Here is a 144,179-nt window from a genome sequence, read left to right on the forward strand (position 1 = left end):
GGGTTGGAAGGATCCAGAACATACAAAAGGTAAACCAGAAAACAATATAAACACAGTTTTTAGACTAAGTGATACTATTATGTTGCAAATATAAACAGAAAGACATTGTATGTTTTTTATTATTCTCCCACGATGAAGATCAATATAAGTTATTAATGTTTCTTCTGGCAGAACTTTTATATATATATATATATATATATATATATATATATATATATATATATATACCAGTTTCTCCCATTACCTCGTCAGAGTTCCTAGACCATAAACTATTCCTGCGAATCGATTCCACACTCCCTCAAATATGACTTTTCATAAGCCAAGTCCTTTAAAAATACAACATTTCATATATTGCTCAGACTACATGTCAAATCAGTATCATGCAAACCTAATACTTTTACTACTTTCTTGGAGCATGGTGTTGAGAGGAAAAAATTTAATATATCTGTGCTACATCTGCATTAATGCAACGGTGCAATATTGAAACTGCTTTTATCTGCCACATTTTTCAAATGAAAGCGGCAGCTTAATTTTATGGTAGTTACACTGTGAACCTTGCACACAATCTTGCTATTGGATGTGGCCCTTTGGTATTATTAAGGCAGTGGTCTTTATTCTGTATCTTAGACTTTAAAAGTTGCTATGGATATAAGAAGCCTATCATGTTGTCATGTCTACACCGTAAAATCTTTCCAAAGTGCGCAGCAAATACCTGATAGAATTCATAGGTCTTTCATGAAATTAGAGTGCAATTTCCCTTGGCATTTCCGAAGCAGGCTGTAGAGGGGACTGTGGTGTCCCTAGGCTCACAAAGATACTGGACATGAATTTGTCAGTGGTTCCCAAGTGGCTTTGGAACGATCTCCCAATTATTTGCCTCTCCTGCAGTCTACCTTAGAATAACCCTGTACTTCATGTCCAAGGAAATGTAAATTCCACCATTTGAACAAACAATGGGTACAATTAGGTATTTTGAGGCAAATATGGCCTCTATTAGTTAGAGTTCAGTTAAATCTTTCAGAGAGGTTTACCATTAAGCAGAAAAATGGGCTTCAGATAAACAACTTCCCATGTGAACGTGTTTAAAAGGCTTAGAAAGGAATCATGTTTTAAATCTCCTTATATTTTTATGTACATTGCGTATGCTAGAATCCTGACTGTGATGCTGATAACCTCCTTGTATCACCCAGTCAACAATATCTTTTCTGTAGCTGTTCTGATTACAGCAGTGACATTCACTGTTGGCAAATCCCCCATGGAGTAACCTGAGCTCCCATGCACCTTGTCCCAATGCCAGTAATGACAGAATTCTGAGGGGATTGGAAACTCTACCTCAACAAATTTATTTCTGTTTTTCAACATATATTCAAAGCAATCCTTTGGCATTGTAATGTGATTCTTGACAGGGCTAAGGTAAATTCATCATGCTAAACTGAAATGTTTCTGGCATATGTCTACTCTGTAACAATCAAATTGTGTGTACTGTAATAGATGACAACCACAGTGCTACCTCTAGTTGTAAAACTTGTAAGTATAATACTTTATTAATGCAAACTCGAAATGTAATTATGCAATGTATTATCCATGCTGTATTTTTTTCATTTAGAAAAACTTTCTGAAGACAATCTCTAAATTCCACATAATGACAATTTTTTAGTGAATGTAGAAAGAATATAACTTTTTCATCACAAGATATGCAGGCATTTTGATACTTTTCAAAATCATGTTTGTTGAAATTTAAGAAAGCATAAAAGTAAAATGTTTTCTCTTAGTAAATATTAACTCTACTCCCCAGGGAAACAGTCATTTGTGCTAGGCAGACGCTTTTTTTTTTTTTTAATTGAGGTATAATTGACAATACACTATTACATAGGTTTCAGGTGTACAACATAGTAATTCGACATTTATATACCATATGAAATGATCACCATGATAAGTCCACTTACCATCTGTCCCCATACAAAGTTAATACAGTACTATTGTTCATACTCTCTGTGCTGTACGTTACATCTCCATGACTTGTTTATCTTAGAGCTGGAAGTTTGTACCTCTTGATACCGTTTTCTGTTTTGCCCACCTCCAACCTTCTTCTCCCCTGGCAACCATCAGTTTATTCTGTGTGTCTATGAGCCTGGTTTTGTTTTGTTTCATTTGTTTGCGGTGTTTGTTTGTTTGGATTCCACATATAAGTGAAATCATATGGTACTTGTCATGGATGCTCTTCTTTAAAGAAGAAATGATTAAAATGCCAACTTTGAATATTTTTTTTAAATAGGGTGGTTTGGGGGTAACTTCTGCCTAATTATCTGTACCACTTATATACTTCAGTGCAATTTATCATATTTTAGGTCAAAGAGCCTTAAAACGTGTTTTGTTAAAAAGAAAATGTGATCCAGATGAATGGCAACCTTTTGACTTCATAATATATGAAAATCCTCAGCATGTGACTTCTTTATTCTTGGCATGGTCGCTGAAAACAAAAGCACTCAAGAAATCAGAATATACAACATTTAAAACATTCGGTTTAAGTTTTCATATTATGGTTTGAATTCCCATTGCCTTGTCCTCCATACTTTCAACAATTAATAGTTTCATGAACAGATAAAAAGCCCTCAGCTCATATTTTATGATTCAGTTGCCAGGTGCAGACTGGACCTCTGGCCAGCAGCTGCACTGTAATCCCTTCAAGTACCAGCCTGTACCACTAGGGTTAAACAAAGCCAGGTGGCTTCCTGTTGCCCTGGCGGCTCCCCTTGTCCCTTATTATTCTTAGTACACACTTTGATTTTCAAGAACTCCTTGAAATTCTATTAGTACTTGCAATGTGAATTTAAATATTTACATTTTAATGTAATTTTTTTTTAAGAAAACAGAATTTAATTCCATGATCTTTTTGCCATTTTTTTTTTTGGTGAAGAATAAAATAGTTAAAGCAGGATTGGGTCATTGTATTAGAACTAAGGAAACACAATGTGTGATGCACAGAACTTAAGACAAATTAGGCAACCTCTCGGGGCCAGTAAACCCCATCCCAGACTAACACAAAACTGGGAACATGCCCAATTGAATATTTGAATCAGGTTGAGCAAAATGTCAAAGACTGGCAAGAATAGAACTTTGGAAGATTTACTCACTAATTTTAGAGCTGCTGGAGGCCAACCTAAGACTTACGATTGGATTGGACTTGCTCATTAAGCCGATTAGATGATAATAATTCATTTAACCAATCAGTTAGTAGTCAGGAACCAGTTAGTGATTTGTCGATTTTCTTGAAAATGATCAAACCATTGTGTTTATAGTCCAGTGGAAATTTCTCCTCTTTTTCAGTTATTATTATTATTATTATTATTATTATTATTATTCAGTGTGTTGTAATAATACAACCTGATTTTACACATTAAGTTATTCATGTTACATATATGCATATATATTCATTGATTTGTTCATTCGTGTGTTAATTCAACAAACACATAAATGAACACTTCTTATCTGCCAGGCACTCTGGAGATCCTTTGCTCTTGTCCTGCTCTCACTCCTTCCCCCCACACCCTGGCTCCCAGACATTAGCGTACGTCCCTAACATACTAGAGAACTGGAAGAATTTACTCTGCATTTGTCTAACTAGTTCACCCACTGGATCATCATGCATACTACCATCCCCACAATGTAAACCCTACAGTGGATTCTGATGACGTTTCCAATATTGGTGAAACTATTTACAAGAACTTCAGATCCATCATCTCACTTAATGAAGACATGACATTTGTGGCCTGAAACATGGACTTTTTAAATTTTCTATGAACTTGACTTTTACTTAACATCCATACGGTTGGTTTTGTATTTAAACACTGGGCACATTCAGCATGTTCATTCTGCAGGGATTGTCTTTCAACTCTCTTCCAGAAATGTGTTGAAGTCACTTCCCCCTCTTCTATCTGTCCCTATAGTTAATGCCTTAGGTCAGGCCCTCCATCCTTGGCGTAAATGAATGCACAATCTTTTAATTGCTTACCCAAGTTCTTTCTTAATCCCCTCTAGTCCGTCATTCATATTGCTGCCCTTATCAAATTATATCAAAATATAAACTTGATCTCACCATTTCCTTAATTAAAATCCTCAGAAGGCTTCACATACCCTACAGATCAGAGTTCAGAGCTGTCAGCAAGGCACCTGTGGACTCAGTTCTGCTTCTTCCCATTGCTCTCTACTCTCTATCCTTTCCAACATCACTGCAACTTTAGAATGTAGAAATAAATATTCACTCCTCCTCCAAATCCCAGTTTGAACGTTTCCTTCTTCTGGGAAACATTCCTCACTCTCCTAGGGACCATTAGTCACTCTCACCTCTATCCTCATAACAATTACAGCTGTCTCTATTATAACTCTAATTCTATCAAATCAATATACATTCTCTCTCTCTCTCTCTCTCTCTCTCTCTCTCTCTCTCTCTCTCTCCTGAGAATTTGTTCATGAACACCTTGCTATCACTGGTGCCAGCACAGGGTCTGGCACAGATAGGTGGCCAGGAAATGCTCCTTACTAATTAAATATGTTATCAGTTTGCTAATTTAGGCTTGAACTGGATGTCTAAGGTTAACACTGGACCTACTTTAGCCTAGAACTATTTAACTCTGACATATAGATGTCATAATAAATTGTTTTATTACTGTTGGTTACAGTCATATAGGGTCCCCAAATAGGACATTTCTGGAGGGATTAATTTCTAGGCAAAAATTTCTGTTGTGGGTCTGTTTATGTTGATAATGATGGTTGAATCATTTCAGGTTATAGGGAACAAAGAAAAACCTCATTGTCTCTAGGGATCCTAAAGCTTTGTAAGCTCAGTGATAAACTTTGGATACCCTCTTTCCTTCCCTCTCCCACCCCCAACTTGTTATAGTGTCAAATCTTAGTATGGAAATGTGTGAGCATCGAACCTGAAATTGCTAAGTAAATTTCTGGAGCGTCTACTGTAGTTCTTGTGATATTATATTTGACTAACTGTCCGTGTTAAAGAGACAGACATCTAAGAGACCACCAGGTTTCCATTAATTTGATAATTTTCAGAAACACATGATAACAAGATTGGGTTCAGACACGTGCATTTGCATACACACAAACTCGCTCTTCCTCATTAGAGCACTGGCAGGAAACAGATGGCTCACTCAGAGGGCTTAATTGAAGAGCATTTAATAAAAGGGCCTGTTTACAGAGGAACAATCAGTTGGAAGGTCACCAAAAAGGGAATTTGAAGTGCCAGGAGCTAGCAGCAGTGGGGAACACTTCTTCTCCATGCCCGAAGGGGCCCGAGCAGGGAGCTGTGACTGTGGGAGGGGGGCTGCAGCACAGGACCCCTTTATATAGAGGAATGGAACTGTGAAAAACTGCAGCCTGGCAGGAAGGGGGCCAGGGAGTGCTGGGACTATTACCCTGAACTCTTTCTATCCTCCTACCTGCTGATTTCTCGTCAGCGATTGCCATCAGCCAAAGCCAACTAGAAACCAGAACACCAGGGAACCTGCCACAAGGCAGGCAGAGACAGTGAACAGGTCTGGAGGGACAAGTGCAGAATGACTAGCAAACAGTCTTGGTGAAGAATTCTAACTTTTGTCTCCTTATCCATCTAGAAAAAATACAAAAAAGACAAATCATGGATAAGTAGGCACAGACCCGTGAGATATTGTAGGCTAATTGACTTTTGGGTCAATGTAGTAAGAGAGAAGCAGCACAATGGCTACGATTTCCAGTCTACCTTAGAGCCCATGTCAGGGGACCCACTCAAGGTAGGAAAGATGGGAGACAAGAGATAAAACAGAGACTTCAGATCCTGATATGCCCACCCCAGCTTCAAGCAGAGCAGTTGTGATTAAATCTACTTATTATATTAAGTTATATGTAAGATTACTTAACAAATATACCCTTCTACTGAAAAGATCCAGGAGTAGAAATCAGGTTTCTTAGGTCTATCAGGAACTGTTACATTAGGAAATGAACGTAAGCAATCAGTTTCTTTCATCTGTAAAATGGAAGTAAAAATGTATATCCTAGATGAATCATAGGGTTGTGAATATCAAATGAGAAAAGGGATATACTTTCCTTTTGAAAAGCTAAACAAGTTGTACAAACGTCAAGCCCTGTCCCTTTTGGATACTATCTTACAAAGCTGGTCCCTAAGTGTGTGTTTGCCAATCATCACATCCTCTCTTTTTGGCTATCTTTCCTCTCCACATGAAGCACTTCACTCAACTCCCAACTTAAACATCACATACAAAGAAAAGATAAGCAGTAAGAAAATCCCAACGCGTCGGCAATACCACTGCATGTTAAAAAGAAAGAAGTAGGTTCCATGAACTCTGCTTTCCTGGTGCCTGACTCCCTTTTCAGAGGTCCTATTAACTTCAAAGGGAGTTTCGTGCATGTAAATGATTCTATTTATTGGATGCGCCAACTCCTTCATATCCTCTGGGCACAATTAGAAATATCATAGAAAAATGAATGTCAGAGACTTGGATCCATATTTGGTATTCTATGGGAAATTTCCCGTAGTTACAGATGTTAAAAATCCTGCCCAATGGTCCAGTTATGAATTTGTAGTATTTCTTCTTCTATCATCCTTGGAATTATTTTCTCTCTGCTTTTAGAATATTCCTTTTACATTAAATGAAAAATATTACCTTTAGGTCCAGAAAAGCTAGTGATAAAATCTTGGCTTGTCGTACAACTTGGTATAATTATAAAAATTTAGGCTGTATGGCCTCTCTCTTTCAAGGAATCGTTAGCCCTTCCCTGCGATTATATCATTAATACTTAGAGCAATCTTGTTCCTACTTCAAGTTCACTCTGGGAACTACTGGTAGAGTCCGTTTCTAGGGACTAAATTCCTGGTTGCCCAGTTTAATATCATATACACTAAAGCACACGGTAATTGCAGTGTCCATTGTAAATTCAGGCCATTATCAACACCCTTGTTAGTGTAGCTATAAATTCAGATTTTCGCCAGTTGAAATCCCCACAATGAAAACAGATGGTAGGTGTATGGACAGCTGTATACTGATTTGTTGTTTGTTCTCTTTATTTTTTTAAATTTATTTTTCAGTTACAGTTGACACACAATATTATATTAGTTTCAGGTGTACAACATAGTGATTAGATATTTATGTACCTTATGAAGTGATGCCCCGATAAGTCTAGCTGTTTGTTCTCTTTAAATTCAGTCGTCTCATGGTTCATGGTAGAAGTGTCTCTCTAACTAATTCTGACAAACAGCTGAATGTTCTCATCCCATCGTATCAGTGAATATAAGGACCTTGCAAGTGTTATAGACATGGATCCTGAGCAATATTATATATATTACACATCCAAGAGGGCAACTTAACTCTTTAACTGTACAGTTTTTTAAAGGGACAAAAAAGAGAAAAATGGGAGAAGCCTCTCAAATTAAATATTTAGAACTTATGAAAATATTTAGAAATTATGAAAGAGAAAATGTATACTATTAAACAATGGAAAACATTACTGGAAATGTGCCCACGTGTGATAGGTGGTGTGAAAGATACAAAGATTTTTTAAATAATATTTTGATAAGCAATACAACTTAATAAAAGATTCATTCCAACTAGCGGTATAGACAAACAAAACCCTATCAAATTAATTTGGATCCACTGACTTATTCGTAAGAAGCAAAGACAGTCTAATTTTAGTAAATATTTAGAGCAAAACAATCCGAAGTATATATAACAATCAAATTTCTAGTGAAAATGTGTGTAAGTAGGTTTATTTTGAAAGGAAAAGTCCTACTCTCAGTGTCATAACCGATTAAATTCTCCAGGTAATGACCCCATTTGCATAGTGAGCAAAACCCACAAGTGGGAATTTTAATGGGCACACCACCTGAGTACAGTAATTGAGAGTGACACAACTTGAACTAGTTTTGTGCTTACCCCACTGAAAATTCTACTCATATTATTTTTAATGTCAAGCTACAAGTCAAATTTCAAGTTGATGGATTTGTTCTTTTTTAAGCACTGAGTTTGAATAAAAGAAATGCTTTAATTCTGTTATGCATGGCATATCTTTGCTTTAACTAATCTGTAGTTCTGATTCTCACCATTACTTCATTTTCTTTAGTGATTGGAATTTAATTTTATTCATTAATTTGTGAATAATTAGGTAAGAAAATAATGTCCTCAGCAGCCAAATTGCTTTTGGATTTCAATTTAATGTATTTTTATCAGAATATGTATTATAGTTAGGCTGGCATAATAGTTTACTAAAGTGTAATTGTGTAAATATGCCCAATTATTCATCCTGATGATCTAACAAAATCTAATATAATATGTATTTATGGGTATTTCCCTCCACCTTCACCTCAACACCAATAAAACACAGTTCCTGCAGAGCTGATCACAGATGCCTTGTCATCTGAAGGTGTTCCTTTTGAAAGATACTCTCCTTATCTCTCGGGCACTCTTCATGTCCTTGAAAGAATTGTGCATTCTGATGGAGGGATTGTAGGATGTCCACATTAAATTATATAATAAAAGCGATCTCAAGACTCTCAGCGCCATTACAAACAGGTTGAACTGTGCTTTTTCGGTTTTGAGGTGACATTTTAAAACTTCTTTTGTTTCACTCTAAGATTGCTTGAGGTCCTAACAGTGTGTAGGTGTTTGACACCACTCCACCACATCTGTAATTGGCATAGCATCCAGCAGACCGGCTCTGTACATCTTTACACTGCAACCTACCAAGTTAAGAAATGTATTGGTTCAATATAAAACAGCAGGCTGTTTTTAGACATAGTTACTAGTGCACAAGCTTTAATATGGCTTTGCTTCATCGTATAATGAGATCTTTTGGTTCCCTGCTCAACAGGCTTTTATTCCTTTGCAAAAGGCTATGAACTATGTCAAGCGAATCAGCGGCTTTTGTACACCCTCTTTCTTGGCTTTGGAATGCAATTCCTTTGCTTCTGTCCCTTGATGCATCAGACAGAACTTAAGAACCTTTTCAATTTTTCAGGCTAAACCTAGAATTTGTTTGAATTTGCTTTTTACAATTTTCCTAATAATTACATTCTCAACAGAACCTTGCACAAAGACCTGCCTGGAAGTGAACACCTAATTGCTGAGCTACACTTTGTCTTTAACACATATATCTATACGCCACATTGGTAATGTGTCAAAGGATAGTTATCTAAAATGTGTTCTTCACGGTCACCTCACAACCAAATTCAGGATTCTTTCTCAGCGAGCATTGAGGGCACATACAATGGCCAAACGATGGAAGTAGAACTAGTCGTCATGGTTCGGCTGGAAGGCAGGGGACGCCTCAGGTTACATGTAGCAGCATAGGAGCTATAGCTGTAACCCCAGTGGAAAATGTCACACTATCATCCCAGGTTGCTGAAGAATGAGGTGGTAAAGATTTCTGCTTGCCTGTACAGCCTACTTTTTCGGTGGGACTTGTCTGTGGCTATGCTTATAATCCTTTTCACCTGCTTTGTTCAATTTTAACTTGTTGGAGTCTTTCTAACTTCTTGACTTAAATACCGTAAGTTTCTTATTTATTATGGATTGATTTTTAAGTTAATATAAACTAATTGGACATAGCATGAACACTGATTAAGAGTAGCTTACAGAATATATTCTGTACCCCATAAATCTGAGTATCTTATTTACTTCAACTCAGCTTTACCTTGCTGAACAATTCCCAACATCGTGGCACAACGCCAATGGAGAGAGATTTCATCACATTCAAGCAGAAGGGTATCAGTTTCCTATGGAAGTTTCATAGAAAAGTTGCATCCTAAGGGAGTCATTTTGGAAACACTCTAAAGGTGATATAATTTACAATCATGAATTGAGGGTCCTTTTGGCACAAGAGATAGGTTACAAAGTGAGACTAAACAGTGTAATACACATATACAAAGTTTCTTCATTGAAGTAAGAATGGACCACAATGAGTCTAAAGCAAATTACTTATGTAGACATACATTAAGCAATCTAATGCCCACTTTACTGAGTTCCATACCACTGTTTCTGCCCTTGTGTTTGTGATGGTGTTTCTTTAAGTTATATGTGCTAATTGCTTCCTTGCTACTCCTTAGAAAATAATTGCTTAATATTAAGTTTAGCCACCCTTGGCTAGGATGAGACACAATGGAGTGAAACAGTTCATAATTCTTTTACTCAGGCATTTAATTTAATTAACAATGATGACTTTTGTTTCTAAAATAGCATTTTTTCCATTAAAATAACAGCACAAAAGGACTTATAGACATATGCTTTCTAAATAACCCTGACGTATTTCTCACTGAATATTTTTGAAGATTTTCTTTAGATTTTTATGCCAAATATCACCAGATCCTATTGTATTTTTGTACCCCACAAGCCTATACAACCACATTTCAGTCTTCTAGATGAAATTAATGTGGTTTTAGAGCAGTATTTGCTAGATTACAGTCAGGAAATAAGCCACTTGGGGCACAGCTGGTATTGCCTGTGAGTAAATGAGGAAGACCTACGACGAAAAACCTTTCACTTCCCAACGCACAACCAAGGTTAATTTATGAAACAGCATGATATTGACCCTGATGATGCTTCAACACATTAATCTCGTGTCTAAGTGGCAGCCTGTGGAAGGCCTCACCTCTTCCACCTCGTGAAACACTACATAAGACAAACACGTGTGAAATTTATAAATTATATTCAAATACACCTTCCTGTGCAGTGTAGTGGTTACAAACACAGCTGGTAGAGCCAGATTTCCTAAGTTCAATATTGTTTCTGCCTTAAGTGGCTCTGTGACCTTGAGTGATTGCTACATCTCTCTATGCCTCAGTTTCCATATTTGTAAAATCAGAGTAATAATAGAACCTACTTCATAAGCTTATTAAGAAGAGTGGATGAGTTAATATATCTAAAGTCCTCGTACCAGTGCTACTGTTTTGCATTGCCTTTATGGTGAGGCCGCCCCCACACTTCCTCTACCTTGTTCTAATGTCTGGGCTCCTTTGCAGTTTTGTGTACTTAAAGCAATGAAGCTGTGAACTTAAAAGGACATTCACATGCTGAATCACAAAAAGCAAATGGATTTTAGGGTTTCTGTGACTCAGCCGCTCCTGTCTGTGGAGGAAGGTGGCGAGATGAGAGCATTTGGGAGTTGGTGCCTGACCCTCCAGGGGTTCAGATCTTCTCAGTCATCTCCAGCTGGAGAAGGTAACCCCCAGAACAGGCAGAAGCAAGAAGCATACAATCACTGCTGAGGGACTGGACAGGCAGAGCTGGTGAATACTACTTCCTGCTCCACCTCGAAAAGCTGCACGTGCGCGGTGGGCCTCTCAGTACAAGTACTGGGAAGCGCTGTCCTCTCGTGACTTCTCAGACCCCAGAACCCTGCTGCCTGGACCCTTCAGTGCCAGTCCCTGCTCCCGCTATCTGGCTTCAGGGTGGGGGAACCTATCAGCCTACGCTTGCTGTCTTCTTGCCCATATTGTTGGACAACGCTGAGACTGTGAACCTCTTAAGGCGAGCAGCGCTGTCAGAGACAGGAAATTCTACCCTGAGGGGAGAAAGGCTGCTAGCCCTCCAAAAACACAAAGACAGAGAATGCACCTGCTCTCTCTAGATGTTATTTCCGCCAAAGCATTTGTCTATGAAGAGTCTTTTTAAAGCATAGTTGAGGTTTAGCCCTCAGATTAGAGGGAGGCAGAGCAGAAACCAAAGGGTTGATATTTTAGCACAGTGCAAAACAGATGACAATTCATCAATAAGAGCTACTTATAGTTTTATAAAATTATTATTATTATTCAGTGTGTTGTAATAATACAACCTGATTTTACACATTAAGTTATTCATGTTACATATATGCATATATATTCATTGATTTGTTCATTCGTGTGTTAATTCAACAAACACATAAATGAACACTTCTTATCTGCCAGGCACTCTGGAGATCCTTTGCTCTTGTCCTGCTCTCACTCCTTCCCCCACACCCTGGCTCCCAGACATTAGCGTACGTCCCTAACATACTAGAGAACTGGAAGAATTTACTCTGCATTTGTCTAACTAGTTCACCCACTGGATCATCATGCATACTACCATCCCCACAATGTAAACCCTACAGTGGATTCTGATGACGTTTCCAATATTGGTGAAACTATTTACAAGAACTTCAGATCCATCATCTCACTTAATGAAGACATGACATTTGTGGCCTGAAACATGGACTTTTTAAATTTTCTATGAACTTGACTTTTACTTAACATCCATACGGTTGGTTTTGTATTTAAACACTGGGCACATTCAGCATGTTCATTCTGCAGGTATTGTCTTTCAACTCTCTTCCAGAAATGTGTTGAAGTCACTTCCCCCTCTTCTATCTGTCCCTATAGTTAATGCCTTAGGTCAGGCCCTCCATCCTTGGCGTAAATGAATGCACAATCTTTTAATTGCTTACCCAAGTTCTTTCTTAATCCCCTCTAGTCCGTCATTCATATTGCTGCCCTTATCAAATTATATCAAAATATAAACTTGATCTCACCATTTCCTTAATTAAAATCCTCAGAAGGCTTCACATACCCTACAGATCAGAGTTCAGAGCTGTCAGCAAGGCACCTGTGGACTCAGTTCTGCTTCTTCCCATTGCTCTCTACTCTCTATCCTTTCCAACATCACTGCAACTTTAGAATGTAGAAATAAATATTCACTCCTCCTCCAAATCCCAGTTTGAACGTTTCCTTCTTCTGGGAAACATTCCTCACTCTCCTAGGGACCATTAGTCACTCTCACCTCTATCCTCATAACAATTACAGCTGTCTCTATTATAACTCTAATTCTATCAAATCAATATACACTCTCTCTCTCTCTCTCTCTCTCTCTCGCACTCTCTCTCTCTCTCCTGAGAATTTGTTCATGAACACCTTGCTATCACTGGTGCCAGCACAGGGTCTGGCACAGATAGGTGGCCAGGAAATGCTCCTTACTAATTAAATATGTTATCAGTTTGCTAATTTAGGCTTGAACTGGATGTCTAAGGTTAACACTGGACCTACTTTAGCCTAGAACTATTTAACTCTGACATATAGATGTCATAATAAATTGTTTTATTACTGTTGGTTACAGTCATATAGGGTCCCCAAATAGGACATTTCTGGAGGGATTAATTTCTAGGCAAAAATTTCTGTTGTGGGTCTGTTTATGTTGATAATGATGGTTGAATCATTTCAGGTTATAGGGAACAAAGAAAAACCTCATTGTCTCTAGGGATCCTAAAGCTTTGTAAGCTCAGTGATAAACTTTGGATACCCTCTTTCCTTCCCTCTCCCACCCCCAACTTGTTATAGTGTCAAATCTTAGTATGGAAATGTGTGAGCATCGAACCTGAAATTGCTAAGTAAATTTCTGGAGCGTCTACTGTAGTTCTTGTGATATTATATTTGACTAACTGTCCGTGTTAAAGAGACAGACATCTAAGAGACCACCAGGTTTCCATTAATTTGATAATTTTCAGAAACACATGATAACAAGATTGGGTTCAGACACGTGCATTTGCATACACACAAACTCGCTCTTCCTCATTAGAGCACTGGCAGGAAACAGATGGCTCACTCAGAGGGCTTAATTGAAGAGCATTTAATAAAAGGGCCTGTTTACAGAGGAACAATCAGTTGGAAGGTCACCAAAAAGGGAATTTGAAGTGCCAGGAGCTAGCAGCAGTGGGGAACACTTCTTCTCCATGCCCGAAGGGGCCCGAGCAGGGAGCTGTGACTGTGGGAGGGGGGCTGCAGCACAGGACCCCTTTATATAGAGGAATGGAACTGTGAAAAACTGCAGCCTGGCAGGAAGGGGGCCAGGGAGTGCTGGGACTATTACCCTGAACTCTTTCTATCCTCCTACCTGCTGATTTCTCGTCAGCGATTGCCATCAGCCAAAGCCAACTAGAAACCAGAACACCAGGGAACCTGCCACAAGGCAGGCAGAGACAGTGAACAGGTCTGGAGGGACAAGTGCAGAATGACTAGCAAACAGTCTTGGTGAAGAATTCTAACTTTTGTCTCCTTATCCATCTAGAAAAAATACAAAAAAGACAAATCATGGATAAGTAGGCACAGACCCGTGAGATATTGTAGGCTAATTGACTTTTGGGTCAATGTAGTAAGAGAGAAGCAGCACAATGGCTACGATTTCCAGTCTACCTTAGAGCCCATGTCAGGGGACCCACTCAAGGTAGGAAAGATGGGAGACAAGAGATAAAACAGAGACTTCAGATCCTGATATGCCCACCCCAGCTTCAAGCAGAGCAGTTGTGATTAAATCTACTTATTATATTAAGTTATATGTAAGATTACTTAACAAATATACCCTTCTACTGAAAAGATCCAGGAGTAGAAATCAGGTTTCTTAGGTCTATCAGGAACTGTTACATTAGGAAATGAACGTAAGCAATCAGTTTCTTTCATCTGTAAAATGGAAGTAAAAATGTATATCCTAGATGAATCATAGGGTTGTGAAGATCAAATGAGAAAAGGGATATACTTTCCTTTTGAAAAGCTAAACAAGTTGTACAAACGTCAAGCCCTGTCCCTTTTGGATACTATCTTACAAAGCTGGTCCCTAAGTGTGTGTTTGCCAATCATCACATCCTCTCTTTTTGGCTATCTTTCCTCTCCACATGAAGCACTTCACTCAACTCCCAATTTAAACATCACATACAAAGAAAAGATAAGCAGTAAGAAAATCCCAACGCGTCGGCAATACCACTGCATGTTAAAAAGAAAGAAGTAGGTTCCGCGGAACTCTGCTTTCCTGGTGCCTGACTCCCTTTTCAGAGGTCCTATTAACTTCAAAGGGAGTTTCGTGCATGTAAATGATTCTATTTATTGGATGCGCCAACTCCTTCATATCCTCTGGGCACAATTAGAAATATCATAGAAAAATGAATGTCAGAGACTTGGATCCATATTTGGTATTCTATGGGAAATTTCCCGTAGTTACAGATGTTAAAAATCCTGCCCAATGGTCCAGTTATGAATTTGTAGTATTTCTTCTTCTATCATCCTTGGAATTATTTTCTCTCTGCTTTTAGAATATTCCTTTTTACATTAAATGAAAAATATTACCTTTAGGTCCAGAAAAGCTAGTGATAAAATCTTGGCTTGTCGTACAACTTGGTATAATTATAAAAATTTAGGCTGTATGGCCTCTCTCTTTCAAGGAATCGTTAGCCCTTCCCTGCGATTATATCATTAATACTTAGAGCAATCTTGTTCCTACTTCAAGTTCACTCTGGGAACTACTGGTAGAGTCCGTTTCTAGGGACTAAATTCCTGGTTGCCCAGTTTAATATCATATACACTAAAGCACACGGTAATTGCAGTGTCCATTGTAAATTCAGGCCATTATCAACACCCTTGTTAGTGTAGCTATAAATTCAGATTTTCGCCAGTTGAAATCCCCACAATGAAAACAGATGGTAGGTGTATGGACAGCTGTATACTGATTTGTTGTTTGTTCTCTTTATTTTTTAAATTTATTTTTCAGTTACAGTTGACACACAATATTATATTAGTTTCAGGTGTACAACATAGTGATTAGATATTTATGTACCTTATGAAGTGATGCCCGATAAGTCTAGCTGTTTGTTCTCTTTAAATTCAGTCGTCTCATGGTTCATGGTAGAAGTGTCTCTCTAACTAATTCTGACAAACAGCTGAATGTTCTCATCCCATCGTATCAGTGAATATAAGGACCTTGCAAGTGTTATAGACATGGATCCTGAGCAATATTATATATATTACACATCCAAGAGGGCAACTTAACTCTTTAACTGTACAGTTTTTTAAAGGGACAAAAAAGAGAAAAATGGGAGAAGCCTCTCAAATTAAATATTTAGAACTTATGAAAATATTTAGAAATTATGAAAGAGAAAATGTATACTATTAAACAATGGAAAACATTACTGGAAATGTGCCCACGTGTGATAGGTGGTGTGAAAGATACAAAGATTTTTTAAATAATATTTTGATAAGCAATACAACTTAATAAAAGATTCATTCCAACTAGCGGTATAGACAAACAAAACCCTATCAAATTAATTTGGATCCACTGACTTATTCGTAAGAAGCAAAGACAGTCTAATTTTAGTAAATATTTAGAGCAAAACAATCCGAAGTATATATAACAATCAAATTTCTAGTGAAAATGTGTGTAAGTAGGTTTATTTTGAAAGGAAAAGTCCTACTCTCAGTGTCATAACCGATTAAATTCTCCAGGTAATGACCCCATTTGCATAGTGAGCAAAACCCACAAGTGGGAATTTTAATGGGCACACCACCTGAGTACAGTAATTGAGAGTGACACAACTTGAACTAGTTTTGTGCTTACCCCACTGAAAATTCTACTCATATTATTTTTAATGTCAAGCTACAAGTCAAATTTCAAGTTGATGGATTTGTTCTTTTTTAAGCACTGAGTTTGAATAAAAGAAATGCTTTAATTCTGTTATGCATGGCATATCTTTGCTTTAACTAATCTGTAGTTCTGATTCTCACCATTACTTCATTTTCTTTAGTGATTGGAATTTAATTTTATTCATTAATTTGTGAATAATTAGGTAAGAAAATAATGTCCTCAGCAGCCAAATTGCTTTTGGATTTCAATTTAATGTATTTTTATCAGAATATGTATTATAGTTAGGCTGGCATAATAGTTTACTAAAGTGTAATTGTGTAAATATGCCCAATTATTCATCCTGATGATCTAACAAAATCTAATATAATATGTATTTATGGGTATTTCCCTCCACCTTCACCTCAACACCAATAAAACACAGTTCCTGCAGAGCTGATCACAGATGCCTTGTCATCTGAAGGTGTTCCTTTTGAAAGATACTCTCCTTATCTCTCGGGCACTCTTCATGTCCTTGAAAGAATTGTGCATTCTGATGGAGGGATTGTAGGATGTCCACATTAAATTATATAATAAAAGCGATCTCAAGACTCTCAGCGCCATTACAAACAGGTTGAACTGTGCTTTTTCGGTTTTGAGGTGACATTTTAAAACTTCTTTTGTTTCACTCTAAGATTGCTTGAGGTCCTAACAGTGTGTAGGTGTTTGACACCACTCCACCACATCTGTAATTGGCATAGCATCCAGCAGACCGGCTCTGTACATCTTTACACTGCAACCTACCAAGTTAAGAAATGTATTGGTTCAATATAAAACAGCAGGCTGTTTTTAGACATAGTTACTAGTGCACAAGCTTTAATATGGCTTTGCTTCATCGTATAATGAGATCTTTTGGTTCCCTGCTCAACAGGCTTTTATTCCTTTGCAAAAGGCTATGAACTATGTCAAGCGAATCAGCGGCTTTTGTACACCCTCTTTCTTGGCTTTGGAATGCAATTCCTTTGCTTCTGTCCCTTGATGCATCAGACAGAACTTAAGAACCTTTTCAATTTTTCAGGCTAAACCTAGAATTTGTTTGAATTTGCTTTTTACAATTTTCCTAATAATTACATTCTCAACAGAACCTTGCACAAAGACCTGCCTGGAAGTGAACACCTAATTGCTGAGCTACACTTTGTCTTTAACACATATATCTATACGCCACATTGGTAATGTGTCAAAGGATAGTTATCTAAAATGTGTTCTTCACGGTCACCTCACAACCAAATTCAGGATTCTTTCTCAGCGAGCATTGAGGGCACATACAATGGCCAAACGATGGAAGTAGAACTAGTCGTCATGGTTCGGCTGGAAGGCAGGGGACGCCTCAGGTTACATGTAGCAGCATAGGAGCTATAGCTGTAACCCCAGTGGAAAATGTCACACTATCATCCCAGGTTGCTGAAGAATGAGGTGGTAAAGATTTCTGCTTGCCTGTACAGCCTACTTTTTCGGTGGGACTTGTCTGTGGCTATGCTTATAATCCTTTTCACCTCCAGATTGCCTACTGACTTCATTAAAATTTGATCGTTTATACAATATTTTGATTGACAGTCCTTTAAAGTAGAAAGAGCAGCCATCGTTCATTGGGAATGTTGCAATGTGAAGGAAGATACATGGTGGATTTAGTCATCAGTGATAGTTTTTGCAAAAACCATTCTTCACATTAAGGCTGTATCATAATGTTATCCCCTCTTCACAGCCCCTTGCATTTCAACTAAAATCTTTAAAAGTATGTAACCTTAAATAAGCAAGTAAATATTATTAGCGTCACTATTGGAACTGAGCTTTTACTCATGGGAAGTGCCAAACCTCTTCCCTAGGTTGAAACTTCCTGAGGGTTATATAACTCTCTTGAGATGCCTAGACGACACAGTCACTAAAAATATGCTGGTTATAGGGGGCATGGAAATAAAGGGTTAAGAGGACTCCCTTGATAATATCTGATATGTGATTTAAAAAATATAAATAGTAAGTGTGGAATAAACCCTATCAATATATTAACCACCTTTTCAAACAAACATGATATGCTTTACTACATTAGTGTAAAAGGAAGAGAAAAATGGATATTGTAGTGTTTGATGAAATTTTATCTTGCCTGTCAGATTAGATGTAATAAACCTACAGGCCTACAAATCACAGGTAATTGGAAAGGGCATAAAGGTCTTGAATAATTTGAAAAATAATCTTATTAATAAATAAACTTATTCATTAGCTGGTTGGGTAAACGTAAGCACTTAAACTGGAATTCAAGAAGGCAAGCCAGAGATTCTGGACTTGACTCTTACGAGTATTTATACGAGGCAGTAACTTTGACGTTTATCACATTAGAATCTAGGGCACTGATAGAGTTTGTGTGGATAAAGAATGGAACATTATTACATAAGGTTGCCTTGGTTACTCCTTGAACTGTTCAGAGAAATACTGAATATTTCAGTATTTCAGGTGAGGAAAATGGTATAGCTGATATACTGTAAGAACACAAAAATGAAATTATTATATTTCTAAATAGAAAGTCTTCTAAATAAAGTGATTTTGGAGGAGTTAAATACTAACTGTAAAAAAACTTCCTACTACTTAAAAATTAGGCCCACCAAAACCCTAGATGAAAATACTTCTGATGATTTACATTTGAGTGAAATTCATTAAATCTAATACCAAATTTCATAAATCTTTCATGTTTAATCTAAGCAAAATAAAAAAGTACCTTCATTTTTATAAATTGGGAGATAATTCCAAAGCAAATAAATGAAAACAAGTTACTAAAAAAAGGTATAAACTAGCATTTTGACCTATTATGAATCTTTTAAAGAACACTATGTTTTGAAATCATGTCAATTGTGATTTGCAGTATAAACTGATCTGAATGTTTCATAGTTCATGTTGGGTGTGTCCTGTGATTTACATAAGGAGACTAGGAAGTCTTCAGAAAGGGAAGTAATAAGATAAAGAAAAGCTTCGGGTTTTCAAATTATAGTTGAATTTGTTCAAATATCAGTCAAATAATATATCAATTAGAAAATGTTACAGCACAGTAGAGAAGTCATTTTTTTTTTATTTCAAAATAATGCATTCAGGATAATACAGGTCCAGTTTAAAAATACTTAAGATTCAGTTTCCACATTTAGAAAGAGACCAACTCTATTATCTGTAAACTATAGCACTTAGTCACGATCGCCATATAATTCAACAAAACATTTTACATACAGAAATTCTAAAATATATTGAAACTATTTTCACAATTGCATATACATATTTTTTCTAAACATACACAGTACTTTATGGAATGACTGTGGAGTAGACAATAGAGGAAAAGAACTATGAATATAAATATGAACAAAAAATTCTGCTAATAATGTTCTCTGTTACAGAGAAACATTTCAAAAGTGCTAATGTTTTTATCTCAAATAGTAGCAGAATATATTTAAATATTAGACAAACCACTTAGTTGAAAAATTCTTCAGGATAAAAAATGAAATATTTTAACAATTCCAGGTCATTAGAAGGCTTTATATGTCAATACATTGATGACACTGTTATATCCTAATATATAAGCCTAAGTTAACTCTGGGTATATGTAAATACTCAGATCTGGTTACTATGAAATAGTAGAGAGATGTTCTTATATTTGATGTAACAAATGAAACACGCTCTTTAGACAAGGAAGAGAAAGACAGCTGTTTACCAGAATTCTATTTAAACCAGAAAATTTAAAGGGGCGTGTGTGTGTAAATAGCACTAAATGGGGGATTCAAGAGTTTGTTTTTTTTCTTTTTTAAGCCCTTTAAGTAATGATATAAGTAGAAACTAGGTTTCATCTCAAAGGAAAACCATAGGTGGCATTTCCATGCTTTAGGTTTAAAAGTCTAGGTTGGCTAAAGGATTCCTAAAAATATGCATTTGTTTTTAGTATTAATTTGTTATTTAACCAGGAGAATTAAAAATAACAATCAATCCAATTTAACATAAAATTGTAATACTGAAATTGGTCACATTAGTGGATCGAGACTCCCACTACATTGGAAGGAATGGTCTGCACTGAAGATTAACTGTGTTTATAAAATGTAACATCAGTTAAGAAATAAACCAAAATAAATTAACATACGCCCCACCCCTCTCAAGAAAGACTTACAGCTATCAAATTATTTTAAAAAAGAAGAAAAACAAAGAAATAAGGAAGGAAGGAAGGAAGGAAGGAAGAAAGAAAGAAAGAAAATCTGAATAAATCAAAATCAGAATACTGGGATTTCAATATTAAAAATCTCTTAATTTAAATGCAATTTGTCAAAATTATTCCACATTTGTTATAAAATATAGTTCTTTTAATATGGATTATGTTTTGTTTTGTCAAAAATTTAATCATTACTTTTAAATTGTTTAAGAAAATGCATATTTTTAGTTAAATTTTATTTTTAAAACTATAGTCCTGCAACTAAAGAAAAAACTTACTTAAGGCATTTTTCTTAATTGCTTAAGTGCACACATAGTTCAAGGCTGTTCACCTAAAACTTCGTCCTAAATTTAAACAATTCATTCAAGCAGCAGGTGTATCACTCATCCTAAGGGGCTTCCACAAATACCACATTCTCCTTGAAGACTGCTAAATATTCCAGGAGATATTAGCTGTTCTTTTCTGTGTATCCCCATACCTCTTGAGTGTCTCTCTCTCATAATCCTCACTTCAGTGTACCCTGTGGAATGTTCATTGTTTACAGGTCTCTTTCCTCTGCTAAACTGTCCTCCTCTGGGTGGGAACTGGATGGCATCCATCTCTGCATGCCAGCAGATTCTATACAGGTCACACTCAATATCTGTTAACAAGTGAAAAAAGTGGAGAACAGAGCATGGAAATCAACACCGGGGGCCCAACTATTGTTTGGGTGTGTTTCCCAAAGTTTATTTTAAAATAAAAAATGTTTGTTGTTAACCATTAATAGATACACATCAAAAATAAATTGTTTGCTTTTAACACCCACTGAGAAATAATACATTTGGAGCAAGGAACTCCTGAGAATGATTAAAAAAATAGAAATATGTATAAAAAGGAGGAGACATTTAGTTTTTCTTTTTCTTTTTGTTTTGATTTGGTCAAAATGTCCCTCAGTCATTGTAACCTATTAAGTTTAAAAGTAGTAAAATTTCACATATTAAACCATGGAGATTTGGTTAGAGCAAAAAGGCTTTCAGAGATTACTTAAAATGAGTTAACAGTGCAAATACTGGGTTGCTTCATGAGACTCTTACCATGTGCTTTTCTTCCTCCTTAAAAGAAATATTTTAAAACACTCTCCAGTTTTAACACTAACAAAATATAAATATTTATGAAGGAAAACAAATCCCACAGCATTCCATACAGATTTCCAAACAGTCTGATGATTCACAACAGGCATCCATGATGCCACAATCCATGTCACAAGGGCAGTTACAGTCGTCCCCCATTTCATCTCCACAGCAACAGCAGCAGGCCTCGGAGGCACAGAGGCCACACGATGCTTGTCCCAGGACAATATTGCAGAGGGTCAGGAATTCACAGAACAAGCAGGCCAGGATACAGTGCACACAGCAGTCTTCATTTTCAATCAGGAAGAGACCACAGAGTGAGAAAAAGAAGGAACACAAAATATAGAAATCATCAATAGACTGAACAATGTGTTGATCAAAATAAGTACTCCAGAGCCCAAGGACATACAGTCCTAGAAGGCTTCTGTGGGTTGGAAGCTCAAAAAGAAACTTAAGTTAAAATAGTCAATAGTATCGTGATAGCGTGGTGCGGTGTCAGATGGTTGCTGGATTTATCCTGGTGATCACTTCTGTAGGTATATAAATGTTGAATAACTATGGTGTACACCTGAAACTAATATAATATTGCATGTTAGCTAAATTTTAATAAAAAATCTTAAATGGCACTTGGTTTGTTCTATATCTTGGTTATTGTAAATAATGCTGCAATGAACAGGGGGGTGCACATATCTTTGAGTTAGTGTTTTCATTTCCTTCAGATAAATACCCAGAAGTAGAATTACTAAATCATAAAGTAGTTGTATTTTTAATTTTTCGAGGAACCTCCATACTGTTTCCCATAGTGGCTACATCAATTTACATTCCTGCAAACTGTGCACAAGGGTTCCCTTTCTTCCACGTTGCTGAACACTTGTTATTTCTTGTCTTTTCATAATAGCCATCCTGACAGGTGTGAGGTGATATCTCATTGTGGTTTTGATTTGCATTTCCCTTATGATCAGTGATGTTTAGCATCTTTTCACATACCTGTTGGCCATCTGTATGTTCTCTTTGGGTAAATGTCTATTCAGATCCTCTGCCCATCTTTTAATTGGACTGTTTGTTTTATTTTTGTTTTTGCTATTGAGTTATAAAGTTCTTTATATATTTTGGATATTAACCCTTTATCGGATTATATAACTTACAAATATTTTCTCCCATTCTGTACGTTGCCTTTTCATTGTATTGACAGTTTCCTTTGCTGTGCAGAAGCTTTTTAAATATGATATAGTCCCACTTGTTTATTTTTGCTTTTGTTGCCTTTAATTTTGGTGTCAAATCCAAAAAATCATCACCAATCCTGTGTCAAGGAGCTTACTGTCTATGTTTTCTTCCGGAAGTTTTATGGTTTCAGGTCTTATGTTCAAGTCTTTAATCTATTTTGAGATAATTTTTGTGTATGCAGTAAGACTGGTCCAGTTTCATTCTTTTTCATGTTGCTATCCCATTTTCCCAACGCTGTTTCTTGAAGTGACTATCCTTTCCCCATTGTGTATTCTTGGCTCCGTCTTAAATTAATTGATCATATATGCATGGGTTTATTTGGGTCTCTCTATTCAGTTCCATTGATCTTTGTGTCTGTTTTTATGCCAAGATCATGCTGTTTTGATTACTGTAGCTTCATAACATAGTTTGACACCAGGGAGCGTGATACCTCCAGCTTTGCTATTCTTTCTCAAGATTGCTTTGGCTATTTGGGGCCTATTGTGATTCCATAAAAATTTTAGGATTGTTCACTCTATTTCTGTGAAAAATGCCATTGGAATTTTATAGGGATTGCACTGAACCTGTACATTGCTTTGGGTAGTACGGACATTTTAGCAATATTAATTATTCTTATCCATGAGTATGAAATATCTACCCATTTATTTGTGCCATCTTTAATTTCTTTCATCAATGTCTTACAGTTTTCAGAGTATAGGTCATTCATTCCTTGGTTAAAGTAATTTTTAGGTATTTTATTCTTTTCGATGCAACTGTAAATGGGATTGTTTTCTTAATTTTATTTCTGATATGTCATTATTAGAGTATAGAAATGCAACATATTTTTGTATATTTACTGATTTCGTATCCTGCAACTTTACCAAATTCATTTGTTAGTTTTATTAGTGTGTGTGTGTGTGTGTGTGTGTGTGTGTGTGTGTGTTGTTTTTTTGGTGGAGTCCTTTGGGTTTTTTATACACAATATCATGTCATCGGCAAATAGTGACAGTTTTACATCTTCCTTTTAAATTGGATTTCCTTCTTTTTCTTTTTCTTGAATAATTGCTCTGGTTAGAACTTCCAATATTATATTGAATAAAAGTGGCAAGAGTGGGCATCTTGTCTACTCCCTGGTCTTAGAAGCTTTCAGCTTTTTACCACTGAGTATGATATTAATTGTGGGTTTGTCATAAATGGCCTTTATTATATCGAGATATGTTCCCTCTATACACACTCTGTTTAGAGGGTGTTTTTTTTTGTTTTGTTTTTACATCACAAATGGATGTTGAATTTTGTCAAATGCTTTTTCTGCATCTGTTAAGATGACCATATGATGTTTAGCCTTCATTTTGTTAATGTGGTGTACCACATTGACGGATTAGTGGATGCTGAACCATCCTTGTATCCCTGGAATAAATCCCACTTGATCATGGTGTATGATCCTTTACATGTATTGTTAAATTTGGTTTGATAATATTTTGTTGAAGATTTTTGCATCTATGTTCATCAGGGATATTGGCCTCTAATTTTCTTGTCTTGTGGCATCCTTGTCTAGTTTTGGTATCAGGGTAATGCTGGCCTCGTAAAAAAAAATTTGGAAGTATATCCTCCTCTTCTATATTTTCGCAGAGTTTGAGAAGTATTCCTGTTAATTCTTTAAATGTCTGGTAGAATTCACCAGTGAACGAATCTTGTCCTGACTTTGTTTTTGGGTAGGGTTTTTGATTACTAATTCAATCTCTGTACTAGCAGTTGATCTGTTCAGATTTTCTATTTTTTCATGGTTCAGTCTTGTTTCTAGAAATTTATCAATTTCATTTAGGTTGTCAAATTTGTTGGCATGTAAGTGTTCATAATAATCTCTTATGATCTTTTTTGCATTTCTGTGGTATCAGCTGTAACATCTTGTCTTTCATTTCTAATTTAAAGTAGTCTCTTTTTTTTCTTCATCAGTGTAGTTAAAGGTTCTTTTATTTTGTTTATCATTTCAACAAACCAGCTCTTAGTTTCACTGATCTTTTCTATTGCCATTTAGTCTCTATTTCATTTAGTTTCATTTGCTCTTTTTTTCTTTTCTCCCTTCTACTAACTTTGGGCTTAATTTGTTCTTCTATTTTCAGTTCCTGACGTGTTTGTGCATTTAGGTTTTTTCACTTGAGATTTTTCTTATTTCTTAAGTGGGCATATCACAATGCACTTCCCTTGTAGAACTGCTTTTGCTACAGCCCATAAATTTTGATATATTGTATATCCATTTCATTTGTCTCAAGGTATTTTTTTTATTTCTTCTTTGACCCACTGTTCAGTAGCATGGTTTTAAGTTTCTACATATTTGTGAGTTTTCCAGTTTTGTTTTTGTAATTGATTTCTAGTTTTCATACCACTGTGGTCAGAACAGATGCTTGATATGAATTTCAAGCTTCTTAAATTTATTAAGACTTGTTTTGTGGCCTGACATATGATCTATCCTAAATAAATGTTCCATGTGCACTTGAGAAGAATGTGTGAAAAGATTTATACTTTCATATGTTGTCCTGTTACCAATTAGTGCCGTTTCTTTTCAGCTTAAAGAAATCCCTTTAACATTGCTTTTGGATGGAATGTTCTATATATATCTGGTAAGTCCATCTGTATGTTTAAAGCCAATGTTTCCTAATTTATTTTTTGTCTGGATACTCTATCCATAAATTAAAGTGAGGTATTAAAATCCCCTATTATTATTGGATTGTTGTCTATTTCTCCCTTGAAGGCTGTTAATATTTGCTTTATTTATTTAGGTGTTCCTCTGTTGGATGCATAAATATTTACAAATGTTATATTATTTTATTGGATTGACCCCTTTATGATTATGTAATGACCTTCTCTGTCTCTTATTATAGGTTTTGTTTTAAAGTCTATTTTGTCTGATATAAGTATAGCTATCCCAACTGTTTTTGTTTGTTTGTTTTTTGGTTTCTATTTGCATGAAATATCTTTTTCCTTCCCTTCACATTCAATCTGTGTGTGTCCTTACAACTGAGTGAGTCTATTGTAGGCAGCAGCATATAGATCGGTCTTTTTCCCCCCACTCTATTCAATCACTCTGTTTTTTAATCAGAAGATTTAGTCCATTTACATTTAACATATTTATTGATTGGTATGTACTTATTACCATTTCATTGATTGTTTTCTGGCTGTTTTGTACTTCCTCTGTTTCTTCTTCTCTTGCTCTATTCAGTGTGACTTGATGGTGTCAGTGGTATGTTTAGATTTCTCTCTCTTTATCTCCATGTATCTACTATAGGTTTTTGCTTTGTGGTTACCATAAGACTTACACATAACAACTTGTGTTTCTAGCAGTCTATTTTAAGTTGATAACAACTTAAGTTTTAGTATACTCTAAAACTCTACATTTTAACTCTCCCTGCCTTTTATGTTTTTGATGTCACATTTTACATCTTTTTATCTTGTGTCCCTTACTACTTATTGTAGTTATAGTTATTTTTACTACTTTTGTCTTTTAACCTTCATACTAGCTAAATCTAGTATAATGTTCGTACTAGATTAATCCACCATGTTTACAACATTAGATTATTCTGAATTTTACTATATATTTACTTTACCACTAAGATTTATACTTTCATATGTTATCCTGTTACTAATTAGTGCCCTTTCTTTTTGGCTTAAATAAGTCCCTTTAACATTTCTGGTAAGGCTGGCTTAGTGGTGGTAAACTTCTTTAGCTATTGCTTGTCTGGACAATTATTCCTTTTGCTGTTCTGAATGACCAGTTTTTCCAGATAGAGTATCCTTGGGCGGAAGCTTTTTTTTTTTTTTTTTTTTCCTCAGCACTTTGAATATAGTATCATACCATTCCCTTCTGTTTCTGCTGAAAAAAAAAAAATGTGCTCACAGTCTTATGGGGGTTCTTTAGTATGCAACAAACTGTTTTACTATTGCTATTTTGAAGATTCTCTCCTTGTCTTTAACTTTTGACATTTTAATTATAATGTGTCTTGTGTGGGTCTCTTTGGGTTTATCTTATTTGGAATTCTCTGCTTCCTGAATCTATAATCTGTTTCTTTCCCCAGATTAGGGAAGCTTTTAGCCATTATTTCTTCAGATGAATTTTCTTGCCCTTCTCTCTCTCTCTTCTCTTTCTACAACCCCTATAATCACTGTTGATCCACTTGATGTTTTCCCATAAGTCCCTTAAGCTATCTTCACTTTTTTTCATTCTTTTTTCTTTCAGCTCCTCTGATTGGGTGAGTACCACTGCCCTAGATCTACTAGTTCACTGATCCTTTTTTCTGCTTCATGTGTCTGCTGTTGAATTCCTCCAGTGCATTTTTCAATTCAGTTTTGTATTCTTCAGCTCTGTGACTTCTATTCGATACTCTCTTATATTTCTGTCTCATTATTGAAGTTCTCACTGTGTTCATCCATTCTTTTCCTGAGTTTGATGAACAACTTTATGACCATTATTTTTAACTCTTCATCAGGTAAATCACATATTTTTGTTTAATTAAGGACTTTTTAAAGGTTTCATCTTGTTCTTTCTTTTGGAACATATACTTTATTTTCCGTAACTCTGTTGGCTTCTATGCGTTAGATAAAACAGCCACCTCTCCCAATCTGAAGGGTGTGCCAAGATCTGTCATTGTCCCAAAGGGAAGACTCAGTCAACACCTATATTCAGACTTTTTGGAAGCCAGACCCTCAGTTAACAGCCTTTAAAGTCTGCATAGATAGATAGATAGATAGATAGATAGATAGATAGATAGATAGATAGATAGATAGATTATACATATATATGTGTGTGTGTGTATATATATATATATATATATATATAATATATATATCTATCTATCTCCTGTGGTACAACCACAAGCCTAAGTGCCACTGGCTACCAGGGACAGACAATCTAGAGGTGCCTCTGGTGGCAGTTGCAAAAATCAGAGCACCATGAGTGTACATTTTCCTTTCCAGGAGATACAGGTGACCTGGAGTGAGGCAGAGGGCGAGCTCAAAGATGGCATCCACCTGTCTGTGTTCTCCAGAGTGCATACGAGCAGGTCCCTAAATGTGTGCTAAACCTGACGCCTGCCCAAGCTGAAGGTCAAGCACTTGGGTCTCTTTCACAGAATCACTGCAAGTATGTTTCAGACTGCTATCTGTGCAATGCCAGGTGGGTGATAGGTGTCAAAAACAGTCTCTCTGGTGTTATAGTCCAATAGGACCCAGGAACTCAAGCTGTGCAGCCCACCAGAGCTAGGCGATCAAGTGGTGCCCTGGTAAGCAGCCATGCAACCCAGAGTACCAGACACATATGCAAACTTGTCTCTGGGAGATATTGGCAATCTGGAGGGTGGCGGAAGAAGAGAACAAATTTAGTGCCTGCCCTTTTAGGTCTCCGGAGAAGATTAGACTTGGTGAGCTGGAGAGAGAGAGGGGCAGGGGAGAGCACAGAGATGGTGACTGCCAGCCTCCATTCCCAGAGAGTACCCCAGCAGGCCCTTACATGAGTGTTAAACTAGATGCCTGACCCTCAGGCTGATGAAAATAAGCCTCTTTCATATAAAGTCTCATGCGCCTCTCAGTCGCCACCTCTGTGCTGGGCCCTGGTGGGGTTGGGTGAGTCCTAGCACACGAGCCTTGTACAAGCCATTTCTCAGGTCACCGTTGCCTGTGCATCTCAAGGACCTGAGCCCCGATGGTTTTCAAAGCTAGAGGTTTTGGGGGCTTACCTCTCTGGTACCGGTCTTAAAAGTTGACGTGCCCAATGTGGTTCAAACTCTTCACTCCTCAGGGAGAAGCTACAGGTTTTCAGTTCCCTCTCAATTGTGGGTGGTTGCACCACAGGTGGGGTTTATGGCGAGACTCTGTCTCAGCCTCTCCTACCAGCTTTGATAAGTTCTTTTTTTTTAATTTCATTTGCTTGATGTGTGGGATTCACTGCTGGTTTTTAGGTTTTTTTGTTTGTTTGTTTTGTTTTTCAGAAGAAACTGCTCCATATGTAGCTAGGATTTGGTGTGTTTGTGGGAGAAGGTGAGTTCAGGTTCTTCCTATGCTGATTACTTGAACCGGAACTCCTCGTATGGAATGCTCTGAGTCACTGATGTTCACCGATTACAGAGACCACAGGGTTGCCTGGCCACCTGTGAGACGAGATCCCCATGGCAGCTTGGGTACAAACACACACCCTAAGAGGAAGCTGGTGGCATTCCAGAGCTGGGGGCAGCATGACTCTCCAGGCACTTGAGCATTCCTTAGCAAGAGTCCAGAGAGCTGTGTGGAGCCGTGACTGTCCTGCCATGTCCCCAGGAGCGTCCCCAGCAGGAGGTACAGGCATCCCGCAGAGGAGCATCACTTTGAGAAGGCCCAGCGGGCATCCCAGGCCCTGACCAACGGGCATCAGCCTCACATACACTCCAGGCAACATGAAGGAACAAGCCACATGACACGGTACAGCAATATTCTAAGCAGGCACGAGTGGTAAACTCCGTGACTTATGGAATTAATTTCTGAATCATGGCGTTACTGTTTCCACATCCCTCCCTCTCCACCCATGTTATCTATTAACACCATTTGAGTTTTTAAGGCACCATCACAAGACTCAAATGAATAGCACAGTATGACATCGAAATTATAAGGTATAAATACCTCCACCTTAATTTAGCATACAAACAATTCCAGAGCCAAGGAACTCTACGAATGTGCTCTAAAACTGACAAAAACAGATATACTGGGTTTTCTTGTACAATAAAAATTTTGTGCCTAACTATATTACTTTAAACTGTGGTAAAGAAGATAAAAATAAAAACCCTCCTACTGGCTGTCTCCCAATCCTTGGCACTTCATCAGGGCCACCCCCAACCGAGGTTTTCCTGAGTCACAGCTCATCACCCACTCCGGTATTTCAGGCGGGCAAGTGCAGAATTCCCAAAAGAAACCCTGTACGTGCCTGTGGGGTTTGTTGCTGTTTGTATGTTTGCTTTCAGTAAGGCTTCTAGCAAGAGGGAAATACCATTATTGGGGGCAGATAAACAAAGATGCTTCCATTGATGATCACCCTGCCGTCTTCAGGATCAGCACAGACAGCCAAGGATTAGCCTATTTATTAGGATCCAGAAAATCAAAACCTATTTGCTAGACTTGACTCTGTCATTAATTGGCGAACTAGACTTGAACACATCATGTTGCTCCGTGTCCACATGCATATAAAGAAGGGGGAAACGATCTCCAAGTTCATTTCTAGCACTAAGTCTCTAGGATGATATAATCTACTTTCTATAAGCAATGGATTTTCAAGTCTAGCTCAGGATCTTTCATTGGCCTGGAAGAACAGCATTATTTGGCTTAACCCAACATCCAAAGCACAATGAAAAGTTAACAGTTAATGTTGAATACAAGGTAACTTCAAGTTGGCTAAGCCCAGAAGCATGTGTTAGATAAAGGACCCAGGCAGTGTGGAAGCTATGCAAAGGCAGACGCAAGAATACAATCGTTTTTGAGATAAGAGTAGCTCAACATTTGGAGGTCCGGGAAAAACAGGTAGAAAGCCTGCAAGTTTCCATTTCAGAAATGAGGATGGAGGCCAGCATCAGTGGCAATATGGTGTCAGTGGCTCAGGCAGGATGACTCCGATGAATGTAAGGGAGGTAGCACTCACAGGAGCTGATAAGACACTGGATGAGGCAGTGATGGGGAGTCAAGTGTGACTCCCTGGTTTCTGGAGCCATTTATCAAGGAATAAATATAGTAAGGAAACTAGTTTGGTTTAAAACATTTTGAATGTAAGACATAGTAGGTCTGAGGATACTCAAATGCAGGTTTCCAACATGTGGCTGTGGCTGGAGACTCCGGTCCGGAGCTCAGGAGACACGTTGGGGCGAGGGAGTGAGAGGGAGCCGAAAGTCCTATAGTGAGTGAACTATTATGTTGCCCAGGGAGAATGTACCCAGCGCAAAGACATGAGAATGAAATGGGACAAGAGCATTTGAGGAAAAGACTGAGGAGGAGGGGTAGGAAGAGGAAACTGAGGATTTAACAAGGGAGTAGAAACTCCAGGAGAGGGGGCTGCCATGGAAGCAAGAAAGAAAAGTAGTTCAAGGAGATTGTGCCAAACACCATGCTTAGCCGGAGAAATTTCAGTGATGTGATAGGGATGGAAATAAAAAGAAGAGTGATTGGAAAATGAGGAAGGAAGGTATCCTTTCAAGAAATCTGCGAAATGAAAGAAGAAAAACTACAAATTTGAAGAGCTTTGTTTTAAAGATAGTGGCAAAAAAATGAAATAGCCAATGTGGAAAATAGGAAAGAGCACGTCTGCTTCTCTGCACAGTGCACAGCTGTATCCCAGTACCCCAACGAGTGTCAGCCACACAGCAAACCCAGTAATGATTTGTTGAATGATTTAGGGATGCTGAAGCTTTGATGAGCAAATCTGAGAATCCAGGTGAGACCCGAGACCACACAGGTGAGTGTAGTGACTTTTGTGCACATCAAGAATTCTTCAGCAGTGCTCAGCTCCTCGCTGTAGACAGACAGTGAAAAGACAAACAATCCAGATTTTTGGTTCTGAAAGGCAGGTATGCCATAATGATATGCCACAATGACAGGGTCTCAAGCAACTTACAAGACTCATCAAGAGATCCATATCTGAATAAGGAAGAGGATGTATGGGAGGGCAGATCCATATAAAAAATAGATACTTTTAATGGTCAATTGGGGTCAAAAGCCAGTATGTTCATACTTATTTCTGACTAAGAGTATATTCTTTAAAAAAATAACAGAAAACTTGTCAAAGACACTAGGTTAAAAATAAAATGGGACTGGTCTACAGAATCTAGCACCCAGGTCTGGGCACATGGCAAACCCTCAATAAATACCTGTTGACTTGATGAATTTCATTTGTATGGCCTGAGGCAAAGATTTCTTTTTGTTTTACTTCTCCTGTCACTGCACAGAACACATTTTCTAGGAGATATCTACCATAGATGTTGAAAAGTTCTTTCTAAAATAACTACTCTTCTGTCATTCCAAAATGCAATTTCTGTATCCCTCACTGAGCATAATTATTAGGAAAAAAATAAACTTCAACTTCTAGTGTCAACTTTAAATTATGTTATGTTATAGGGATATTATTCCCCAAGAGGTCCAGTTCCTCCAGTTTGATTTCCCAAGAGAAGTTAGAGCAGAAATTTACGCAAGCTTAATATGTCTTTGGAAACTAATTTATTAATCCATTTTGCTCTTTTCTTTCAATTATGTTCACATTTTCCCCCAAATCCTGGATTTCTCAATCTTCTAGGAGACAACTACTATTTATTTGTATGAATATCTTCCCTTTCAAAATAGGGAATATGATTAATTTCCCTGAGCAAACTGTTTTATAATTATTCAATTTTATTCTTCTAATTGCCTTCTATATCCACTTGAGAGAATGTCTACCACCTTCCATTTTCCCTTCAGTAAAGAGTATAAGAAGTAGGGGAGCCAGTACAAATTACTGGGTCCTGTGCTGAGAAAAGGGCTTGAAACCATCTCATAAAATAACTGCGGAAGATTTGCCTGAGAGCCCTGGAACAAATGTTTCACCAGTCTGTTGACTTTTGATACATTTCTTCTGTTTTCTCCTGTACTTATTTATGGAGAGTTAAATTAAGATAACCCAAATTGTGGCATGTAAAACCATGAAGCTAATTTTCTGCATGCCTCTGTAGCCAGGCCTTGGGAAAAGTATGTCATTAAGACGTAAACATGAGAACAACAGTTAGAAATTTACTATTTACTGTGTTTTTTTTTTTTTTTTTAAGGTGGGCATTTAGATATGTCCTTTATTCTTATTTCAATTTCTTATGAGCAAAAAAAAATAAAGCTATTAAAAAAACAACTGTTCTCTGCATTATGAAAACCACACACAAAAATGAAAGATTATAAAACAAGTATATTACAAAAGATAGTATTTATACTACAAAGGATGCAAAAGGGCTAGAGCAGATATTCCTGTTTGTTTGTTATTTGTGTGTGTACATGCATATAAGATATTTTTAAATGTATAAAATAAAAATAATTTCCAAGGAATCCAATTATGTTGAAATAGCTATCAGAATTTTAAGAGTGGAGGTAGAATAAATATGTGCTTCTTTTTTAAACACATTAATAGTAAGATCTACTGGTGGTCTGATAAAGTAGCAATTAGCATCAACGATATTTCATGATTTCTGCAATAACTGTAATATGATCTGGAAGGATCAGTGACAAAGTCACAGGTACAACTAATACAACTGAAGTATACAGCTTACATTTAAAATTGAGGAAAATGCTAAATTTCATTTAAAACATAGAAGTTAATGAAATTAAGTTGATTTTTTTTTTTTCCTCATCAAAGTCACGGGCTCCTCCCAAAGTTAAGAACCCCTGAGCTGGAGGATCGTAGGTGAATCTTTTAAATAGCTTCCTGGTGCGCTCAAACCTTCTATATAAAGAAATTTTCAAATGTGCACTTGAAACCTATATAATTTTACTAACCGTGGTCACCCTAATAAATTTAATTATAAAAAAGAAAACTTAAAGTCTAAAACTAAAAATAGTGATACCAACAAGTGTGTTAGGCATTTAGGGTTCCTAAATATATCTTTCAAAGATGTACAAAAGCTTTAGAGAGAAAATTATTTAAACATATTAAGTAACATTAAAGAAAACCTATAAAGAAAGAAATGACCATATTCATAAAGAGAAGCTTTGATGTCCCGAGGAAGTCAGTTCTCTCCCAAATCAATGTGTAAGTCCCCATGGGTGTTTTGCAGGACTTAGGAAGAAGATTCTAAAGTTCATATAAAATACTCGTGTTTCAAGAATAGTCAAGACAATTTTAAAGGAAAGGAAGGGAGAGGAAGAGGGGAAATGAATCTTTTTTGAGCACTTAGCATCATGAGCCAGGAGCTATTCAGAGCCCCTTCCATGGATTCTCTCACTTAATCCTTCCCACACCCCTGTGGGGGCAGATATGATTGCCACCATTTCATAGAGGAAGAAACAAAGATTACATAATTTGTGTGAGGTTTAGGGTGACCAACCTTCATGATTCGCCCAGCACTGAGTTTTCTTCGATGTGAGATTCTTAGTACAAGAACTGAGAAAGATCCTTAAATACAGGATGGTCATTCACCTTCCCAAGGTCACACATCAGTAACAAGGTGACAGAGATGATATACAGACCCCACTCGCTGGTCTCAGGGTCTGCCGTCTACACCACTATGCCAACCAAACTAAACACTTAAAACTCTCTATAAAGTGCACAATACTGAAAATAGTGTAATACTGGAAGTAGGATAAATAAATAGTCCAATAGAACAAGGAACCCAGAAGCATATTTGTCTATACTTGGTGTTTATCAGAAAGGGAAAGGATTCAATAAATGTTATTAGGATGACCGAAAAAGAAAAAAACAAAAAGAAATTTTGCGAGAGTTTTTCAGAAATATGGTGATTTTATACCTTGAGCTCCCTTCTACCTTATTTTATTCTATGCTAGTTGAGAGTTATACAAATTAATTATAAAAGGTCCTCAAAGTGTATTAGTTTAACACTATATGTAGAAACTAATATTTGTGGAAACATTTCTAAGAGAAACTAGTACTTCTATGTTACTTTAACTAGTTTTAGGAGTCAGGCAGGGTCATTTGAGAATATAATTTTAAAAAACCAAATAGCGAAGCAACTATGTATTCTGAAAGAAATCAACTCAAATACCATGAGAATCTAATTCAATCTAGAAAAAAAAATATTATTTTTGAAAAAGTCTCAGGTCTTAGACAGCAATTTTTGGAGCTATTTTTTTAAAGCTATGTACCCAGACTCACAAACATACAAGCTAAGAAAAAAACTATTAATATCTGAAAAGAGTATTAAAACATTATTATTGAAATGTCATGAGTCACTGTCATTTAGGTTATTCTAAATTGTAATAAATTGGTCAATGAAATCAGGCAGAATCTCTAACTGAAATGAATCAGGAAGGAGAGGAAGTAAGAAAAGGAGAGCAAGGAGGGAGGGAAAAAAGAGAGATGGGAGAGGGAGGAGACAGACAGATGGACAGACATACAGAAGGTAAACTTTTTGGGGTACCAACTGGGCTGGCAGGCTAGAGCTTCAAAGATGGAAGGTTCTCTGACTAGTGCACAAAACAGACAGATTCCTAGACTTTGGTCCCTGTTCCTTCAGAATCTTCTTTTTTTAAAAGTTCCATGTTCAAATCCCCCTCCCACATTATAATTCACTATTGTTAAACATTTTAGTGACTATTTAGCCATCAAAACAATAGATCTTTTCAGTATATACATAACAGTGGAAGGCACAGAGAGGAAGGGATTGAAATAATGTGGTACTAAAACATCGGGGGAAAAAGTAGGAAATTTATGAAGGCACCAAAACCAAAAAATATAAAATACTGTATTATCAAAACAGTTTTAAAAACAAGGGAACATGAATATAATCCAGTTAGGCTTAAACTTTTGAATTTTCTCTTTCCTCCAGATTGTCCGTGGGCATTGAGACATGGATTAAGGTATAGATTATACAACAGTTTTTTCTACAGTTCATCTGCTGATTTAAATATTTCTATTCTTTTATCCTCAAAAATGGAACCCATTTTTTTTTTTCTAAAGGTAGAACACTTTAGCTAAAGTGGTAACATTTAGGCTAAAGTGAAATACAAAATATAAAGAAAATGATTTATTGTGCTCATTTAAACAGTTTTAGTGTAAGTGGTCACTTCAAATATTTGAAGACAAAAATTATATTTAGTGAACAATACTCTGATACTATTTTCCCTGTGAATACACTTCACATGCGACGAGACGCATGAGTCATCAGCCAGTATTTGTCAGATGACTCAAAACATCCTGCATATTCTGTATCTCTTCCCCAAAACTTCCTCCTTTGAGAATTACTGTATTATGCAGTGTCTAGTGCTATTATTGTAACTATGAAATAATTTTTTAAATCCTTCTAAAATGAATGGAAACTTTTAGCATATTTCACATCATTCCAAATGATAACATATGTTCTTAGAGGGAAGGTTTCCAAAATTGTAAATCTATGATACCAAATCCCCTGGTCATGTGGAAGATCTAGTTAACTCAACAGAAAGTGCCTCATAAGTATGGCACTGTACAAAAGCAGTCATTAGAAAAGATAGTCTCAGAGCATGGCTGCTTTCTACTAAGGATCTAAAACTGAGAGGGATGATGAGACACATAGATATAGTTATCGATCAGTAACGACAACATAGGGTACTTAGTAACAGATCTCCTCTCCTCTGTCTGCTCAAGGATATCCTTCTCCTGCATCACCAACATCTCCCCTCCACGAGCTCATTACCAACAAAACTCAACCAATAAAATCCCATTTCTAACGCATTCCCCTTTAGCTCACAGCCCTTTTACTAGTCTCCTCCAGAAAAACTCCTGGAACAGAGTAGCCTAGACTTGCATACTTTAAATTTTCTCTTTTGATTCTCTCTAGAACCCACTTCAATCAGACTTTTGTCCCCATCACAACACCAATAGTATGAAAGTTACCAATGGTCTTCACAGGACAATGTCAACAGTCACTTCTCATTCATCTTATTGAACTTCTCAGTTGCATTTGATACATGATCATTCCCTCCATCTTGAAATACTTTCTTCACTTGGTTTCTAAGATGTCCCGTTTATTGGTTCCTTCCCCATTATGGGTTATGCATCCTCAGTTTTCTCATGGTTCCTCTTCATTTTCTGACCTCTCCGTATTGGAGTGGTCCAGGGCTCAGTTCGTGGAATACTTAACTTTACCTTCCCAGGCAGTTCTTAGGCCTGCATGCATATAAGAATCACATGGGGAACTTCCAAAGGATGCTGATGCCTTGGCCCCACTCCATTGCATTCTCAAAGTAAAGCCCAGGAGGTTTTACTACAAATACCCAGGGTGCAAGGGTTGAGACCCCAGTACATGGCGATCTCATCCACTGAGCATTCTGTACTCTGATGACTCACAAAATGAGTCACGCTGCACACCTTTCCTCTGAACTCCAGACTCCACTATACAAACACCTATTTCACATCATCACTTGGACAGATAACAGGCATCTCAAATCCAACATGTTCACATCCAAACTCCTGATCTTTGTCCCAGAACCAAAACCTGTTCTTCCCACAGACTTCCAATCTCCATTAATGATAACTCCATACTTTTCAACTGCTCAGACCAAAGAAGCTGGGGTCATACTTATCCCCTATTTTTCTCTCACACTGAGATTTCATCCTTCAGCAAATCTTACTCTGCCTTCAAAGTACATCCATATGCACAACATCTCCCCACTACCACCCTCACCCAAGCCCATCATCTTCCCTCTGACTTGCTGCAGGAGTCGCACAGCAGGCTTCCTTTCTCTGGCCTTTGTGTACTTGTCATCCACTCTTAGCACAAAAGGCAGATGATACTTAAAAGTGGGAAGTCAAATCATGTTAGTTATCTGCTCAAAACCCACCACTGGCTTCCCAGTTCACTCGGATCAAAATCCAAACCCTGGCTTAGTAGGCACCCCATTACCTGCTCTCCCCATTCACTGTTCAGTTCTTACACATTTGATTTTAGGATAAGATGTGTGAATGTATCCAGTGTCCAATTACCTCCAGGAAATGCACAAGATGAGCAGGATTCTGTTCCCATGGTTCTGGAACATTTTTGTCGGATTCTCAAAGAAGCCCATGAACCAAAAATGATCAGAATCACTGTGTAAGAGACTACTACAATTAATCAAAATTCAATTTATTACAGGTTACGTCTCAACCTTTCCAAGTCTTTTAATGTGGCCTTTCACTTCACAAGAAAACATGAATTATTTTAAATACATTTTTGAATTAAGCTACTGTTTTCTATTTGTTTGAATTATGCAATGGTTTCCTTGCTCATCTTTCCTACACTTTTCTTCTAACACTCGCTGCTTGTTTACTTGTTTATGTTTTATTTCCTTTCTAATACTACATTATGTGTTAAAGCTATTATTAAATTCAATCAGGGCCCTTAACAACCTAAAGTAAAAGAAGCTTTCAACTTCCATCAACTTACGGTCCAAAAGAAAAAGGTCAAAGATTTGGAACTCCGGATCCTAAAAGTCTGCCCTGTCAACGCCATACATTCAAATGCAATTACTGCTCTGGAATGAGGTAGGAGCAGGATTTGAGAGAGACTTTCAAATCATTTTAAACGTTACAGTCCCCCATACAAAGTCATTCTGTAGAAATTACTCAAAGGCTTCTGAGATGAGTGAACCACACACCCATGCAGCGTGGAGTCACCTCGGTTATCCATTCAGAAAAGGCCACTGTGCTTGCTCAGTGCTGCTGCTGTGATAACAGCTGTGCAGTCACACAATTCAGTGTATTGAGCTCTAGATCTAAACTCTATAGAAATGCTATGCCGGCTTGTCTAGAAGGTATCATTATAACCTTCTTAAAAGCTTCTAACTTTCCCTCTTGCATCCTTCCCACCCAAATGTGAACATACTCAAACCTTTCCCATATTAAAACACAATAACACAAAACAGCCTCCCTGACCATGGGCTTTGGTCTTTCTGGAGCTATCGTGTTTCCTCACATTGCACAGCCTGTATCAGTCTGGCTTCTCCATGAAAATGGCTCTTAATTAAACCACCAAATGACACCCACATTGTTAAGTCCAACAGAATCATTTCAGGACTCATCCTAAGGAAGGTGTCAGTAGTATCGGGGGCAGCATCTGTTGCAATTCCCCTCCTCTTCTTAAAACACCCCTTTCCTGGCTTCCATAACATCCCCTTTCCCATTTGTTTCTTCTGTGACCTTTCTTATTATTTTTCTCTCAGCCAGATAATCTTCCTCTTCTCTTTGCCCTCTGACCTTTCCCCTAGGTTATCTTGTCAGTGCCAGGGCCTCACTCTGACTTATTCTACCTGACATCACCTCTGGAGAAAAGTCTGAACTTTCCACGCATTATCTCCCAGGCACTGAAGCTGAACCCACCTCCCCATCCCATCAAGCTGGCTGGCCTCCAGTGATCCCTGAGTCACTCTGTTCTCATCCATCTGACCTTTTCTCTTAAATCTCTACTTAGGAAAATTCATGTAGATCCAGGTTCAAATATCCCCTCTAAGAAAACAAAGTAGTACACTTGCTTCTGACTCCTTCTTTCAAGCTCCAGTGTGTATTTCTGAATGCCCCTGGATTGTGTGCCATCATTTGAAACTGAACAGGTCTAAAACTCAACTCATGATCAGACCCAAACTACATTCAGCTGTCCTCATGCTTTCCTCATTTCTACTCATGTCCCCAACTAATGGAACTAGGAAATGAACGGCAGTCCTGCTCAGGATGCACATCTGACTGCTGCTCCACTTCTATGCAGCATTACCCCAGACCAGGACCCCTCACTCAGTCCCAAAAATAGAACCACTGCCTGCCCTTGGCACAGCTCTTGGTGATGACACCACACATCCGTCCTAGAAGGCCTCCCTACTCTACTACCTATTGCTGTTTGGCCTACTAAAAAGAGCACCTAAATGTTTCATCACTGTACAAATTAAAAATTAAGACCTTGCTGTATTAATAGGGTCAGAAGATTTGTTCGATTCTTTCATTTAGTCTATTATTTTGAAGCTGGTTTTCTAAATAGTCTCTTTGCTCTGACACCCCACACCCCAAAGTTTCTTGGCCAGTCTATCTGTATCTCCATTGTTTTATTTCCTCCCCACCCATCTCCTGAGTGAATGCTAAGCTACTTTAAATTCTTAGAGCAGTGGCCTAAAACAGCTTGGCTACAAAACCCAAAACGAGAGGTGGGATCCATACACAGCTGATGGTGTCTACCTCTTCCTTAACATGGCCTGCAAAGCTGTCAGCTATCATACAAGAAGAGATCTCAGATTTGACACATATTGTGAGGTGTTTCTATGTTACAGATATTAAATTATATACATTTCAGGACCTTGTAAAATCTTTCCTTTCCTCCTCATAAAATGGATGGGTATAAAAATAATTTACTATAAGTCATAATTTATATAGTTAACCTATTTTCCTAAGGAAGTATATTTAAATATTTACTTTCAGCCCTAGATTAACACTTTCTACTTATAAATACTTTGAATAGATAATTAATTTTTTTAAAAACAGTTGATTAACTATCTTGAGTAAATAAAAAGCAATGATTTATAATTGCAGAATGATTTATACTTTGGCATATTCAACTTTGATCATGCCTGCTCTACACACACACACACACACACACACACATACACACACACACACCATTTTCTTTGTGTTACTGTTGTTCCATTCAGTTTGTTGGCTGAGCAGTAAAATTTATTAAAATCCTGTTTTACAATGAACTGGCAAATATTACACCAGAAAGCAGGATTCCAAGCCTTTCTCCCCCCCAGTTACTCTGACATGGGATATAGAAGGCACTGTGCCTGAGAAAACAGAACACAACAGAACGAAACATCATCCAAGCAAATTGAGTGTTCTGAGGAATGCAGCACCATATCTTGCCAAAGTCCCAGAAAATTGGTTTCTGGAAGCTCAGATTATAGCATTATGGTCATATCATAGAGCCCTATTTTTATCCTTCCACTAAAATACTAGTACTTCCACAATTACAGGGAAGACCAAGAACTTTTTATGTGGAAAAATATGAATAAAATTTTACAATACTACTAAAATTAAGAATGAACCATTTAAATTTAAATTTCGATTTTCTAATATTTTGCTGGTTTTGGGATTTGGGGATGTGTAGCTGACTGAAAACTACACAGAACAATGAGAACACTGGATGGGGTGGGAGGCAGGGGGCTCGGAGTTCCAATGCTGCCTCAGCTGAGTTTACTTTTGCCTTTCTTTTAGATCAAATATTTGCACTCCCTTTTGTCTCTCCACATTCTCTTCCTTGAGGATTTCAGCCTTTCCTGAGGTTTCCGTCATAATGAGTAGAGCACGTGAAAGAATAAGCATCAATGCCCTCCAGTTTATATTCCTTCCTTGCTTCAGGATTTGCTGAGTGCTCATGATAAGCCAGGCGCCAGGCTGTGCGCTGGGAATTAAGAGAAGAACAGACAGGGTCTTTGCCTTCAATGAGATCATGTTTCAGTGTAGGAAGACAGACAGAACAACAGAGAAACTGCAGTACCATTCTGCATGTGGAGGGTACTGTACTGTGGGGACCCAAAAGAGGGGCAGTTAGCCCCAAATTGGGGCATCAGAATATGATGTCTGAGTTAAATTTTGAAAAGTATGTGCACAGGTCAAGAAGGCAAAGAAAGCTGTGAAAACACTGTAGGCTGACAAGCAAAGACAGTGAGCTGTGTTACTTAACTGTGTGTGCAGGGCCCCCCAGCACCACAGTGAAGGTACAATGTCAAGGGACCAGGTCAGGGTGTGCAGACCAGGAGAGAAGGGGAGGCCATGAGGTCAAAGAAAGATACTTTTACCATTTTACCAGGGATTCCTAAGGAACCATGTGACCACCTAGTGAGCTTTTCAAACTGTCCTGCTCACCTGGGGTACATAACCACCCAGACTGTCACCCAGAGTCATGGCTGTACTTCTACTGAGGGTGATGCCGTGTCTCTACGGTATGCTGAATAAAAATGCTACACTAGGAATACAAGGGGGAAACACACTGAAAAGGGGAGAGGGCGGGGAGGCTAAAAAGGAGAGAAAGGTCACAGAGGTAAGAAGCCAAAAGACTACTTTAAAGGAAAGGAAGGATCGAGAACCCGTAAACTCAGAGGGCTGGGCTGAATTCCCTCCATAGGTCCACAGGCTTCCTGGAGAGCTAATCAGCACCCCAAGGTCCATAAGTCTAACCGGGTTCGTTGGCTTTATCTGTGGTAATAGTTCGTGGCTAAAGCACAGAAAGGTTGTAAAGGTAACCAGCGTGCAGGGGCAGCGCTCTCACAGGTGAGAAGGCGTCCCGGTGTCACATGACTTGGCTGTGGCATTTCTGCATCATGGAGAGAAAAGAAAGAAAATATAACGTTTGAAAGAAATAGACAGTGTAACTGATATAAAACGGTGTCCTTTAGGGAAGCCATATACAACTGGCTCTATCCCTTCAGAATTGCTGCCTGTGGCCTGGTTCCTTCTCACATTTCGAGTATCATTTCTCCTAATGCAGCTTCTGGCTCTTGGAACGAAATGCATTATTTCATGAGGCCCCTTCCGCCTTGACTGCCTCGCTCCACTCCCTAAGCTCACCTGATCCCAGGTGTCCTCGCGACACTGCCTCCTGCAGGAAGCTGGCCTTGCGACCCCTTCTGAGCGCCGCTGATAACGATGCCCAAACAGGAGCTATCGTTTCAGATGCTTCGGCGGGCCAGGCAGTGCTCTCGCTCAGTGAAGGCCGCATCAACTCCACTCGCCTTCAAACAATCCTGTGAGGTCGCTACCACTACTCAGACACTGCGGCGCGGGGAAGTGAGGCCACTCCGCAAGGACACGTTGCCGGCGGCGGAGAGCCAGCTGTGAACCCGCGCAGACCGTTCCAGAGCCTCCGTGGGTCTGGAAACGAGCCCGACTCAGGCAGCGCCGCGTTCACGAAGCCCTGATGCTCGTGTGCATCGTTTGTGTCCAGTGAGCTGCGGGTCAGATGTGCATTTCTCTATACATATTGAATCTACAATGTCAACACGCAGTGTGCATTATCAAATATTCCTGAAAGCATCAAGTCTCTTCTAAAAGTATCTTTGTTGCCACTTCATTTTTACACAAACTCCTATATAGTTGCAACTGGCACACCTAAAATGTCTTAGGATTCACCATTCCTATTCTAAGAAGTGTCTTAAGAGTCTGATGAAAACCCTTGGCAATTTGAATGTTATATGATACTAAATTATACTATAATTATTTCAAAGGTCAAGAATCTTAAACATTTAGTCTCAAAACTCTACACCTGGGTGATGAAATCAGAAAATTAAAGTACGTATGAAAATATTTAATAAAACAAAACAAGTAGAAATCTACTAATTTAAAAACCTTTAAATTAAATGGACACTATTCTCCTAGATGGTATTTTTTCCCTGTATTGTAAAAAAGGAACTTTTTAAAAGAACATTTTTTAAATGAATATGAGACATTTTTTCCAGTGCCAGTTTCAAGGAAGTGTAGGATAAAGTGGTTTGGAATAAAACATTGTATCACTTAATAACTCCTGGGAAACTCTTTGAAGCTAATGCACTGGGCAGTGTAAATTAAAAAAAGGAAAAAAAAGAAAAACTGACTCAGACATAGTCCAGTCTTTCAGTAATTTGGAGTCTGGTGGGGAAGGAAAATGAACCCTGGATACAGGTGTGAGGATTGCTTTTAAAATTTTAGTAGGAAGGGCTTCAAGAAGGCCAGTCTATACTAATTGTAAGATCCCTACCTCACCTGCAGCTGTAACACCAACATTCAATGCAACATTGGAATGGCCAGTAAATCACCTTTTTCTTTTTAATAAGGACTTTAATAAGGCAAAATATCCATGGTTAATAGCATAGACAGTAGAGCGAAAATTATCTGGGTTTAAATCTCAGTTCTATCATGTGTCAACTATCTTTGGTGGATTCCCTTAACCTCTCTGTTCCTCAGTTTCGTTTACAATCAGATAATTACATATAGTTCATAGAATTACAGTGCTGTGGGGAGGGTTACATGAGTTCCTGTGAGCACAGCGGGTAGAACGATACTTAGTAGAACGGATATAGGTAACAGACTACAGGAATCAGCACAGATTAAAAAGAAAGTGGGATGGAGCACATGTGTATCTGCCCTCAGGCCTCAGGTGGGCCACAGGTAAAGACACACGAAAACATGTCACCAACACACTGCCTCAGTTATGTGGCCACGTCTAGCCTTCCTCTGGATGAGCAACGGGCACATATCTCAGCAATCTTTTCCAAACTTTGCAAAGAAGTCCTTACTGCTCTTACTAAAACACTAGGAACTGGTTAAATACTGATTTCCATCATCTGAACCAGAAAAACTCCCCTTTACTTGTTAATATTATTTATGTGCAATACAGAAATCATAACCACAAGCACCACCTACCTAGAAAAAAAAGCACTGGGCATGGTTAGCTGTTTTTGAGGTTTTTAGTGAATAATATTTTACTACTCATTTTGCTGTAAGAAGAACAGGCACAGATGTTGAAGACTTAAGAAAAATGTGAAACAAAAAGAAAAACAGGGATGTGAGAAAATTCTAGCTATTAAATCTCCTTATTGTTATTGCTTTAAAAATAATTTCTATCCATTTTTATTCATGTCACAAATTGAGACTGTTCAAGACTTACCGTTCTGAAATATAGGCCTCTTGAAATACAGATGCTACCTATTCATGAAAACCCTTTCTGCGGTTGCCCTATTCTACTCCGCAGGTATTAGATTTCTCCTCGGCCAAGGATCTCACATGGACCACACAGCAAGAGTCCTTCCTGACAGTGAAGGAGCTTTGCTGGAAAGAGAGCATTGCAGAATCTTGGAACCAAAACTTACTCTGAAGATTTCTAATCCACACCATTTTGTAGAAAAAGCAGCCTCAGAGAAACCCAATTCCCTAGCTAGCTGATGGCAGAGCTAAGAATGTTTTCCTTTTAATTTGTCATCTACAAATTCTATACTTGTTTTTTGTTTGTTGTTTAACTATAGCACATTGCCAGAGAACAAACTTAACTTCAAAACTGAAAATCAGAAGAAACAACAAAACTTTAGGTCACAATCTTGAATAGCAGCAAAAAGCGTGAAGACATCGAACTCTGAGAAAATATGATCTTGGATGATGGAGTTTTCATCTATTCAAACAATCAAAATAAAATAAACCTACAACTGGCTAAGCTCTATAGCCTAATAGCAAAGTTATAGATAGGACATTGCCAATATATTTAGTCATATTCATTTGTGTTTCATGCTCTTCGTGCCCCCCCAATCCCAATCTGGAACAGATTTTATGATAGATCAGGATTACAAGAGACCCCTCTTACCCATCTTTATGGTGGGCCATAAGTGTGAGCGTGCATGTGAAAGGGGAAAATGAAGACAGGAAAAGGGAGAGCAAGAGAAAGAGGGATTGTAGAACTACATTTCATTTACATGCTATTGATTTTCCTCTTCCTTCACATATTGCTTGTGAAGCTGCATTCTTACATCAGAAATAAATTCACACATGATATTAGAAGCAAATAATGAAAAATTTTATAAAAAGTCCATAAGCAATTTCAAGTTGGATTGATATGCAAATGCTTCCATTCTTGATAATAAGTAAATATCAAATGGAAAATAAGAGATGAGGGGCATGATAAGTAAATTCAAATGTATAAAACAAGTGGATTTCAATTGCATTCAGTTATTTCACCCGATCACCTAAGAAGCAAAGACCCTTTAAAGAAAATTGCGTTGCCTCCCACCTCCTTGGAGAGCCCGTTAGTTAACAGCCTCTCTATACTTCAGAGATGACCATGCGGCTAACATGTCAAACTCATTTTAAAGTGTCAATCATGCCCCTTTCAATCTAATTAGTTTGGAAAGTAGTGTCACTGACCTGGAACTATGCAGACCATTTATTATCATATCATTTGATCAGCCTAACACTTGAGTTTGAGACACCTGTAACCAAAATGCAATGTCCTTTCTCCCACTCATTACCGGTAACTCTCAGTACAATTTCCTATTTACAACTCAATTTATCTCTATGCATAAGCATGGCCAATTTCACAGAGGCATCCACAAAAGTTCCCTTATTTAAGAGGTCATGACAATTAAAATAGAGAGGTAAAGGGAATAAGAAAAAGATACATATACACACACATTGCATATACATCGGGCGGAATACCTGAGTGTCCTGAGGCTCAAGAACAGCTGAGGGGGCGAAGGGGGAGCAGAGGAACATGGACATGCTGGGAGAAGGCAGGACCTGAAATCTGGGGGGAGACTGGTCCTTTGTTAATATAATACAGCAAGCCATTTTTATTAAAAAAAGTGTGTAAGTTCTAAACCCATTGTCATCACATGGGTTTGTGTTACAATAAAGGAAAGCTTTCTCAGGTTCGTAGTATTTAACCTGACTTTCACCTGGCCAAGGGTAGGATGAGGCAGAATTGAAGAGGTAATAACGAGTTCCTGAGAGGAGCAGAAGGCAAGACCACAGTGAGCTGGGCATGGGCGGGGTGATGGGGCAGTTGGTGGCAGCACCATGGTGGGGGGAGGCTGGTCAATCAAGCAACAGAGACCCCCAGCCCACTCCCTGGCAAGAACATGGAAATTACCAAAGCTTTTTTTGGTTTAAGATATGCATAGTTAAGAACTGATTTTCAAGACAAAAATACAAGCAGTTAATCTTATCTCAACCACAGAAAAACATATTGAATCAGGAACAGAAAATATCCTCATGTACATTCACCCACCACCACAACGTTGTATTCGTCTTTTTAAATGTGGTATTTTAAAAAGGAAAGCAGTTATAAAACAATGACTATCACTGGAGGAGACCATAACCTAAAAGCAGGATGTCAGCTACCCAACTTCCTTCATAGCCTGTGCTCTCCTTTGGGGGGGGGGGGGGGGGGGAGGATGAAGTTGCATTTTACCAAATTCATGTTTGTCTAACAGATAAGCAAGGTTCTTATTTTGCGCTTGCTTGATCAAATAATTATTAGTGAATACGATTTGACACCTGGTCAAATAAAATATGCATATATTTCAAACTTACCTTCAGGTGAAGAGCCTGGCTTTTGGGAAAAGACAGCATTTACCCTACTCTTCTTATTGATATCGCTGTTCACAGACAAACTAGACTGAATTTTTCTGTGCATTTTTTGAGTAACAGGTGCTGAAAGTCTCCGAGTGTCTGCAGGCGCACGTCTGGCCCCGTGAGGAATCCCGTTGCCATTGCGCAGACTTTGGTGGCACTCCTTCATCTTGCCTGTTTCCTCCTCACTCGGTTCCTGTGCTGAAGTTTGACGCTGAGGCAGGCGCTGAGGTTGAGCTAATTTAAAAACCAGGAAAAGTGAAAACAGAAATTAATATTGGAAAATAACCAAATACATTCCATAACAGACTTTTTGGGATTTTCACCCATGATACTAAAAATGAAGAGGAAAAGGAAGAGGAAAATACGAATAAACATGGACATAATAACAAAAACTATTAAATGTAACCTAAATAATAAACAATAACAAATAAACATAGAGAAAGCATCCTTCCTAAAAGGGAAAATGAGAAAAGGGTCCTCAGAGGCAACTTTACATTTACACATGGGATACAAAAAGACAAAAAGTGTTTTGTTTTTTAAGCAAATTTAAATTAGAAAGCTGAAAAAAATAATCCACCACTCATTCAACAACAAAAGTGGTTTGTTTTTTATGTACTGGGTCCTCTGCGTGCCAGAGACACAGAAGTCTCACTTCACTATCCCTGATAATGGTAAACCACTCAATTATCTTTTGGAATAAAAAAAAGTGAATTCAGGTACCAAAGCTGGACAGAAGTAGAGAAATATAGTTGTTTTTCTTTTTAATTCCATTTTAAACCCTGGAGAAGACCCAATTTCTATCTTTATTCCTTAATTTGATTTTAAAATAAACCACTTATAAGACGTTAGAAATAGAAGAGTACTTTCTTAATCTGATAAAACACATCTACACAGTTAAATGTTAGCAGATGAGAAGTGCCCCCATCTAGGTCAGGACCAGAAAAACAAGGCCCACCTTCACCTCTCTTATGGAACATTACACTAGAGGTCCTGGTGAATGCTATAAGCACAAGAAAGAAATAACAGGTCTGAGTCCTGAAAAAGAAGCAGCAAAATTTTTGATACGTGTATATAATCTAAGAAACTATAAATCTTGAGAAACTAACAATTTAGCAAGATATTTACAGGATCAATCACATTAAATCAATAAAGTTTCTCTATGCCAACAGTAACCAATAACTTTTTACAATAACAAAACAAAAAAAAAGCCAACAACAACCACAAAACAGGAAAGTATGTAGGAATTAATAAGTATGTAGTATTATAAGTATGTAGGAATTAAACTAGAAAAAAATGGGCATAGATGTTACAACAAAAATTATACATTACTGAAGGACATAAACGAAAACCCTAATAAATGGAGAGTATAAATGTATTAATTCTGGTAGTGTATCAATTCTCTCCAATTTATTTATTTAGTGTAATTGCCATAAAAATTCCAACGGACATTTGTATAGAACTTGACAAGCTAATCCAAAAGTTTATAAGGAAGAGTGATCAAGAATCATGAAGGAAATTTTAAGGAAGAAAAAGAGGATTGTAGGAGGTGACTTACTAAATATAAAGCCTTATTTTAAAATGACCATAGCTAAAGCAGTCTGGTGCTGGTCCAAGCATAGACATACAGGTGGACTTCCTCACACATCCGCCTATGTGTATGCGCAATGTAAGTGCATGTATACCCCATGCAAAGAAATTCCAGATATATTAAATGCCTATACATGAAAAGTAAAGTTCTTTAGCTTAAAAGAAAAATATAAGAGGCTATTTTAATAGCTTGACACTAAGGAAGGACAAACTAATTTGACTCTTTGGATAATGAATCATAAACGCAGCAGAATAAAACCAGCCATCATTTGTGACGCCAGCATTTCTGAACACCTAACTGATTCTGGCCAGTTCCTCTATTCCACTCCTAGATTCCTCTGCGGCTAGGAGGCAGATATGTGACCGAAGTCCTACCAAGCAGAAGTATGATTTCCGTGCAGAAATGACCCATGTGCGATGCAGCCACACCAGCGAGCTGGAGTCTCTCGGCACAGACAGTGAAAAAGACCTTGACGGTCCTGGCAGCGGGTATGGTGTCTGATGGCCACTTCCCAGCAGAGCAGACCGTCAACGGCATGAGCCTTGGCTGTGTAACTCTTGGGAGAATCTCTGTGCTGCTAATAAATGTATTATCTCTTTAAGTGAGCCAAAATGAATTCTAGCGTTTGCAGCTGAGAGCCCTGGTCTCTCCCCAAAAGTTATCTATTTATACTGGTTAAATAATGAGATTATTAAAATGAACATATATCTTGAATGGGTAGCTCCTAAGCAAAGCTATCAATCATAGCATTTCAATTAAAAACAACAGAACAACAAAAGCCATTCATTGTCAGAGTTTACTATTTTATAATTTCCTAGGATTTCAAAATCTAAAACTGCTCTTTTAATGAATCCTCTTTTCCATTTATGATTATGAGTAGTTGTGAAATGTAAATTAAATCTGAATATTAGAACTCTTCAACTTAGAAAATGTATTGCCTGCAAAGCCATACAGTTACACACGCAAATGGTGATGTCTAAAAGGCACTGATTATGTGCCACCTGGAGACTAACTGAGGCGGGGTATATATTTCCAACAAAGAAGACAGTTTGCATTTAGCATGGTTTTGGCACACATCGTTTACCTCTGTCTTTGTTCACATATCCTATGTCTCTTGAAGAAAAGTATCTTCACTTATCAAAATATTCTACTCATGAATGCATATATATTTACTTTAAAATGCATATTTTTACTTAAAAAGCATGCTTTCATACCAAGTCTATTAATATTAATACCTGATTTATAAAACTAATATAAGAACTCTTTTAGTTTTTCAGTTTAGTAATAAACAAAGTGTAATTGTCTAAAAATTAAAATCACAAAATAATGGTATAAAATGTATCAAAATATTTTGTTTTTCTCCTAACTTCTGATGAAAAGGAAAAAAAGATGAAAAGATTACTTCTCTGTTAAAAGCTATATACGCCCTTCTCATAACTAAAATCAGCAACAGAGGCATCTGCAAAAGGAGATCTATTTATTACGGGTGAGCAATCATTTGATCTAGAGATTAATTTGCTGCTCCTGTAACTTCTTGTACTAAATAGAATGACATCCTAATGACTGCTACTGAACATAAAGCTAGTTATGCATATTTATTTAAAAGGATGCCAAAAAAGACAGTTAAACCTAATTTGGCGTTCTTTTCAGAGCACTTTTCCAGTAATCTCACCAAATAAATGGAATGTGTTGGGCCACTTTTTCTCTGAAAAGAATAGTTGAAGCAATCTGAGAGCTCCGCTAAGTTGAAATGTCATTGACCAATGCTAGGAGACTTCTTATCAATCAAAAATGTCCGGTCATATTCCATAATACAAGATAAGTTTAAAATTACCATGGAATAGTTAAACATTCTTAACAAAAATAAAGGTGGTAAAAGACAACTATGTCTTGCCACCATATTCTAAACCTGACAGATCTGACCTTTTTCTGCTATCAAAATTGACTATTTGCAAATTACTGGGTATGGCTGGAGTGATATTCAAACATATCCTTAATGATTTATCTACATATCAGTCTTCAAAATGATATCTACTTCTGTTGACAGATAAATGATAGTACATTCATTTTTGTTTCACTGTCACCTAATTATTTTTACTATCGTTTGTATTATGGTCAGCTAAGCAAGTATTACCTCTTCACTCCAGTTTTTTCTTATTCAACATTAAAACTTTCTTAGTTTTTTTTTTTTTATTTTGTCAGATGCATAAATCAAATAAAAACTGAATAAACCTTAGATGTATTTGTATCTCAACAGACGTTATTTTAACTTCATTGAAAATTTTTCATGGGTGTAATTTGAATCTTACAGCAAAATTGTAACTAAACCCAAGTCAGAAACATGATTTTATTCTCAAAGAACAAAACCATCTGATTAAACTATGACTACTGGGCTCTAAACAGATTTTTTGTCCTTATTGTGTAAAAGTTGTGTATGGCTTTAAAAAAAAAAAGCATGCTAATATAGGAACGACACAATGCTTCTTAAAACACAAGTGATGCCTGGGGACCCTCGCTCTCCCTTTAATGACCCACTGCTCTCATTCAGCTGTCTTTCTTTTTTCAAATCTTTACATATGTGACAGCTCTCAAAGTAGACCATAGACCATCTGGCATTTTCAGAGGTGTAACTTGTGCAAATTCAGCTCTATTGGGAGCACGCTGCTCCCTTCGCCTGCGTTATAAAGGGACAATACAATGTAGAACTTATGAGTTGTTTTGAATTATTCATTTTTTTGCCTGTATATTCAAGAAATTTTACAAACTCTGCATTTTGTACTACATAATCACATGTGTTAAAGGTACAAAGAAACTTTTTGACACCTCTTTTCTACAGAAAGCTGGCATTTTGTTTGATATGTGAACATTCATGCATCTGTTATATCATTCTAAACAGGATGGGTGCTTCTACAAAAGACCCCATTTTAAACTCACTCTATATGAGCAAAAAAAAATGTAGTCTTGATATTCAGTAACGAATGCAATACACATCAAAATTTCAAATACCAGTTTTATGAACATTCAACATCTCCAAATCTGGATAGCATTGGTCACCCGCTTACCAAGTGTGTAAAGAATTTAAAAAAAAATCATTGCGCATACAATGCAGCATGGTTGTAATTCTAATATCCATGATGAATAGCTACAAATGTCTTAAGAAATACTGTGCTTTAGGTTCAAATATTTTCAATCAGGAAGGAAACCAATGAATTAGATCTCATGATTTTCAATAAGAATAATAAATATGGGAGTAATGAGTCAATAGTATGAACTTCTTTTGGTAATTTTTTTTTTAAACCTGGGTGACAATGTAGCTTAGTAATAACTACACTTTAACTGTGGCTGCTGGCGCAGCAACAGAAGCAACATTGTGCTATAGCATATAATCGGTGACAATGTGCAAATCATCGGCGTTGCTGGTCTCTTTACATAAATCAAATTTAATAAAATTAAAGAATTCTCATGCCATTTAGTCAGTTCAAATGGATATTGTACACATACAAAAAAAATCAAAATTAAATGCTTAGGATTTAAAATTGTCAGTAACAAAATGATCTAAATAGAACATTGGCGGGGGTGCGGGAGGAGGGAGGGTGGGAAATGACTTGGTACAAACTGAAATTACTGTTCCCAGGGATAGTTAGTTACAAAGATTTTACTGGGTGCCCAGTAACTCTGCTACTCTATCATCTATAAACACAAGCACACACACAGGACAGTGGTAGAAAATATACAATATATATGGTGTTTTATTATATAAATATGTCTAATATGCATGTATGTACAATAACAGCTTTATCTTACTTCAATATTCATTAATATAATAAAATTATATTACTTTATTTATTGTTGTAAATTTAGGCTAAAATAGACTAAAATAAATGTACTAATGGACAACTCTGTTCATCAGCTTGATGCAAACCTTTTGCAGAGGGCAGACCTGGGTGGCCCCTGCATCCTAACACCGTTTGGAAGCTCCTGGCATTTTTTCCCTGTTTTCTTAGTTCTCCTCCAAGAACCTTCTGAATTTTTTTATTTACTTCTTTGAGCTTATTATTTCTTTCATCATATATTGTATTTCCCATCTTCACTGTATTAATTGTATATATTAATATATTGAAACATATTTTGGAATTGTGACATTTTTTTAGAACATTGATCAATTTGAAAAACCCAACCAAATTCTGTGACTACATGACTGGGAACTCACAGGATGGAGTGGATTGTCTTATGATGATATCACACATCTAACAGCATTTCATCAGTAATTCAGTTTTCATTATTGCAAACTAAACACCAGGTGGCAGGGGTTGGAAGTACTTTCTCCCAAAACAAGATGATAAAAGTTTAGAAATTGTTTGGAAAATCAATCATTTTTCTTCATTTGATAAAGAACATTTAGAATGCTTAAACATATTTAAGTAGAGCCTGGAGGCAGAGAGTGCTAGCTTTTCACAATCCATTCTCCCCTTTGTCCTGGGCACTTGGCTAACCCACTTCCCTGCCTTCCTTGCAATTTGGTTCCACTATGTATCCATGTTAGTGTGAAGTATTGAGAGCAGCAATTACTTCGGCCCTCTCTAGGCCTTAGGACATGGGCGTGCCCTCCCTATCCTTTCTCTCTTGTACTTGGCAGCAACCCAGCTCTGACTATAGCAGAGGGAAATATGCTACAGAAACCAAACAGAAGGGATCGGCAGGGCAGCAGGAGGGAGTCTCTCACTGGCATGAAAGGATCACCTCATACTATCACATAAAAAATAAACTTTTATTTAGCCATGGGATAAATGCTGGGATCCATTGTTATAAAACGTTAATAGCTTATACCAAGGCCCACTAACAACTATGTATGGTATATATGCATGTAATATACCTAAACTACCCAGAGCCCAAGTGACCCAAAAGACAACACATTTAACTGGAAAAAAAGAAACGATACATTAGCAGCAGTAGAGAGACCATTGCCAGGTGCACGCCTGAGGTGGACCTCAGAAAGTGGCAGCTCAGCTTTGTGAGGCAGGAGCTCATTGTCACTGAGGGGTGACACTGTGTCATGCAGTCAGGAGGAAAGAAAAAGTACCCAGCCACACCCGCCAGTGGAGGACCACTTTGTAACTGCCTAAATTTCTCTCCTTCCTGGGGCAGCCAGCCACCCTGCTTTGCTCATGACGCAGGGAGGGGCTGGTTTGTGGCACCTCCAGTTTGAAAGCCAGGACAGTCCCAGGCAAACTAGATGGGCTGGTCGCTTTTACATCAGAAGCAATTTGTGCCCAGCTGCTTCCCACACAAGCTGCTGTCAGCAGCAGGTGGTGATGCCTACCAACTCTGAATTCAACCACAGGGTTTGAATTCAGAGGCAGTGTTTCCAGGGTCTCTGATCATGAGAAACTTCCTGCACCTCCCTGGGCATCAGGACCTGCACTGGCAAAAAGAGAGCATGATGGAGCCTCACGGGTCTAAGGCGGTTTAACCTCGTGGTTCCCCACCTGTTCTTCCCTTTCCTCACCCTGCCGGCCCAATTGTCCTCCCATTTCTTTCCGGTTTACTATTTGGCTTGTATTTTCTATTCTGTGTTACCAGGTTTATTTGTTTGTTTCTCTATAAATCAACCTAAAACCTTCTTGTAGATGAAAGTTTACAAATAAATATACAAACATTCATTACCTTTCATTTTTTCAGAAAAATTACAACTTGATGGAAAAATAAAAGTAAAGATTAAGAAAAGTAATCGGCATTTTAAGATTTTCATGTGCTTCTAAAAAGTCCCCAGACAGTAAACCAATAAATAACAAGAATCTTGCTTATATCCCCAAAGGTAGCTTTACTCTAATGCTTGTTTCTATCCTTACATGAATGTCGGCTACTGTACATCATAGTTTCTAGTGAAATCTACCTGGATAATAGGCGCCTACCGCTCACTCATCTGAGATCAGAATATTGCCGGTTTACGGCAGCAGGTTTCATTAAGGACAGCTGTCTGCGAGCTTTACTCATAGAAAGACCACACAGTCCTCGCACCATGAAGATGGGATTCTATTTGCTGTACGAACGCTTTTCCTCCGACTCAACTGACAAAGCTGCCCTCTGCTTAAAATCATTTATAATTGTATGATAAGTATATGTAAATGAATATATATACACCTATATTTTACAGAAGATAAACAGCCTAAACAGTGTTTCTGTATGACAGAAAACATATTAATTCAATAAAAAGAGAACACGAAGGAAGCATCTTCCAAAAACCTATTTACATGCTGAAATTTTTATAATACTTATATGGTAACTTTGCAAGGAACAATGTAATGTCTTCATGTTCTTTTGAAGAATCCTGAGTTTTCTAATAGGTAATAATGGGTATATTCAGGACAAATATGTTTGGTTTTTTTTTAAGATATAAAAGGCATTTCTTTTGTTTTTTAAAGAATCAATTAGTGGGCACCAAAACTTTGAAGACCCCTACTTTTACTGTGCTATGTCTCAACAAACAGAAGCTGTACTCAATTCCCAAAACAATAGCAAAGTAACATCAGGTAGATAACTACTCATACTTCAGTCTTGTATTTATTATTATTTTTTTTTAGTTTCAGGTGTATAAAGCAATATAATAGTTAGACATTTATACCCCTCACAAAGTGATAACCCGCCTCCCCAATCTACTACCCCTCTGACATCGTATATAACTTACAATACTATTGACTATATTCCGTATGCTGTACTCCACATCCTATGGCTATATATACATATATATGTATAATTAAGTATATATATTTAATTATAGTTGACATTCAATAGTATTCAACTTCAGCTTCAGGTGTGCAGCACAGTGGTCAGGCATCTACACAGTCTATGAAGTGATCCTCCTGATAAGTCCAGTGCCCATCTGGCACCTACATAGTCATTACAACATTATGGATTATATCCTCCACACTGTGTTTCACATCCCTCTGACTACTTTGTGACTACCTATCTGTACTTTCTAATCCCTTCACCTTCTCCCCGGTCCCCACTCCTATCTAGCAACTATCAGTTCTTTTTTCCTATATCTCTGAGTCTATTTCTGTTTTGTTTGTTCATTTATTCTGTTCTTTAGATTCCACATATAAGGGAGATCATATGGTATTTGTCTTTTTCCATCTGACTTATTTCATTTAACATAATATTCTCTAGGTCCATCCATGTTGTTGCAAATGGTAAGATTTCTTTTTTTTTTTTAATGGCAGAATAATACTCCATTGTATAAATGCAGCACAGTTTCTTTATCCAATCCTCTATTGATGGGCGTTTCGGTTGTTTCCACATCTTTGCTATAATGAATAGTGCTGCAGTAAACACAGGGGTGCATATATTTTTTCTAATCAGTGTTTTGAATTTCTCTGGATAAATACCCAGGAGTGGAACTGCTGGATCAGACTTCAGTCTTCAGACCACTGGTTAGACATTTCTTAGAACTTGCTAGTGTTTCACCATAAGGTTGATAGGAAAAGGTGAAAAATAATTATTAGTCTTAAAAAACATCCCATTGTCTATCAAGATGGGATAAGGCATATTCAAGAATTATCTTTTTAAATAACATGTCAGATATACTCCATTTAACCAAGTTCAGCATCTACAAACATTAAGCAATGTATGCTACAGGAAAGATAGGGTAGTTAAGAGCTACGAAAAGCATACACTGAAAACCCGAGACGTGAAACTGCAGAACTCTCCCAGAGAATTTACAGACTGATTACAGCTTTCAACAACCACAAAACATGCACGTAGACTCCGCACTAAGAAGCATGCGGTGCTCTTAGGTTTCGACCTAATACGCATGTTGACACACCTGGACGACGCAGAAAAGCTTTGTGACGTACATCCCAGAATGCAGTCCTGCCTTTGTGTGCTGTTAGCCCCACACCATGTGAGAAGAGCTGTCTGGCAAGACAAAGACACAAGTCAGAAAGCTGGAAACCAAGAACTCAGATCTAGTATGGAAACCTTCATCAGTAGTAGGCTGTTGAAATGCGCTATTAGCTAAGAAAAGGCAAGAATGGGGAAAATGAGATCATCACTCCATCCCAGGCTGGAGAATCAGTGATCAGCATAAAACAGTAGGAAAGTGCTTAGTTAAAATTCTTGAAAGGTACCATTAGTTCCTGGGGCACAGATTGTGTGCATACTAAGGCTGGAATTTTAGGGTAACTGTAGAAAACTACTCACATGTCAGTACATCGGACTTCTTAACGCTTTCAGTAGCTGCTGCAATAACACAATAAACTCCATTCCAGCTGGCCAAGGTAAAAGCCAACTGGAAAAAATAGGCAACTCTATTATGAAAGTTGTTTTTACCTGCAAGCAGCACAGCTCTGGCCAGCAACAATCAAATAAGGTTGCTATTGTGTAACCAAGGAAAGGTATTCCCCTCTGTACTGACAAATTTCAATATGCCTCCTTGCCTGAGTGGGCCTTGGTGAATAGAAAAGCGCTGGATTTCTGCCCCCACCTGCCTCGTACAATCCAGGTTAACAACTGCAAGCAACAGCCCTGGTACCAGTGACGGGGGACCACCAAAATTCAGATGGGTGTGCATGTTAGCTGAGTTTCAGCTGCCAGATCCTCTGTTACAGTCTAAATTCAGTGCACTGATTAGGGAAGTGCTGGAAAATGGAATGGTCTATGAGGTGGGAGCAGGAGCTGGGGAAGCTGAAAGCTCCAGGCTGTCCCGAGTGCCTCCCCAGCGCCCCTCAGTAGTTCAGAGAACTCCTTCACAAGAGAACACAGCCAGGAAAGGGCAGCTGCTGTTAAGCCTCCCCACCCACAGAAGCAGAGTGAGTGAAAGGAAGCCTTGAATGAGACCAAAGGAGACAGAGGAGCCCCGAGCTCAAGAACAAATGTGGCAAGGCAGCGGGCCAGAGTCAAAGGCAGCATTTGACACAACTTTTGGTGGCAGTTACCAGAATGTGACGTCCACCACCACCACCTCCAAAAAAAGGATACTGATGTTAACAAAGATGTTAAAGAAACGATGCTGCCAGAAAACTCCCTAGCCTACCAAATAAAGGGCTGTGACTGTCCCACCCTAAGGCAAGCCCTGAATCTAAGTCAGGGTTATCAACCAGAGAAGAACTAAGGCCGGGCATCAGCATCCTCCCCAAGCCCTTCTCAGAGACGCGCCCATGAAGCACCAACAAGGGAAGGCTGAGCAGATCATCTTGGAGTATGACTTCCACTGGCCACAGAACCCAGGCCAAGCTCAGGGAAAACTCACGAGAGACGTTCAGGACGTCCCTGCCACGTCACCTTCTGTACTGTCCTTAGCCAGCACAATATTCCCTCCACCAGTACTGTAGTTGAGAAGCTACGGCACAGCCGTCCCGTCCTTCCTTCATCATGAGACACTCACCTGGGTTTTAAGCCATACGTTGCAGGATCATGAGAAGGTATATCCAATCTTGATCAAGACCAGAGAAAGAATAAACACGATGCGGAATCTATGGATCAGGGAGCATGTTCACAGTAGCTCTAGACACATCATCTGGATATGCCTGATTTGTGTCACACGAGCAGACACAGAGTACACACACATTTGGTTGGATAACTGGATCTCATTCAATGGGAATATTTTGAAGTTATATATATGGGGACAAAAAGTATCTGTGAGTGTACGCACATAATGTGTGCTGCTCAGCAAAGACCTGGCCCAGAGGAGATACCCACTCTTGGTGCAGCTAGTGTCACCCCACTTGCTCTGGTAGCAGCATAGATAGTAACATGAGCAGGAGCTCAATTCACTGACAACAACCCTTCAGTCACATACATTTTGTGCACAGAGCTTAACAACAATGGGCATTTACTGACTTATTATAGAGCGAGCACCTTCAGGACAAGTGTCTGTTGTCTTCGGTCCCCTCACCTCACCCAGCACATCCCTGTTGACAGGCAGCCTCGTGCAGCACGCAGCACCCAGTGGACACCCAGTGAAAATTAACTGGTGATGATGAATTATATGAGCTTTTAAGCTGTCATTTGATCCCAGTATGTAACAACCTTCTTGAATAAATCAAGCAACAGTTTGGTATTCAATACCATTATAAACTTCATCCTTCACCTTCCTGAGTCTGGGGAATTGCTGTAAAAGCATAATATGAGGATGGTGCAGCTACAGCCAGGATTCAAGACATTCTCTGTTATAACAAGGGAATTAAAGATTCAGTTACAGATATCATAGTATGTGTAGGGAAATGCATCAAAAATACTAGTTAAGTGACCTTTTTGAAAACAGCAGAGAAAAAGTCAGTACCAAATTATATATCTAAAAGTTTTTCCTCCTCCCTATAATGAAAGTAAGTCCAACTTAATGTACAAGTAAAACTGATATCTCCTTGAGGTTAGAGCAGTGGAAATGCAAATGAAATCCCACTTAGAAGATACGGAATTAGGTAGAGGAAACTATGAATTGCTAACTGAACATTTAAAAGTAAATGTATTTCCAGTAGCTTATACACGGTAAATCAGAAGAAAAGAAAATTCTGTCATTATGAATTCCCTAGAGCTTTAGTATAGCTCACAGCCCGCAAAGTTCATTGCTGAGTGTTTGTTATTAGCAGAGTTATTCACTCTTCAATAATTCCTTTAAGATGTGGCCTGAGACAAAGAAACCTTTGTGCTTTAGTCCTAGTAACAATTCTCATTACAGATGCAGCTTTCTCTGGCATACGTAATCTGAAAATTTAGGACTCTAAGCAAAGTTCTAAGAATAGACTCTCAGACCTGGATGGTCTTAATTATCATGTCCAACCCCTGTAGGAGACCCTGGTGCATTTCACCATGAGGACGTAATGAACAAGCTGCTTATCCCACGTAAATAACCATATTCAGAAAAATGGCGCAATAAGTTATCCAAACCTGCAGAGATAGATTCACATATTTGAATTTTAAATTCTTTGTTATATGTGAACATTAGATTATAGCTTAAAGATAATGGAAAGCTTTCAATATGTAAATTAATAAGTAAAAATAACACTGTTTGCTCATTATTCTCATCTTGTCTTTTCCTGAGATGAAATCTCTCCCCTTCCCCTACCTCTCTTACAGGGCTGGTTTAAAATTTAGGGAATGTATAGGTTTTTGTTTTTATCAATATATTAAGACCATTTTAACCTTTGTAGGAATAAAATGCTACCCAAACATAAACACCAGGAAATGGCTAAACACAGAGAAGCAAACACATTAACCATATTTAAATATTAACATGAGTGAGACTAATTACACAAACATTTCTTCCTCTAGTTTTGCATTACAACCCACTAAATCTGCCAAGGTAGCTTTGCCTGCAAACTAAAGTTATTATAACATAGTTGTTGGAGTATGTATACTCCAGTGTCAGCCTCTGTCCTAGGCATAAGGGATGCTACAGTGAATAGTATCTAAAAACACCTTGCCCTCACAGAGCTCACAGATATTTATTATCTTACATAACAAGAAATGGAAAGATAGGGCAGCTCTAGTGTTGTCAATTTTGCAGCTTCTGTATTTTCATTGTCCTTCTCATATATCCACTTTCCCATCTCACTCATAGTTTTAAGACTCTCTGACACAGCTCCAGACATCCCATCCATAGATGACAGCCTTGAAAACAGAGGGTGATCTTTCCAACCATCTCTTTAAGAACATGAAAATCCCTCTCCCAGAAATCCTCCAGGAGATGTCTGATTGGTCAGCACTGGGTCACATGCTGACCCCAAAGCTCCTTCCTCTCTTTCCCCGGAGCAAAATTAGTTTGAAGGTCTGTCCTCTCCACCCTACTGTGTGCTCCTCCTAGGAAGAAACACGTTGTTCTATAAGTGACTCAGTGAGCACTCACTAAGTGCTATAACCATGTGCCCAGAGCTTCTGAATCTCTGCTCCAGCACCTACAACAGTCATCACTTAGAAAAATGAATGAAGGAATGATAGAAGGAAAAGATAATGATCATTCTACAGATCCCAATTGCAGTCATTTAAATAAGTCTTAATAAGTACCTATTGCTTACCTAGAAAAGTAAACAAGGAAAACATAAGCACAACTGGTTTCTCCTGCAGTTGTATGTAGTAATGACTTCTTCTATTTCACCCAGATGGTTTTACAAACCTCTAGCGAGTATGTTCACCTTCCAAACCACCCCCCATAACTATTCCACACATTGTGCAATTTATAAGGCCATTTATTAGTTGCAATTCAACTGATTTGGAAAAATGAGAATGTCAAATTTATTCATCATCGTAGACCTCATATTAATTTCATCAATATTTCGTAGAACATTACTCATTTTTCCAGCAGTAGACAAAAACCTATGAATAATAACTGGAGCTAGTAAAAAAAAAAAACAACAACAACAAAAAACAAAACAAAAACCTGAAACTATAAGAGATCTTTTAGCACTTGAAGATAAAGAGTGGGTAGACGTGCCCATCACATATAAAATGTTTTCTTTATGAGTTATGCATTCTTTTACCAATATTTACTGAACATCGACTATGTATCAGACACAGTGCCTATAGCTAGTTAAATAGAGGTGAACAAAAAGATATTAAACATGTAATTTATCGAGTAAAAAACAGAATATACCATTTGAAATTACGGTAATACTTCCTATCAAGGAAAAGTACTATAATACCATCAGAGAGAATCACAAGGGAAACTATTTGGGTTTGGATAGCTTGGCTCGGCATTTCAGCAGAGACCTGAGGGGAAGGGGCCTTCAAAGAGAATGCGTAACAGGATTTCAGACCAGGCGAACAACACCTGCCAGGCCTGGATGCGGATGAGGTAAGCACAGTTTTTGAACCGATGGAAACCAGCATGACTAGAGAATACTCACACAGTCCTCTGGACAACCGTTTATTTATTGCCCAATCCAAATTCTAAACATAAACAAATATATTAGAAAAATCCCAGAATGTGCTTCTGTAAACCCTTCCTGGCAATCTTCTTTCTGACACTGTGCTTCTTTACCATACAAACCATTACTATAATAAATTATTTACTTACAAGCCCACTCTCAGTATAACTGACCTGAAGTTGGCATAAATACTTAGTGAGAATCAAGACACTCCCAATAAGAGTTCTTAAAAAGTTACAGTAAGGGACCATCAACTGTATATAAATGTAAAATACCACCACAATTCAGAATATTAAGAAACACTTATGGAAATCTTATCCTTTAATTACTTTCCAAGAAAGAAACACATACATCCATTTCTCTGAAATGTACAAATCTATTACATTGAAATTGGATGGAAATTGTTTTGAGGCTACAGAGAAGAGCATGAATTATTTGATGTTCTTTAACAGTGAAATGAATGGTTGTGAGGGAATCTTGCTACTGTTCTTATGAATCTGCTCAGATTTTAGAAATGAGATCATCACTCTGATTTGTACTTATCTTCATGTTTTATTCCAATTTCTTAAGTCAGGTTCCTTTATTCACTTAAAACACAATTCTCCACCAGTAGCTCTCAACCTTTTCCAACTTCTCAGGGTTTATCTGAGCAACACACACCCTTTCATAATACCTTGTGTGATTTCAAAAATATGCTCTCTCTCCAGGGATTCAGCTGTCTTCACTGGAGAAGTGTAATTCTAATACTGGAACCACAGATGGGTAGACTGCTGACCAGGAGCAATTTTTATCATAAAGGCAAACTCTTAGGGGAGAATAAATGGGCAATTGGACAGTGAATTGAGTAAGTTTATCTACCTAGGGCCTTAAAAATTCCTATTAATTTCTAGTAATTATTTTCTATTAATATAGCAGCCTTTCAAATCCCACACAAACCGCATTGTGGTTTACACATTGCAAGTGGTAACTACATATTCTCATTGATCATCAAAAATTATAGCCCTGCTTCTGCTGCTAAGTACCTGACTATCTTTGGAAAAACTGTTTACCTCTCTCTGCTTCAATAGGTCAACTGAAAAAACACAGAGGTTGAACACACTGACCTCTAAGGCACCTTCCCTAACTTTATTGCAAGAGACTAGGTCCACGATTCATTGTCAACATGTAGACAAACAATGTATATGTCATAATATCTAGAAAATAAGGTGGAAAAAATCAGTGTAAGCACCCACTTCGTTAGGGCCTTATAATTTAGAATCTAAGCCTCCTAGGTAATATCTATTGACTTCAATATTAAAATCGTATTTTTCTAGAGAAAGAAGTGTAAGAGGGTGGAAGGTATGCCACCTAAATAGGTACATTCTTTGGAAACAAGATGAACCTGAAGGGCTGAGAGAAGTGACTGGGCACTTTCTGCCACCCCCAGCCAACAGTTACTCATTTAACAGGTTCACAGCCCCTAGGCCCTTAGCCAGGTGTCAGGAGCTCAGGGCTACTCTTAGTGACAATGGCAACCAGCAGGTAAGATTAAATCTCTTCCATTTTCTCCCCCAAAGTTGGAATATTAGTGGCCAAAAGAGACTATGAAAATGAATATCATTCTCTGTCGCTCTGTTCTGTGATATCTGGATCATGGCCATTAATGTGTAAGGGGAAAGGAGAATGGAACTGTGTACGTGTCTTGTCACTCAGGCAGTCGATTTCACTGCACCCTGTGGTCATTCGTTTCCATGCTCTGCTATGTCGGTGCCCAGGGTCTGGAGCCTCCCTCATTTAAATTCTCCAGAGCATCACTCTCCTGTGTCCTGTGAGGGTTGTGGTGGACGGAACAAGGCTGCTCAGATATGGGGGTTGGAGGAGAACCAGTCGTTACGTCTTCTGTATCCAGACTTTCAACTTATACTCTTCTCCAGTCCTAATTCCATCCCAGCTTCCAAGAACCCCATGCCTCCAAGTTTTGAACCTTGTGCGGGTAGTACTATCTTGGGTCATACTGACACTTAGGTTCTGATTTCTCAGAACTACAGGGTCAGTTCTTATTTTTCCATCTACTTTCCATCTTCCAGGAAATTCTTAACATCTATGCTCCATTGTTATTTCCTTTTTGTGCTCTCTCTTAAATGTATGTATTTTAAAAATCATTATTAATTTATAATCATTTAAATCAGATTTCCAAAAGGAATGGAATATATATGTTTAATCTGCCATGTTGAGAAAAACATGTTTTATTTCTTCAAAATCAAACAAAAAAACTCAAAAAAATTTGGCAAAATGTTAACAGTTGTTAAATCTGAGTGGTTGGTACATCGATGTTTGCAGTATTCTTTTGTGTCATTCTATTTAAAACTAAAAATTAATTTTAAAATAAAGAGGGGTCTAGTCAGTGCAGGGGCTCATTTTTTTCACGTTTTTGTGGGAAACTAGTGATGTGTTTTTGTTTTAGGATCGTGTAAAATAGGCTATCATGTGCATCCTCGAATCTTCCCCCTAACTCCTGGACAGCCGAGGACAGAATCCAGAGCGTCTGGTTCTCCATGTAGTGTCTCTGTATCAGCCTCAAAATACAATTAAGGAAGAGGTCCCATTCTTTCCAAGGCATAACTCAAAGAAGTCCGTGGCGTCTTCCTTTAACTTAGAGACTAGTTACTCTCAGCATTGGGTATAACTAATTTCCATCTGGAGACTAGACTAACATTTCCATTTCGATTTTCCTGTTTGACCCTCCACCAACATCATGAGGTGGTGAGAGAAGGAAGCACCTCCATCTATATTCTAACGATGCAGAGGTTGAAGCTGAAAGACAAAAGTCACGTGCCCCATGGCCAATCAGTCTTAGTCGGGAGGAGAACCCAAGCCATGGACTGCCCTCCTCATTTGTCCACACACAGCCTTCCTTTAGGCATGGCTGCTCCCCTTTACTATGTCTGACCAGGAGCCTCTCTCCTGTCGGAAATGCAGCTGGCTAACAAGTCAGGCAAGCTTCGGGCCATTATTCCATTTTCACTTTTCCTCCAAAATTTTTTTTGGGGGTCTGTTTAGAATACGGGAGTTAAGCTAATTGGCTTGCCATGTGTGTACCTTCCCTTACTCAAAAAAAGCACCATGCTATGTTTGTACCTGTCGTCAGTGACACCTCCAGTTCTTCCAAACTCTTCAGGCATACTCATTAACAGAATGTGAGATTTCAGCAGTTAGTTTGCAAGGCATACTAGAGTGGATTGCATCAGGCCCAACTTAAAACTCTCGCTGTTGAAGCAGCCCTTATGAAGATTTACAAAAATTAAGTTATCTGAATAACCAACTTCTTTATGACATTTTCCAAGGGACTGAGTCTTAATACTGTGTGCCAAAAAAATATCACAGGAATATGCTGGGGGTGGAGATGCCCATAATAATGAGCCTCTCTTGCAAACAGACCATCCAGAAATATTTCCACATTTGTATTGATATGCAAAGAAGTGAAACATGGCACTGTACCTGCATTTGAAGGGGAAAAGCATAAAACCACCCAAAATGTTTAACATCATCCTTATCCCCCAGGAAATGCTATTCTAGAACTATAAACTACCCATTTGTTTCAATTCATTGTAATTTAGTGTTTCAAACACTAAAATGGACACTAACATCTGTCATTATTACCGACCAAGCTATAATCGTACCTACTCAGCCTGCCAGAGCTATAGAGTCTGACTCTGTGAGTTGTTATCCTATTTTGTTTTTTAGATCCAACAAGTGGTGGTTGGGCTTTTGTTTGTTTGTTTTCAGTAAAAAAAAACAAATAAATAAATGCAGAAAATGAGGACTCCCACATGTGTGCTTTCTGCACATTAAGTATGTACGGTATGAACTGCTCCATTTAAATATTTTTACTTTAACACTGTAGATGTCATCAGAAAAACAAACCAAATTCAAGACTTCTTCCCAGCGCGTGTTCTCACAAACCCCTCATTTTCTTTCGTCTTAGAGGGGACAGGAACTGATCATATACCCAGTGTTTATCAAAGTAAACAAGCCTGAGAGAGCTGATGAGCAAGGAGTGATGAATCCTTGGATAAGCAACAGGATCCTTTCTCAGGAAGAAAACGTGTGAACGCATTCAGGACAATGGTGCACTGCACCAGCTTCAGAGCAAAACACGAGCCGATACAGCATTTTCTCCGTGTGTGTCAAAAACTCAGGAGTGGACGGTAACTGGGCTTGGGTGGGGTTTCACACCACATATACTGTGTCTATTATAGTCTGTATTCCACAACAAAACTGGAAGTTTTAAACAAACCCCTCAAGGTGAGAATGATTTAGATATTTTACTGTGCAAGAACAATGTAGTTTGGAATATTTATTCCGGGAGCAAAGTAATCCCATCCATAGAGGCAGTTTCTTCACTTTTACTTAATAAAATCAATTTATTCCAAACTCTGTTCCTCCCCTCTTCCCTCAGTATATTTATTTCACAATTCTAAGTCTTCTCACTCTATGAGTGCTGATTTTTCGGGAGACGATCCATTATTCAGTGTTTTATAAAAGAATAACTCTTAATAACGAAATGACCAAATCCTTTTAAGAGCTTAAATATTGTGATGCTGATTATTATTATACAAGCAAATGATTATTGTTGGTTTAATGGCTGCAAATAATTGTGCCAGAAGTTGTACACAGCTAATGGTTTTCCCAGCACGCCTATAACTATGCGTTATTCTTCTTTTAGTAACTGGTCCTAAGTGAGCAAACTATGAACTTTTATACCATAAGAATGGTTTAAAACTGCCCCTAATAAATCTTCTCAGTCTTATGCTATACTTCATACCATTGAAAGAAATAGCTGATATTGCACAAAGTTTTGAAATACACTGTTCTCCAAAGCGTATGCTTCATCAGCAATTTATTTTAACATTCACATCTCCCTCTCAAAGGGAATTGAAACTAATTATGTATCATCCCAAATGCCTAGATACCACTGATACCATATGAATTCATATATTATTCAAAAAGCTGATTTTTTTTTTACTTATTAATATGACTCTTAGGTAAACTGTATCTCTATTATAAGGGACTTTACTCCAAAAACAAACTGTAGCGATAACAGTTGGGGAGATATTCTTTCCAATATATCCACAAACACTTAATTGGAAAGCTGCATATTCCAGAGATTTTTAACTGAAAGAGCTTACTCCAATTCGAGAGAGTGTCAAAGGAAGATGAAAGAAGGAGACATTTGTAATTCTTCAGAAAAACAGGTGAAAGGGTTTTCATTCTTAAAATTTTGACTCATATATAACATAAACCTTGATTTAGGTTTAATATTCAAGATTCCTAAGATCATCAAATAATTCCTTATAGCAACATCAAGTTTTAGATTTTAAAGTCCTTTTATAGTGCCATCCAACATCACTGTCCCATTTAACAATGCTCCAAGTAGAAAATATAATCGTTTTTCCCCCAATATTATAAAACTTAGATACCACAAAATGTCAAGATTCTCTGTCTCTCTTGGAATGAGACCAAGTTCTCTTGTCGGCAGTGGGTAAATAGATCTGGGGGGGGGGGGGATGGAAAGGCTTTTTTCTAAGATATCAAGTATATATTAAGCCAGGAAATTGTCTTGACTTTATCATCAAAGATGAGGTTCTGAAGGAGTATTGTACATTGCAATTTTCCCCAACTTTTTTCTGACCCAACACAAAGGCACGATATAGTCACATCACTAATAGTGGCAGAACGGCAATAATTTCCAACTAGGGAAATGCATTAGAATTTTGGGCTCTGAATAAGCTAATAATTTGGGAAAACTGCCACCTCTCCTGTGATTTTAATGCAATCTCTAGGAGACCATAAACACCACAACGTCCCTACCCCTCCCTCTACTCCAGCCCATATGAGAATCACTGCTGGATAATCCAGGCATTAGTTGTGTGGCCCTAGCAAGATGCTTGACTTTTCTGAGCTCAGTCTCATCTGTAAATAATACTACGCCCCCATCCCTTCTGATAAAGCTGCCGATAGGCCAAGTTAGCTATAAGTAATAACACTGTAAATATTACTAATGCAAAGTATCCTTTGATCGGCATGAACTGTAGACTGAGAAGACTAGCTCCTTAAGAGAATCAAAGACAATCAATCCACATTTTAAGACAAATTACTATAGCTTAACCCATTCAAAACTGTCAGTCTCCTACAGAGAAGTTAAATGTAGTCAAAAAGTACAGATTTTCAACTACCAATAATTAACATATAAACATTGGGAATAAACTCTATGCATGCCCCTGGGCTATAAGCAGTGAGGGTACAAAGCTGAAGGAGATGCCATCTTGCCTCCAAGGAGCCTGTGGCTCAGTGATTGGGAAGAGAACCATCACCGTGCACACTCTAATTTTGAAATTAGCAAGTCCTTCAGGAGAGACGAAGATACACATTCTGTGAGTGCAGATGAGGGGAAATCACAGAAGGCCTGCTCATATGGCTGTAGATGTACGGGACAGGTAACATGAATAAAGCTTGGGAGAAGGAAAATACTGGACATGTAGTGGGAAGAGCAAGGAATGTACTTTTGCTACGGGAAAAGTTGGTGAAAGGAAGCAGTGGAGTAAAAAGTAAAATTTACTGTATTCCCACAGTCAATCATCCAAAATAGTCTACTGAAAGTCAACTGGTCCTGGAATGATGCTAATTGCTGGGGATGCAACTTAAAGCCAGCAGACATTAAACATGTAATAGCAAAAACAGATGTCAAATTGTGGCAATGGCCAGAAAGGAAAGTGTGCAATGAGAAATAGAGAAATTCATTTTAGATTGAGAAGATTGAGAAGGCCTCTTTTTGGAAGTGACGCTTAAGCCTGGAGAGAGACCTGATATGCAAAAGCCCTGAGACAGAAAGGAACTCAGGGTATCCAAGGCATGGAAAGGAAGCCAGCATCGCTACAGAAGCAGAAAGGAGAGTGGCAGAAGAAGGAGGAAATTTCAAGCAGAAAACATGTCCTGTCAGATGCTACAGAACAAATGAGGACTGCGAAGAGGCCACTAGACACATTTGAAAAGGTGATGTATCAGGATCAAAAGATGATTTTAGTTGTATTTAGCCTCCAGGACAGAGATCAATGTGGGCAAAGGAATCAGCATGTACCCCAGTCTGGTGTTCAAATATACTCTAAAATGCCTCAGGGATGAAGGAACTAGAATACAATCTGAGTCTTTATAAAACAGTAAGTGTCATAAAATCAAAAGGCAAGGATAGACCAAAAGTGGTAATCAACTAGAAATTAAAGGACAGGTGAGTAATAGAGCTGTCTTGATTAAGATTAGAGAACACACGTTTATGTTAGAGCTAGTCCTTCTGTTATATAACATTTTTTCTCTATGATCCACAGCTCTTGGAACCTCAAGAGAGAAGACTGATGGTGTGGTCTGTTTCCTTGTTTCAGCGTAAGCTTGGCAGATGTGGCATCAGGTCATAGAATTTAGGGGAATAAGGAAAGATCATCTGCTGTTCCCAGAGGGCCATGAAAAACAGGCAGGTGAAGATAAGAAGATGAGTTAATACGGGGAAAAGAACATAGTTAGAAGATTAGGCACAATTATTATTAAGGGAAAGAGCAGGAAGAAATGAGAAAGTAAATTTCTGATTTCAAAATCTTACAATGGAGCAGATCTTGGTGATAACAAGGTCCAAGTTGTGTCCATATTTGAAAGGCGGTTAAAGTGAAATAGACGTAAGTAAGATGTGAGTTCAAGAAGGCCAGAATCAATATGATTTGAAAGAAATTAAAAGAAGTTTTTACATGAAACACTGGGAAGTCTTGATTTAGAGGACAAATAAGACACTAGTTAGGGATCAAACAGGTTATGCTAGAAGGTGGAGGAGAAGGCATGAATAGAGTCACAGTAATATAACACTCAACATCTCTTCACACAATACCTGACTCCCTAATTTAACGTTCTGCCATTTGCTTTTCAGTGTCACCTGGGAATTAATGTACTATCAACATCCCTTCACAGCAACTTTCCAGGTACTAGATTGGCAACTAGGCTCAAATATAACGGTAAAGTAATTAGAAGATACGTATTGCAGCCTGAAACTGTACATCCTGCCTTGAATCAGTCCGAGCAAATTCGGACTTTATGGCAAAAGTCAGTATTATTTAATCCTCTGTAAAAAAAAAAAAAAAAAAAAAGGTTTTATGATACATACATACCGTATTATACATATTTCATTGGGATATATTTGAAATTTAATAAATTTAAAAGGAATCCTTCTGTTTAAAACTTAAAAGGCAAGTTATGCATGTTAAAATAAAATACACTGAACGGTTTTTGTTCTGTTTCTTTCAAAATGTAAAGCCAGACCAAAAATCAACCAGGTTAAACTGGCTAAAGCAAAAAACATTGAAAACTTAAATATGTCTGAATATGGGTCTAATTTTACATTTCCAGTAGTAAATATTCATATTCAGAGCTATTTGATTAGACGCGTAAAAATTTACTGGCTATGAGATAAATACAATAAGAAGAACCTAACTCAAAGGAAGGGTAGGTCAGTGATAATTACACATAATCACACCATTCATTGGGTGTGTTGTTGTCACTGCTGCTGTCTACATTATCACTCACCTTTGTGATTGTGACAGTACCTTTGTTTCCTGAAGGAATGTGGAGCATGTGACCTGCAAAGCGAGGCCTCTACACAGATCATACCTTAGTATCTTTTTCATAAAGATAGGAATGATGGGCAGCACCCAAAGAGGAGATATATGGTCTTACTATGACCACGTTGGCATGAAGGAATTACATGTGACAATCTGAGACAGTGGGAATCTTTCTTTTCCCTGAAATTTTCCAGTCCAAGCTCTCAAGAACCATAGAAAATGTATTTAATTCAATCATGTTCCACAGCAGAACAAATTTCTCCACCCACTCTGTTCTGTGGTACACTTAATGCAATTTTACCCTCTAATACCAGCATCTGAGATTTCCCTGACTTTTGTGTGTCTCACTGCACAACTCATGGGGACATGGGAAAACCCAGCTTCCGGTGGCAACCTGTGGAGCCAGGATTCACAACCACGTGCTGAGGACTCCAAAGGAACCCCGCGCAGGTCACAATGCTGAGTCGCAGCGGCGCTGCAGGAAGGAGACGGTATCCCTGGAAGGAGCGCAGGGGAGCTGCACCCACCTCCGCATTGGAACGCGCCCGCACCCTCCAGAGCAGCCCATGCAGGACATGTCTCACTCCTTCAGTGCCTGGATAGGGCCGACACCAGAGTGGCGAGTTGCCCTTCCAGCTATGCAAGCTGCGCATGCCTGTGACTGACATATCAGCTAATTTGCCACGCCCAGAAAAATGCCTTCCTTCTTGAATTTCAGGAACTTACTGGGTACAAAGTACGGTTTTTGTGCTTAGCAGAACTAAATCCTCCCCCCACCCTCAGCCAGGCCCGGCTTCATGGGCGTGAGCTCCCAGCTCATGCTCAGCAGGGTCCGCACTTGGTTTCATGCTCTGCTCTTGCCGTCTAGAAATTCTTATTAATTTTTTAACAAGAGGCTCTGCATTCTCATTTTGCAGGGCTCTCCACCTCCCAAGTTATGTAACTGGTTTTCTCTTCTGCAGAACCTGAAGGAACTCAGGCTCCTGGCTTACCTGTGACCTGACACATTTCCCATAGCTGACTAGGCCCTAATGCAGTTTGGAGAAGTTGGGCCCTCACCCTGGTGATTTTTGCTATGTGGGAGAATTTTCCTTTCAAAATATTATTGCTTTTAATATAATAAAATAATTTACCTAATGGGGAAAAAAAGACAACAATGCAGAAGAAAGTATACAGAATATTAAGTGGAAGTCCTCTTCACCGATATGTCCCCAATTTCACGTAACTCCCTAGAAGTAACTATTGTGAAGAGAAATCTTCCATTAAGAAAAACAAATACACACACTTATAAGTTCACACACACACACACACACACACACGCATATCCTTTCTAAAAATCCCAATTTTGTATGTCTACTGGAAATCCTTTAGAATCTTACAATAAAGAAAACCAGCAGCTTCAAACAATGTGTGTCATTATTGATTCTTTTCAGGGTGCTCAGCTTAGAGAATATCACATTACTATTCCACTCATCTACACCAGGTACTAAGTTTAGGGCAAAGCAACAAAGAATCAGAGATAGCCAACTGGCTGACTTCTCCTACACCATTAAGGTTCAATGAGAAATTCAAGAGTTTCAGACACACACACACACACACACACACACAAACATACACACACACAGCCCCAGATTTCCCTCTTATTGGTTAAACTAATTAGATGAAACATCTGGATTTCTGTTCCAACATCTGCTAAATATGGCAATTTTTATAAAAACCTCCCAAATCTCTTCTAAATCTAGCGGTCTGGGTTTAGGATAAACTAGTTTATATTATAAATTAAACTATCTTAGTCTCCGAAGCTCATGACCACATCTTAGGTCTTGTCTTTATCTGGGGTTTTTCCACCTCAGAAATCTTAAATTCATATTTCCAATTCTCATAATCCATGTTCTCTTTCCACTTGTCCCATTTATTTACTGCATCCATAACTGTTTTGTTTTATTTCTTAAAAGATAGAAACCTTTAGTGATTGTGAGCCACTCTGTTTTGTTTTGTTTTTTCTTATTTTAAGACCCTTCTTATCATTACTTCCTTTTCTACCTCTCTGACGTCACCATCTGTTACTGCAAACTGTCTTTGGACAATGTCCTTAAATCCTTTGCTCCATTGTGCTTTCATCACAACTTTCATTTGTCCAAACTAAAAACCTTGGCCTCCTTCCCAGCCCCTGCCATCCACTTACCCCATATGTCTTACTGATTGTACCCCATAAAAAGCTGAATCCATCTACTTCTTGCAAACCTACCTGCCATCACCTCAGTCCCAGACACTTTCCATTCTCAGATTAATAACAAGTCTCCCAGGTGCCTCTTAATGCCTTCAGTTCTTCCCATTCTTATTTTCTAATGATTGCAAGAATAATTATCCTAAAATATAGCCAAACCACAATATACATTTGATTAAGTTGCTAATCCCTCTAATACCTACCTTCTAACCCTGTTAACAGATTATTTGCCTCCTGTCTCTCTCAGCACCTTGTCTAACATTCTACACCCCAGCTCACACAAAACTTCTCCAACTCACGTCAAACTGGCCAGTTTCTCTCTTACCATTAACCTGTGGGTGTTCTATTCTTTTGGCTTAAAACACTCAGACCCCACACCCCTCCCATGCTCTGCTTGAGCTGGCTAACTCCTTTACATATCATCATAGGCATCACTTCCTCCGGAAAACCCTCTCTGACCCCTCCCTCCCTCGAGCATATGTGTTTCTCAAATGTGAACACACAGCAACCTGCAACTTCCCATCACAGCGCTCATAACGCTCATTACCATTTCCAGATGAACAGTGTGTGTCAGCCACCAGATTGCAAACTCTGAATGCAGAGACAAGATCTGCACTGTTCACACTGCATCCCTACCATAGCAGTGTCGGCGTGCTATAAGCACTCCTTAGTGTAACTGACTTCTTCAGCTTTCAAAGTTATACCCTGGCTCCTAATCCTGAAAATTCAATACAATAACATGTTCTACAAAACATTATTTATGTGTAAATTCACAGAGTGTTCAGATCCAGGAAGTTTGAGGTTTGAGAACTAAAATTATCTAGACCGCAGCATTTATGATCTTGATCATTAACTGTTACTTATTCCTTCAGTGGTTAGCGTTTGCAGAGTGATGTGGAAGCTCCTTTCCAGGCCTCAGCTCTTCCCTCAGCTCAAAGAATTCCCAAGTGGGAAAGGAAGAAACCTGGATCCCTCACTGAGCCCTCACCCACCGTTTGTACTTCAATAATACCTCATTCCCCCAATAAAGATCAAACAATTTTAGGAATACCAGGAAGACACTGAAAATCTTTGACAAATTGTAGTAAGATATAAGCTGAAAACTGAATGAATTATCATGGTGTATGGTAAGAGTGAAGGGTAAAGTAACAAATTAGAATAATAATATGAAATATAATAATAAGAACAGTAATAACATATATTGAACTTTATAGTATACAAAACATTTAAAAAACCATTTTAGAAAGGCAGAGAAAGATATTAGAAGGAAGAAGGAAGGAGGGAGAGCAGTAAGGAGGGTGGGAAGGCAGGGAGCAAGCAAGGGAAGGAGAGATGAAGAAGGAAGGGAGGGAACTAACATTGTCTCAAACTTTTTTCTTACAGGTAGGAAAGAAAGATAAGGAATAAGGGAGCAAAACGGCCCTAAATAAAGTGCCATCCCTGCCCACCTGTGTAGACAATGAATGTTATCCAGAGCACTGCTGTATGTTCACTGAGAGCTCCTCAGAATAGTCTTACCAGTGAACAGCAGAGGGCTTGATTGCTTTAATATCACTAGGGTCACCTAAAAATACTTGGAACTTGACATGAATGAACCAGACTGGTTTGGGAGTAGGGGCATAAGAAGGAATAAACAGAATATGCAATGATTTAGAATCCTTGCAACAGCACCTTAAAGTCTGAAGCAATAGAAGCAACACGGGTAAAACATCTCTTCCCTCCCCTCATTAATTCAATATACATAAGTCATCAAGCATTTATTTATTAAACATAAACCATGTAGTATCTAAGGTGCTGACCATCTGTTGTGGACATAAATGTCAAGGGTCTCAGGAGACCTGGTCTGTGTACACAGCATGTCTAGACATATAACCCAATGGAACCATGGAGAAAAACAACAACAACAATAGAGCCTCAAAAGTGACATTTGGGACCAAGGACAACAATAATTACAACTGATAAATGTATTGAATGTTTACTCACTTAGTTTATGTTTATTAAGTACACAATATGCATCTTCTTATATAATCCTCCAAAATTACACAATGGGGTATATAGTAGTAGTACCTCCATTTTAAAAATGAAAGAGATCAAAGAGGTTAGGTAACTTGCCCAAAACCTAAAGTCATGAAACATCCAGGGTCTGAATCCTAGCAATTGGCTTCCATTGGCCTCCAGGACCCTAAACATAACATGCTCAAAACAAAAGATGAACAATGGTTCTCTCTAGCTTCTTGAGCAGAACCCAGAGGAGCCCAGACGATGCAGCCTGAAGAAGAATATGTTAGGGGACATGGGCTCCATTACAGAACACAGTCTAACGGCTATTTCTGACCAATGTGGGTAGCCATCCAAAACAGCTTAGGATTATCCACCGAACACTGAAACCTAACCATGAGCTGGATTTTGCAATAATTTCTGGTTAAAGATTCCTCTTTAACAGCAATCGTCAAAGAGTCTGAACTGCAGCCACATACCTATTTGGTCAGCACATTGAGAAACAAAATTTTTCTGAGACAAATAGAGGAGGAAAAGACACTGAGCAAAACAAAAGTCACACAACTTACTCCCAAGATGGGCTCCTAAAATGAATGAGCATTAAGTATTAGGGAAAGAATAAGATTACCTAAGAAATATAACACGAAAGCTACTTCTCCCAGTTGTACTGGGTAGACTTATGGGGAAGAGCACTTGTTTATGGCCTCTTTCATATAAAGTGAATTCTAAAGAAAACCAAATAATATTTAGTGTATGTAATGTGCATGCAAACATAAGAGCTGCTGAAAAAAATTTAAATCAAAACCTCTTAGTGCTCTTTCCTTACCACCAAAGTAAGACATGTCCTAAGTATATACATCATACACCTGAGTACCTGCCTTTCTTTCAGTATTTTACATAGTGGATGCATTCTGTAAAATGAAGAAACGATATGCATTAAGGAGTGATCCGCAATAAGTTGGCAAAGACTTGGAAAAGAAATAATAGCGTTTCTAATAACAGATCCTGTTGATGTTCAGAGGAAACTCAGAGGATGCCAAGAGAAACGTTTCAAATAGCGGGAAGGGTGAAAAGCATGATGCATTGGCTCCATAAATAGGAAGCACGTGTGAATTAGGGAAAGAGGGCTCTCATTCTACTATCAATTAAGCCCTTACTATTATGAGAGCTAAAACCCCTTCAAAATGAAAAAATGGGTTAAATAGAATGGGGATTACCATTTAAGTAGAGCATTCTAACTTTGCTTCAGATCATGGGAATTCCACAAAATCACAAAGGGGAGAATTAGCTGAACAAAATAGTTTAATTTAATAGGAAATTTATTTCAGAAGAGAAGCTGAGGAAAATTTCTGGAGTTAAGTAATGACATTTAGAATTAGGAGACATTTATGTAAAAGCAATGTCCAAGGATAAAGTTAAGTAATAAAAATTTTCAGAAAGACCTAGAAAAATCTGAGATAGAGACCTGAGGCAGTTTAGAAAGAGGAACAAAGAAAATGTAAGCTCTCTCGCTATAGGAAATAATTAGAATAGTAAAATTTGACCTAAATTGAAAGAAAATATCACATGTGCCTATGAGTAGAAGCACAGGAAGACACACACACACACACACACATACACACACACATTCCTTCCTACCTTAGAAATCCCCCAAAGACTGAGACCAAAGTGTTACTTCTGTTCCCTTTCTAATCTAATTAAAACATGAAATGTTGCCTATTGCCTATTATAGGTTTATACGTATTATAGGTTAAACAGAAAGATTAATATTAATTGAGGGTGTCACTTCACTGCAACATTTATTTAAGTAAGAAAGAGGAACAATGATTATTAAAACAAGACATATCTCTGAATTATTACATACTGTATCACATATGCTAATCTGAGGGGAAAAGCCAAAGTCTTAACTGGTATTCCCATAAAAAGATGCCCTTATAAACTCCAAAATTTAATTTCATAAATTAAATTATATACCAAAATATTTTCTGAGAATATGAAAGCCTTTTAAACTGTAAAAAAGGATAAAAATTCATAAAATGAGAAACAAAACTTTCCAAGTATAAAATTTTCTCACAAAACTTCCATTTAGTTTTTAATTCTTTACTTATTAAAAAAAAAAAAAAAAAAAAGCTAACTTGAGGGTTAGAATGTCTTTTTAACTTAGATTTCTAAGAGAAATCACAATGCATATTGCCTGACCAGACTGTGTGTGGCCTATTTATTTGAAATGTTGATTCCATATGGATTTCTTCTCTTTTACATACAACTTCCAGAAAGGATTCTCTCTAATAAGTCAACAACTCAAGGATGGCCAATTTGGAATCCAGGCCCTGGGAGCTAGTACCTCAGATCTGCTACTTGCAGTGTTTTCTAGAAGGACTGTAAAGGCAGACAAAGCTGGAACTTCTGTGTGGAGCACAAAGCAGTGTGAGCCACAAGTGGGTGGTCCGCTGAGATCAGGGTTAAAGTTCACAGAATAATTTGGAAATTATTCTCAGCATGGATCCCGTTTATGAGGCCTGAGAATACACCCTTTAATTAGAATACAATTTCCAAAGCAGCCACTCCCTTGACTTTCCATAGCTCAGTTATTCTCAGAAAAGTAAAAACAGCTTCATCACACTGACAGCTAACAGTCCCCTATAAATTATGCCTTAAATGTCCGACAAAGAAGACAGCAGCCATCCAGGACTAGATGTCAGCTCAGCTCTCACTAACCCTCTCAAGAACAGATAGAGAAAAAGGAGTCATATTAAACTAAGTCCCCTCCTTTATTTCTTGCTTATGCAGCTGAGCTGTCCCATGGAACCTTGGAAAAAGAGTGGGTTGTGCACTTGAAAATGATCCCACAGCCCAGCCAGCCTCATTTTTCTGATGATGCCTCCATCCCATCAACTCCACACTACAGTGGGAACACTAAAAGCAATTCCGTGAAAGCCAGCTGTCCATCCCTTCCACGGTGCTTAGGGAGCCACACAGGCCTGCTGGAAAGGGAGCCAGCCGGTGGTGACTCATTGCAGATGTCCCCTCCTCCCCCAGGCAGCTCTGAGCCAAAGCCTTCTTTCCAGGGCCTATTGTTATTACCAAGATTTACTGGACCCCAAACCCGGGTTATATGTTGAACCAAGAGGAAGACACACATCTCCCTAACAGCAAGGTTAAGAGACAGACATCGAAGTATGTGGAGATGGCCAAAGACTCTACAAGAAAGGCCAAAGGAGATTCAGGCATCTTTGTGGTTTCATGTTAAGGAGCTGAAAGAGCAGAAGCTATCACAACATCGAACTTTCAAATGCTGTCCAGACTTGAGTCGGGTTTGAAGGTGACATAAACTGTCCAATTTGGCAAATCCAGATATCAAATCTTTCTTGTAGACTGAACAAAATCGCTTTTGTCTAGAAAGTATAACCAGGAAAATAACCCAAAATATAGTTTTTGAAATTTGTTAACAGAATTCAATGTCCGATTATCACCCATATATATTTGGAAATTTTTGTCAGCTTAGGTTTCGGGCAGGAGGGGCCATTATCTTTGTATAATATATCCATCCATGTGTCAGCTTTCCCAGCAGCCTCTCTGAGGGGCCATAAATCTCCCTCTCTCTGCATTCCTTCAGTGTACATTAGTAGCAAATGAGACAGTTGTTCCCAAATGCTCCAGTGTTCCATGGTGCAGGCTGCATCATTATCTCAATAAAAAAACAATTTCATGCAATTTACAATATTTTTTATCACTGTCCACTTAATCAGTATAGACAATAGAGAGAGTAGTTCATTTCAAATCGATTTCCTTTAATGGTATGAATTTTGTGGCTAAAATGAGCTTCATCAAATAGCACAAAAATGTTTAACACATTAAACATGACTCTCCATATCCTTATGCAATAGTGCTTGTATTTCATTCACTTTTTGTCTTATGAGTTCTTATTCACTTTTTCCTAGTGTGGGCCTTGGGGAAGTAGGAAAGATAAATTGATTAAATGAAACATACACACTTAAAATTCTATGAAAAAAAAAAGAGAAAACAATCATGTTCCCCAAAAGGTGGGGCTAAAATCATCTCTAAGACCTCTTCTAGCTCTCACTAGCTCTCTGGTTGTTAGGAAATCACAACACCATGTTTCCCAGCAGCAGAGTCAGTGTTTAGGTAGAAGACAACTAATACATGTTTGGGGAATAAATGGTTACTTGAAGTAGTATTTATTTGATTCTTTAGAAAAAGCTATATAAATCTTGCTCCTCGCTAATTTCTGAGTTTCATTTCCTTCCCATTCTATTCTCCAAGACAAAAGTGCAAAAAACCAAAGTGGTTCTAAAATAAAACTAAAATGTACTCACTTTTAGAGATTTTGTTTAAAATCTTGAAATTTCCTTCAATAGTGTTTTTATTGTTATTGTATGTTTTCTACTAAGTTGGTTTATCCCTTCTTCTTCTTCTGTTTTTTTTGTTAGTTTGTTTGTTTTTTCTTTTTTCCCCTGCTTTATTCAGTTTGGTTATCAGTTAGGGACAGATACTGGGCATTCTAGAGAGGAAAGGAAATATTCAAAAATTCAAAGTAGGTGTAATATGTAACACAACAAAGACTCTATATTATGGAGTTGTCTGAACTGAAAAACTAAACTTAAAAAAAAAACAAAAAAAACTAACAAACAAACAAAAAAACACTTGATTTCCAAAAAGGAATTATTTTCCTCTGTCCACTCTGGGAATAAGAATAAGACATGGTAATTTGGTTACCACTTCGAAAAACAATTCCAAAAGATTTACTCCTATGCTCTTCCAGGTGTTGCATAGCAGTGATCTTTATACTTACACATTTACTGCAGAGAATAATTTTTTACATGGTAAATTCACCTCGAGCCCACCTGGGGGTACTTAGCGACCAGAACCTGAGCTCCAGAGGAGAACATGACAATCACTCGGCATTTTGAATAGCACCCAAAGATGCTGGTATTTCGAAGTATTCCCAGGGTAAAATGAAAATATACCAAAGCTTTTGTATATATTTTGCAGAACAGTCTTAGGAAGAGTAAGAAAATAAAAAGAAATCAAGTAGAGATAAAGATGTTAATTTAAAAACAAGTTTGGAATCATTTGGCTACAAGAACAGGGACCAGAGTGGCATTGTCACAATACTGCTTGTTGTCCTTTAGCTCTGTCTTTCTATCTTTTTAGTGTCACAGTCCACTTATACTGAGAATTGTCTGACTTCCACTTAGTCACCGCTCAAGAAGGAATTAAGTGTTGTCTAAATCTCTCTGAGAACCGAGTCCAAAATTTACAGGTCAATTCTTCCTTTAATAAGAAAGAATGAAAACAGACAGAGTATTATTTATACCCTAGTTTTAGCCCTACATTTTAAAATACTCATGAAAACACTTTCAGATAAACTCTGATTTATTAGATTTCCAGCAAAATTATATGGTACAATTAACTCAGAGCACATTCTCACAGTCATATCATCAAATCACTCTGTTTTTCTCTAAAAGTACTTACTTCTGATGAGTTCGTCATTGGAACAATTTCCCCAAACAGACTGGTCTTGCATCTCTCCATGTGTGAAGCAGCTATTGGTGGCTTGAGTTATGTCTCTCTCAGTATTTGCCTTATCACATTTTTCTGAATAAAAAAAACATTTATTTATTACCATTAAATGTTACATATCTTTCTCTTTCTTTTTTTTTTTCATTTTACAATTTTTTTTCTAATTGCAGTGCCATAATTGAAGAAACTAGGAGTGGTACCTCTATTGACTATTGCATACCTATTGATCCAATAACATATTTATTGAGCACCCACTATGTGCCCAGCATTGAAGAAACAGAGATGTTTACAGTAAAAATAATCTGTTAAGATTATTGTAAACAAATAATTGGAACACAGTAAGTGATCTGCTATGACAGAGAAATGTGGAAAGGTTACAATCAAGGATGAAAGTGAGTGAGTCCACACAAGTAGAGGTGGGGCAGTAGGGACAACACCAAAGAAGAGACTCTAAGGAGTGGTAGAGATGAAAGTCAAACTACCAATGGATGAAAAGTGAGAGGTGCAGAGTTCTCTCCATAGGAACCTGGAAAAGTCAAGGAGTGTGTTAGACATTCTCAGAGAGGGAGGGTGTTTAGAGTGAGGGATCTATATGTGGGTTTCTGGGCTCTCAGGGGAAAAGCCAATAAGTAAGGAAAAGTAACATCTTATTCAGAACAAAACTCAAGCAAAAGGAAAACTATAACACAAGCCAAAATGCATGTTATGAGAGGTATAGAGCACTAAAATAGTTCAAAGGAAGAAAAAGAAACTCATCAGGATTCAGAGCTCAAGAAAGGCCTACAGAAAAAGGTATGTTGGGTGGTCTTGAAAAGATTAGTGGGAATTGGAAAATAGAGACGGGAGAAAGTCCACCCTAAGTGAAGAACAGCAAAGGCAAACTCCACAAGCAGACGCTCGGGGAAAGATTTCAGCTCTAGACGGAAGTGCTTTGAGAGGGACACTAGGAGAGAGGACAGTAAAGGGTTGAACAGAGACATCGAATGGATATTTTAATGCCAAGGTGAGAAATCTAGGCCGAATTTAAAAGCAAGATAAAAAAGTAAAAGTAGCCATTGATGCTTTATGAATTCCCTAATCAGAACCATGCATGAGAAAGATTAATACATTTGTGCACACCTGTGGTTCTCAATCTTGACTTCACTTTAACTCACCTGGGAGGCTTTTACAAAAGATTCCTTAACCCCATCACCAAAGATTCTATCTCAACTGGGGGGGGAGGGGGGGGAAGGGCAGCGAGGAGGATTCATGTGATTCTACTGAACTTACATCGTTGCGAATCACTGGAGTATGGATGTCTAACAGGAGGAGCAGAAGAAGGTAAACGAAAGGGAGATTTGACATAGTCCAGGGAGAACTTCAACAGAGTTTAATCAACTGGATAACAAGATGGGTACGCGTGAGAAAATAACTAGGGGTTTGCACAGATAATCAGGATTAGAGACGACTGAGTTAGTCTGGATATGACTGAGAAAACCCGGAGACCAGGAGAATAATTTGTTAATTAAACAAATATGTATGTATAGTAGATGTTTAGGCATAATTCTAGGCAGAGAGGATATGATGAATTACGAGACACAGCCCAGACCTTCATGGAGTCTACAGTCTAATGAAGGAGTTCAGCGCTGGATATTTGAGTTTGCAAGGCACAAATAAAGTTATAGCTAGAAACAGTCATCTTCCTAAACTTGATTTCAGAAGCCGTCCAAATGACTAGGCTCACTAAAAGAGTGAGTATAGTTGTGTCTGTACAATTAAAAAGAATCAAAGAAAGAAGCTAGATGATATCAAGCTATGGAAGCAAGGAAAGGAAAGATTCAAACAGAAGTTGTTAGTCAACTGTATTAACATTTCCAGTGGAAGGAAAAAAATTTCTGCACATGCAAAAGTTTCTCATGTACCATGGGGATTTCTCAACAATTGAAAAGTCTGCCACAAAACACATTTAAACACATGAAAATAAATGGACGCCCACTTAGGACTAAGTCCAGAGGCTAAGAGCTCCAAAAAAATAGGGTCTCCAACGCTAAGTGTTTTTGGAAAGCAAAACCATATTCAGATAACAGTAAAATAGAAATTGGAAGCATGCTAAACCAGTATGTTCTAGATTTATGTAACATTTACTAAACATTATCATAGAGAAAATGATCTTCCTGAGATATGTTAGTTCCAATTAAAATCTTTATGCTTTAAAACCACTTCAAGAATCTTTCCACTGCTACAGTCAACTCAAGACCTTTCTGAGATTATCAGAACCGACTTTTATACAAACTCACTCATACACATGGACTTTCTCAGCAGCAGAGCCCAGGCTTACTGCCCTTACTGTTATGTAGCTGCCTGCCGCCAGGTGTCATGCTAGTAGGCTTGATTCAATTAGTAACTTAAACAGAAGCTGAATGAAATTAATTATATAATTTTGAGCTGTTCAAGTTTAATTCCATTAAAATTAATTCATGAAACCAGGGCATTATGAAGTGTTGCCGAATAAAAGAAAATAGGGATGAATAAATCCTCTAGACACACTTGACTCACATTTGAATCATGTCCAATATCCAAGTGCTAAACACAGAACCTCTCAATCTCCACAGAATAAATGAAATCGTCATGTGGTCCATATACACGAATTTAGTAGAAACCCACCAGTAAGAGGAAAATAAAGTTCTTCCTGTTCTAAATATTTTTAAGAAACAGTTTATCACATTTTTTTTAACTTTCTTTAACTGTGAAAGTCTAGGAGTAGATGACCCCAGAGTCCTTCTCAAATGAAAAAAGAAAAACTATCATTCTCTGTCTCATGTTCAAGAAGTAAAGGATATATAATTACCTTTAAATCACAATCATCAGTCTATCCAACTTTCCCTCATTTGAAAACTAAATGTCTTGGCTCAAAAGTTGGTGTCAGGCTTTTGCTATGACCCACAGCACCAGCCCAAAGCAAGGCTCAGAAAAAAGTCCACATATTAAATTTAAATTGACTTTCCAATTCTCCACTTCTATAAACTTCTGTTACCACTTGACTGTTCTACAACTTTCTAATATATGTACATTATTTTATGGAACTCTCTTTAACATTTAAGGAATACCTACATAGCAGCCTTATAAATGGTGCACAGTTACATCTAACATTGAAGAAATACAGGGAGAGTGAGATTTGATTGGTAGATAATTGTAAGATGGCACCATGCTGTCCAGCCATAGAACCAACCTTACCACAACTTGCAGTAGGTTAGGTCAGCTATTACTCATTACAGTGATGAAATAGCAGTTTCTAATAACAGATTTCTGTAATCACAATAGCTTGCTGTGTCACTTCTGAATTGCAAAAGCAGAGACCACAGCAGTCCTGGTTTAATCAATTCCTTTCTAGATTTATGAAGGTTTGTGGTTGCCATTCAGTTACTACGTAGGCCTGAATGAAGTATTCTGTAGACAATCACGTAATCTCAATGATGACTGAAGTCATCAATCTGCACTTTTCTACAAGGTTTCAATATATACGTCCAACAAGCATTCCTCCCCAACATAACACAATTCTTTCATCAAAGGGGGCCTTCATCTCAATTAGTATGATGTTCTTCTAAGCCAATGGTTCTCTTTAGCTTTTATTTTTTTTAAGAGCTCTTTAAACATAAAGAGGCACAGGTGCCAACCTCAGACATCTAAATTTGGGTGGTGTGGGGAAGAGGGCTGCCATTATCATATTTGGCCAGGTTGGAGGCCTCTGCTCTAAGTAAGCTCTTCTGTATGAAATCGTTTAGAGAAAACTTAGACGAGCCTATCAAATATTGAGATACACACCTTGCTTCTCGTCACCTTTTCACAATGCTTCAAGTAATCCAAAAATACAATTTTATCTAGTCGTTAATTAATACAGAGCTATTTAGTTCTGTCTCCATGTCAGGACAACTATGAGAATACAAAACCTGAATTACATATAATGGCAGTTAGTTGTGCTAATACATGAATTATGTTTTAGATATTACTATAAAGAGGGAAGACACTTTGAAAATAGCATTAGACCAAAAGACCGTCACATACCACTGGTATTTCCTTCCGAAAGGGTAGCTCCCAGCCTTTCTAGGGTGACAACTCTGCACACAGAAGTGCAGAAGAATCTTCAGATAAAGAAAAAAACAGCTTGTCCCTGACAACAATCCTCTAGCTGGGGGAACCAAACATACGCGTGAAACAATCAAGACACTATGAAACAGAAGGTAATGAAATCTGCCCTGGGTCATAGTTCTGGCTTAAGACTGACTGACCAGCTGTGTGACTGGGACTGGGCCTCATTCTCTTCAATGGGAAATGAAGAGATGGAGCGGGATGGTTGCAGAGGCCTTTTCTGGCTCTAAAATTCTGACTCTGCCTGAGGGCTAACAATAGAGCCAAATTTCATATCCACACGGAAGGGTGTTTAGAATGGAGTAGAGGGAATCACAGAAAAGCCTTTGTAAGGCATGGGATTTGAATTAATTCTCAGAGAGTGACAAGCATGAATTAAGCAAAAGAATCAAAGGACAAAAAGAGTTCTACATGATGAATTTAAATATTATATGTCCTATTCAGAAATGATTACCTTACAGTCATTTATTATCTTACAGTCATCAATACTCTTTATTTTTGGCTATTTTTCTAAAGAAGGGCATGAATGGTGAGAAGCAATCTCTCTCCAATCTCGATTATTCCTGCTGAAGAAGAATGAGAAAGATTCAGGTAAATAGAATTTCCATTTAATTTAAAATTCTCTAATGTTTTACCTAGTTGGCATTATCTAAATTTAAAACTTTGAGAGTTTTACTTATCTCAGACAGTTGGAGAATAAAGTAATTGAATGGTGATTAACAAGGAAGAAAAATTTAAGAGCATTAAAAATAAGTCAATTGAATAATAATATATGTAAAATATTATATGTGCCGTGTAGTAGCCATTCAGCTGGTAGGTGGTTGTTAAATAAGTATAAATAAAAAACAAAATACTTCCATTTGTTGAAAGAATTAACGAATTTTTGTAATTATAGTAGTAGCAATTTTCAAAGGACTTTAATATATAGTATTCATTTGATCTTCAGAACTATGAACAATATAAGGAAGAAAACATTAGCTCAGTTTTCTGATGAGACTACAGCGTGGGTCTCAGAGACAGATATTCAGTTGGAAATAGAATGTTAAAATGCAGACTTGGAAAGGATTTTTCAGTTCAGCTAATTTAATATCCACCCAGTGTAGAAAACCCCACTGCAACACTCAGCTCTTCCCCAAAATTCTAAGGAAAGAGAACAAGTTCTGTTCTTGGTCAGTATGGTTCATTAGTAAGGTAGTCTTCATTTTGAGCATAAATCGGCTGTCAGGTGATTTATAGCTAGTTCCAGTAGGTAGAAATAGTTAAGACTAAACTTTTCTATAAGACAACCATTCAAACTATTGAAGATGGATATTCTTTCCATCAGTTTGTAATCAAGCAAATATAACACCTCAAGAGCTAAATGCTTTTAACAGATAAAGTAACAGAAGAATCTAGGAACGTGCATGAGGATCAAATTAGCCTGTCAAAGTTACTGATGAACTTTCAAATATAGTATAGAGGTCTCTATACTCCAAGATTTTCCAAGGAATAGGGACAATTCTGTCATCTACAAGTCCAGATATATGAATCCTCCCTGATAATAAAAATACTGTTGTTAGGGTCTCTGTGACAGAAACCTATCCCTAAATTGTACTTTGAACTGGAGAAATGGTTAAGAACCTGGATCTGAAAGCATGATTCCTGGGCCCACCACTGACTATGTGAGTCCCGGATGTTTGGCAGATTCTTCATCTGTAAAATGGGAATAACAATCCCTACCTCATAAGGTGGGTGTGGAAAGAAATGAAACCCTGTCTGGAAAGCAGAGTGTCTGGTATAAAATACGGACTCGTTCACACTTGCTATTATTAAGTGCTATTGCAATAAGTGCCTTTTATAAACCTGCTATAAACTTACCAGAGGGAGGCTGTTGAGGGCAGTATCTCTTCAGTAATCCCTAAGTGAAAAACCATGCAAGAAATCTGTTTCCAGACTTAATATAAGGAAAACTATTGTTTCCTCCAAGAAGCTGTACGTTGTTGTTTTTTTTCCTTATGAACAATGAAAATCATATTAAAGAAAATACTTTCTTTTTTATTCAAATTTACAAACAAAATTGAATAAATGGGTTTGACCCTACAGTCTAAATCTGTACATTTTAATTTTCTCCCAGGTTTGAAGCTCGTAGGCTACCTATATTTCATTATTCTATTTTAATCTTTTTCTAAAAACTCTTATAAACTGCCTCAAATATTTTACTGACCTACACAGAAGGATGTGTAAATGTATGAACTAATCATCAAATACATTTTCTATTTGTTATCCATACTTCATTTGCTTACTTCATGAAATACTAATATAAATGACAACACTTGGCAAATACTCTTATAAAATCTTATAAAAACCCCACAAAACATAATCAGTGTAAAATACACTTATTTCTTATATTTAGAGTATAGGCAACTTTCTTTGTGCTTAAATTTTGGGACTTTTGCATTTTGGATCTCATCTAGTTCAATTAAATATTTGATGATAACCTAGGACAGATTGTTTGTAATCTACATAATTTGTATATTCTTACTGCTATGCGATTTATATTCATATCTCCTTTATTGATAAAAAAATGTCTTTAAACAATTGCATTTTTACTCTTCCACTCAGTACCAGAATTATTTCAGATGATCTATGTGTATTTCAGTTTATGAAATCTCAAGCAATCTGAGAACAAAATCTGTGGGAAAAGTAAAAAAATCTGGGTCTGTATTTCCCAGAGGCTCAGAACAATGTGGAAATCTACAAATGCTTCCCAAATGTAACCTTTGAAAAACCAAAGATAAGGCAGCTTTCAGGAAGACCTGAGGCTCTGGAATTTTTCTTCTGCACTGATCCAAAAAAAAATTTTTTAAATCCCTCAAGCCGAATGACCTTTAAGAAAACCTACCTGCTTTGCGTAAGGTTCTAAAACAGATTAAAATCTCATTATCCAAAAAACATGTTGAGATAATCAAAACATTTTTAACAGATGAATAAAGAGATACATAAAATTTCATAATTTTATAAAGTTATTTTATTATATAATCACAGATACACTATGAATGTTGGTTCAATGAATTTAATGCTTAAATCAACTTAATCAATTATTACCAATATTTTGAAAAATAAGACTGAGCAAAATCTAAAATGCATTCCATCAAAGGGCTTCTTATGCTTTTAGAAGCTTATGGTGTGTTTAGATCCAAAAGAATGAAAAAAATGACATGGACTCAACTACACGTAGTTTACAGATTGGAGTGGGTAGAGAAGAGTGGGTTATACACACAGCAAAATTGAAAGTAATTACAAAATTACATGCATATGCAACTGAATATGCAAACACAAATGATAGGTACAAAATGTAGCAATAGTTCAAATAATATCTCAATAAATCAGGGCTCTAAAAAATGAGGGGGGAAGAAAGAATCAGGAACTCTGCACTTCAAAACAAGCAGTGGGGAGGTTACATGACAACAGGCTGATGCAAGGTGGGGGGGAATCAGGACACATTACCTCAGTCATCTTACTCTCCTGTGCCTTATATCCGAATCTAACGTTCCTCATCTGAAAAATATTTGTTCAGGATGACTGACCTGAGGCCTCCTTAATTACAGGTTTAATTGTATTCTTTCTACAAAAAAGTACACTCATGCTAAAACCAAACACTCATAGGCTCATGGAATTTGGAGTTATGTGGGCTCATAAAGGTCTCTTCGCCCAACCTGATAACATGAATTCATATGAAAACATTCAACATCCAGCATTCCCAAAAATAAGCCAAGGAGAATAGGCATGTATACTTCCAGGAATAGGGAGGTAGCCTCAGAAGACAGCTTACTCCATTTGGGGACTACTTAATTATTCAAAGACTTTCCTCACAATTGGCTAAAATCTGCTTCCCTATAATTCTCACTGATTCATCATATTTTGCTCTTTGCAATCAAAGTCTAATCTTCCCTTCGTGCGACAGTCTGAAAATATGTAGGAAATATGTCATGTCTTTGACTTGATGTTCCCTGTGCTAAATACCCTCAATTCACTCAGTGGTCTTCAGAGCCGTCACATTCTATTCACTCTTTTTATTTTAAGTTTATTGGGGTGACAATTGTTAGTAAAGTTACATAGGTTTCAGGTGTACAATTCTGTGATATATCATCTATATGTCACATTATGTGTCGCCACCCAGAGTCAGTTCTCCTTCCATCACCACATTTTTGACCCCCTTTACCCTCATACCACCCCTCTCCCCCACTACCCTTTGGTAACCACTAAACTATTGTCTGTGTCTATGAGTTTTTGTTTCTTCATTTGTTTGTCTTGTTCCTTTGTTGTTTTCAGTTTTATATGAGTGAAGTCACAGGGTTCTGGACTTTTTCTGTCTGACTTATTTCACTTTGCATAATAATCTCAAGATCATATTCTCTTCACTCTTATAGAAATGCCAGTCTTACTCTTGTCTAGAAAGCTATCATGAAAGAGTTTGCTTACTGAATGCTGAAATCCAGAGATGCCTTATCAATAGCAGTTCCCTCACTTAGCAGTCAATAAACCCATTACCAAAAGAAATTGAGGACTACCATCTTACCCTGTTTGAAATGATGACACACACACACCCTTCTTTAGTCTTTTAGCATGATCACTATTATAAGTGCAGCAACTTTAAAAACTTTTCTGTTACCTCTCAGTTATACCAAGTGATTTTATCAAGAATGCTTTCTTTCCCAAGCTCTCTGGTTAACAAGAATGAAAGCCAATGGAAATCAGAAGTGAACCAAAGGGGGTTGTTCAATTTGTAAAGGCATTTCAAAGATACAATTTGTATCTAAATAAGTGACAGAGAAGAACATTTCAAATAGTGGGGAGGCCACAAATAAGATAATAAAAAAATTAAAAGTATATTGAAATTGATTTCTCAGACTTCAGGATGATGGATATGGATTAGAAGTTAGGGGATGTGTCCTTGCTAATAATTTCCCTAACAGCCCAAACTAGGAGCCCCTCATTTAACTCCCTAACCCAGCCTCTTGCCTTCTGGGCCACCTCTCTGGGACACCGCCTTCTTTGGATTCTCCTTTGGCACTACCAACCCATGCTGGCTCTGCAATCTTTGCAATCTAATTAACACCCACAGTTTCAGTCACTTCAAGGAGAATAACCTGCAGGTCCATTAACCTAGACCTGATTCCTGCCTGACCTATAGATCTGAAGTTTCAACTCTACATGAGTACATCTTTAGCAACTCAAACTCAGTATTTCCTAAAATTCATGTCCACTACTCTTCCGTCCCTACCTGTTTCTCCAACTGTGGTCTGTACCCCAGTCAATGGTATTCACAGAATCATTTTTCAGCTCCGTTTTCCCCTTATTCCTCAAGCCCCAACATAATCAAGTACCAGACCCGATTAGTCACAACTCCCCAATTTCTCTCCAATGTGTACTTCCTTTCCCACACTTACTACCAGTGCCTCCAACCTTTTTCTCCTCCAACCAGAAATTATTTCTTAACACCAAGATTGAATATGTGGCTCCTTAGCTCAAGTATTAAATTCATTTTGCATATGATTAAAAAACCAATAAAGTTATTGTAACTTTGTACATATATTAATGTGGTAACCTCCTACACCTTTCTCATGCTCCATCATTTCACCTGGTCTCTCAGGGGGAAATAAATAGTAAAACCCTTCAGAAAAGCTAACTAAAGATCCTGCATGTTGCTTGGGAGATGGAAGAAATAAAAACAGACTAGGTCTATGTTCATAGATATCCAAAAGATCAAGGGCTGATCCCCCGTGAAAAAGAGTAGAAAGACTATATTTTGGAACAGAAAAAGTGATGAGAGGAGGCTGGTTCCTTTGTACTCTGCCACCTCCTTCAGAGAACCTGTCACCAGCTCAACCACAAGTTGCCTTATTTTTAGTGCTCAACTATACATAATCCAAACCCAAAACACCTACAAACTGTGTATTCCTCAGCTGGAGCCACTAACAGTCCAACCCAGACAAAAACCAAGTTCTTTTTGCCACCCTGAGATTCTCCCTCAACTTGGATGTTCCATTTTGTACCCATCAGCTGGCAACTGGCCACAAACTAATCTCTCATTTGGTTTTTGTGGTAATCTTGAATTGAAACTTAGACAATTTAATTTGGCACATATTTATATCTCATCCTCTCACCTAGTCAACACGTTCCTTGTGAGCAAAACTACATATTAAACATTTTTAATCTTCCCAAGACTTTGCACATGATAGGCACACAAAAAATATTTGTTGACAGGGTTTCCCCTTCAAACCAATGTTGATAATAAATTAAATGTGCTAGCATGAAAAAATACTTCAGACTTTATTCATGAAACTACTAAAAACTAAGGCACAAAAGCACATGTATTTGAATCATCTTACTTCAGATCATGTGCGTGTGCATATGAAAACAGAAGTGGACTGCAAGTAGAAACCACAAACGAAATTAATGTTAAAATAACTCTTTTCATAGTTCCTACTTAGTGAACCCTAAGTGATTAGAATCAGAATCTAGAAAATACAACTCAATTTCAAAACCTTAAGGTTAAAAATCTTACCTCCTCCAGGTTATGTATGCTACTGTAAAAAAAAATAGGAAAAGTTTAAGTAACTTCAGTGAAGTGTTAATGGCAAGAGGGGGAGGAGGGGAATAAAGGCAAAGACAGAGACAGAGCAAAAAGGAAAGAGAGAGAGAGAGAGAGAGAGAGAGAGAGAGAGAGAGAGAGAGAGAACCAAAACACTGGTGCATAAGCACACGACTGGTCACGCTAGCAGCAGGGGCTGCAGCAGCGGCATTCCCTTAATAAAAAATGAAAAATTTAATAAAGACTTGTAGAAATAAAAACAAAAATTATGCCCCCTGCCTTTCTACAGTAGAACAATTACAGTAACTCAGAAACACAATTTGGTTGGTTTATCTCTTTTTTGCTGCTCTAATGAATTTTCCATTTGCAAATGGCATAACTTTCGATTGTGTCAATTTATGTTTCCATATTTTCCCCCAAATTTCATTATTATAAAAATATGCTAGTAAAATAATTGCACACTGTTATTAGATCTTTCCATGAAATCATCTCAACAAGATCCAGGAAATAAGGTTCAAAGAAACAGGAAAGGCCCTCACACACCCAAAAATTCCCCAGCTTCCCCAGTCACCCTGTAAAGGTCACTCAATCATATATATTAAGTCCTTGTATGTGAGCTGACCAAAAAGACTGAGGCACGACTCTTGCTGGCCGGAGACCACAGCCTGCCAGTTGCAATTCTGGCTTCCCTGGCTCCCCAGACAGCCTGAAACACCAGATTAGTTAGTACCAACACTCTCTTCCCACACACGCGAGATCCCCTTCCCTTGTCCCCCACTGCTTCCACCCTGCCAATCTCCAAGCCTGTACTAATTCCAAAAATCCATTCTACCTTCTTCCATTCCCAAGCCCCCACATGCTCTTTGAGGAGAAAGGCACTAACCATGCTGACCCTGTATACTGAACACTTATGCCACTGATTCTTAGCTAAACCCTCTGTGTTACTGAGCAGTCCTTTTGTTTGGACCAAATGGACTCCCTCTTGATTCCTTCATTCTTCCAAATCTTTTCCACACATCTCAAATGTCTTGACTCATCCTAACTGCACCCCTTGCTTTCAGCAAATATTTCCATCTAGTTCGCTGAGAAGATCAAGGCCTTCAATATTCTTTTTCAGATCCAATTTTCTCTAGGCTATCATTCATCGTTTCCTCCCATTGCCATTACAAAGGGGAACATTCCCAACGGTCCTAAGACTGGTCTCTTCATCCCATTCCTTCCTAGAATTTCACTCTTTCAATTACAAATGCCCACACACCACTTCCCCACCCCATGCGCTTTCAGCTTCAATCTCTCTGTCCCTGGCTTTCTTTCCATTAATGTGTGCTGAGCATACTCAAAATCCACATGTCAAAAAGAAGCCCTCTGTGCTTCTTTTTTCTCCCTCGTTTCTCCCTTAACAAATCATAACTCTTCTCATCTTCCATGACCACAAAACATCTAACGTGTCTGGACCCAATCCTAATGGACGCTTTTCCTGTATTCTCTTCCTTCTTCTCCCTAAAGCATAGTCATCCCCCAGTCTGGTCCTCAGTCCTCTCTCTCACTATCAAGCTCATCCATGAGCTACCTGTTGTGAACTCTCCATCTGTGAGATTAACCCTCAGCACTCCAGTAGTTACCAATTCTCTTTTCCACTGGCCAGCTGGCCATCACGGCTCTGGTTAAGTTCCATGGAGCCAACATGACCAAAAGACTCCACAGCTCCTCCTATATTTCCATTCAGATGAAAAGCAAACCACGGATCACCTTAAATTTCTACCTTTCCACTATCCCCATATTAAATATATTGCCCAACCATATCAATTCAAATCAATTGGGACACTGTAATTGACTTTAGGAGAATTAAAGATGAGTAAGTAAAAATCAATGCCTTCAAGGGGCTTTTACAGTTAAGTAGAGCTCTAGCCTACTTTTGCTATTGTTCTTAAATCCCTTTTCTCAATTCCATTCATACTGGTTTTGCCTTAGGTCCTCTAATCTTTTGTCAGGTTATTGTAATATCCTCCTGGATAATCAATACTTTCACTCTTGTCCCTCCCTCCAAAATCATCCTTTGAATTACCACCAGATTTATTTTCCTAAAACCACCAATTTGATCCTGCTCTTCCCCTTTTCAAGAACTTCTAAGAGCTCACCACTGCCTGCCAAAGGGCTACGCAGACTCCTTAGCAAGAGAATGGGGCCATGCTGAGAATGACTTTAGCCTACCTTCACAGCTTTACCTCACTGCCTGCTCCTTCCTACAGCCCAGCCAACTTCCCAGTGCCTTGCTCAGCATTCGGCAGTAATCCCCTCTCAACCTGCTTCCCGCCATCCATCTCCACCGAGCTGAGGCCCAGGACCATGCTTCCTGGTCCAACTCAAATCCAATGTTTCCTTGAGGTTTTTCCAAATGCCCCAGCTTCAGATGGTGTTTTTCTCCCATGTTCCCCACCCCATATTCTCTCTGCCTCCCTTACACCACCTATTCCTCTATCCCGTATTATAGGTTTACATAAATGCATGTGTTTCCCCCACAATCTTGCAACCCCCTCATTTCACTCATCAATCTGTTTTTCTCCATACTTGTCATATAGCATACACACACACACACACACACACACACACACACACACACACACACACCTTTATAGAGCATCTAAGTACAGCAGAAATAAGCAATGTAAAAGGAAACAAAAAGACTATGGTAGAAATTAAAATCAGTACTAAAATTAAACCTATATACAAGTGTCCTGAATTATAAACACACACATATAAATGCTTTCCCTATTCCCATCCTCCACCCCAAAACTGTTTCTTTTCATTGTTATTGGCTGCCCTGACTCACATTTGTTCTGGACAATCATCAAGCCCTCCATTTTCCCAATCATTTATTCCATAATATGTTTGGGGCCTGTTTCAAGGGCAGCAGTGCTTCTGCCTAACTCAAGATTTCACCCCATCATCTACTACCATAAAATGCTAGCTGCCAGCTCAGTTCATAGCATGCCTCCCCTCAAACTTTTTTTCCATGGGTCTCAGCTCAAACAGTTTAACTTTTCAAAAATGCTTTCTTAAATTTAAAGACATCTTCTTTAACCACTCCCTTCCTTCCTCCCACCTTCCCCTCTTGCTTTTTTCCCAGCTCCATCCTTTTCTTACTCATTGGATTCCTTTTCTTAGCAAAGGGAAAATGAATATGCCTAGCTGATAAGCCTTGCACTCTATAACTAAACTGATAAAATGAACACAAATTCCTTTAGACATATAAGGAAATTGGAAGGCTAGTTCTAAGGTGCTTGGAAATGCCCTCAGATCCTCTTCCAAATCTAGACAAGATTCTATAGTTTTCTAGGTAAGCCTGTCATCATAAGATCCTATGTTCAAAAGTGCTTCAAAACAGTTTCTAGTCCATTTATTTTGGTTTTGGTTATTTACATTTGTTTCTATTATTTTATGTTTTTGATGACTTATCATTATAAACATATGAAACTTAATAAAATTTAATTCCAACAATTTTTTGAGGTTTATTAGGAAACTAAATATAATTTATCACTCTGTTTCTATGAGAAAGGATAATCCAGGTCCCAAAAATCAGATTTACAAATGAATACATCTCATGTGCAAATTAGGGACTTCTTTCCTTTTTATTCCTTAATACTGACATCCCCAAAGAGAAATGTAGGGTGGCAAGCCAGTATACCTAGGGAGGTGGGAGAAAAAAGTATTAACATACCTATGCATATACTAATTCTTATCTCATCCTTTTCAATTTTTATTTATGTAGTTTTTCCGAATGTTCAAAATGTATTTTCAGTCAGGACATATAGTTTTGCAAAGGAACTTTTGGGGATGAATACTCAGGACTCATTTTTTAATTGGAGTATGTGATAAAAATGCTGGAGAGCACTAATAGAAAATATATATACATGGAGTGGTATGACTTGGAAAGCGGACTTTTTAAAAGTGTTTTGAAGCTTTTATACTAAAAAAAAATTTTTTTAAATGTATCAATATCACATCTTTCTGTAAATAAACGCCTCCACAACAATGATTCTAACCAGAGATAAAGAGACCTGTTGCTTGTAAAAAATGCGGATCCTGGAGTCTTACACCCAGAGATTCTGAGCCCCATTACCAGTGGCCTTGAGGTTAGGGTGGTCAGTATCTCAATACCACTGAGACTGCAGGCCAGGTAACTGCTTGCTCTGTCCGGCCTGTCCCGGCCTGGGCATTGTGAGACGATCAGCATCACCTCTGGCCTCCACCTGCCAGATGCCAGCAGACCCCACCCCACTGTTATGACCACAAAACATGTCTCTAGACTTTCCAAATGTATCCTACAGGGCACAATCTTCCCCAGTGGAGAGCCAGACAGAACCTGTCTAAATATGGCACACTTTGAGTAATGCCATCCTTAATCAAAAAAATAAAATAACATGACAAAAGTAGAAGGATATGGGTATTATAAGCATAGACTGTATCCATTGAAATAAACAGGCTTCCCATAAAGGAAATCTGATTAGCCTCTATAAACTCCTGACAACTCAGCTAAGCTTCTAAGTCAAAGCTCTTCTCATGTAATTTCAACTTGAAGATTTTCTCCCTACCTTCTATTTTAAATTATTTTTAATTAACTTCACTGGCATTTTGCATCCTGCTATGAAAAGTCCGCCTAATAATCTCAGAGGACTCTCCCAAGAGAGACGAGTGCATTAAATCACACATTATCACATTAAAGTATATTCCAGCTCTCAGTCCAGCAGTCTTGGCAAATGCACTGGGGTGGGGGTGGGGTAGGGAAGGGAACAGACTCAAGTGTTTCACAGATTCCAGAGCCCATTATCTCCAATTCATAGTCTGTAGGGAAAATAGTATTGATTCTCTGCTTCAACCACATTTATCACAATGTCATATAATATGTTTTACAATTTGTGCTTCGCCCAGATTTCTGACTATATATGAGACCTTGGGCAAGTCACTTAAATTTTCTGGACATCTTTTCCAAAAAGTAAGCCAGTTGAACTAAATTATTTCTAAAGATCCTCTGTTACAAATTACAATTTTATGAATGAAGTACTTAATTAAAAGGCTCTTTTGACTATATGGATTGTAGTAACTATTGCACAAAAAAAGCAAATACCTACATTTTCAGTGTTGATAACACAATGAATTTTAAAATGCTTAATCCAAAAAAGAAAAAAATGATAATTAGATGAACCACGTTTACGAGATCCATTCTCTCCTAAAACAAAAATAAGTTTAGCTCAAATTGTCCTTCCCCTATGAGGATACTTACACAGGTACTACGCATGAGTCTGCAAATCAAACCAATCTTTCAGAAGCCAGTCACAAATAGGAAAATCATTTTCAATTGCATGTTTAGCTTCTATTATTTTATAACAGATCACAAATCAGCTGCTTAGGGGTCCATAGATGTGGTTGTTTGGCCTACACAAAAATTGTATGTAATTAGGTACCAACTTACAAAAAGGGAGAGAGAATATAAAAATCCATATTTCCAGTATCTTGTGAAATATTGGAAGATATTGACCCAAATGGCAGCAATGACCTGGCCCCTGAATGCTCTAGTGACCCACGATCCCCACTGCTCTCCATCCTCTGACACCCATCCTGGTTCCCCTCATAGACTGGAGCATGTGAGCTTATGTCCTTGCTCTGTAACAACTTTCAAAATTCACAGAAAAGATTTATAATGTTTTCAAAGCAATAGAATTTTGTTTACAGAGTCACAGACAAAGGGTAGATGTTTCAAAGAGACAGAGCTATGCTAGCAATAAGGAAAACCAAACTCTGAATGCCTGTAAAATGCACCACATTTTACATGTAGGTTTCCAACTAATCCCTTAAAAGAATATGGAAAGGATTCTAGAGTTGATGGGTGGTTCAGACTAGAGACCCCCTAAAATTACCTTCAACTTTAACATTGTATGGCTTTAACATTGTCAGCAGTAGAGAGCTCATCACAACATAGGTTATGTCATCTGTCTTTATGGATGTGTGTATATGTATATACGGGGGGTGCCAAAAAATGTATAAGTGGACACTTTGGTCAATGCTGCCCAAGCAGTAGTTCGCCATCATCAGAAGTGTCTCTATGCTGACAGTAACCATTGTGAGCACTTCTTGTAATTGCAGAAGTCAATCATGACTTGTATTCATCTTTTGTTATTGGTATATATTGAGTATTACAATTTTAATAGTATTTTTCCTTTCTTAAAATGTGTATATATATATGTATATATATCTTTGGCACCCTCTGTATATATGTGTAGATAGATAGATAGATAGATAGATAGATAGATAGATAGATGATAGATAGATAGATGATAGATAGATAGATAGATAGATAGATAGATAGATAGATATTTAACTTTAATTGCAAGGAAGACTTAACCTTATCTTTCCTCTTCATGAAACGGTATTTGTTAGCTTTCATAAAACATTCCATTTTTCTCACAGATTTTAATATATAAATGTTAATATTAAGTTTCAATTAACTAAGCAGCCACATCCCACCAGACCATTATTAAGCTATTCTTCAGAAAAGATGATAAAGAATCCAAGGAAAGAGGAAGGAGGATGAAAGCACCCGAGGAAGGGCTTAAGAGTAGCATGCCCTGTTAGCAGAGCTTTTTCACCACGTGTTTACCAATAAAACCAACCTAACCAAAGGAGGCTACACCTCGAAGCTCTTTCCCTAGCCACCAGCTCCAACAATTGTTTTTCCTTCAGTACATCTTAGGAAGTCTGCTAGGTTGAGATACAATACTTTAACACGATCTTGAGGATTTTCTTTTTAAAAAATCAACTTTATATTCCATTTACAATTAAATTGATAACCTATTTAAAGGATGTTGGGAATCAATGTTAAACTAACAAAAAAAAGCAATATGTAACTTCGCTGCTGAGGTTAAACCAATTTTCAGGTAAAATCTAACCTAAGAGTCCCCTCCGACTGACAACGTGTGTTGTATGACGCCTCCATTTTCCTGCAGATCTTAGAGGCCTGCTCCATAACGTCAGGCCATGTGGCATGCCTGCCACATGGCATCTGACAGGTGCATTCAGCATCCCTGCAAGGTCTTCTAGCTGGTTTTAAAAAACATAGTATTTAAGCTGGACACTGTAGACATCAAATGAACTATTTCCAAATCAATCATTTTCCCAGTGTGTTAGAAGCTGATTTTTGACAGGCATTGTTTGACAACAGTGATTAACAGTTGAAGTGTGAACATCAACAGCCCATCCCGGAGTCGATAATGACCAGAGAGGACATGCCTGGGACAGGAAAATGACAGTGTCCGCAACAGAATGTGCAGAACATGGGTTGCTTCTGGGAAAACATGTTTATCATTCTAATTCTCTGATTTTCAGATCTCTGTTTTCTGTTTAGAAAAAAAAGTGACTCACTGTTTAGAAACACAAAACAAAGATAAATATAATTCAATTTTACAGCCCTGAGTGCCAGAACATTTTGAGTTAGCCATGGATGTTTCATGCTTTTACCTATCATGAGTTTCACATGAACTTCTTTTCCACGTTTTGCTGCATTTAATAAAGAGATTATGAAGAACCCCACTACATTACTGTTAAGGGGGAATAAAAGCTATCAGATATGCTTAAAAGCAAGAGTATAAAGTAGGTTTTTGAGCTCTGGGATATTAGTTAGTTCCTATCAGTATCAGAACTCCGTAAATGTGAACCGTCTGTGACAGAGGAGTGAGGCCCAATCTCAGTCACCAATGAAAACCTGATGGTACCTTCCAGAGAGGAAAGACAGTCTGACCTGTACACAGGATTGTTATGGAAGTTTTGCAGAAACGGGAGTATTTTCTTTTTTAGTCTATATGTGTTTACACTTTGAAAGAACACAAAGGAGCTAATTCATTTTGGGGAAGTGTTTCTTGAAAGGAATGTTTACTTCAAAACAGAACACTTATTGAAAACGTTTGTATGAGCAATTCCAAAGCAATTGGTCACAGAAACCTGGATTCTAATCCGAACTGCAGAGGAGCCCACAAGAAGCATGAGGAGGAGGGATGCGCTCCTGGGCCTGATGAAGACCTGAGAACTTGAGACGCTCCAGGAGAAGTGCTTCAGAATCCACACACCCGAGTCTTAGGACCCCCAAAGCACATGCTTCAAGAAGCAAGCCTGTCATCCTGTTTCTCCACAGCCAAAGGAAGGGGGAGTGGAGGCCCAGCGGATCCGCCCTCTTATCCGGTGGGGGATCTAGGCCAGGAATCCTGGCGAACTTGCTTGAGTAACACTAACTGTGCAAGAAGTTCCGAACTACGCGGTAGGAATCCGTCCTCCCCACACCACCGACCCACACGCATACACCTCCCAATCGGTATGTGTGGGAACACATCTCAAAATGCAGCGATGACAAAGAAGCTTGCAACTTGCAAGCGCGCACTCACCCTGGGCCGGGGCGCCCGGGCGCCCGTCACCCGCCTCGGCCCCGCGCTGGGGCCCGGGGGCCAGCGCTTCGCCCGCGCCGGACATGGGCCGCTCCACCGCCTGCCGCCTAGCTGGCCGCCCCGCGGGGCTGCCGCCGGAGGGCTGTTAGGTGTTGGGTGCTGGGAACTGACTGCTTCTGGAGGGGGAAAAGGGGGGTTTAGAGAAGAGCACACCCCCTGCGGGGCATTCCCTCCCCGCCAGCTCCCCTCCCCCAAACCCCACCCCTGGGAAGTTTTGATTTGAAACCAGGGAGGAAAACTGTTTACCCAGCAAGTTGACAGCAGCAGAGTCTAGGCGAGTCGCTGGGTAGCACTGAAGGGGGCAGGGGATTGGATCTGGGAGAAACTAGAGGGAGAGGACCAAACCCCCCTCCTCCTCCCGGCCCGGGAGACCGCCACCTACCTCGGCATCCCCCCCAGCTCGCTCAAAGCCCCTGCCTCCTCCTCTTCCGCCCCGGAAAGTTAGTGCGGCTCCGGCAGAGGCTGCATCGCGCCCCGGTGGCCTGATGGTGGAGGCCGCCCCTGCGTGTCCCTCCCCGCCTCCCTCTGGCTCAGCCAGACACCGCAGTGGCGGCAGCTGTGGCAGTGGCTGCTCCTGCCTGGCTCCGTGCTCTCCGCCCCCTCTTCCAGCCCGCTCAGCCCGGCCGCTTCTCTGCCAGGCGGGACTTTTCCCCCTCTGCCGCTCGTTCCCCTTCCACCCTACACTCCTGAAACACTTCTCCCTCTGTAGCTCCTTTTCATCATATCCGGATCGGGGAGGCCTCGAACTCTTGGCCCGCGGCCCCGAGGCTGGGGGCGGGGACCGGCTGGCTGCAGGCTCCCTTGCTCCCCACTGTCTGGGTCAGGAGGCCAAAGCCACAGGGCTGAGAGGGATTCCTCACCCGGCTGCTGGGAAAGGACTAAATGGGCTGGTCCCTGACTGTCCCACGGTCTCCCACCCAGAATCACCCCATCCCCTCTCTCCCAACTCCTTACTCTTCCCAATCCAGCCCCAGAACAACCCAAATTCTGGAAATGCCATGAGGGAAGTAGAAACCTTCAGGATGGACAATGCTAAACGAAAAGATACAAAAATCTCAAACTTTCTTGGTGGAATAGTGTGGTTTTGTAACTCTGACCCCCAGCTGAGTGTTTAATACTCTGACTCTGAAATTCCTTTTATTCATAAGGTTTTTTAGTTATTTGTTTATTTTTGGTCAAACAGGTTTCTGGATCTGGTAAAACCAGTTGCCTTGCATGAATGAACTCAGGCATCCAGGCAGGCAAGGCTGAGGGCCCTGAAGAGCCTCTGGCCCAAGGCCCCAGGCAGGCTGACAGGACCCTTCACTGCTGTGTGGCCAGATAAAAGCGTGTATAGCAGATCAACTCTCCATTTGGAAAGGAGTGTTCTGAGTGTAGCTCAATCTGGTGAGCCAATAACAGGTATAAAGTAATTTGCAGATAAAAAAAAGTACTTAAATAATATACTCAGATAACTTTTGCTCTTTATTTAATTGAGTGAAATGCAGAATTCATTTGTAGAAAGCTAGAACAAATTCATTCTTTGAATCCTTAGGACAAAAAAGGAATCACAGTAATGTTATCAAAATTGAAGAAAATGTACATTAGATATGTCTTTTTTCCAGGTACATCATTAATAAAATCCCAGGGATTCCATTTCTTCAAAATCCAATTGCAGTTGATTCCAATTGACTGAGAAGATCCATTTCTTAGCTTTAAAGAGGCAGTGCAACCAAACTTACTTTCAGTTAAACCTGAAAAACACTGCCTTTGAAGTTTCTGTCAACAGTTACTCAGACTGTATTCCCAAAAGACAATGACATTTGCTCAATGACCTATGACTAACATATTTTTTTTTTAATTTAGGGATTTCAGAAGTGGTGTGTATAAAAATGCCATAACTCTCTAGAAAACGTATCTAGGGCCCTGGACTGTTTGGATTTTGCATGATGGAGACAGATCAGTTCTGGGCTGACAGCACTGCCACTAAAGAACAAACATTTAGAAAGCATTCTGTCTACTGCAGCACAATCTGCAACCAAAGCAGGGGAACAGAGAGCAGATGCTCTGGAAGATTCTGTTTTATCCCTTTCTTATATATTTCCTTGCCTCATTTTTGGTTGTTTGTTTTTTGCTGTTGGGGAAGGAAAAATTAATTTTCCTCCTACATTTCTAAATTCTTCTGGCAGGAGTAATAATCAAACTAACATGAGACAGATTGAGAAAATGGCCCAATTTATTACATTGACCTATGGGGGTTCCATAAGAACACAAGGCCCGAGGACACATGGGACACTTGAGGCTTAGATGCCTTTTTGGAGCTGAAGTGAAGAGGGGATTGTAGTTTGGAATTTGAAAGGCAGGCAGGCAATTCACAAGAAGATGGAAAAGCAAATGTTTAGTAAATAAATGTTTGCTGGGCCAGCTTTCACAATGGGTCCCAGAGAGGACTTTGACTAAATGGACCCTGCTAGGTTCCTCCCAACAGTCACACCTAGTTTATATTGAACTACAGTTATCTGTGATGCTAGCTCCCTGCCTGGAGGCTTCTGCTATCTAAATCCTTGTAGGCAGTAAAGGGGGGAGGATCAAATGTTCTTTGCCAGTCTTTTCTTTCTTAAAAATAACCAGCTTAAAATAATCCATATCTCAAGAAAGTGACAGTCAGAGATAAATATTTTGGAGTGGCAAACTCTGCTTCCCCCAGAGTTGCAGTCCATGAATATCAATAAGTGACAGCACTCTTCAAGAAAGTTATAATCAGTAATAAACACTTGTACATTTAAATTCACAGTAGTTAATGTGGCACACAGGGTAGGGAATTCAATAAATATTCCTTGAATTAAATGTAAACATCTTACCCTTTAATGGGGAAGAAATAAAATTCAAATAAAAATATAAGGAAAAAATGAGAGGCCGTAGGGTAGAATTGCCAAGATGGTCCAGTGCTGTATCTTGCTCAGTTGTGTGAGTTTGGGTGAGTTAGTCACCCTCTCTATTCTCCGGTGGCCTCATTAGGTAAGAATGAGAAGAGCAATTCTTCACATGGTCCCACAAAGACTAAATAATTCTCTTATGTCATTTGGAAGAATGTCTGATTTCAGGAAAGATGCCCAAAAATGTTGACGATTCTTATTACGCGGCAGAAGCGTTCTGCTGGGTAATGTTGAGCGCAGCATGACTGTACCACAAGGGCTCATCCAATACCAGGTCACTGGGCCATGCCCTGCCCACAGATTATCTCAATGAGTTCTTACATCAGCCCTCTCAGTTAAGCACCAGATTACTCCTCTAGGATTTGTCCTCAGGTCTGTGTGCCGTCTCTTTAGGTAAACTCAGGTGTCCCCTCCGGGGGGCCCAGGTGTCCACCAGCCGTGTATCTGACACACCAGAGGTAAGTGTGAGCTCCCAAGTGTTTCAAGCTGCCCCTTGCTGGACTTGTTTAGTCCGTCTGACTCATCACTTAGCTTCACTCCTATGAGCACTTTAGGGCCCTCACCATCTCATTCTTTTAGTCAACAAGTATACATGGAGGTGAGAGCCCTGTCATGGGCACGGGGGGTGCAGCAGTGGAGGTGATAAAGTGCCCATGGCCCGCATGGAGCTCAGAGTCTAGAAGAAAAGAGGGAGCAACCACTTAGCACAGTCACTGAGCCGGCCAAGAGGGGAGTTCTGGGATGCTGCGTAATACCTAGCAGAGATGCAGTCTCATCGAGGAATCAGGGAAACCTCTCCAGAAGAAGTTATGTCTCCACGGAGACCCGAAGGTGAAAGTGAAAAGAGGAGAAAAGACTGTCCCAGGCAGAGTAGCAATGTGGGTGGAGGCCCAGAGTTTTGAGAGCAGCCTAGTGTCTTTGAAGAATTGAAAGCAATTCAACATAAGAGGCTAACCAAATTGGAGGAGGGGGAGCAGAGGGTGGGTAATGGGTGGGTGATGCGGAATAGAACAGCAGAACAGGGTCTTTTTATCTTCTTTGAACAAGGAGGACATATTATCCAAGTTTCTATTTATAAAAGTCACGCTGGTATAATGTGTAAATGACTTGGAGGCATGAGATTGGAGCTAGGGAATCCAATTAGGAGGCAAGGAATGATGCTGGCGGAGGGAATGGAGGCAAACAGACAGGTAAAGGATGAGGGAGCTAGAGGATAATGCCAACTCCCAGGTTTCTGCATCCAGGTGGGCGGTGGTAATACCACCTGCAGAGATGGAAACATTTAGGAGAGGCAGATTTGGGGGAAAGCTGCTGAGTTAATCATGCAGATGATGCATTGTCCGAGGTATCTAAAGACAGCTAACTGGAACCACCCAGCAGGCTGCTGGACCAGTGTCCGGATACAAGCACACAGATGGCACTTCACTGGCTCGGAGGTCTGAGTACCCAAGGTGAGCGTGCAGCGTAAGAGCAGAAGGCCTGAGATACAGCTGTGCCCCAAAGCTCAACCCAAATGTGTTCTTGCTGCTCCTTTCCATTTCTCCAAACCCTTCCCAAAGTCACAATACTGTTATCTGCCTGGCTTTGAGAATCACCCTACTTCGTGACTGCTGTTATCAGTGTCCCAGCCCCATTCCAGGTACCTCTGGGTACGGCAGGAGGGTTTTTATTAAGCCAGATTTTACCCTGGCTCATATTATAGCCACCTGGGTGGGTGGAAACCTTGGGTGGCGACCAGCTTTCCACTACATATACCCTGTCTCTGGCTCAAAGCCTTCCGCCATGTAAAGCCCAGCGTTCCTGACAGCCGTTCCTGCCCAGTGATGTCACAATAATGACGACATGATAATACGTGAACCCACCGTGAAAGAGGTCTCACGTGAGCCAAGCACATCAAATGGGTTACAAGTGTTTAGAAAGCATCTATGGACTACTCAATCCTCATCGTTCATTCATTCAACACTCATCAAACATTTATTAGGCACCCACTATACGTTAGGCCACATGCTAGGTTTCAGAGAGAAAAAAATGATTTGATGCCTTAAAAAGCAGCTAAATTAATTTTCTCTTTGGCAGAGGCTTCTCTGCTCAGCTAAAGTCAAAGCTATTATCCTTACATAGTTATCTGAAGCAGAGGTCTACAAGTGAGGTGTGTAACTGCATGTATCCTGGGGGGTGCACAGGACCATTACATGAAGTGAGAAGAAAATATTAGAATGAGCATTTATATTTGTTTTTGTTATTTGTAATTTCTATATGCATGTATATTTTATGATATATATAGTACAAAGTATTTGTGTATAATTTATAAATAAATATGTATTAAGGGTTCATGCTCAAAATTATTTTAGTTTGCTTTGTAAAAAAAATGGTTTAAATGCTTTAAGTCATTTAAGGTACATACATTCATTCAGTCATTCTCAGATTGTACCAAGGTTACTTTTTCTAGAAAACATGTATACTGACCTTGTGTAGAAGCATGACTCTAAGCAATCCCCAAACCCAAAGACATAGAGGCCAGGAAATAACGCTAAGCCTCTAAATACCCTAAATAACCTTCCTGACCTTTATATAGTGCCAACACAATGGCCACTGACTTTCTCCAAACCTACTAATTTTTGTGTGTGAATATACACTTCTAAACAAACTTTATTTTCCATTGTTTCAGTTCACAGAAAATTTAGGGCTCAGGGGCTTTGAGGAAAAGGAGGTTAGCTAAGGGAGCTATTAGGTCAGAAAAAGTGACAGCAGAAGAAATGACAGTTGACAGACAGGGAAGAAGCAGGCAAATAAACACATCATAACAAGGCTTGGTGAGTGCAGCTCCTGGAAACATTCGGGGACGGCTCCTAACGAGGCCTGACAGTTAGGGAGCGGTCAGTGACCTCAGCGTCGTGCTCTGTTCTTTAGGGAAGCAGATCGGTATTTTCACATTTCAGAAAAAATTCCACCAAAAAATGCTCACATAAAAAACTGTTGCTATTTGAAATAACTTTCACAGAATTACATTTTCATAGCTGCAAGGGAAATGAGCAATCGTGATTCTAAGGCAGTTCCTTTTAGCTATTTCTCCACCTCCTACTGCTCTGTTTGTAGAGAGCTCAGGTGGACACGTTTCGGTGACCCTTTCTTACTTCCAATCGACCCCTTTCTTCTTTTTCTCCACAATGTAGTGGCCCTTCCCTTAAATTGGTAACTGAAAAAATTGGTTCTTCCACTTTTTAAACATTTGAAAACTATCACTCTTGCCCAATTCCCTCATTTAACGTAGGAAGAAATATAAAGCCAAAATTTATTAATTATGTTCCACAAACAAATATTGAATGTTTATATCAAACCACATGCTGAGTAGCACATGCAATTCACACATAGAGGAAATACTGGGAGCTCACAGTGTGTAAGGTCGGGGGTAAGAAGAGAGGGCAGAGGAAGAGGAACAGGCACATCGTCACTGTCCTACAGGAGCATAAAGGAAGTGGCACCTAACTGCTCAGGCGTAGGTGGGGACAGTCAGAGGATGTTTCAGAGAGAAGAGGATACCACGCTGAGGACTGCTGATCAGCAACAGTTTGCCTTTCAAAGAGCTTAGGGAATTCCAGATTGAAGAGATGATGCCTGCAAGGCCCCCAGGTGAAAGCCCCAGAGAACTTAAATGACTCGGCAAAGTGAGGTTTGAGCTCTTGACTGAGCCAGCACTAAGAGCCAAGTTTCTGATATCCATACTTCTTGTTCTGGTTACCTGGATAAGTCCCGTAAATGAATCCATCACTGCTAAGTGATGAAGCCAAGCACACCTGCTCTTCTATAGTGGCATTCCCAAGATTTCCTGCTGTAAACGTGTAACCAAAAACTGGGCACAAAATCTCCTGCTGTTGAGTTAGCTTGAATGTCTTCCCTGCAAGCTCTCAACTGGCTGACGCCTGTGGCCTGGGGCACTGGCCTGCAGGGTATTTCCTTGTTTTCACTGTGCTTTCCTACTTGTGTTTTGAATGGAGAGAGATGTTAAGGCATCCAGTGGCTCTGTCAGATAAGTACTGTTAGGAGTGAAAACAGAAATGAAAATCAGCCTATCACATGCAATAGACAATAAGAAGATTTTTTTCTGGGTACACAGAAAGTGAACATAGATATACCAGGTATTGTGTTCAGCTACAAGATGTCACACACGCTGCTACACCCAGAAAATAACGCAGATACGTCCTGGACTTCATCAAGTTTTCTAGTCTTGAGGCAGATATGCAGTAGTAATCATGCACCAATATGTAGGTACAAATAGTGGTTATGGAAGAAAAATGTTGGAGTATCGTGAGAGTGTGTAAGTGGGACACAGAATTAGAGCCTAAGTCCCTCCTCTAAAAGAACTTAGTGGCACAGTAGGTTAAAGGATCAAGAGATTAAAATATAATGTGATTCATGCTATTAAGTAGAAATTGGGTCCCGTGACAGGACACAAGACAGGGCACTAAACCAATCTGGAGAGAGAGGAATTTGAAGAATGAAAAGCGTTTGGAGAAGATCCTGGATGAGGACTTCAGCACAGGAAGAGAGAAAGAAGATAGAAAGGGCAAGTGAAAAGGCACAGGGGAGGGTGAGGCGGGCACATCCAGGGAACTCTGAGCCTCATACCTGCTCTATCGTATTTCTTACAACATGCATGCCTGTATCAAAAAGGACCTCATTTATATATTGCAGAAGCTTTCACTTCATCTCAGAATTCTATTAGAGGGAATTTCTAAGATTTTTTACTCTCTAATAATGAGACTTTTCATTCAATTTCCCCTGGAGTTCCAACAAAAACCCATTTGAAGTTATCCCAAGATACTATTGGCAAAAATCCACCTGATGGCAGAGAGAGAGAGAGAGAGAGAGAGAGAGAGAAAATGCTTAGAAGACTCACTTGTATTTACACCATAAACTGCACCACCAATACCATCCACAGGAAAAAAATGTCACCCCATAATTCTGCTGGAATATGACATTGGCTCGAGTCCCTTGGTGACGTCTGTGTCTTCTTATCCTACAGTCTTTACTTTTTAGACTCTGAAAAGCAGAGATTCCCTCCCGGGTCTCTCTATAATAAAGAAGGTGGTATTTGGAAAGCCCACTAATAAGCAAGGGATATTTTTTTAAACAAAAGACAGGGAATGATACTTATAAAGGTATGATTATAAAATTATTTCAAAATAAAAGGAAATCCCCAAATCATATAAAACATAATCATTCATACCAAAGATAATAAGAACAATAGGTTGAAACAACCCATTACAAAATGAAACCATGACATTTACAGCTGCTGGAAGAACTTCGGAATATTGCATTTGGTCTGCACTGAGACCCAGAGTGCTATCCGCTTAGATGCTAGCTGATGGACATGCTCTGTGATCATTCAGCTTTCCAGACATGAAACCTCTTTCATACAAGGATGTGAATTCCTTCACAACCGAAGGAAACAACTTCTTAAGACCACCTAGTATTTTGCTTTGTTTTTTTCTGATAAATGAATCCTTGGAGAAGGTCTAGGATTTTCTTAGCATCATCTTTTAAAAGCCATTTTAAAAATTGAGTGTAATTCCCAAAGAAAGAATAACTACCTTAAACACAAGGCTATGGAGGATTCATAAATAACTCAAATTATGCTTCTTATTTTTAGTGTAGTATAAAGAACATAAATCACTCCCCTTCTTTGGCTCTGAGAAAGTCACACTTCCCAAGACTCAATGGCTCTGAAGTAAAAGAGCCACATTTGTCCCCCAACCTCTCTCACTATCAGGGCGACAATGGGGCACGAGGGAAAGAAACAACTTTCGATTAGAGAATCTGAAACCTTAATTCAAGAGAAAGATGAAAACTGTATTAAACTACCAGCTGCTTGAAATATTTCCCTAGTGGCCCCTGACCTAGGGTAACAGATACATTAAAAAAAAAATGCACATTTTAAGCAAGATGAAATGAAAGAGGTCCATGTTTTGGTCTCTGATGAGATTAACAACGTTCTTTGGGTTTGTTAAACTTCCTTCAAAAAGTGATAACCTCTATTTATCAGAATCTTGCTTCCAGGATTATGGATAATGCAGAAGCTTGACTCATAAATATATTAATAAAAACTTTAACCTGTTTATGTGCATGTAGTTTAGTATATTCAGAAGAAACCCTGTGGTAATTTCAAAATATGGAGTAAAAGAAATATAATTTCTTCTCATATTAGAAATATTTTCAAACTCATTTTGCTTCTCTAGCTATTTTAAGTGCATAATAATAATAGTGTACTCAATAGATTTTTAAAAATCAGTATTTTAGAAAGCCTGCTTTAAAATGAAATAATTATTTTGGGATGAGTTCTGTCATTGAAAAATCAAGCCAATAAATAATCAATTGTCTATACAATCAAGTTATATCTACTGCATTATAAAAATATTATAATATACTATGCACAGATTTATAGTTCTGAAAATGATCCAGTTGTCTAACGAAATTAAATTAAAATAGTTATTTAAACCATATTTCCTTTAATACCTAACTTTACAAATCGTAATGCATATTAATCGTTTATAACTGAAATATTACTTCATTTTCCTGTCAGTTAATGTTTATATTTTGCACTTACACATTATGAAGTTATATTTAAAGTTTGTTATATTTTCTCTTTGTCATGTAAATTTCTTAATATTAAATAATATAGCTCATGCATACCGAAGGCCAGAAAATACAACTTTCCGTGAAGTAGTACCTTACACTTTTTATTTCCTATGCTAGTTGAATTAGTAAGTACCTTAGCAGGCAGCATTTCAGGTGACCATCAGTGATCCTCACCTCCTGTGTAGTCCCTGTCCTTGAGCGTGGGCTGGAACTAGTAACTTGCTTGCACTGAGCAGAATAAGGCAAAAGTGACAGAATATACCTTCCAAGATTAGGTTACAAAAGCCTCAGAATTCCATACTGTTAGCATGCTGTCTCTCTCTACCCTGTGACAGGAAACTGAGCCAGCAGCCCTCGAAGAACTGAATGCTACCAAAATCCACACGAGTGGACTTGGAAGTGGATCCGCCCCCAGTTGAGCTTTCAGATGAGACCACAGCCTTGCTGATACATGATTTCAGCCCCTGAGAGACTGTTATAGAGAAGACCCAGCTAAGTCTTGCCTAGATTCATTACCCACAGAACCCATGAGATAAGAAATGGGTGTTAGTCTAAGCCACTAAGTTTTGGAGCAATTTGTAATGTAACAATACATAACTAATACAGTTAGTTAGCAAGTTTTGTTTTTTATTTCTTTCCACCTAAATCCACAGAGTACAATAGAACACCACTGAAAACTGTAAAGAGAGAGCTTAAGCCTTGGCAATTGCCTTACTGCTCAGCACTCAGGCTGATGTTCCAGGAACAGAAGATCATTGTTTCTTTGCTTCTCAACTCAGATAAACACAGAAGTTGTCCTTCAAACAAAGGGTAAATATGTGCCTACTCTGTTAGTTCTAAATTTTTTCCATCTTACCTTTAGGTCAGTAAATAAATTCCTCTACCTCCTTAAAGAATCAGGTATTTCATATTTTTAAAATTTGAAATATTACTATGTAATAAAATGCATAGATTATAATGTTTAGTTTGATAAGTTTTGACAACTGTATATATCTATGTACCATCATGCCAAACAAGCTATAGGACATTTTCATCACCCCAGAAAGTTTCTTCCTGCCATTTTCCTGTAATTACTACTCCTGATTCCCTCCCCCAATAACTATCTAATTTCTATCAACATGGATTAGTTTTGCCTTAATCTGAATTTCATAATAATGGATTTAAGCACTGTGTCTTCGATTGTGTCCGAGTTGCTTAGCCTATCATGATGATTTTCGTATTCACCCACACTGTTGCATGCATCAGTAGTTTCTTCTTTTTATTGCTGAGTATTATTTCATTCATGTGGATGTGCCACTATTTGTTTTTCCATTCTCCTATGGGCATTTGAGTTATTTTGAAGTTTTGTTTATTTTAAATAAATCTACTATGAACATTTGAGTACGAGTCTTTTGTGTACATGTTTTTATTTGTCTTGGGTAAATACTGGGGACTGGAATTTCTGAGTAAGCATATGGCTAACTTTACAAAAAACTACCAAAGAGTTCTTCAAAGGGGCTATACCATTGTACAATCCTATTAGCAATATAGGAGAGTTCTAGTTTCTCAGTATTCGTAGTAACATTTCATCTTGTTAGTATCTTTTTTTTCAACCATTGTAGTAGATAAAAATGATATCTCATTGTGGTATTAATTTGAATTTCTCTGATAACTAATGAGGTTGTGCATTTTTTCAAGTGTTTATAAACCAATCATATATCTTGCCCATTTTTCTATTGATTTGCTTGAATTTTTATTGTCATTTGTGTATGTGTATAAATATATATAGACTGGGGGTGCCAAAAAATGTATACAAGTGGACACTTTGGTCAACGTTGTTCAAGCAGTAGTTCGCCATAATCAGAAGTGTCTGGACACTGATGGTAATGACTCTGAGCACCTCTTGTAATTGCAGAAGTCAAATGTGACTTGTATTCATCTTTTGAGTATTACAATTTAATAGTTTTTTCCTTTCTTAAAATGTGTATACATTTTTTGGCACCCTCTGTATTATTTGTATACATATGTACATGTGTACAAACACATAAACACACACAGACACACACACGAAAGATCAGACAATTAAGTTTGTGAACTTTCCACCGTGTAAGAGCATGGTGGAAAGTTTGTAAACTTAATTGTCCTACAACATATATATTCTAGATACAAGTCCCTTGTTAAACATATGTGCAGTTAATGTTTTTTCCAGACAATGGCTATTCATATTCTTAATGGAGTATTTTGAGGAACCAAAAAATTAAATTTTGATAATGTACAATTTATCTTTTTTTAAGTGTTGTGGTTTGTGCTTATTGTGGCCCAGCCAACAAATCTTTGCCTACTCTGAGGTTACAAAGATAGTTTTCTTTGACAAGTTTTATGGCTCTGAGTTTTAAATTTAGGTCTATGATCTTTCTCAAATTATTCTTTTGTTCTATGGAGTGAGAGAGGGTTCTGGATTTACGCTTTTTCATACAGATATCCAATTTTTCCAGCACAATTTGTTGAAGACTTTCCTTTCCACATTCAACTAATTTACCAGTTTTGTCAAAAATCAAATAATGGTAAATCTGTGGGTCTATTTCTGGGCTCTCTATTCTGTTCCATCGATTCGTTTTCCTGGTATTACATGGATACTACACTGTACTTATAGTTTATTGTAAGTCTAGATATCATATGGTATAGGTCCTCCAACAGTGTTCCTTTTAAAAATTGATTTTACTTTGAAATCCTCTGAATTTCCATGTAAATTTTAGAATAATCTAATCTATATCTTGAAAATAGCCTCTTGGAATTTTGAGAAGGATTGCATTGAATCTATATATTAATGTAAGAAGAATGGACAAAACACTATTGAGTCTCTCAATCAATAATAATGTCTATCTCTCCATTTAGTTTTTGGGTTTTTGGTTTTTTAATAACAGTAATGTTTACAAATTGAATTTAAAAGTCTTGTACATGTTTACTTAGGTTTATCCCTAAGAATTTTTGTCACGAATATAAAGTTCCTAAAATTTTACCCTACTTGTAAGCAAAAAAGTTAGCCTGCCACAGTCACATGAATGCTGGCAGAAGACAAAGACTCTGGGTCAGAGGCAAAATATAGTTTATTACTAACAGCAAGATCAGCTGTCAGAGAATCAGCATTTGCACTGCTTCTCCAAACCTCAATTCCCACAAGATGATGCAAAAAGGATCATGTGGTCATGTGATAACTGCACAAGCTTAGAGACATAAAAGTTTTATAATGAGCAATAAGGAAATCTACCTTTTGCTGTGTATGGAGACACTATCTCTGTCTTCCAGAGAAGATATTTCTAAAAAAATATGTTTTGCAAAATGAAGCACCCTTGAAAAGATGGTTCAGAACAAAGACATGCAGTGCCTGCACTGGTAGGACATACCAAAATGAGAGAGATGCGTAGAGAATTAACCCCCCCAAAATCTTAAGTTTTAGGTGGTATTTTAAATGGAATTTTAAAATTTCAATTTCCCACTGTTCATTACTAATATATAGATAGTATTTGTGTATATTGAAAAGTAATAAAACAATGACCAAAATTATCCAAACTACCCTAAAATTAGAAAATGTACTCCTGGAAAATCATTACATAAAAGAGGAAATAAAAAGTGAAATTACAGGGCCAGCCCGGTGGCTCAGGCAGTTAGAGCTCCATGCTCCTAACTCCAAAGGCTGCCGGTTTGATTCCCACATGGGCCTGTGGGCTCTCAACCACAAGGTTGCCAGTTCAACCCCTCAAGTCCTGCAAGAGATGGTGGGCAGCTCCCCCTGCAACTAAGATTCAACAGGGCACCTTGAGCTGAGCTGCTGCTGAGCTCCCGGATGGCTCACTTGGTTGGAGTACGTCCTCTCAACCACAAGGTTGCCAGTTTGATTCCTCAACTCCCCCAAGGGATGGTGGGCTGCGTCCCCTGCAACTAGCAATGGCAACCGGACCTGGGGCTAAGCTGCGCCCTCCACAACTAAGACTGAAAGGACAACAACTTGAAGCTGAATGGCACCCTCCACAACTAAGATTGAAAGGACAACAACTTGACCTGGAAATAAGTCCTGGAAGTACACACTGTTCCCCAATAAAGTCCTGTTCCTCTTCCCAAAAAAAATCTTAAAAAAAAAAAAAAAATGAGATTACAGACTCACTATGAAAAAAAGAAATAAAGAATATTTTGAGTGTAAACCTAGAAAAGACAGGAAAAGCTGTATTCCGAGGGAAATGTATAGCCATAAATGCCTTTTTAATTTTATTAAAATTAAAAGAAAGGTGAATAAGAAAATGGTATTCATCTTAAGAAACTTTAAAGCAAACAAGCAATATTTTAATCTATTAGATACCTTAAAGAAATAATGCTTTAATTAATGGATTACTAATTTTTTAAAAGATAGAATTGATAAATAAATCTAATTGATAAAGTCTATAAAATAAATAAATACAATGTGGTCTTGATTATGAATAAAATAGAAATACATATGTGTACACACACAAGATTAAAAATTAGCGTCAGAAAAACCTGTGAAGGAGACATTAAAATTTAGAAGAATAGAATTACCATATGATCCCACAATTCCACTCTGGGTGTATATCCAGAGGAAATGAAAATAGGAGCTCAAAGAGATATCTGTACCCCTATGTTCACTGAAGCATTATTCACAGTAGCCAACATATGGAAACAACCTAAGTGTCCATCAACAGATGAATGGATAAAGAAGATGTGAGACACATATTATAGAATATTACTCAGCAATGAGTAAAAAGGAAATTCTGTGATTTGTGACAACATAGATGGACATTGAGGCTATTATGCTAAGTGAAATTAGCCAGAGAAATACAAATACTGAACGGTATCACTTATTTGTGGAACCTTAGAGGGAAAAATATGTTGAACTCCTAGAAACATAGTGTAGAAAAGTGGTTACCAGGGCTGGAGGGAGGGTAAAACAGGGTTACCTGGTAAAAGGTTACAATCTGTCAACTGTGAGATGAATAATATCTGAAGATTTAATGTATAATATGGTGACCATAGTTGATAACACTGTATAGTATAACTGAAATTTGTTAAGAGAGTATAACTTAAATGTTCCCCCACACACAAAGATAAATGTTTGAGGTGAAGGATGTGTTAATTAACTAGATGGGAGAATTGTTTCACAATGTATATATATGTCAACTCACCATGATATACACTAAATATCTTACAATTTTATGTCAGTGATGCCTTAATAAAGCTGGTTTAAATCAATAAATATAAAATAATTATTTTATAATGATTATGAAAGACTAGGACATACAATTCTGTGCATGCAATTCCTCCAGGTTTGTAAATCTAGAGGAAATGGATAATTTTGTAGATAAATATGAGTTACCAAAATTAACACAAGTGGAAAATTGATCATACCAGTTACCACTGAAAACACTGGAAAAGTGATTGAAGAGCCAGCACTGATGAATCACCAGGATTACGTCACCGGCGCATCACTGACTTCCAGCTCATCTTCAAAGAACAGAAAAATTAAATGTCAAATACACTACTATGGACTAAAGAAAAGATATAGAAGTGCTCTACTCATTGTATAAAAGCTGAAACAACATTAACTCCAAATCCTGGTAATCAACATAATCAAATAAAAGTACCGATAAATCTTACTTATATTGAAATTTAAAATAAAGTAGTACAAAATGGAATCTACCATAGTCCAAAGAATAATAATGCATGATAAAACAATATTTATTCCACTAATGCGAGGATGTTTCCATATTGAGAAATCTATCAACTCAATAAACTGTCAAATAATTTGAAGAGAATAATACCAAAAAAAGCATTAGATAAAATTCAACAGTCATTACCTGTAAAAGCATTAAGTAAATGGAACTGAGGAACTTCTTAAATGTAATACCGTCTTTAATAAAATCAAAAGCAAATATTACTCTAAATAGCTAACATTAAACCCAGTTTAATAAAAGGTATTAAGCGATATTATCTATTACTTAATATTGTCCTCAAAATCTAGCAAATACAATACAAACGAAATGAAATAATCAGTATAAACATCATTGGGAGGTGGTAAAACTCTTCTTTTGCTGCAGTTGGATTGCATACCTAGAATTATGAGACTAGTAAAAACAGTAACTTCCATAATGGTAATGTGAGGATGGATACGAAATAACTATTTTTTTTTTAATTCAGTAACTTTTCCCTAATAGGCAGTAAGAAACTAGAAATGAAAATGACATTTTTATTACTTGCTCAACAGTGAAAGAGTTTATGAAATCACTACAAATAAATTAACAAGAGAGACATATGACCTATATCAAGTATAAAATCCTGTTAAGACATGAGAAGATCTCAACAAATGGAAAAACAGCCTATGTTCTTAGATGAGAAGGTTTAATATTATAACATTTCTCTCAAATGTAATTTATATATTTAATGTTATTCCAATTAGAATTCAGTTATATATTTTTGTTTTGTCTTTATTTTGGAGTAAAATAATCTTAAAATCAATATGGAAGAAAAAATACCTGAGGATACTGCATGCCCTCCCTCAAGTATATAAAGGAGAACATTAAGGGGACTCACCCTACCAGTTATCATAAATTTCTGTATAGTCAAGTAATCAAACCAATATGGTATTGACAAAGGAATAAACCAAGAGATGAAGTGGAACAGATCTAGAAATATATATATGACAAAGGTTGTACTCAATTTAATGGGCAAAAATAAATCATTTAATAAATGATGCTGATGCAATAATTTATCTTTCTGGAAAATAAAGTCATACCTTCTTTTAAACCACGAGCAAACAATTTCAAACAAATTTAAATGTAAAACTAAAGCAACATATATTTTTGTGGGAAACTACGCAATTACATATGTAGTCCATAGGTAAAAGTGTATCTACAGGGGACATATCTTACCAAGACAGAAAAACTACAATTCATACATATATATAAAATATAAATAATGCATATAACATATATGTATGTATCATTTATATTGTATTATATAATCTAAATAACACACACACACACACACATATATGGTGAGGAACAACAAAATCCATTGTTACAGGGTCCACTACAAATTACAATGCTGGCAATAATGTGAGAAAGATTGCTTTTTAAAAAGTAATCTGGCCATTTTAGTTAAAATGAGAAATTATATAGACCTTTGTACCTGTGGCAACTCCTGACACTCTGTCCCGTGGAAATGTAATCCCAGTCGGTGGAGATGCACACACAGTATTGTTTACCGCTGCACTGTGCTGAGAGGAAAGAACTGGAAATAATGTGAGTGTCCATCACTGAAAGAGTCATCGAATATATTCTGCAACAGGCCCCATCACACTCATGCAATATCATTAAAGAGGAAGAAGGAAAGCTCAGTCAAAACAGTTCTCGGTGGGTACTGTTCAGCTATAAAAGCAAAATGCAAACACGTATGTTTAATAGACTATATTATAAAACACAGACCAAAAACAAACAAAAATCCCCTAAGTATAGACATAAATATGCATTTACATGTAAACATATTACATAACCTAACCTCTGTGGTCCCACAACTCCAGGAGCATGATCCATTATGCAAACTGTGTAATTGCTCGTGTATTTTTGTGTGTTGCTTACATTATAGATATAGATACAGATATGGATATGATATGAATATGGATGTGGATACAAATGTACATATAGACATATGATGAATTTAAATATGACTGTATGTACATAAAATACTGAAGCATGAACTTTACTTTGGTAGCATGGTAGCATGGGTTACACTGGGCACGTGGAGGATACAGAATGTCATTTTATTGAGAGAGGAGGAGTCCAAAGGAAAAAAGGAAAAGGCTATCTGTGTACACACACACACGCACACGCACACGCACACACACACACACACACACAGCCAAAATGCATAACTTTATGCCACTTATACATACTTTAATTTGTGTCTTGTATAGGCCTTAAATAAAAATTAAGGACTAAAACTAACTATTTCTAAAATAATCATCATCTCTGACATGTATGGAGCTTTTACCTTGTGACAGGTACTGTGCTCAGTATCTTAGCAGCATCAGCTCACGAAAGGGATCCTGATTGGATGCCTATGTAAATTTAATTCATGAGCATATTTCTCAACTCTCCACCCCACTTATTCTGTTGAAATCTGACTGAATATTACTTTGTTTATTGTTCATTAATTCATCTGACCCAGGGAAGATGACATTGATTCCTTGCTTAGTATAGCAGATAAACAGCATCTGTTTGTATTTTATCTTTACTTGATGTTAATATTTATCTTCATTCATATTATTTTCCTCATAAACCTTCAGTTAACATTGCTAGGGTCACATAAAAGTCTTTGTTGTTGAGATATGGGTAAGAAATATACACATATATATGGAGGACCACTAGGCAATTACAATACTTTGGTAGTGAAATCCCAATTAAAACATGCTGTTATGTCTTTGGGTAAGTCATAGCACTTTACCATGGCTGAGAATTTTAAAAGGGGCTTTAGTAGTTAATTTTTAAGACCACTATCTCTAAGATTTCCTAATTCTATAATTCTATTCATGAATATTCAGAATTGGAAATCTATGTTCTTTTTTACTTTTATCCTCTAATTTATAACATATGTAGTGGTGTGTGTGTGTGTGTGTGTGTGTGTATTTGTTCTCTATAGATGCAAATTACTCCAAAATTTAGTAGATGTAAAAAAATAACACTTACTATGTAATCATTTCTGTAAATTAGGAAACTGAGCCTGGTTTAACTCTCTGGCTCTTGTTCTCTCAAATGGTTGCAGTCATCAAGGCTCCACTGGGAATGATCCACTTCATAACTCACTCATGATATTGTTGACGGAATTCAGTTCCTTGTGGTTGTCAGACTAACATGTCAGTTCCTCATGAACTATATGGTCTACAGCCTTCATGTCAGTCCTTACCACTTGGGCCTTTCCATAGACTATCTCACATGACACCTAGCTTCATCAGGGCCAGCAAGCAAGAGGGCAATAGAGAGTGCCAGCGTGACAGAAGACGTGATCTTTTGTGACCTAATTACAGAAGAAAAACCCCAGCACCTTTATATGTTTTAGTGGTTAAAATCAAGTCACTATGTCCAGGCCACACCTAACGGGGAATGGATTACATAAGAGTGACCACCCAGAGGTGGAGATCATTGGCAGCCATGTTGAAGCTTCTTATCATAGTGTGTTTAAGTATCATAATATTTCTGTGATATTCTCTAGCATTTGCCTGATGCAGATATTTGAAGACGCTAACACTCTGCGGTTAGAAAAATATATATATAATACCAAGAATCTACTCCCGAAAACTGTATTTTATTGAAAAACTTTACTGAAGTATAATTGTGTGTGTGTGTGTGTGTGTGTGTGTGTGTGTGTCTTTTCTAAGAAACTTTGCCTATACTTAGGTCACAGATTTTTTGTTTCATTTTGTGTCAATTTTGGTAAATTATATTTTAAGTAGTAATTTTCATTCTTAATATTCGTTTGTTATCCGTTTAATATCTATAGGATATGACATGATAATCCATCTCTCATTATTGACCTCTCCCCTCCTCCTTCTCTCTCAGTCTCTCCCCACCACCCTCCTCGCCTCCCCTTCCCCCCCCCCCCATTTCTCCCTCCCTCTCTCTCTTTGCTTGATCTGCAAGCTGAAAGATGATCGACTTTATGGATTATTTCACTGAACCATCTTTTGGCTTTTAAATTTTCTCTATTGCTTGTCTGTTTCATTGAATTCTATTTGTATCTTTGTTTTCTCTCTTTGCTATGCACACTGGGTTTAATTTACTCTAATTTTTCGGGGTTGTTAAGGTGAATCATTGATTTAGAATTTTCTTGCTTTTGCACATAAAAATATAAAGTTATAAATTTCCCCTCTAAGTATTGCTTTAGTTCTATACCACCAAGTTTATATTTCCAAAATCTCTTAGCCTTTGTTCACTGAATTTACCCATAGAAATATGTTTTCAATATTATTCAGTTAAAAATATCTAATTTCCCTTGTATTTTCTTCTATGATCCATAAATTATTTAACAGTATGTTATTTTCCAAATATTTGTAGTTTTCCTGGATATCTCATTATCAATTTCTAACTTAATTTTTTTCTGCTCAGAGAACATACTCTGTATGATTTCTATTCTTTTAAATATATCAAGACTTGTTTAATTGCCCTTCATGTGGAGTATTTTGGTAAACACACCAGGAGTACTATATTCAAGTATAATGTTCTGTAATTATCAATTGGGTGAAATTATTTTTACAGTATTTTTCAGATCTTCTATGTGTTTATTAATATTTTGTCTAGCTTTTCTATCAATTGCTGAGAGAGTGGTATTAAAAATCTCTTGTGAAATATAGTTCTCCTTGGACTGCTTATGTTCCAATATATTTTTGCTGGGTATGTCAGCACTACATAACTCTGGCCCTTCTTTATCTGGGCCATTTCCTGGGTTGATGATGCCACTGGTAACCTTAAGAAAGGAGGTATCACCACCCAACCCCCAGAAAAACAAACGTGCTTGTTTACTGCATGCTATAAAAGCAGTGGATTCCCCAATTTCAACATTCCTCGTCTGCACTGCACACCCATCTGGTTTCCCTTGGGAACAAGGGAGCAAGTAATATAAATATGTTGACATTTGTGCTGCTTGCTGTGAAAAATAAATTCCTTTTTCTCTTACCCAGGAGTCTGGTATTTTTCAGCCACCATCCATGAAAGAGTAATTGGCTAATTTAACATCTTATAAGTCAAATCCTAGACCTAATATTTTACTATGATTGTAAAATTATCTATTTCTCCTTTTATTTCTATCAATTTTTGATGAAGTAAGAGGCATACTGGATAAACCCATATATTAAAGAATTGCAGGTTGCCTCTAGGAGCTATTGGAAGCCTCTACTATCTGAAGATGGCCTCCTGTTGACTACGAGCAGCAAGTTGGGATTCTCAGTCATAAAAAAAAAATGAATTCTGCAACAACTCGAATGATCTTGGAAACAGTTTATTCCCCAGGAGAGCCTCCAGATAAGAGATCAGCCTAGCAGACACCTCAGTTGTAACCTTGTAACCCTGAGCAGACGATTCAGCTAAATTGTTCCTGGACTACTGATCCATGGGAACTATGAAACAATAAACATATGTAGTTTTACGCTCTTAAATGTGTGGTAATTTGCTATACAACAATAAAAATATTTATAGCTTCTATAGATTGTATTTTTCTTGAAATGTGTCAATTTCCCTGGTTCTTTCTATGTCAAGTAATTTGGGATTCTATGTGGGATATTGTGAGCGCTATATTATGGAGACTCTCTGGATTTCTTTATATTTCTTTGAACAGTGTTGGTATTTTTGGCTTGGCAGGCAATTAATTTGATTTGATTTTCAAACTGAAAACTCTTGCCTCACCTATGGCATCTCAAATCTCAATTCAATTTTTTGATCCTTATGCATGATTCAGAGACTTGGGCAGAATTTATATACATAGCTTGGGCTTCCCCTTCTCTGGCTCTTTTATTTCAGGGTTACTTGTCATTTCCCTATCGCAATAGTTACCTTGAGCTGTTTTCTATTTCTTATACCAGAAAGACTATGGGTTTTCAACCAAAGCTTCAACTTTCCACCTTTATTCCCAAATTGCAAAAACTAGGAACACACAATACACCATATCCTTCATTCAAGTTTGACTCCTTTCCAAAATCTCTTAGCCTTTGTTCATATTTGCCCATAGCCTTCAGAGAGTTGTCTTTTCTATTTTCTACAAAATTGATCATTGTAGTATTAGAGAACACTAATCTTTTAATAGCTTATTCCTCCATAAGGGAATCAGAGCCTATAGTTTGATCAATAGATCATAGATGGAAATGTCTTACAAGCATTGCATTTTATTAAAATATGAGCTATATTATCCAATCTAAATCATTCCCTATGTTTGTGGAGTAGCTAATATTCTTTAACAAAATACTACACATCACATTACTATGCATCAATGGACTCATAAAAGCTTGTTAAATTTTTGGTATATATTTAATATTCTGATTTATACCATAATGTTTCTCTTTTTGTTTCTTCAGTAATTTCATTGAATGATTATTAATAAAACTGTGTATTCTGCCTTTTGGACCCTTATTATACATTGACCCATAACATGTCTATTATTCTTCATACAAATTCAGAGTATATCTTATAACGGTTCCTTTGGAACCATTATCCATGTATGCTGTGAATGCATATTAACAGTAGAATGCACTTGAATGATATGAATTCATCATACTGAATGTATAGTAAAGTCTTTATAAAAACAGTTATAATAGGCAAAGGCTATTTACTAAAACACATTACTTACAATTCTACCACTCATTAAATGTTATTTTAAAATTTTATAGCAGGAAATAGAAAACCCAGGTTTCCAGAGAGCGACATAAAAAATTATTTTTATTTTTACAAGATCCTTCCTGCTGATATCCGCAACAGAATACCAGTCTGACAATTAAGTTTGCAAACTTATTGCATCAATGTTGCTAACCTTTTTTTTTATATCAGACGGATTATTCATTATGAATTTGAACCAACTGGACAGTTAACCAAGTTTTCTATTTGGAAGTGCTGAAAACGCTGCGTGAAAAAATTAGATGACCTGAACTTTTCGCCAAAAATGAATGGTTCTTGCATCATGACAATGCACTAGCTCACACAGCACTGTCTGTAAGGGAGTTTTAGCCAGTAAACATATCTGGCCAAAGGCAAAGGAAATATGAAGGGAAGACATTTTGATGACATTCAGGACATCAAGGGTAATATGATGACGGCTCTGATGGCCATTCCAAAAAAAGAGTTCCAAAATTGTTTTGAAGGGTGGACTCGGCACTGGCATCAGTTCATAGCTTCCCAAGGGAAGTACTTCAAAGGTGACCATAGTAATATTCAGCAATGAGGTATGTAGCACTTTTTCTAGAATGAGTTCGCGAACGTAATTGTCATACCTCGTAGGTAAAAGAATTAGCAACATTACTTTCAATGAACATATTTTCATTGTGCTCACTGCATAGCTATTTTTTTAAAGGCCGTGTAATAGATGCAAAAGTTTGGATAAATATCTGAAAGTCTCCCAATTCTGAGAAATGTAAATGAAATTAAATTTACAGACATTGAACAAATCATACGGAATCACATCTAGCTAGTTTTTCATTGACTAAACAATAATCTAGACATGCCCTTTAGTTTCCAGAGGAATATTTGAAGGTCTGTGGGTCACTGAATAAATAAAAGCAGTAAGATCTGTGAGTTTTCATGTGATTTTAAATACTTTGGATAGTTTTATAGGGCCATAAACAGAATAACTTTGAGTATTTGAGAAATGCAAGTCCTCTCTAGAAAATAGAGTATTTTATGTCCCCCTAGCACAAGAAATCATATTTCTCCATAGCATAAAGCAAAAGAGACAGACCTCTGCATTCGGGAAGTGTATTAACATGAGCATAAAATCTAAGATACCTAGTCAGAAGACTCTGGTTATATATAGTTTTCCAGAGTCACTTCATAATCTAGATAATGTTGCTTCAGCCAGAAATCATTGTGCTCTGTATCATGCACTCATGTGATTAACACAAAATGCCTAATAGCAAATGGTGAATTCTTTAAGTAAATATAACACTTGTCCGTTGCAAAATAAAACTGTCACATCATGGAAAAAGAAAGCATTCTCTTAAATGCAAAACTTTACATTTATAGAGAAGTAGCTTTTTCATCAACATGATAATCAGATTAGTATCAAAATTATTAAGATTATCAAAAATATCTGTGAGAATGAGTACTGAAAATAGGAATAGGACCAATATGATGATGTCCACTCTCAGCACTGTTATTCAACATAGTATTGGAAGTCCTAGCCAGAGTAATTAGGCAAGAAAAAGAAATAAAAGGCATCCAAAGCACAAAGGAGAAGTAAAATCGTCACCATTTGCAAATGACATATAATATGTAGTAATCCTTAAAGGCTCCACACAAAAAAACTGTTAGAATTAACCAACAAATCAGTACAGTTGCAGGATACAAAATCAATATACAAAAATATATTGCATCTCTATACACTAATAACAATGTATCAGAAATAAAGAGAAATTAAGAAAATAATACCATTTAAAATTGCATCAAAAGGAATAAGACATCTAGGAATAAATTTCATTAAGGAGGTAAAAGAACTGCATTGAAAACCAGAAGACACTAATGAAAAAAAATTGAAGATAACACATAAAAATGGAAGAATATTCTACGCTCATTGATTTGAAGAATTAATATTGTTAAAATATCCATACTACCCAAAGAAATCTACAGTCAATGCAATCCCTATCAAAATCCCAATGTCATTTTTATAGAAATAGAACAAACAACCCTGAAATTTGTGTTGAACAACAAGAGACACCAAATAGCAAAGGCAATCTTGAGAGAAAAAGAACAAAGCTAGACACGTCATGCTCCCTGATTGTATGCCATATTACAAAGCTACAGTAATCAAAACAGTATGGTATTGGCATAGAAACAGACACGTAGACCAATGGAACAGAGAGCCCAGAAATAAATCCACATATATATGGTTAATTAATTTATGAGCCAATTAACAACAGAGCCAAGAATATACAATGGGGAAAGGACAGTCTCTTAAAGAAATGGGGTTGGGAAAACTGGGCAGTCACATGCAAAACACTGGACCACTTTCTTACACCATGAACAAAAAAACTGGACCACTTTCTTACACCATGGACAAAAATTAACTCAAAATAAACACTTGAATGTAAGATCTGAAACCATAAAACTTCTAGAACAAAACACAGGGAAATCTCCTTGATTGTTATTTTTTGGGGGTTGACACCCAATCAAAGACAACAAAAGCAAAAATAAACAAGTGGGACTATATCAAACTAAAAACATTGTGCGCCACAAAGGAAAACATCAAGAAAATAAAAAGGCAACATAGAGAATAGGGAAAAAAATAAAGGCTTAATATGCAAAATATGTAAAGAACTCACATAACTGAATAGCAAAAAAACCCCAAACAATCTGATTCAAAAATGGGCAGAGGAGCTAAACAGATATTTTTCCAAAGAAGACATACAAATGGCCAACAGGTATATGAAAAGGTCCTTCACATCACTAATCATAAGGGAAATGCAAATCAAAACCACAATGAAACATCACCTCAAACTTGTTAGAGTAGCTATTACCAAAAGACAAAAAATAGAAATAACAAGTGTTGGCAAGTTGTGGGGAAAAGGAAACCCTTGTGTACTGTTGTAGGAATGCAAATTGGTGTGCCACCATGGAAAACGGTATGGAGGTTCCTCAAAAAATTAAAAACAGAATTAGCATATGACCTAGCAACTCTACTTCTGGGTATATAGCTGAAGAAATGGAAAATATTAATTCAAAAAGATATATGAAATGAATACTGGGTTATACACATCTTTGCAAATAAATGTTTTTAAACATGTATTAGTGTGATATAGTCCCATTCATTTGTTGTTGCTTTTACTTCTCTTGATTTTGGGGTCAAACTCATAAATTCCTCTCCAAGACCAAGGTCCATAATTTTAGTACCTATGTTTTGTGTATTTTATTGTTTTAGGTCTTATATTTAGGTCTTTGAGAAATTTTGAGTTAATTTTTGGTTTTAGTGACAAATAGCAGTCTTGTTTCATTCTTTTGCACATGGCTTTCCAATTTTTCCAGCATCATTGTATATTTTTTACTCCATTGTATGTTTTTTAACTCCTTTGTAGAAAATTATTTGTCAATACATGTGGGTTTATTTCTGGGTTCTCCATTCTGTTCCATTGATTTGTGCATGTATTTTTCTGCCAATACCATACTGTTATGATTATTGTCACTGTGTAGTATAATTTGAAGTCAATGACTGTGATATCTCCAGATTGTCCCCTTCCAGGATTGCTTTGACTAATTGGAGACCTTTTGGACTCCATAAAAATCTGATGATTTTTCTGGTTCTATTTCTTTAAAAAAATACCATTGGGATTTTGATGGGGATTGCATTAAATATGTATATTGCTTTGGGTAATATGGCCATTTTAACTATGTTGCAGCATTATTTACGGTGGCCAAGACATGAAAACAACCTAAGTGTCCTTCAATGGATGATTGGATAAAGAAGATGTGGTAAATATATACAACGGAATACTACTCAGCAAGAAGAAAAGATGAAATAGTGCCATTTGTGACAACATGGATGGATCTTGAAAATATCATGCTAAGAGAAATAAGTCAGATGAACAAAATCAAGAATCATATGATTTCACTCATATGTGGGATATAAAACAGAAAGCAACAAATGAACAAACAAGACAAACAAATAAAAAACTCATAGACACTGAGGACAGTATGGTGGTTGCCAGAGAGAAATGGGGGTGGAGGAGGTAGAATAAGGCAAAGGGGTCAAATATATGGTGACAGAAGAACTAACTCTGGATGGTGAACACACAATACAATACACAGATGATGTATTATAGAATTGTACCCTGCAAATCTATCAACCAATGTCACCTCAATAAATTTAATAAAATTTTAAAAAGACATATGCACCCCTATTTTTATTGCAACATTATTTATAATAGCAAGATATAGAAGCATCCTAGGTGACCATCAATAAACTAATGGATAAAGAAGATGTAGTACATATACAGAGGTTGCCAAAAAAATTATACACATTTTAAGAAAGGAAAACTGTATTAAAATTGTAATATTCAATATATACTGATAACAAAAGATGAATACAAGTCACGTTTGACTTCTGCAATTACAAGAGGTGCTCACAGTGGTTACTATTAGTGTTCAGACACTTCTGATTATAGCGAACTACTGCTTGAGCAACGTTGACCAAAGTGTCCACCTGTGTACATTTCTTTGGCACCGCCAGTATATAATGGCATATTACTGTGCCATAAAAAAGAATGAAATCTCGCAATCTGCAGCCACAGGATGGACCTAGAGGAATTGCGCTGAGTGGAATAAGTCAGATGGAGAAAGATAAATACCATATGATTTCACTTTTGTGTGGAATCTAAAAAACAAAATAAATGAACAAATAAAACAAAGAAACTCATAAATAAAGAGAACAAAATGATGGTTGCCAGATGGGAGGGTTGGTGGGGGATGGGTGAAAAAAGAGGAGGAAATCAAAAAGTATAAATTGCTTGTTGTAAAAATACTCCCAGGGATGTAAAGTACAGCACAGGAAGTATAGTCAATAATATTATAATAACTACGTATGATGCCAAATGGGTTCTGAATGTATCATGGTGACAACTTTATAAGGGATGTAAATATCTAATCACTATGCTGTAGACCTGAAACTAATATTGCCTGTCAATAAATTTTTAAAAATTAGAAGTAATTGTTGGTGAGGTAGTAGAGAAAAGGGAACCTCTTGTGCACTGTTGTGGAAATGTAAATTGGTATAGTCACTATGGAAAACAGTATGGAGGTTCCTCAAAAAATTAAATGCAGAACTACCTTATGACCCAGCAATTCCACTTCTGGGTATTTATCCAAAGAAAACTAAAACACTAATTTGAAGATATATGCATCCCCATGTTCATTGCAGCATTATCTATAATAGCTAAGATATGGAAGCAACCTGAGAGTCTATTAATAGATGAAAGAATATAGAAGGGCAGCCAGATGGCTCAGTTGGTTAGAGCGCAAGCTCTGAACAACAGGGTTGATGGTTCAATTCCCACATGGACCAGTGAGCTGCGTCCCCCACAACTAAATTGAAGACAAGAAGATGCCGCTGAGCTTCCAGACGGGTGGCCAGATGGCTCAGTTGGTTAGAGCATGAGCTCTCAACAACAAGGTTGCAGGTTCAATTCCCACATGGGATGGTGGGCTGCACCCCCTGTAACTAAGATTGAAAACAGTGACTGGACTTGGAGCTCAGCTGTGCCATCCACAACTGGATTGAAGGACAACGACTTGGAGCTGATGGGCCCTGGAGAAACGTACTGTTCCCCAATATTGCCCAATAAAAAAAAAAGAATAAAGAAAATGTTTTTGTGTGTATATATACATACATACATATATATATATACATATATATATATATATATATATATATATATATATATATATATATATATATATATATATATATATATATATATATAATATTATTCAGCCATAAAAATGAAGGGAATCTTGCCATTTGCAACAACTTGGATGGATCTTGAGGGCATTATACTAAGTGAAATAAATCAGACATGGAAAGAACCATACGATGCACTTACATGTGGAATACAAAAACAAAAACAATCAAAACACTGAGCTCTTAGCTACAAGATTTGTGTTTGCCAGAGGCAGTGGTGAAGGGGAGGGGTTTGGTGAAATGGGTGAAGGGGGATCAAAAGGCACAAACTTTCAATAATAAAATAAGTCATAGAAATATAATGTATAGCATGATGACTATAGTTAATGATACTCTATTGCATCGTTGAATTAGTTGCCAAGAGAGTAAATTTTAAAAGTTCTCATCACTAGAAAGAAAAATTTTTGTGCCTATGCTTAGTGGTGGATTTTAGATTTATTGTGATCATTTCACAATATACACAAATATTGAATAATTATGTTTATACTTGAAACTAATATTTTTTATGTCAATTATGCTTTAATTCAAAAACAGAAAGAAAATGGGACACATAGAGAAAGAAATCAGAAACGTATTTATAATACATTTATATTTTAGAGAAAACAGTGCCCATTATTATGGATGTATGGTGACATATTCCTCTTTTATCCAAAATATACTTCTGTTTTGTACAAGCTGGTAGATTCCACTAGACTAGATTTAGAACATCTTCCTTAGAGCAAAATCATCCCCAACTCCATGTACAAAACACATAAATATCAATAAGTGAGTCACTTTAAAATTTGTATTGGTTTGTGGAAACTTCTGTTGTATGTGGCCTGGGTTGGATACCTGCATGCAGCCAGAGGGTTTAGAGAAGCGGTTTGTAAAACAGTGCAAGAGACACTGCTCGGAGAGGTCAGCCACATCTGTCTTACAGCTCAAGCTATTTCTCACATCTTGCAAGGTGCCTGGCTCATCATAGGCACTCTGAACATTTTTGAATGAATAAATGAATACCTTAAGATGTTGTTCCTTTTGGTAACCTCACCTAGTGTTATGTAGACAAAGCCTTATGCATTCAATTGTGTTAGAATTGCTTTGACAATAAAGGTATGTATGGCATATGAAATGGGATAATAAAACACATTACATCGCCTATTTCAGAAACAGTGTAAGACAAAAATTCCCAGATTAGGTGAGAGTCATGAATTTGGGATTCCGTTCAAAGTTCTGCCTTTATCTTGCAAGTTTGTCTTTGGGACTCATGTCAGTATAACTTCATCTTGTAAAAGTACCTGACCAGAATCATTTAGCTCCCAAGTTCTTTTCAGCAGTAAAATTCATACAATAGTACAACCTCAAATGTTATGGAATATTTCTTAATTGATGACAAAATAGATGCCCTAAGTCATTCTTTCAAACCATTATATAATGAAGTATTTTGCAATGTTGACCCATAAAACAAATATTTTCAGACATTTACACCTTAGCTAGGTACTATGGACTGTCACATACTCCATTGTTTTTTCTGAATTTTCATCATTTCACCATCATCTTAGCATTTAAAGATATCATTTAATTTCATTGTTCTTTTAAATAGAAATGAAAAGAAGTAAAGAATGAAAGTAGAAATGACAGATGGAGGCAAATATTTCAATTCCTTCAAAAATAGTTAGGTTTTCACTCTTTATAAGGAATAAAATTCTGAAAAACTAGCTATAGACAAATGGTCTTCAAAAGTAGAAACCTATGAGGCAAATGAAAATTGAGATAGGGTTATGACACTGTGACATGAGAGTTAGTTCCTTGAGAGTAGAAAGCAGGTTTTCTTGCATTTCTTTCAGTTTTTAATTGTTTTTGTTTCCTAGACCTTATCTCGGTATTGGGCAAATGTGCTCAGTTAGTACATGTTTGTTAAAAATGATAAAAGGAAAAACAAAAACAACAAACTTTTGAAAGTTTTGAAAGTATGCACCTCGTATAACATTTACCAATAATGTATTCATTTCGTTTTAGTTTATTAAATATATAAAAAAGCTGCTATATCTAGGCATTGAGCTAAGCACACACACACAAAAAGGAAGATATGATTGTTCCCTAAATGATTTGACAGTACGCATAAGAGTTCATAAGGGGTCATAAGAGAGAGAAACTGTGAAACACAAAATGAAATCTATACTCATAGAAAATACTGAGGTGTCTCAGATGCACCCACAATAAACAGAGCTGGGCGGCTGTGCTGCTGTAATAAATAGTTATATTTTACATCAGTAACCCATCTCCAGCCTATTGTCATCGTCTCTTGGCTCGATCACTAACCTTACAGGAATTATTTACCACTTCATGATCAGATTCAGTCCTCATAAAAAGACATATTACTCAAGGACGCATCTGCTTACCTCTAGACCTAGCAGAAAAGCAACAAAAATGTAGTCTGATTGCACTAACTTTGTCAATATCATAGATATAAAACATTCATAATAGGTAATTTCTCAGGCTTTTAGTAGGCAAGCTCTGTGTGTGTGTGTGTGTGTGTGTGTGTGTGTGTGTGTGTGTGTGTAGTGTACAAATTATTGACTATGTGCAATTCTTACTAATCATTACTTGTTTTCTCCTCTCTTTCCCACACATATATTTCTATCCTCTTGTATCTCCCTACATAGAAACCCTTTGCTCTTTCTCTTCCTTCCTTATCTCCATGTCCTACTTACAATATTTTGAGAGGCTACCATGATAGTCTGGCTTCCAGGTTTGAATACTATTCCTGAAGCCTCAAAATTGAATGGTAGTGACTGCAACTGTGTACCTAAGACAGAACGTGGTAAAAGCACTAAGAGAAGGCTATAGTTAAGGAGAGCCAATTGCTCCTGCCTGGGAAGCAGGAGGTGGCGTAAGTGAAAGGAGACACCGTGCTTTCCCAAGTTAGGCATCCTGCACACAGAGCTTACCCCTTACTGGACTCAACGTCGCATAATTAACGAAATCACATTATTCATGAAACCCCACAATTATGTCCCCCTGAACAGTTTTGCTTTCCCTCACTGAACAGCCAGGGAAGCGTAGTGAGGGCTAGAGGAATTCAGAATAATCCTCCAATATTATGTCAGCCATCAGAAAGTATGCTGGGCAACAAGGATGATGAGATTTCCAAAACAGACAGTCACTATTCTTTTACCAGGGTAAACCCACATCTCAGAGTCAGAGGCAAATTCAAGAAGGATGTAATTATACAAAGCTCCTCAGTTGTTGATTCCCCACCAAAAGAAAAATCATCCAAAGCTGCACATAGATCCAACTGCCTAAGTGAGTCAAGCCATTTCCCAGTCATCTTGCTTTTACACCGATTCATCAGGCCCCTTAGTGTCTTCCTCCAAATGCTCTGTGAGCAACACGCCTTCCTCTTGTCCTGTCCACACCATCTCATTGGGAGCAGTCACACTCCATACTTGGACTGTTGTAATAGCTTCACTACTAGTTCTCCTGGCTGCTTTTCTCATTTTCAATCCACTATACATGCAAAACGTGGATGAAGTCTTCCTGAAACCTTGAATTACTATTCATCGCCTTCTAAAATTTTGTTTTACCACTTCATTTAAGGTAAAGTTCAAAATCCTCAATCTCTCATTTAAGTCTCCTATCTCGTTTTCCTTATTTACATTCATCTTGCTTTTCTCTACCCCAGAAGTGTCCTCAGCTCCCTCTGGCCCTCCTTTCTCACTCCTAAGTGTAGCCAGATGACTGTCAGACCCTGCCTGCATAATAGGTCCTTTTCCTTCTCTTTAGCTTTCTTAACCCTGCCTATCCTATTTTCACCAACCATTGTATGTCATATAGAATTTCCAGTTCTGAATTGTGTTTTCCTGGGAAAGAAGGTGTGGGAACCCTGAGCTTTAGGGAAAACCATAAATGGTCATTGTGTTTAGGAAATGCTGTCCTGAAAATTTGAGCGTGGAGATAAGTATCACATGATGGGCAGAATTTGAACAAAGAAGAATGAGTCCAACTACTTCTCTGACAAAGAGGCAGCTTGGGAGGTGGTAAAGTCTGAGGGATCTTAATTCTGACTGTTTTGATTCAAAGTCTGTCTCCGTGCCTTACTGTCTGCACAGTGGGCCAATTACTTGTTATGACTCTGGCTTAATTTTCTCCTCAGAGGGTGGTTGTGAGGATTACTTAGTTAGCACTTAGTAAATACACGCTATGCCCAATACTATCAGTAATAGAGCAAAATCATACCAGTAGTATGATACTTAAGCAGTACTGGCCAATAAAGGGATTCAAGCTATAAAAGTAGAAGAAGGAATCACAAAGAATAAGAGTCCTGGGAGATGAAATAGAGAGGGTCAGGGCAGAGTGATAAATAGCCAGTGAACGCAGTCATCAGAAGTGCCTAATATGATGGTCCTTCCCATTACGCTCTTTCTCTACAACTTGATTTACTCCCATCAGCATGCCACAGAGCTAAGTACATTGTCATGGTAATTGGTGTACCAATGACAATGGCTCACTAGTTAATAAGATCTGGGCAAAGAAATTTTCCTACATAAATTAATAATCCTCACAAAAAATCCTAATAGTTGTATTATTTTCCCCATTTTGAAGATAGAAAAACCAGGATGCTGAGAAATTAAGTTATTTGCTCATTCACACAGCTAAACATTCGTACAATTTGATTAATTGGGTGGTTTACATATTTCCTTTGCTAGCAGAAATCTCTGTCCTAACCCTAGATTCCAATGTTCAATTTCTACATGGATGTTTTTCAAACTTAAAGAATGAAAACGTTTAACATCAAATTTTTCTTTCTCCCTAATTTGTTTTTCTATCAACTTTGCCCTTTCAGAAAATAATTTATCCTACCGCTCTACTCCCATAACACTTGCTTCCTTTCTTTGGGCACTTGCCACATTATATACCCCTAGCTGCCCTATAATGTGTGACACATAGTGATGCAAACGTTGACCTCCTTGGGTAAAATAAATGTGGTTTTCCTTTCCCTACAGTGGTCCACTCTTGGGCAGATACTGAGGAGAGCAGTATCTGTAGCAGAGTACACTTAGGCTGGCTTCTCAGAGTTCTGTTCTGCTGTGATATATTAAAAGGGGTTTTCTGACTGCTTCTATTGTATGAAGGAATGAATTAAAGATGCGACCGAGTAGACAGTAAAAGGACTCCAGTCCCTAAGTTCAGTAGAATGCTGGAATGAGGAGCCTATATGAATAGTATCATAATGTAGAATATATTGCAAAGGTTTCTCTTTCAAAGGATGGACATTTCCTGATCTTTCTGGGTAGGTATATGCATTTAATGTTTCTGATATGTGAAAAACATTTATTTCTATTAATTAAAGTTCATAGCTACCTTTGTTAGTAAGAATGCCAATTCCATATTTAAGTCTCAGAGGTATTGATAAAGAGTGAAATGTAGTTCCCAACAGTTGTCTGTTAAGATTTAAGAAATTGATGAAAGTTAACCTTATAGTGGATGTTGCATTCTTCTATAGTGCGAAAGCTTCTTGAGGATGGGTAAATTTGTAACTCATACCTCTGCCCTTTGTGTGACAAGTAGAAAGTGATGGCACTGATACATAAAGATATAAACTTACAATGCTTCTGCATAGACAAACTAGTTGAAACTGTGTCTTAAGATAAGCTACTTGTGGAAGAGAATGTAAGATTTTTAAGAGTAGAATGCTTGGGAATCTCTAAATGAGAGGCAGGAGGTAAGAAGAGGATGAGAAGCCAGTATAGTAGTTGGGAAAAAGTAATCAGAGATGTCAAAGGACAATTAGGAACAATGAAATGCTTCCTTAGATTCCTCCCCTTTTCCTCTCTCCTGAATCCTTAGGGAATTCCACATGGTTCTGCTGGGGCTTTCAATCAACATACACTGTCTTGTGTTCACAAAGATGGATGAGCCTTGACCTGGACAATCAATGAGGGCCAAAGCTAATTCCAAGGGGAGTCTTTCCCAGACATGTATAGAGAGTTACTGGAAAAGAGAATTTCTCTTTCCCCATGATTTACAAACTGTAAGAATATAACTGAAACTGTGGGTGGCCATATTGTCTGCCAAATGGAGATCACTCCTTTATATTAGGAGGAAAGAGTCTGACACACAGAAGGAAGCTGACAGGAGCGATCAGGAGGTGACACGAATTCTATTAGTTATGGATTCAGTTTGAACTGAGAATGGATGCATCCCTATTCTTTCTAGTTCCATGAGCTAATACATTCTCCTTTTGCTAAAGTGAGTTTGACTTGGGTTTTTTTGTCACTTGTGACCAAACAACATGGTTGATACAGGAAATATTAGGTTGGTGCAAAAGTAATTGTGGTTTAAAAGGTTAAAAATAATTGCAAAAACTGCAATTACTTTTGCAGCAACCTAATAGCTAGACCTGTTACATAGGTAACTGTAATGTCAAGGAGATTGAAAAACGATGAAATCAAGAGATTGAAGACAGGAAAACAAACTTTGCTTTTGATTTTTAATCCTTACCAGTAATCTCTGAAAGTGGAATTTCATTATATCACTGAGGATAAAAGCTAGTTTTCAAGTGATTTATTAAACATCTAGAACTAGAGTAATTTTTGAAACTTTTTCTTGATTCTTGCCGCCACCACCAGCACCCCACTCACACTCAACAAAACCTCTAGACATTTGGTTACAAATAATAAACTAAATTCTCAATATTACAATCTACCTAATGTCAAGTTCAGAAATAAGGCTGTGAACTACACAAGAAATTTAACTTTTGTTCAGTTTAAGTATTCAGTTAAATGACTAGGAAAAAAAATTTTCACTTATAAACTATCATATATTCATCTGTCAGATGAAAGGTACTTAACATAAAGCTTATTTATGGGATACATACATTCTTGGAACCCAAAACATCACTCAAAATTACCCTTTCTAATAGACCAATAATAATGAATTAAATGCATAGAGAGTCAAATGTCTCCAGTTGATATTTGTTAAGATTTGAAAAGGACCCTACACATAAAAGGTAATTTATATTATGCGAAACAAAAACATACCAAAGAACATTTGGAAACACCGTTTTTCTCAATTGGGACTCTTCCATTGAAGGCAGATCTGCTCTGAGTTCTTTCACTCTAGGTTGTGAAATGAATCACTACATGGCTCTCTGGGCAAAACAGGGATCCCTTTCTTACTCTCAGGACATTTTTGCTAAAGAAACTTATTATGAATCAAAAGTAGGCTAATATGCAAATTTAATAATCTCTTCACATAAACTCCTTTCTAGCCTGCATTTAAATCTAGAACACTGGGCATGTTATGCTTATGTTTTGTAAATGAGAGTTAATCATTCCTTTCCTTTTTGTTTGTGACTGGTGACCTTTTTGAGCCAGCCACTTGCAGTCTTACAGTTTGGTACATTCTTATTCTCTGGGCTTTCACACTTTTTTGACACACCCTGCTTATGTACTTTTAGAATAGAAAACTCCATTTCAGAGCCAGAGGGCATGATTCTCATTCTTCAGTAGATTTGTTGCATGCTTTAAAATATTGCAAATTTTGATTGGGTTTTCTGATCTGAGCATACATTGTAGCAATGTACTTGTTGAAGGGGAAGTTTCCTGAGCACAAAGAGCATAGATTTAAAGACATACACTATCTGAATTCTAAATGCTAATTTTCCATTAAAATATATAGTTAGATTGGACATAGCTCATCAAAAAAAAAATTGAGAGAAAAGAATTAGAGACAAACAACAACCAAAAAAATTCTATTTTCTAACAATTGTTCTTGGGAATCTCTCTTGCTTTCAGTAAATATGTCAGTGATCATCTAAAGACATGCTTTTTTAATACTGCCCAGGAATACTCAATTTGCAAATATCGTAAGACACAAATTGTACAAGAAGAAAGAGAAATGCCTCTGCATGAAAAGCTAACTCTGCTATATAATTAGAAAAAACAGGATCCATTATTCACTTTGAAACTTAAAAACCTGACAATAAATTAGAAATGTCACTTGCTATTTTATTAAAGACATATACTACATTACCAATAAAGCAAATTTTATATCAACCACTATCTCAAGAGCTAAATATTCTCAAAATGAGGTCATCTCCGTACCTTGTCAATAAGGTGCAATATGATAAAGGAATGAAAAATAAATTAGCTTAGACAATAAAATATTGCTCATATAAACCTGTTCATATATGCCTATCTACCAAATGTGAAACTAGGTTAAAACAAACAAATGGTTAGTGCCAAATAATTTAGCCTTATAAGAGTACGATAAATCTATTTTGTACTAACTTTGAAATATCTCCAAGGCAAATTTCTGGGTGAAAGAAGCAAGATATAGAATGACATATAAGCAGAACTATAAATGCATAGAAAATGTAATGGATGAAATACTCCTAAACTATTAACCTTGTTTCTGTAGTTATCTCAGGGAAAGTGCTTAGAAATAGGGAATTGAGGGTAAAAGAAAAATTTTCTTGGATTATCCTGTCTTTTGGGGGGGTTGAGGGGGGGTGTGGGAAGTCTTGTTTTAAATCTTTTACATTAAATATTATTGAGACTGCCAGACAAGATGGCAGAGTAGGTCAATGCTCTATTCACCTCATTCCACAACCACAGCAAAATTACAACTAAAATATGGGAAAACCATCCTTAAGAACCACCTGAGACTTGCAGGACAAAAGTCCTAAAACAGGCTATAAAGAAGAAGCCACAGTGAAACTGGTAGTAGGGAGACAACATAGGACAGCCAGGTCACACCCCCACATGTGGCAGTTAAGAACCAGGAGGGACATCTCTGCTGCAGAGGTCCCGCCTGAGGAGCAAGGGGTCCCAGCCCCACACTGGGCACCCCAGAACACCAGTGCCAGGAAGAGGAGTCCCCAAAACATCTGGCTGTGAAACCAGTGAGGATTGCATCTGAGGAGGGCTGCTGAAGACCTGGAGGCAACAGGTCTTGAAGGTTCCATGTACAGATTCAGTCACTCACAAACTCACTTGCTCTGGGCTCCAGCATATACACAGCAACTGAAAAAGTGCCAAGACATATGGGAAAGAACTAAATTAACTGGACTCAGGGTGAGGGCTAGAGGGGCATGGGTTAGGACAGATCTGTCCAGAGATGGAAGTGCTGGCAGGTGCCACTGTCCCTTTGTTGAGACATCCTTCCCCCAGACAGCAGTCAAGCACCAAATCTGAGCTCTCTGTTAACCTGGCTAACACTGGTTGCCTTGCCCTGGTGATTCCCTGAGACTCCACCCATCCAACTCCTGGACCTACCCATCTGAAACTCTTCCAGTGACTCATTCACACAAGCAGCCTGGTTCTGCTCATGCTGCACTTTCCTAAAATCTCTCAAAAGGCTTCAAACCCAAAACAAGCGGAAACTGGCCTTGATGTGCCCTGTACCTCTTGCTAAATGGCCTCAAGGATGGGACAAGTGGCAACCAATCCCAACTTGCATTATAACTCCCATCAGGTAGCCCCAAGACTGGCATCAGCAGCAGACTGGCTTGGAATGTAGCCTCAACTAAGCAGCCACAAATTTGCCACAAGTGGCAGCTGGCCTCAGCTCACATTATGATGTCTACCAAAAGATCCAAAGCATGACACTAGTGGCAGCGAGACTTGGTTGCCAGCATAGCCTCTTCCAAGCACCTCCAAGCCCAGAACAAGTTGCAACCAACAGCAGATCACTGCCAGATGGCCCTAAGCCTGGCATAAGTGATGGCTGACCATGAACCACACCAGAACCTCTCCTAAGAGCCTCCAGAACCAACATATCTGGTGGTCAGCATCAGACAACACAAGAGCACAACTCAACCAGCTCTACATATGACACACCTGAAGAGCAGACTAGCCTGGTACCAGAACTCTGTTACAGTGACTCCAACTCTGTGGGATCAGCCCCCACACAACAGCTTCTCTGCTGTAGTCATGGCCAGCTCTAACAGTTAGTCAGCCTGAAGGTCAATCCTATGCACTGATATACCAGTAGCAATCAAGGCTCAGCAACAACAAGAGGGCACAAACAACCCACAAAAGGATAAGTACTGTTGAACAGGGAGACTGTACCACTAGGCCCCACAGGACACCTCTTCAAAGAACAGGAAATGTAGTAGATCTACCTAATATATAGAAACAAACACAGGGAGTCAGCCAAACTGATGAAACAAAGAAACATTTCCTAAGTGAAAGAATAGGACAAAACTCCAGATAAATAACTAACAAAAATGAGACAAGCAACCTACAGATGAAGAGTTCAAAACACTGGTTATAAGGATGCTCGATGAACTCAAGGGAAGAATAGATGAACTCAGTGAGAAATTCAACAGTGGGTTAGAAAACATTAAAAAACAGACAGAAAACATAAAAGAACCAGTCAGAAATGAAGAATACAGTAACTGAAATTAAGAATGCATTAGAGGGAATCAACATGAGATGAGATGAATCTGAGTACTAACTCAGTGAACTAGAAGACAAGATAATAGAAAACAACTGGAACAGCAAAAATGAAATAAAATAAGATTTTAAGGGACCTTTGGGACAACATCAAGCATACCAACATTTGTATCATAGGGACCAGAAGGAGAAGAGAGAGCAAGGGATTTAACTTATTTGAACAAATAATGACAGCAAACTTCCTTAACCTGGTGATGGTAATGGACATACAAGTCCAGGAAGCACAGAAATACCCATACAAGATGAATCTTAAGAGGCCCACATCAAGACATATCAAAACTAAAATGCCAAAGGTTAAAGACAAAGAGAGAATCATAAAAGCAGCAAGAGAAAGGTATTTAGTTACCTACCAAGGACCTCCCATTGACTGTCAACTGATTTCTCAACAGAAACTTTGCAGGCCAGAAGGGATTAGTATGAAATATAGTGATGAAAAGCAAGCACCTACAACCAAGACTACTCTATCCAGCAAGGCTGTCACTTAAAATTGAAGGAGAGATAAAGAGCTTCCCAGACAAGAAAAAGACTAAAGAAACTCATCACCATTAAGCCAGCATTATAATAAATGTTAAAGGGACTTCTTTAAGAAGAAAAGATCAAAAGTATGAGTAAGAAAATACAGGAAAGAAAAAAATTCTCACTGATGAAAATAAATACTTAATAAAAGTAGCGGATCAGCCAATCATAAAGCTAGTAAAAAGATTAAAAGGTAAAGTAAAAACAATGATAAATTAAGGAAAACACACACACATGCACACAAGAAGTAAAAAAGAATGACAAATTCACAAAAACATAAACATAGAAGAAGTGAGTAAAAATTGCAATGATTTTAGAATGTGTTCAAATTTAAGTGACCATCAATTTAAAATAGACTGCAATAAGCATTGCATGGTATATATGAAGCACATGGTTACCACAAATCAAAAATCTATAAGAGATATACAAGAAATAAATAGAAAGAAATCTAAACATAACACTATAGAAAGCCATCAACACACAAGAGATGAGAGAATAAGGAACAGAGAACTACAATAATAATCCAAAAACAATAAATAAAATTGAAATAACTACATACCTATCAGTAATTATTTCAAATGTAAATAAACTAAATGTTCCAATCAAAAAGGCATGGCTGAATGGTTAAAAACAAGACTCATACATATCTGCCTACAAGGGGCCCACTCAGATCGAAATTCACACGCAGACTGAAAGTAAAGAGATGGAAAAACATACTTTATGAAAAGATAAATAAAAAGAAGTTGGGGTAACAGTACTTATATCTGAGAAAATAGAGTTTAAAACGAAAGATGTAACAAGAGACAAAGAAAATAATTTCATGATAAAGGGATCAATCCAACAAGAGGATATAACACTTATAAACATCTATGCACAAAAAGTAGTAGCACCTAAATATAAAGCAAATATTGATGGGCATAAAGGGAAACATTGACAGTAATACAGTAATAGTAGGGGATTTTAGCACCCATTGACATAAATGGATAAATCATCCAGACAAAAAAATCAACAAGGAAACAGAGGCCTTAAATGATATATTAGACCAGATGTATTTAATTGATATTTTTAGAGCATTTCACCCCAAAGCAACAGAATATACATTCATTTCATGTGCACACATAATATTTTCCAGGAATAGAACACATGTTATGCCACAAAACAAGTCTCAATAAATTGAAGAAGATTGAATCATATTAATAATCTTCTCTGATCACATGGTATAAAACTAGATATCAATTACAAGAAAACTGACAAACACACAAACTCTTGAGGTTAAATAACATGCTACTAAACAGTGAAGAATGGATTAATAAAAAGATCAAGGAAGAAATCAAAATATACCTTGAGACAAATGAAAATAAAAACACAACTGACCCCCAAATCTACGGGACACAGCCAAAGCAGTTCTAAGAGAGAAATTCATAGCAATACAGGTCTACATTAAGAAATAAGAAAAATCTTGAATAAACAATCTAACCTTACACTGAAAGGAACTAGAAACGTAACAAAGCCTAAAATGAGTAGAAGGAAGAAAATAATAAAGATCAGAGTGGAAATAAACAAAATAGAGTCTAAAAAAATACAAAAGATGAATAAAACCAAGAGCTGATTCTTTGAAAAAAGAAAATTGATAAACATTTAACCAGACATATCAAGAAAAAAAAAAAAAAGGACCCAAATAAATAAAATCAGAAACAAAAAAGGAGAAGTGAGAACTGACACTGCAGCAATACAAAGGATTATAAGAAACTACTATGAACAATATATACCAAAAAATGGGACAATCTGGAAAAAATATAAATTCCTAGAAACATACTATCTTCCAAGACTGAGTCAAGAAAAAACAGAAAATCTGAATAGACCAATAGCTACCAAAGAAATTGAATCAGTGATAAAAATATCCCAAAAAACAAAAGTCCAGGAATGGATGGCTTCACAGGTGTATTTTACAAACATTCAAAGAAAAATTAATATCTGTATTTCTCAAACTACACCAAAAAGTTGAAGCGGAGGGAAAACTCCCACTCATTTTATGAGGCCAGCATTACCCTGATTCTAAAACTAGATAAAGACATTACATAAAATAAAATTATAGGCTGATATCCCTGATGAACATAGATGCAAAAATCCTCAACAAAATAGTAGCAAACCAAAATTAACAGTACATTATAAAGATCATACACCATAATCGGTTTGGATTTATTCCTGGGATGTAAGTTTGCTTCAAATCCATATTCAATTAACGTGATACTCCATATAAACAAAATAAATAAAAATCACATTACCATATCAATGGTTATGAACAAAAAGCATTTGACAAAATCCAATATCCATTTATGATAAAAAACTCAGCGAACTAGGGATAAAGAGAACATTCCATGACATAATGAAGACCATATGTGACAAACCCAAATCTATTACCTTTCTCAGTTTTGAACTGAAAGCTTTTACTTTAAGATCAGGAAAAAGACAAAGATGTCCACTCTCACCTCTTTTATTCAACATAGAGTTGAAACACATACTGAGAATGAATACAAAAAATAATACTGAAGACCCAAGAAACCAAGGAAAAGGGCAACATCATGACATGATGGATTACAACCTTGGAGTAGGCTTGATCAGGCCCATTCTGGCCCCAATTATAAAGTAAGGTCAAGCTCCGAAGTTCTCACTGTGGCACACTGACAGCTCAAGGGGGACCATGAACACCGACAGCCTTCCATTGAGCCCTGTATATAAAAGGCAGAAATCCCTGGCCCTGGGTTCCTCAGACTGAACTCCTCCCTCACTCTGTACAGGTGATGGCTGAAATGCAGGTTTCTGTCAGAACAAGAGAGGCACCAAGGAGATGTATAACATACCCTCATGGTTTCCTTTCATGGAATATCTACCCTGCTGGTTTGCTGGGTCAGGGGTATAAATGAAGGAGAAAGAAACCTTAAGCTGAGTGCCTGTTGCTATTTTTGTCCATATTTAAACTCGTATTAGTATTTGTGTTCTCTCCCAGCCTCACAATTCTCCATGATAGATAACTTTTTCATTATCTATGATTTTTCAATTGAAATTTTTTTCATGAGACTTTAAATAAAAAATTTATTAGCTAAGGTTATTCAAAGTCAAGAGAGGTCAGCCAAATTAGGTTTTTCAGTCCTTAATATATTAAAAAAACATAGAGGGGAAAAGCAGGATTACAAACATTTTGATATATTTAAAACATTTATATCTAATAAATTAACCTTTTTGCATAAACATACATCTCATGTATTTTTTGAAAATAAAATTTAAAAGTCTAGATTTGATGACTTTTTTTCATGTTGCCGCAATTCACCTTTCAAGTTAGACTCAGAGAACAAACGTCTGGAGCACATGAATCCTCACTTCATTTATCAGGCTTATGCATATCCCTGGATACTCTCCTTAGTGATAACTTTGCAAAATAGTCAGAAATATTCTATATGCTGCCATTTCTTATAGGCATTCTCAATAAAAATGAAGGATGTGTTAAGTTTGACGCTACTAGGGAAATTCTACAAATCAGAACATTCCAAAGAAATGAATAGGTACTGTACTATTTAGACTAGCAGGTCCCAAACACAAAACCAAAAGCCCCTTGGAACTTTCCAAAAATACAGATTCCAGGCTCTGCCCACAGGGATTCTAAAATAATATAATTCTGTCTTTTAAGAACTCTCCAGTAATTCTAATGAAACAACAGATTTGGTAACCACTGCCTTTGACTAAAGCTCTTCAGTATCCAGTATTTTAGTTGGGCTTTCATTCTATTAATATTTTTTTTATATACACTTCTGGTCTTTTTTCCCCCAAGCACAGATCTTTTGTTATATAGTCACAATAACATGGTGATTCATTTTTTCCCCCTTTTTAAAGTTGAAATGCACCAATTTTTAATATTCTTAAATTCTAAGTCATTTGATTCCTCAAAACAGTAATGTATGTAAATAACTTACTTAACATATTTTACATATATAAATAAAAAAACAGAACAGTGGTACCAACTTACAATAAATATTAATAGGTTGAAATTTTTTAGATTACTGAAAACAAAACTATGCTCATTTGAATATTTTATATTGATGTTCGCCAAATCTAGAATCTCTGAGAAGGTCAACAAATTAAATGGAAGAGAGAGAATTACAACCGCTTTTCTGTACTGTAAGTGAAAGAAGTTTTAGACTAACCATAAGAACTTGTAGAATCTAATTCACAAACTTGAGAAAGTGATTGATTGTCTTTTAGAGAAATTCTGAAGTGGGATGTTTAATGAATTCTATGTTGAGAATAATTTTAAATTCCAAAGAGACTATGGAAGAAGTGATTGTAAGTCTTTTGTTTTTCTGTCTTAATATTATATAATTATGTATTCCATATTTTACATGGAAATAACTATTTTTTCATTTTATTATAATATGTATGAATACAATTTGTTAAATTAAATTTCATTCCCCAGCAAAAACAACATTGTTCCATTGCATGTATTATAGTTACTTACCGGGACTAGAATGAGTAGTATCTAAAAATGAATTTGTCAACAAAATGAAAAGGCATATGTGCTCCAATGTTCATTGCAGCTTTATTCACGGTGGCCAAGACATGGAAACAATCAAAGTGCCCTTCGATAGATGGTTGGATAAAGAAGATGTGGTATATATACACAATGGAATACTACTCTGCCATGAGATGAAATAATGCCATTTGCTACAACATAGGTAGATCTTGAGATTATTATGCTAAGTGAAATAAGTCACACAGAAAAAGTCCAGAACCGTATAACTTCACTGGTATGTGGGATATAAAACTGAAAACAATAAAGGAACAAGACAAACAAAAAAAGAAACAAAAACTCACAGACACAGTCAATAGTTTAGTGGTTACCAGAGGGTAAGAGGGGAGGGGGGTTGTAGAAGAGGGTAAAGGGGATCAAATATATGGTGATGGAAGGAGAACTGACTCTGGGTGGTGAACACACAATGTGATATATAGATGACATATTACTTGAAACCTATATAATTTTACTAACCATTGTCACCCCAATATTTTTGTTTTGTTTTGTTACAGAGTAAAACCTTTATTTGGGTTTCCAAGTGGTTCCTCTTGCCCCCTTCATTGGTCTTGTACTGAATAGGATGACTTAATTGTTCATCATGCTTTAAATTGCATAGATTCTGCTTCCAAAGAAAGGAGGCCTGGACCAGGTTCTGAGAATGATGTTGTTTTCCTCCTCCTGAAAGTGAGCTTTGCATCATGTGGAGCAGAGCCTGAAAATCTTTACTGAGGCACAGTTGGGGTCCTGGAGTGTCCTTTTTCTGTGGATCAGAATAGGAGTCAGAAATTTTCAGGACTATCTTTTCCTGAAAATCTGTGGAGCAGGAGTTGACCTAAAGGCTTGAGGTTTCTACATTTTGGTGCAATTGACTGAGGGGATGAGAAGGTTCTCCAGCTGACTGTGTGTGCTGTGGCCATAGTGGGTCAGTGTGTCCCTTCTCCAGGATCCCATTATGCAATCAGAGCCTGGCAGCACTCATCCTACTATTGCATAGTGTAAGACAAGTCCACGTGACCCAGATCCTACAATTGATGTTTTTTGTGCTCAGGATGCGGCTGACAATATTCCTTCAACTGCAGTGCTCCTGTGCCAGTCTGTTGTTTGTGATTCTGGCATTTGTCTTGGTTTGGGGGCAGAAAGCAGTGTGAGTATTGAGAGGACCCTCCTGGAGTCAGTGGTATTGGCAGGTAATTTGTAAGCATCTGAGTAGAGGGTGAGTTCTTCCTGTACAGCCTGCATGAGCTGCACCATCATGACACTTGGTCCTTGGCTCACACAAGGGCCGAAGGACACATGGAATAAGAGAAAAACAGGTAGAAATGAGACCAGCCTGAGACAGTGGACGGGTCAGTTTAGAGCTGCTGAGCTGTCAGGTCTGGTGTCCCACGTGGGCCATCTAACAAGGAATTCACAGGCTCACTTCTGCTCTGCTCTGGGGACAGAGATCTTTGGTTCTGAAACCGCATTTGTATTTTTTATTCCAGAATGCCTGTTTGTTTCACTAGTATTTTTCTGGTTGCAATATCAGGGAATCAGTTCCTGTCAAAGACTTGAACTAGGATGTTTGATTGAGATCTTGTGGTGGATGTCTGGTTTTGTGTGGCTTCTTTTGGTGAGTATTCTTGAGTCCGAGTCTTATGATGGTCCTGTCCCTGGGTTTGATCTTTTCCTAAGGACCATCCTGATCCCAATTATCTCTGTTTTACCTTGTGGTTTTTAAACCAAATCTGAATGTTATACTCTGGAATGCCAGTTTCCTTGGCCAGCTGTTCCCTAGCAGCTATATCAGGGTAAGGGTTGTGTTCAAACCATTTTTGGAAGATATTCTTTTGACTCTGGTTGTAAACAATCCTGTCTTACCATGTTTCTTTTTGTAGTATGCCACTTGCAGTACTGTTTAAACCTGTCTGGGGAAGAGTTCCCTGTATTCCACAGAGTAGATAGTTGAGCAGCTCTTCAAGACATAAGGCTTACCAATCTAAATTTTAATTTAAAAAAGAAAAGGCAACCTAGCAAATGAGAGAAAATATTTGCAAATCATATATCAGATAAAAACTATATAAAGCACTCATACAATCTGATTTAAAAATGATCATAGGATCTGAATAGGTATTTTACAAAGAAGACATACAGATGGCCAACAGGTATGTGAAAAGACGTTCAACATTACTA

At 37.6% G+C, this 144,179-nt stretch overlaps 1 protein-coding gene and 1 pseudogene across 5 annotated transcripts; both read right to left on the reverse strand.

Annotated features, from left to right (window-relative positions):
* Positions 1 to 19,483: 19,483 nt before the first annotated feature.
* Positions 19,484 to 99,441, reverse strand: MDFIC (MyoD family inhibitor domain containing). 5 transcript variants are annotated; one of them, XM_019743224.2, is made up of 5 exons: positions 99,134 to 99,434; positions 98,692 to 98,864; positions 79,516 to 79,638; positions 46,669 to 46,944; positions 19,484 to 22,015 (listed from the first exon to the last, which is right to left on the reverse strand). In XM_019743224.2, the coding sequence occupies exons 2-5, from the start codon at positions 98,774 to 98,776 to the stop codon at positions 21,768 to 21,770; spliced, it is 732 nt and encodes a 243-aa protein (XP_019598783.2). In that variant the 5' UTR covers positions 98,777 to 98,864; positions 99,134 to 99,434; the 3' UTR covers positions 19,484 to 21,767. The 5 variants fall into 5 exon arrangements, with proteins under 5 accessions (XP_019598783.2, XP_019598781.2, XP_019598782.2 ...); XM_019743222.2 differs by having other exon boundaries at positions 98,692 to 98,867; positions 99,134 to 99,433; XM_019743223.2 differs by lacking the exon at positions 99,134 to 99,434 and adding an exon at positions 98,998 to 99,126 and having other exon boundaries at positions 98,692 to 98,867.
* Positions 99,442 to 142,930: 43,489 nt separating this feature from the next.
* Positions 142,931 to 144,179, reverse strand: part of LOC109453467 (double homeobox protein B) — an 11,752-nt pseudogene continuing 10,503 nt past the window's right edge.

Source organism: Rhinolophus sinicus, linkage group LG11 (assembly GCF_036562045.2).
Source record: "Rhinolophus sinicus isolate RSC01 linkage group LG11, ASM3656204v1, whole genome shotgun sequence".
NCBI lineage: Eukaryota > Metazoa > Chordata > Mammalia > Chiroptera > Rhinolophidae > Rhinolophus > Rhinolophus sinicus.

Coding starts and splice junctions, on each gene's coding strand:
- MDFIC (XM_019743224.2), bottom strand. CDS start 98,776: ATGTCCGGCGCGGGCGAAGCGCTGGCCCCCGGGCCCCAGCGCGGGGCC. Junction 79,639..98,691: donor CCCGGGCGCCCCGGCCCAGG/GTGAGTGCGCGC, acceptor TTTTTTATTCAG/AAAAATGTGATAAGGCAAAT. Junction 22,016..46,668: donor GCCAGGCTCTTCACCTGAAG/GTAAGTTTGAAA, acceptor TTGAAAATGAAG/ACTGCTGTGTGCACTGTATC.